The following is a 127,004-nucleotide window of genomic DNA, read 5'->3' on the forward strand; positions in this document are numbered from 1 at the left end:
TGTGTGTGTGTGTGTGTGTGTGTGTGTGTGTGTGCAGGCAATTGTGTTAAAGGCCATTTGAAATCTAGAAGAGAATTGTGTAAGTTACCTGCAAATATCATACCTTTTTATATAAGAGGCTTTTTATATATGAGATTTTGGCACGCGCAGGATTCTCTCAGCCAGTTCCCCATGGATACTGATGACGGCTGTTTATGGCTTCTCATTGTGCCTTTTGCCCCTTTTTATTTTGAGAATTCCCTTTGAATAATTTCCACCAAGTATCATCTGATCTGAGACAAAAGCAAGAGTTCACACTTTGCAGAGTTTAGTGATCAGATTAGCATCCCTAAGGGGAGGGTCTGACAACGGTTCTTCCACTCTGATGAGGGAGCCAGGGCACCATGCAGCTGACTGTGAAGGCAACCAGCTGGGACTAACATTTGGAGATCCCTTCTTGCCTGGGGTGTTCTCCTCCAGAAAAAATATCACAAAGGTGTGACTTGAGGTGAAACTCGAAAAGAAGAATCTTTGTTTCCAATTCTTCTTTCCTTCCTTTTCCCAGTACCCTGCTCTGGCTCCCATCTCCTCAGGTGTCTGATCTATTAGCGTGATGAAACACTGCTGTGGCAATCCTGAGACTTCACCCCTCCCCAGCTGCATATTAATAAAAGCATTTACATTTTAAACAAAAAGCTTCTGGAGATGGTGTCAGAATTAAAGGCAGGGGCTGGCGATGTGACTCGGTGGTAAAGAACGTGTTTAGCATATGTAAAACCTTAGGTTCAATTCCTGTGCTGAAAGATGATATAAAATGGAAAAAGCAAAAAAAGCAAAAAAAGCAGAAAATAAAATCAAGGAGTAGATACCACAGGTTGATACAAAAGGACTCATGTGTGGAACTGTGTGACCTGTCACTGACATTTCTGAGTGTATTTTCATATTTCCTTATTATAATACTTGTGGTCTCACTGTTCTTTAGACAGCTATAGAACTCAGTTTGTAGATGTGCTGTCATGTAAAAGACTTGGTGATGAACTCCAGAGACTTGACTGACCATGGAAGTGTGTTGGTTAGTTTTTGTCAACTTGAGACTAGTAGAGATACCTAAAAAGAGGAATTGCCTGTGGGTGTGTCTGTGGGATGCTATCTTGTCTGATGATGGGTGTGGGAGGGTCTAGCTCACTGGTGGCAGTGCTACCTCTGGCCTTGTGGTCCTGAGCTGTAAAAGAAAGTAAATGGAGCCATCAAAATCAAGTTAGTAGACACTATTCCTCCAGGTTCCTGCCTCGGATTTTTCTCTATGATTAGCTCTAACCTGGAAGCACCTTTCTTTCCCAAGTTGCTTTTGGTTAGTGTTTTATTCACAGCAACAGAGAAGCAAACTAGGGGAGCTAGTAAGGAGACAATGTCTGGGATCAAGCTGAAGGTCAGTCCACTTTGGAAACACTTTTCTTGTGCCAAACCTTGGGGCAAGGCTGGTCAGTCCATCCGAAGCTAAGAGGATCTGAGCACAAGGCAGGCTGGGTCTGTAGACCTGATATGTGGGGGTCTAGAGAGAGTGAGGGTGCTGGTGAACATGGTCCTGTTCAGTGCGACTGAGAGGGAGAGCAGATCCAAGTTGCCCTGGAATGACAAAATGACAGTCACAAGAGACTTGGGCTGGTGGGACCTGACCTGCTGTGATCACCAGCACAATAACCGCCAGGGTTCTGGAGACAACCAGAGTCCAAAGGAAACAGGATCAAGCCCCAGGGGAAAGAGCTGATGACACAAGAACAGATAGAGAACTGCCTCTGATGTGAAGGCTGGAGGTGCAGAGAGGCCCCCAACTCTGCTGAGAACAGAGGTAGGGGCCTGCCATAGACAGCGCTTTGAAGGTTGTGAGAAAGAGCCCAGTGCTCTTTCTCAGAAATGCCAGGGCTGAGAAGTCTACCTCTCCCCTAACATGGGGATTGGTTAGCTTATCCTGCTTTGCATCTTTTGATGCCCAGAACAACAGCAGGCACAGTCTAGCTTCTAGATGTAGATTTAGTGTACAATTGCAGAGTTTCCTCTGGGGATCCAGAAGCGATGACGTGATGCCCATCCTCATGGGGCTTACCTTCTAGCATAGTGGAGGGATAATAATGAGGTAGGAAGCAAAGAAGACTCATTTTCTGAAGAATTAAATGCTCTGTGGAAGGGAAAAGAGATGGATGAATTGATTCTGTGATGGAGGACTACTTTGAAATGAGTAGATCAGGTGGTGATGTTGGAACTGAGTTCTGATTGATAAGAAAGAATCAACTGCCAAGCCTAACTCTTGAGGGTAGAGAGTTGGGAAAGACTGGCTCAAGCAGTAAATGCAAAACCTTGGGCAGCGACTCCTCAGGAGTGTTTGAGAAAAAGAAAAGCACTCAGGATTGCCATGTGGCTCCAGTAGAGTATACCATGGCAAGAGTGAAGGGCCTGAGCTTGGAGAAGAAGGCAGAGGCTCCAGCCACAGTTTTAGTGGAGTCCTGTTGGCATTTTGGGTGAGACAGGCACTGATATTAGGTGATATTTAAACATCTTTAGCCCTCGCCTACTAAATGTTAGTAGCACCTCCTCTCCCAATTCATTCTGACAACCAAGAAAAATCCCCATAACCGTTTCCATTCCCACACACTGCCTCACGAGGACCCCTTGAAGATTACTGTATTAGTCATGGCTCTCTAGAGAAACAGAACCAAGAGTGTGTGTATGTACTTACAGACCAAACACAAACACACACACACACACACACACACACACACACACACACACACACACCACATATGGTCACAGCTTCCATGGTTTGACTTTATAATGGTGTAAAAGTCATATGCATTTAGTAGAAGTGATTTTTAAAATTTTTCAGGGCTAGTGTGTGCAATAGAATACTCTTGAGATAGCTCCCAGTCAGCTACATACTTGGAAAGGCACCGTTGCTGAGCTACGATGTGGAGCAGGTTACATGTTTTAAATGTATTTTCAACATACTACTTTTTACCTTACAATGGATTTATGAGACAAAAGCCCATTTTAAGTTGAGAACCACTCACATACCGTGTGTGTGTGTGTGTGTGTGTGTGTGTGTGTGTGTGTGTGTGTGTACAGAGTACAGATTAGTTAGTGCAGTTCTTCAGGCTGAGGCATCCAAAGATTGCAGTCAGTGAGGTGGAAAGCTAATGGGTTAGTTCTCATCTGAAGGTCAATGGTGAGCTGGCCAGAGGCTCAGAAATGGCTGCTGTTTCATTTCAAGTGTGAACATAGGGAAGAGCCAGTGTCTTGATTTGAAGATAGTCAGGCAGAGGGAATTCTCTCCTATTTAGTGACAATCAGCCTAGTTGCTTTGTCCGGTCTGGAGGAAGTCAACCACACTGGGAAATACAGCCTCCTTTACCTAGTCTGCCAGTTCAGAGTCACGTCAAGACTCAAGAACAGCAATGCTTGACCAAATTCAAGGTTCTTTAAAAATCATTGCACTAATTCATTGATCGATTGATTGTGTGTGTATGTGTGTGTGTGTGTTTGTGTGTGTCTGTGTGTGTGTGTGTGTGCTCATGCTACAGTGTGAGTGTAGAAGTAGGAGAACAACTTACAGAAGTAGGTTTTCTTCTTCTATCATGTTGGTTCCAGGACTGAGCTCAGGTCTTCATGCTTGGCTACAAGAGCTTTTACTATGTAAGCCCGATTAATCAAATTTATACATAAGTTTTACCATCATGATCATGGGAAACCTTAATGTTCCTCCTGTGAGGTTGAGCACTGTGGCAAGCTGGGAGTGACTCAGTTGAATCTCATGACAGAAGACAGAAGACCTCCTGGGTTATCAAAATTTTTCTGTCTCAGTTTTATCATGGCCGGTTTGGGGATAAGTTATAGTCTGAGTAATAACCATGTGTCTTAGTCAGGGTTTCTACTCCTGGGCAAAACATCATGACCAAGAAGCAAGTTGGGGAGGAAAGGGTTTATTTGGCTTACATTTCCATACTGCTGTTCATCACCAAGGAAGTCAGGACTGGAACTCAAGCAGGTCAGGAAGCAGGAGCTGATGCAGAGGCCATGAAGGGATGTTCTTTATTGGCTTGCTTCCCCTGGCTTATTCTGCCTGCTCTCTTATAGAACCAAGACTACCAGCCCAGAGATGGCACCACCTACCCTTGATGGACCTCCCCCCTTGATCACTAATTGAGAAAATGCCTTGCAGATGGATCTCATGGAGGCATTTCCCCAACTGAAGCTCCTTTCTTTGTGATAACTCCAGCCTGTGTCAAGTTGACACAAAACTAGCCAGTACACCATGGTAACATTATCTTAGACTCTTAAAGTACCGTTCAATTTTCAAAGCTGACAACTGTCATTCCCACGGACTGATTTCACCTCTATGACAGTTTTACAGGTAGCACAATTACTACCATACAATTTAGCAGTAGGCACAATTACTGTTCTCAAGAAGAGAAGATCTGCTTAGAAAGGTCAAGAGACCTGCCATGGCTATCCTCGTGGCTGTGGTGAAAAGAGGGCTAAAGAGGACTGGGTTTCCCAGGCAGTGGAGACCTTGAAGCAGAGAATGTGGGGCCACCGAGGGGGAACAGAGCTGCAGCAGATGGGCCAACACAGCATACACTGTAGACAGGAGAAACTCAAGGACATTGGGTGCTGCCTGGCTACGGTAATATATAGCAAAACTGTCACTTAGCGAGGAGATGGTGTGGCTGACAGAGCCTGCTGCGAGTGGCAGCTAGGGTCAGGGTGACTCAGTGGGAGCCAGGACCCAGTGCTGGCACGGAGACAGCCAGACGGTGGCTTGGGAGGAGGCCAATCTGTCACCAAGTAAGGGGCAGGCTTTGACTCAGTGGGGAGGCTGAAGTGGCACACAGGCAGACATCTCTGTCTCTTCAGCCTTTTCCTAGAGACTCCGCAGGCTTCTGCCTAAGCCTGCTTCCCTGCTAGGTTGTCTGGGCCTTCTGTTATTGATAGAGAAGGGGCAGAAAAGTCAAACAGGCTATCGTCTGTGCATCTCTTGCTGAAGCAATCCATTAGCTAGGATCTGAATAGTTTACACTGGAATTCCTGAGACCAGTTGCTGTGCCATGGAGACCCTTAGCATGTCTCACTGTGGAGGGGACTGGACCACCTTGAGGACAGGCAAGTGTCTCCACAGGACTCATGAGATTCACTGTATGGGGAGACATGATATTGGAAAATAAGGACACAACGAGAGTGAGAGAATCATGTGGAATGGGTAAGGCTGTTCTCAAGGCCGAAGAGATGGTCATTCAGGTCCTGCCTTTGGATGTGGTAAGGGTAGATGCAAAGACAGCAGAGCTAAGGACAGCAGCCTTGCAATATGGCCCATCTTCTCACAAGAAAACATAGTCAAATTGGGTATGGTAGTACACGCTAGTAATTCCAGCATGTAGGAGGCTGAGGCAGGACTGTGAGTTTGAAGCCAGCCTGGGCAACATAACAATACCATATCCAAAAAAGCAGGGGACCTGGCTGGAAGTAGTGGAAATAACAGCCCATTTTTCTTTGCAGATATTTTTGAAGTGGCCTGATGTTCTGGAGATTTTGGAGTCAAACTTAGACTAGAGTCAGGATGTTTTGATCTGTGCCCCTCATATGAGTGAGTCATGGGCTTCCTGGGAACAGTGTGCTGGTAGGGTAGTTCTTCTCTGTCCTGTCTCTCTCATTCCTACCCTGGTGGTTCTCTCACTCTCTCATCTGTGGCTCTGTATCACCCCCTCACCTATTCCTGGTTTCTGTTCACAGATGGCCATCCTGGTCTTTTAGTTCATGTCCTGGGTGATTAATGCCACTCTGGCTACTCTATTAGCCTTGGCTTGCCTTCCCTTTAGCTCAAAGGCACTCAGAATTGGGTTATGATCAACTCTAGACTCATGGGGTTTTCGGGAGAGTGCTTACTGTTAGATAAATGCTTTGTTTTTAATACTTAGATGAATATGATTGCCGGAAATCTCAGGTATATTATATCTGAGCTAGGATGACAGACCATTTTGTCAAAGCTCATGGTTAAAAATTGGAAAGCTTACCATGCCTTTGAAAGAAATGTAGAGTAGAAAGAAATGGAGATACTGCATATTTATACATGCACATGTGTATGCATATATGTACACACACATGCAGTTTATAGAGGGCGCTACATGGACTTCAACATCAAATTTTGAGTAACTGTCAGCAATTAACTAAATACACCCTTTTGAAGCAAGAATATTAATTAATTAACTAATTAATTAATTAATTAATTGTTGTTTTTTCAGAACAAAGTTTCTCTGTGTACCCCTGGCTGTCTGGGAACTCACTCTGTAGACCAAGCTGTCTTGGAACTCACAGAGATCTGTCTGCCTCTGCCTCCCAAGTGCTGGTATTAAAGGCGTGCATCTTCACTGCCTGGTATAAAAATAGAAATGTAAAATAATAGAACAAACTCAGATTTTTAAAAAGCAAAACCTTCTTTTGTTCTCATATTCATTTTAGGATAATTGGCAAATAGAAATGTATATATTTAAATTTTGTCACATGATAGAATTAATTAATTAATTGTGAAATGATAACCACACCCAAACTGACAGGCATGTTCTCCCTGGGTTTCTGACAGTGAAACTGGGTAAATGTGTCCAGATGGTTTTCCTCCATGGGCTCCAGGCTCTGCTCACTGTTTGTCCTATAGATGGAAACTATGGCTCAGATCTACTGAAGACCCATAGGTCAGGCTTCTTGTCAGTTTATCCTTGGGTTCCTGAGTCTTGGAGGTGAGTCAGTTTAGTAGAGGCCTCAGGAAACATGAGCAATTTCTTAGGAGGGTTTGGCTCACCCCAAGAGCCAATGGAGCAGTTCCCCTCTAAACACGACTGTCTGAGAAACCAGGGAAACCAAGGGCCAGAGGCCCATCTTAGGCAGACAGGAGAGGCCAAGTTCCTTTCTTCTATTTTGTACTTTGCTCACATTCAGTGACCCAGAGAAGGCTTGCTTATATTGGAAAGGCATTTACATTACCAAATCCACTTAGTGCAAAACCCACCCAGAAACACCCTTCTTCCCAGGCCCGGGAGTAGGGTCTCCGTTGTACCTGTCATCTGAGGAAGACCCATCCTTGTAAGGGGTCTTGGAAAGACCACTGTCAGAAGAGGCCAGTACTAGGCGTAGCAAGCAGGAGGCAGCAGGGACTTCAGCACTGCCTCCACTCTACTTCTCTGTAGGGATCCTTAAGCCTTGCAGACTGGCTTCCCTGAGGAAGCAGCTGCCAGTTGCAGGTGACACAGCCTGTTCTGGAAAGTAGGTGGGTTAACTGTATGCACCACTCAACAGTGGGGACTTAAGGCTATTTCCCCTGGATCTCATGTCCAGGTTCTTTGGTTTTCTTGTTTGTTTGGTTTGTTGTTTGAGTTTTTGTTGTCCTTGGTGGTGATGGTGGTGGAATTGATTTTGTTTTTGTTGTTGGTAGTGGTGTTTTTGTTGTTGTTGTTTTGTTTTTTGAGACAGGATGTCACTATGTAGTCTTGGATGGCTTGGAACTTGCCGTGTAGACCAGGATGATCTTAAATTAACAGAGATTCTCTTGTCTCAGCTTCCTAAATGCTAGGATTAAAGGCATCACCAAACCCAGCGATCATGTTCAGTTTTTGTTTTCTAAATAAACCTTCTCTGTCATTGCTATTATAGATGTTGACTTGGTACACATCTGAAATCTGATATCCTCAGAAGCAACAGAGACAGTTGCTAGAAAGGGGCTTCCAGGCTTAGGTGTAGTTTGGTGCTAGAACATTGGTCTGACATGAACAAGGATCAACAAGGTCTCTCTCTGTACTGTGAGAAAAATCAAATCAGTAGACTGGGGTTTCCCCATCTTCTGAATTGTCCAGCGCTTTAGGCTGACATGGACCTTGGGATACTCAAAGAATTAGAGAAGAGCCAGTTGGTTCTTAGCTCCATGGGAGAACACTCCTCACGGCCAAAACCCTGTTTTCATTGTGTTCTATCCCTGTCAGCACCACGGTGTTTGAGCTCTGTGAGTCCAAGGCATTATGCTCTACCTCTCTGCTCCTTTGGGACTGGAAAACAGTCGTCTAGAGAACTGCCCAGCTTCAGAGTTGGTGCAGAGGCTCAGCTGGTAAAGGTGTTTGTTGTCAAGATTGATGACCTGAGATCCCCAGGATCCACATGAAGGAAGCAAGACTTCCACATTTGTGCTGTGGTACACACACACACACACACACACACACACACACACACACACACACCAGAAAGAATGGAAGGAAGGAAGGAAGAAAGGAAGGAAGGAAGGAAGGAAGGAAGGGAGGGAGGGAGGGAGGGAGGGAGGGAGGGAGGGAGGGAGAGAGAGAGAGAGAGAGAGAGAGAGAGAGAGAGAGAGAGAGAGAGAGAGAGAGAGAGAAGAAAAGGAGATGATGAGAAGGAAGAGAACAAGAAGAATGAGGAGGAGGAGGAGGAGGAGGGGGAGGAGGAGGAAGTGGAGGAAGAGGAGGAGGAAGAAGAGAGCTCCTTAGTGTCAGAAATTATCAAGAACAAAGAGGCTAACAGGACTCACTAGTCCTCTCAGGAAAGTGGACAGACTATACTTCTAGGCTGCAATCCTGGCTTACAGCGCTAGCTCCCCTTGGTCTCTTTACTCACTAGCTTCCCTTTTCCTGCACATTAGCAGCTACAGAGAGAGGAAAGACACTCTGGAAAGAGCCCAAAGTGTTCATTAGGTGATTGTTATTATGTTGGTGCCTGTTGCAATGATATAAGTCTGAGGTCTTAATAAAATCCAACATTTTCCAATTAGCTGTTGCTTAATTAGCATCATGAATATTCAAAGCCCTTATGCCCTTTTGCATCCTTCCTCTCCAGTCTTTCCTCCCACCGCTGCTCCATCAGACTGCAGTAGTGACATTCTTCAGGAGTGGGGGTATGGAGACCTCTTGTGCAGAGGACCCAAGGTGTCTCTTCCCGCTTCTCCTCTACTTCCTGGACAAGAGGCTCAGGCTGTCAGATTTTCTTAGTATCATAAATTCAAGACACACTGGCTTCCTTACTTGCCATGAAGTCTATGAGAACAGCCACTTCTGGAAAGGGCTTGTCCTGAACAGTAAAAGATGGCGTTCACTCAGCAAAGATGACAGGAGCAGTTAGAAGTCTGGTGCTTCCTCCCTCCTTCCCAACTTCTGTGCTCTGCTCTCTCTTTCCTCCCTTTTTTCCCTCTCTTTTCTCTTCTTCCTCCTCCAACCCCCTTCTCCCTCTCCTTGAAGTGAAAAATTGTGTGTGTGTGTATGTGTGTGTGTGTGTGTGTGTGAGAGAGAGAGAGAGAGACAGAGAGAGACAGAGAGAGACAGAGAGAGAATGCAAACATGTACATTTTACTGGTGTGTGTGTGTGTAAATGCAAACATGCATATGACATACCTAACACATGTCATAACAAGCATGTGGAGTCAAGAACAGGCACGGGTGTAGGCTTTCTCCTTCTGTAGAGTCCCCAAAGGGAATTCTGGGACTACAGGTACATGTTCCCACAGCCTCAGACCTTGCACCAGTTTTGGAGATCTGAACTCGGGTCGTCACGTTAGTGTGCCAAACCCTTTACTCCATAGCCTTTCTTTTTCTATGAGCAAAAGCACCCCCTCCTTTGCAGACCATCCCTAAGGCTTTTTGTATGTATCATGAAACAACACTGCTCCAGTTCCTCTGGGGTTGAAACTTGCTGCCTCCCACTCCCATCTCCTGTCATGTCACCTCTGGGATGGCATCTGCAAACCTAGGCACACAGTTTGTACAACATTGATTCTAGCCCCTTGTACCCTAGGGAAGCAAGGAGAGAGCCAAGAAGGGGGAATAAGTTGCCCACTATAGAAGACCTCATCAGAGAGAGAAGGAGTGATTTCATTTCAGACTTATTGTCCCTGGCCAAGACATCTCCCAAGCCACTAGACCTTCAGCCCATGAGAAATGATAATGGAAGGTTAGATCTGGGAGGCTCTCTGTTGAGACCAACATTCCCATCAGGCATTAGGACCTCGATCCACTTCTGAGTGAAGGAAGAGAGGAGAGAAAGACATCCATTATTTGCCCTCCAAGCTTCCCCTGGCTGCCTCTCACTCCACTGAGGCTGGAATATGTGGTACTGGCTGTAATTTAGGCTTCAGTTTGGAGGATTTCCCAGTAGTGCCTGCAGCTTCGTAATGTGGGCTGTCAAAATGATGCAGAATTGTGCTCTGCCAGCTGCCCGGCTGACTTCATTCAGATACATCTAATGTGACAATTTTGTCAAAGCTTGTTTTAAGGAGTTGTTTTGACTGGGTGTTAATGTGGCCTTCTTAATCAGCCAATTCCTGCATCTGATCCCTCCACACCAGCAACCAGATGATGAAGATTTCTCTGTGGTTCAAGTCTGGTCTGGTCTTCTCTGGGGCAGGGGTAACCCAGCTCATTTGTGGGACAGTGAGTTCCTTGTCCTTTGCTTGGCGGTGACAGTGACAATGCTTGGTAGAAGGGGTGTAAGCCCTGAAGTTCAGGAACTGAGATGAGAAAGGCAAGCTTAAAATGGAGAGGACACAAGGAAGGAACTTGAGTGTGCATAGTATGTGTGTGCGTGTGTGCTAACAAGGAGGAGTATTGTGATCTCAGAAGGGCTTAGAGAGATTGAGCTCAAACAGAGGAGACTTTGGGAAGTCTAGAGCACAGTGAGCTGGCAGGAGTGAAAGTTCTCAGCTGATTAATGGCTTCCTTACAGATGCAGAGACACCCAGCCAAACATGAACCTGAATGTGGGAGAGTTGGGCCAACAACAGAAGGACCCACAGGGATAGGGATTTCATAAGAAGACCAACAGAGTCAACTAACCTGCACCGGTGGGGGCTCCCAGAGACTGAACTGTCAACCAAAGAGCATACACAGCTGGACCTAGGACCCCTGCACATATGTGCAGAAGTATAACTTGGCCTTAACTTGAGTTCCCCAACAACTGGTACAAGGGCTGTTCCTGAATCTGTTGCCTGCCCGTGGATTCTGTTCTCCTAACTGGTCTTGTCTAGCTTCAGTGGAAGAGGATGTGTATAGTCCTGCAGTGACTTGAGATGTCCCAGGGTGGGTTGGTATGGGGGGGGGGGAGTCCCCTTCTCACAGTGGGAGGGAAGGGTGGGAGAGGGGCTATTGGACAGGGGAGGCTGTGATCAGGATCTAAAGTGAATAAATAAATGGAAAAAAGTCCCCCCCTCAACAAAACAGAACAAAAACACTCTTGAGAATTCCCAATTCTGATTGGTCTAACATTGAGAGCAATGACCCTTGAGGTAGCAGTGAGGATTAAACCAGCATCATACCTGGTCTGTGGCAGTTGGTTCTTCCTCTCCCATTTGTGGTTACTTTCTGGTAGGACAAGATACAGGCAAGAGAGCAATGTCTACTGGGAACTTGTCCACACAGTCTCCAAGGACCACTTCCCTCATGCTCAGTGGATTGTTTACAAACACCCCTACTAGATTTTTACCTTCTGTATAGATAGGAGTTGGAGTTTATTATTTCATGACACAGCCATGTATCATTTACTGATGGGGACAGCTCGTTGTTAAGTAATTCTGCTACTTCACAAACTTGAGGGTACTGACACAACTAAATGTCACGTGTTACTCAGTGTGGCCTCTTGATGCAATCACAAGACACACTGGGCACTAGATTCATGAAGATGCTGCTATACCACAGCTTACTGTGAACTTTTATAAACTAACAATAGAAAGGATAGTATAGAGGAGCTGGGGAGACGACCCAGTTGATAAAGTGCTTGTTACCTCACACCCATGGGAAAAGTCAGGGATGGCGGTGTACACCTGTGACCTCAGTGCTTTGGAAGCAGTGACAGGAGATTACTGGACAGCTGGTCTTGCCAGACTGGTGAGCTTCAGGTTTATGAGAGAATCTGATGCACACACACACACACACACACACACACACACACACACACCATGGTGAGTGATAAAACACGATACCTGGTATCAACCTTTGACCTCTGCACTTGCACATACACATGTAGAACACACACAACAGCATGCATGCACACACGTACACAAAGTATAGTGAATGACTACATAAGCTAGCAATGTAGTTCTTTATTATCATTAGCAAACCCAGGCTGGCCTTGAACTCTTGATCCTCCTGTGTGCTAGGATTATAGGTATATGCCACCATCCTCGACCTCATCTTTGATTTCATACAGCTGGACACGAAGTTCACAAACATCATAAATGTGTGAGGAATACCCTGCATGTGGCCTTACAACAGCTACATTACTAGGTAAGGGGAAAGTTTTACCTTGTTATAATTTTATGAGTCCAATGTTGCATTACACATGCAGGCTGAGATCAGCTAAAATGCAGCTGTATATGTCAAGGCTCACATATGTACCCGTAGAATTCTTTGTGCCCATTGTGTGCCTTTTCCTGGGGCTACAGCAGATACAGCATTGATGACAGACCAAAGAAATTTTCCCACCCAAGTATAGTTGGTGAACTAATGGATTTATTGGGAGTTACATTTAGGAACACGAATGACTCCTAGGTGGCTGCATCCTGGAAAGGAGTGACCTCAACATGAAGATGACTCATGAAATACTCCATCCTTGCTTCCTGTTCAACTTGCAGACAGCTCCACTGCAAAGCCTCCTCCCCAGCAATAATTTACTGCTTTCATAATTTGGGTGGGTGGGTGGGTGGATGGGTGGGGAGATATGAATCTCAACTTTCCAAACTTCCTGAGTCGTGTAAGCTTCATGATCTTCCTAAATCCTATGTGCTTCCAAGGGAATGTTTTGATTTCGAAGAAATAACTGGACAATATGCCCATTGAATACTACGCTAAACCTATCCTACTTGATGTTTAACCAAGAATGGTACCTTCTGTGACCTAAATTAACTTATGGGAATATTGGAATTTGTGTTCTGAGGAAAATAGAAGATGAAGACTGGAACACCACTTGCTGAGCAATACTGTGTCCTGGGTATCACTCCGGATTGATGTACCTTCATCATATCACCTCGATGAGGAGGTTCAGGAGGTGAGAAGTGATGGACCTTAGATTTGAGCTCTGTCTTCAACTCTCAATGCCCAAAATTGTCCTTGGAAACCATTCTAATTGTGGAGGCTGCGTGTGTAACAAGTTTCTGGCCCGGGAAAGGAGCAGCTGCCACTACCTACCTGGTCCTGAGAGGTGTGAGGTGTGGGAATGATTGCCCAAAGCTCTGCAGGCCATGTGTGCTGTGGGGCACTGGGATTAGTGAGTCTCCTGTCTGGCTTTGGGACTTCCTAGCTCATTTGCATTTCAAAATGTCACTCCTTCCCCCCTGCCGATGGTCATTCATGTTTATTTTTAACTTGCATGTGATTAGGATGAATCAGAGTTCTTTCCACCAGCTGCAGATGGGTCTAATTGTGATGTTGGGGTTCAGGTTTTTTGGTCTTCTTTAGGGGTCTTCCCTGCTCATGATTGGATGAATATCTTGGATATGGCTCAGTTCCTATTTTGTTTCTGGAACCAGATAGTGGAGACAGGGACTTCTTGATCTCACCTGAATGCCTTGCCCCCTCTCCACCCCTCTCCACCCCTCTCCACCCCTCTCCACTCCTCTCCACCCCTCTCCACCCCTCTCCACCCCTCTCCACCCCTCTCCACCCCTGGGGACAGCTATGCTCCTGAAGATACTTAACTTGTCTTCATGAAATAAGAGTTAAAAATAAATATCAATAACCACCCGATTACCAAGAGAAGATTAATTTCACGTTTGTAAATGCTAATGAGATTTGGAACCCTGGCCTGTGGGGCAGGAGAGGCTTAGAGCCCTTCTGACTGGCCGTAGGAGGCTTTAGGAGAGTGCTGGAGGACTTGGCGGACATAGCTGGCTGGACTCTTCAGCCTCTTGTCTGTGTGTCTCAATCTACATCCTCTTCTGGTCCTCCATGGAGAGGCAAGTAAGAGACAATGAGCCTGTAGCACCAGAGAGAATGGGCGTCACAGTCACCCGACCAACCAAGTCTGACAAGCCCTCCCTGAACAGTTCGATTTGTTTATTTCTCCCTAGCAGAGGCTGTAGCCTTGCCCCTCCTGGTACTTCTGCCTGGTGGGCTGCTCTTTTGAGTACCAACCATGTTTGCTTGTTCTTCTGTAAGGGTTCTCTTTAATGCGTCCTTTTCTGTGAGACCTTCACTTGATGTTCCATTTCCAAGTCATAGAACTCTCCCTACCTTTGACTCCCCATACCCTCTCTGTCTCCTCTGTAGCATCTTAACAGGACATGCTATTTGCATATCACATAATTCCTGTCTTTTCCCACTAGAACTGAAGCTTCCCAAATGATTGTTGTCTGTTTTGTTCAAATGTGCATCTTCAGTCATGGAATCAGTGCCCAATGCAAGGAAGGCGCTCCATGAACACTAACTTAATGAAGGAAGAGGAAAAGCCAAGGAACAGAGAAGAGGGGCCAAACGGAGCATACTTAGGATATGTGACATGGTCCAAAGGGCAAGAGAGAAAACTGAGGCCCATCTGTGACACAGGATACTGCTTAGAGGTGGGGCTGGGATGGGGCACAGATGGTAAAGGCCTTGGGGAATGAAGCCAGTTTCAAAAGATCACAAATGCAGAACTCTACTTATTTGCTATTCTAAAAAAGATAGAATTATTCAGATGTAAACAGATCAGTGGTTAGTGAGAATTATGGATTGCATGAGGACTTGTGAATACATTAGTAGCAGTTTTTGTTTTTAAACATTAATTAGAAGGAGGATTTTTGGAGGGACTATTGCATCTTAGGTGTACTTTCATGACTCCTACGTACAACAGTGCAGCTATAGAAATCCATAGAACTAGAGAGAAAAGGATAGGTTTTTTTTCTCTGTATAATTTAAAGATTCAAGGTAAAATGCACCTTCAGAAATTAATAAAAAAATCTTTTAATTGGAATTCCTCTCACTCCAGACAAAATGGCTATTATCAAGAAATCTAATGCTGAAGGAGGGCAGGGGAAAGAAACCCATCTGTTGGTGAGAATATAAATTAGTACAACCACTCTGGAAATCACGTGGGGATTTCTCAATAACTAAAAATAAAACCACCATATGATCCAAATATCCCATCCATGGCTATATGCCCAAAGGGATATAGTTCAGGATACCACAGAGACACCATGCATCCATATTTACTGTTCGCTGGACAGGCTTGAGCACGGAGAGCCTGGCGTTCCCGCTCCCATCCCAACACGGAGAGAAACAAAGGCAGGAAGGTTGCTGGGGTTTGCTGGCTGTCAACCTAAGCAAAAGCTAGAAACCTTGACTCAAAGGAAGAGTGAGAGCAAGAATGGATGCCCCTTCTGGCTTCTGCAGGAGTTCATGGGTGTGACTGAACACACATGCACACGTAGAACACACAGACATATACACAATGTAATATATATCTGTATGTGTTTGTGTACGTTTATATGTATGTATATGTATATATGTGTGTGTGTATGTGCACACACACACATCAGTGAAATTTTACTCAGTCACAAAGAAGGATGAAATGATGTCACCTTCAGGAATATGGATGGACCGGAGATCGTCATGAAAACTGAAAAAAGAAATTAAAAAGTCAGATCCAGACACATTTCATATATTTTCTGTCAAATGCAGAACCTATATTTAAATAAAGAGATGAAAATAAATAGAAGGAGTTGAGGATCAGGTTGGGGGAGAAAGAAAGAATATTGGGGAGGGGTGAATATGATCATAGCCTTAATGATGCTGTCTTGATAAAATCCATTATTTTTGTAGAAGTAATATACACTGATAAGAAAATTAAAAAGAAAAATAAAAACAAAACTTTAAAAAAGGAGGAGACTGAGTTTGTACAGAATCAGACATCTCAGGAGAGTTTAAGAGGGAAGTTGGCCCAGCATAAGAGGGAGGCTATCCTGAGGAATGATCACACATCCTTACCTCGGAGTGTGGGGCCCTGAGTCCTGAAGAGGAACGGTGGCTGTGTCTCTCTATGTACCCAGGTCAGATAGGCCTTGGCGTCTGCACAATCATGAAGGGACAGCAGGTTTCTACCACGGCAACACTATTCTGCGGACCATTTATTCTGATAAGAAGGAAATAGGCTCCAAATAAAATTTTCTTTGCAAATCCCTTTTCTTGGCCTCATACCCAGTTATGGATGTCCTGCTGTTAACAGACTTCAGTCCATTCACTGTTCCCTCTTGGTGCTCAGCTGCCACTTCCTGATGGCCCTCATTCCACAGGAGGGCCTGCCCTTCTCACTCGCCCACTGAGCACTGGGGCCTCATACTTCAATTTAGCTGGAAAGCAAGACAGAGCAGATAGAAATGGCAAGACCCCTACAAAAAACCATTTTCTTTTTTGGTGCCAAGTGCCCTGTCTGAAGCCAGCCCTTCCTGCATGTTGGGTGCCCTTTAGGAAATGCTGCAGGGCAGACCACAGGCAAGCTGCTGTTACCTCCAGCAGGCTAGCACATTGAGCTCTATTACTTTTCTGGTCTGCTGTTAGTGTTAGTCAGCTTTGGCTCACTGTGACAGAATACCAGACACTAATACCATTAAGAAAGAGAGATTTCTTTTACTCATAGTCTTAGATCATGGCTATTTGACTCAATCGTTTATGGGCCTGTGGTGAGGCAGAAGGTTATGGTGAGCTGGTATGGTAACCCAGCTGCTGACGTCATGGCAATCAGGAAACAGGAAGAGTGAGATGAGAAAGAACCAGGAACAAGACACCCTCCAAAGGCACACATCCAGTGACCTACTTCCTTAGCCAGGTGTCAATCCCTTGCTACCTCCTCATAATGCCGTCAGACTGTGAACCCATCAATAGATGGATGGACCCATTGGGGAAAGCAGAGCCGTCATGACTCAGTCACTTCTCAGTCATTGCTCAGGTAGCTGGGAGCCAAACCTTCCACACAAGAAAGTGCATGTGGGAAGCATGCTTCACCTCTGATCCATAACAGGCACTTCACACTTCTTATCCTGATCACGTGACCCACAGACATTATCAAAGGACTCTTGTGTGGTACACTATGAAAGGTGACCATGAGTCTGCCAAGCCACCACCTTCCCAGGAGTTATGTTCTGCGCTCTCTCCTTCAAATGTGCTCCTTCCACCCTCCAAGTCAGACAGATGCCTGAGATCTCTGCCTCAGCACCCACCCTCTCCGGCTGCTCAAGGTCACTGGTATTCCATCAGAAACTTTGTTTATATCTTTGTTCTCATTTCCAAGCCTTGCTGCACTGCCTCTGTGGGTCCTGGCAATGCCTGGCATCCTGAACCATTGATCTGGACTCCAAATGTCTTAAGTTCCCTCTTCATAGTCTTTTCCATAATCTACGCTCACCCCCACACTCTGATGTATTAGTCGCTCTTGTTCTGACAAAATACCCAACAAAACAGTTTAAGGAAGGAAGGGTTTAGTTAGGATCACAGTTAGAAGGTACAGTCCACCTTGGTGGAGAAGTCATAGCAGCAAGAGTGGGGGGCAGCTGCTCACATTGTAGCCAGTCAGGAAAGCAAAAGAGGGGAACGATGGTTAGACAGTTTTCCCCTTTTTGTTGTATTCTTTTTATTTAGTCCCAGAACCCGCCCCATGAGATAATGCCTATTCATGGTGGTTCTTCCCCTTCTCAGTCAAATTCAAAGGTGTGTTTCCATGGTGATTCTAAAACGAGTCAGGTTGATAATGAAGACTGACCGTTACACCTGCTGATGCCAGGGTTGTTTTCCTCAGAATCTGAAGGCATATATATATGACCCTGCTTATGAATTTTTAAAGTAGGGAGTGTGTGAGGTCTAAGCTCTGGTGCCAGGCAAGAAGGAGGAAAGTGAGAAGCTAGGGGGTTGAAGAGATTTCAAGGAATTATAGGTAGATGAGAAATACTTTTTTCTCTCTGGGCAGAGGCCATTAGGCAGGGAGCCACACACAGGCACAAAGGCACACATTGGCACACACGGACACGAGACACAGGCACACATGCAGATCAGTACACAGGCCAGACAGAATTAGGCACATAGGCTTACAGATAAACCCGTAGGACAGGCTGATGAAAACAAAGGACTCCAACCTCAAAGCCTTATAGGAAATACTTATATCAAATCCACACAGATATACCATTCTTCTAGGGACAGTTACGTAACAGACTATTTTTCTATTTATCTTTGATACTCCTGGACATCTGGTGTCAGCCTTTTCATGCTGAATCATAGCACCTCTGGACATCCAGTTTAGTCATGTTTAGCTGACTCATGCTGCATGTCAACACTCTGGCCTCTAATCATAAACCTTCATGACTTTATGTTCCCAACAGTATGATGCTATAAATCCATAATCCTAAAACTTGAGAAGTGAAGGCAGGAGGATCAAAGTTCTAAAGTCAGTCTGGGCTACATGAGAGACTGTCTCAAAGGGGAAAAAACATCAAGGTTAAAAATGACTTAGAATGAGATGCAAGCTTTCCTATAGAGTCTTTAGAATGGAGCCCAAATTCCTATCCTCATTTGAACCCAGTTTTTCTCACCATGGCCTGCACTCTGAACAGCACTGTGGACTGTCCTCAGAACATACATTGTGTATCCTACCATGCCTGCTTGCTCTGTGCACTGTCCCCAACTCTGTCATCCTTACTTTCCTATTGCTGTGAAGAGGCATCGTGACTAAGACTGCTTATAAAACAAAGAGTTCAACTAGGGGCTTGCTTACAGTTTCAGAGCATGAGTCCATGACCATTTTGGTGGGGAACATGGAAGCAAACAGGCAAAATAGTGCTGGAGCTGGAGCTAAGAGCTTACATCCTTAGCTCAAAATTGTGAGGCAGAGAAACACTGAGCCTAGTATGAACTTTTGAAACCTTAAAGCCCACCCTCAGTGACACACCTTCAACAAGGACACAACTCCTAATCCTTCCCAAAATGGTCCCAGCAACTGGGGACCAAACATTCATCTGTATAAGCCTATGGGGGGGGGGTCATTCTTATTCAAACAACCATAACATAACATCTCAAGATCAATTGTTGCTTTCTAAGGGATGTATGCTCCTCCCTTCTAGGTTCATCAGGTAGGGATGTTCTTTTACAACTCTGAGTACCAGTAGAGTTGAAATGGTCCCATTATACGCTTGGCTATGCTTCTAGAGAACATTAATATTATTTTATTTTATTGACCTTTCTAGCATCTTCCAGTCATAGTACCTGGCTTTCAGGATAGTGCTTGATGCATACAGACCTGCCGAGTTGAATTGATTTTAATTTCCCAGATACTATCTGTCTTAGTTACATTTCTGTTATTGGGAAGGGATATCATGACTAAAGCAACTTATAAAAGGAAGAATTTAATTTGGGGCTCATAGTTTTAGAGTGTAGTAGAGTACATGACTGAAGCCACCTGCAGGAGTAGGGAGAGAGAGGGGAGGGGAGAGGAAAAGAGCTAACTGGGATTGTCATGGACTTTTGAAATCTTAAAGTACTCCCCCAGTGACACACCTCCTCCAACAAGGCCATAATCCTTCCCAAACAGTTCCACCAACTGAGGAACTAGTATTCAAATATATGAACCTGCGAGGCCATCCTCATTCAAACAACCACATGTCTTCTCTGGAGATGTGCTCATGTGTTGTTCTCTTGTGTTGGATTTGGAGTACCAGACAGTAAGAGAGGTAAAAGACAAGAGACAGAAACGAGGTTTCTTTCTTACTATTTCCCTTCCAGGAGCTGGTCTGTGCTCCAGGGTTATTGTTTTTAGGAATTATGTTGAGTGCCAGCACAAGCTTCCTTTCCAGTTGTCCAACTTCAAGTTTAGAACAGCACAGTCATACGAAAGTTAGTGCCTGACATTGAACTCTCTTAGAGACAAATCACCATGGCCTCATATTTCTCTGAAATTAGCGTCCAGAAGCCTTCCTGTTAGCCTCCATAGGTTCAAACATAGGCTAGGGGCAGGGAGCAGTAGTGGGAGCACCAGGATGAGAGCTCTGGTGAGTAGATAGGGATTCTCCTGCCTTCTGAACAATGATTGGCCTACCCATTTTGGACTTCCAGTGGAAGGGAAAATCTTATGGCCAAGAGGAGGAGTTTCATAATATTTGTCTGGAAATGAATGCAAAGCCCTAAGTCAAGAAGTTCTGAAAATGACAAGATGGTTCCGGTTTCCCCTCTTGTTCTTTGTTCTCACCCCCTCACATTTCCGAAGACTCTTGGGAATGGGGATTGCCCTTTCTGAGGCCTTTTGCATTTCTTAAAAAATTAGCATTTCTGCAGAAGCCACCAGATCCTCTTTCTGTGTTCATCTACTTACAGTGTTGAGCTTTGTGAAAGCCCCAAGAGAAGTAGCTTACAGACAGTCTTCCATCCTGGCTTTTGTTTTTAAAGTCTGGGCTCTTTGGAGAGCTGGGTGAGGGGGCTTAGAAAAGGAAACTTTCCAGAAGCCGGTGATGCCCTAATGAAGAGTGGGGCGGCTTGGGAGTCATGCCAGAGCCCCAGCTGTCTGGAGAACATTCTTTGCACTTGCTATCTGCTCAGCCTCATATGTTTCTCCCTAGGATATTCAGACATCTTGCTTCTTTGATACATTCAGCTCTCTGCTCCATAGATGTTACCTTTTCAATCTCACCAGCTAACATATAAAATAGCAGCCTTCATTACTTCCTTCTTTTCATCAGTGAGTGTGTGTGTGTGTGTGTTGTGCATATTCATACACACACTGCCTCACGCAGTTGAAACAGTAAGTTCAAAGTTGTCTGCAGCATAGACTCAATCAAGCACACTGGTTCAGGTAGTCAAAACATCAAGTTCAAAGCCATAAGCAGCACAGCCTAGGGACCCAGGTAAGGTATGATGCTACAGATCAAGTCTCTCAGCAGAATCCCCTCTTCTTTGGAAGAGATAAGTCTTTTTCTTTTTTCTCTACAACTTTTGATTAGATGAGAGCAGCTTTCATTATGGAAGGTGTAGCAGTGTGGATCTTGAAAGTCCTAAAAAGTCACATGCATGCCATGGCTTGCATGTGGAGCTTAGAGGGCAATCTTGGGTGTGAGTTTTCACCTTCTACCTTATTGGAAGCAGGGTCTCTCCTTGCTCCCTGTTGAATCACTGGGATAGCTGACCTGTGAATTTTCAGACATTCTCTTGTCTCTACCTCCCACTTCTCCATTGGAGACCTGGTATTACAGATGTGCGTTACTGTTCCTGGATTTGCATGGCCTATGGGGATTTGAACTCAGGCTATTACCCTTGTGTGACAAGTGCTTTACCCACAAAAGCATCTCTCCAGACTTCATTACTTTATTTTTTCTGATTAATATTTCTTCTCTCCCTTGGTACTACTAACATACTATATCTGTATATGATTGTGTGTGATTATTTCCCTGCACCTAGAATACAGATGTTCCAGTAGACCAAAGGTTTTCATGCATCTATGTCCCACCTTGAGCCTCCATGACTAGGACTGATCGATGATATATAAAATAGCTGATTTTGTGCAACAACTTGGATAGGCAATAGTGCATAGATACTGATCAAAAGATAAAATGGATGTTACCATTAAGCTATTTTTAAGGCAAGATAAATATTTAAATGAGTAAGCTTTGAGTAAAGCTGATACCCTCTGTGCTAATCAGATTTTTATCGCAGTGACAAAATACTTGAGATAATCAGTTTGAGAATAGAGGATGCTGGGCTGGAGAGATGATGGCTCAGCGGTTAAGAGCACTGGCTACTCTTCCAGAGGTCCTGAGTTCAATCCCCAGCAACTACATGCATGCATGGCAGTGCATATGTATTAAATAAATAAATAAATGAATAATAAAAAATAATTTAAAAGAAATAGGAAATATTTCCATTGTCTCTGAAACCTCCTTTGGTTTTAGACTGATTTGGTCCCGCTGCTTTGGGACTGTGACAATTGCAGTATATCATATAAGGGGCGGCTCATCTCATGGCAACTAGGAAGAAAGGAGAGGTAGGGAGGACAGGATGCAAATCTCCTCCTCAAGGATGGCCTCTCAGTGACACAGCTTCCTCCCATTAGACCCCAACTCTTAAAGATTACACATTCTTAGAGTACTACAAGCTGATGATCAAGCCTTCAATACTTGGGCCGTTTGGGGGACATTCAAGATCCAAACTGTAGCACCCTCCACAATGTGGGTCTTAGCTAATCAAGAGAAAAAAAAAAAAGACAGCAGGGCATGATGGCCCATTCCTTTCATCATCACTCCATTCTGTAGACAGGAATAGGTGGATCTTTGTGAATTCAAGGCCAGCCTGTCTTACATAGTGAGTAACAGGACAGCCAGAGCTATGTAAAGAGATCCTATCAAGTTTGTTTTTTATTTAGAGAGAAAGAGAGTGAGAGAGAGTGAGAGAGAGCAATAGGGTGAGAGAGCAAGAGAGCGAGAGAGTGAGAGAGACTGAGAGACTGAGAGAGAGTGAGAGAGCACCAGAGACCTGAAATGCAGCATGATGTCTTCCCTGGGTCTCTAGTCAGTTAGCCTGTGCTTTGGACTTTGGACTTGCTATTTCCATTGCATGAACCAGTTCCTTAAAAATCAGTCAACCAACCAATCATTTAATTAGTCAATCCATCAATTTCTCCTTCCTGTTCCAGGACAGTCAGGGCTACACAGATAAACCCTGTCTCACAAAACAAAAAACTTCTCCTTCCTTTCCTCCCTCTCTTTTTCCATCCCCTCCCCATTCATGCATGCACATCCTCCCATTTATTCTATTTGTCTAGCATGCCCTCACTAATACTTCATAAATGGTACTGAATGAAGAATGAAATTTCTTGACTACTGAAAATTTTATATTAGGTCTGGCTTCCTTCCCAGTTTTGAGTGTTGGTTTTACCTATAGTCATGCTTTTTCTCATCAGTCATCAGAACGTTGGATTTGTCCTGCTAGAAACCCTATTCATTCACCATTCATCCAGTATTTTACCAGAAACTATTACTGCTGTTATCTCTGCTGTATAACATGTTATCTCAAACCTAATAGTTTAGTACGTTTGTTCGTTCATTCCTTCTTTATTTTTTCTTCTTCATTTTGTAGACAGGGTTTCTTTGTGTAGCCTTGGCTGTCCTAGAACTTGCTCTGTAGACCAGGCTGACTTCAAACTCAGAGATCTACCTGCTTCTGCCTCTCGAGTGCTGGACTTAAAGCCATACATCACCATTGCCCAGCTCAAACCTAGTAGTTTAAAACTCATACCATTGCCTTTCTTTAAAACAACCATGCTACTTACTACTTCTTAGTATCCATGAATTAGAACCCTGATAAGTTAGGTTTGACTCTTAGTGATAGGTCTTAGTTCCCATGCGCATGGACCCTTCTAGAGTTCTACTGTAGTGTATTCATGATATGGTAATTTTTTCCTCAAGTGATCAATCCAGGAGACTAAGGGGACTGATACTCTTTAAAAGCCATTTACACCAATAGCCACATTGTAGAGTGCCTGGCTGAGGAAACACGGATGAGCAGGGCAAACAAAATCCTGCTATGCTCGTATCTTGCAAATAAACTGGCATGAGTTGGGATCAGTATCTGAGCAGTGACCCATTCTCCTGCCTTGAAACATCTTATCTCCAGCATCTTCATCACCCATTGTCTGCTTCTTCTCATCACGGAAGCACAGGACTTTATATGTACCATATATAAAGGCATAGAAGGGCTCTTGAAGAAGTGTCCAGGGCTGCAAGGGCACAACCAGAAACCACAGATGAGAGCTTGACCTTCTGACAGATGCAGACACACTCAGAGACATCACCTATGACTGTGAGCACCCCTGCAATGCACACCCTTTACTGGTCAGCTGGGCTGAGTTCAATTGTATGCTTCTCCTAGAAAACCCTACCTTCCTTATGACCTGAAAGGGGTTTTCTCTCTCAAGGTTATTGTTCTTTCTTTTTAAGTAATTTCCTACTGGGATCTCTGATCTTCCCTTCAATGTTGTATCTCTGAAGCCTGGCACTGAGCCTCAGGAATAAAGTTTGATGAAGTTAGAGGCTTGGTCCGCTGTGTTCTTGTTGTCTGACATAGGATTTACTAAGTAAAGGTACAACAGGTATTTATTAAGTGGATACATACCTGACCCCAAGTCATGCTCAGACTTTATATGATGTAACAAGCTCAAAATGACCACTGTGCAAGCTTCATTTTCTTCTCTGTGTGTGCATGTGTGTATGAATTTGCATATATACGTACAATACTCATACACATACATCTCATTATAGAGCGCAGGTTAGTTTAGAACTTACTATGTAGGACTCAAAATTATGACCGTCCTACCCCCTCTTCCTAGATGCTAGGATTAAAGGGCCGAACCCCACACACTCAGATATTCTGGGCTTCACTTCACCTTCTAGACCTTGCCATTTAACAATGAGGAAGAGGACTAGGCACAAGAAATTGAGCCTCTTATGTGGCTGGGGCTGCTTAAGACTGGGCTGGTCCGTGAGCGTGGGATCGGGCATAGGTGTGAGGAGAACAAGCAGCTGCAGCAGAAGCTAGGTGGAAACGTGCAGACTAAGGAGGAAAGAGGGTGAGTGTGTATCATTAGCCTATGATTAATATATAATAATATAGTAATCACCAGGCAGAGCTATGTTCATACAACATTAGTCTGAGAATAATACCCACAGGAAGCAACCATTTGCAGCCTCCCACGGCATCAGCAATTTGGCCTTCTTTTATTGTTAGCTCAGGTGAGAGTAAGAGGCCCCTGAAGATGGAGAATCTAGGCAGTCTTACACGTTTATGTGCAGGGAGTGCCACACAGCCTACTGACCCAGCTTGACTCAGCTCTTCTCTGTAAGGAAGCTTCAAGATTTCCCTGCTCCTTCTCGTCTGCCTTCTCGTTTCACCAGCATGCAGAACATAGATGGCTTTCTGTGGACCAGTGGCAAGGAGGATTTAAACTAAAGCATGGTCTCTGTCCTTGAGAATTTGGTGGCCTACAATTTTTTTTTTTTTTCCTGCTGGGGATTTGTCCTGATCTTGGGATTCATCCCAGGTGCCTCTAGGCTCTGGGCTTGAGGAAGAAATGGTTCTGCTTCCTCAAGGCACTTTGGTGTGGATTTCCTCTCCTCTTGGCTCAAATGAGTATAGACCTGGAGAGAGGGATGGAGGGACAACTGTGTCTAGTCAGTCCTAGTTGAAAACTACCTGTTCATCAGGGACTATTGTGGGTTGTGATAGCAACACAGACGTTAAGCCTGTGCCATGGCCTGACTTTGTAAGCCAAGTCTGAATATACGTGTGCAGTACACTACAGAGGTGGGATGCAGCCTTGGAGTGGTGGGAGGACGGAGGCATTCTGGGCTTTGGGTCTTTGATTAGCATTATCTCTATGCTAACATGACTAACACATAGGATAAGGTTTGCCATTCTGCATGTGTAAGTCTCTAGAGGTGAGGGGACGGGCATCTTGATTTCTATGAGACCCCAGAGTTAGGCAAGGTTTTAAAACAGCACCTTCTGAAGTCTTTGGAGTGGGGAGAGGTAAGAATGTGTTTGCTGTGAGAGGGGTGATATCTCAAAGGAACTTCCTGGAGCACATGAGGAACACGAGGAGAAATCAAGGCAGTCCTTTTACCCTAAGATACTGATCAGGGACAGCCATTTGAGCCAGGCAGACTGCCTGCTTGCATCTGCTTCATACACCTCCCTCCTTCTTGGCAGCCTTCCTGCCGTCCGTGTCTCTGGTCCCTGGTACCTGAGACCTGTTTTCCCAGCAAGAAGAAACAGCACCACAGTGACCTGATGCCCTGGATTCTCTCCTCCCTTTTTCTCCTGGCTCTGGGTCTTCACTTTTAGTGGCTACCCTAAGAGAATACTCCTACTTGTTTTATAACCCTTTCTTACTGATCCAGCTCAGTGGTCACCATGTAAATAGCAGCCAATTTAGCTGTTGCTTATGCAGCAAATTAAGACAATGTAAAATGCCAATGGGGTGAACAGGGAGCCACCAGTGTCTTCTCTTTTCAGGACAGAAGTGGGACACCTGCCAGGACCTGGGACCAGGACCAGACATTTATTTTGCTGATCTGGTACAAGGTGTCCAAAAAGAGACAGATTTTCTGGACCTCGTTGCTGTCCCTTACTCTTCTTGGCCGGAGGTAATGCTCTCATGGGGCCAATTCTACTCTAAGAGTTCTCATCTGCTTATTTCTGTCTAGGTGTTAAACGGCAGGGATGGCAAGCAGAGGGGAGAGAAACTAAGACTTTTGCAGAATGCTCTAGATGTCTGTTTTCCTGGATTGTCAGTTCCGGTGTCTCAGGTATACTGCAAGTAGAGACCTGGGATTCAGGATATCTGCCATGGAGTTGTTTCTAAGAGCCAAGATTGGTACTCCATGACCAGACACACAGCTCATGGGTATGATACCATTTCCCTGGAAAGATAATTCAGGGCAGCAGGTCACTGTGGTATTGTTTTCTGTGGCTAGTCTGCCTGGTATCCAGGTCTCTCTGTAGGTTGTCAGCCTGCTCTTTTCCTTCTGGTTCTAGGTCTTCACTAGGCTGCCCTGCTGGGATCTCCAGCACAACGCTTTTCTTACCTATCTCTGCCTTCTGGGAGAAGACAGTGCTACCTTCCGAATGGGCTACAGAAGGTCTCCTCATAGGCTGGTCAAAAAGAGGGAGTAGGGGCTGCAAGTGTATAGCTCCTGAGTAGCATGTGCAAGGACCTATGTTCAATTCCCAGCACCAATAAACAAACAAACCAATGAACCCATGAACAAACAGAAAGAGAAAGAAAGAAAAGAAGAGGTACCAGACACTTCTGGCTCCTGGGAGATGCTAAGTAGAAACAGTTCTGGCCCTTATGGGTGCTGTGCTCTTGTATTGTTAATATAGCTCCAGATGAGTTCTCTCTACTGTGCCACCTTGTGTGTCAATAACGGGCCTGTCAGTGGCTCATAGATCCCATGCCTGGTTCAGAATTCATGGCTGCCTAAACAACATCTCTGTTTGTGGCACACAATAAAAAACACACACCCTGCAGCTATGTGTTGCTTAATTAATAAGCTGATTATTAATCCCCAGACACCTGCATGCATAGCAAATTCTCTGTTTTGACCATGTGGCACATTGATGGGCGTCTGCTCACCCTCAGCTCTGGTTCAGCTAATGGAGGAGAAAGGCAGCCGGATTAGGAACCTGCTCTTTCCCTTGACCCCATTCTGTCCAGTTCTCATTCCCCAGCAATCCTGTAGCACATTTGCTATTCTATACTTCTTGCAGTCAGGCTCCCCTCCCCCCCCCACCAAGGCTTCTTTACTGGGTCTCCCTTCCCCTCCCCCAGTGGCTCTGAGAGTACAGTGCTACTGCTCACAGCTGTGGCCTTCCCATAGGGAAATGCCTAAGAACTTACACCCACCCAAGTGACCCAGAGGCATGACTGACTGCTGTGATTACTAAAGGCTCTTTCTCCAGTTTCAGACATGTCTGTGGGGCCATTCATGCTTCAGAATTCCAGAGAAAAGCACAATGAAGATATCATATGAAACTCCATCCTCCCTTGATTCCTCCCCTCCCATCCCCCTTTCCTTACATCTGTAAGTGCTTCCTGAGGGACGCCCATATCCCACAATGAGTTCCTGACACAGGAGCCCTTACTTTGGGTTCTGCCTTTGGGAAAACTGAACTGAGACAAATACAAACAGTCCTCAACAGCAGGGGTGCAACATATGATTTTTTAATATTTTTTATTAGGTATTTTCCTCATTTACATTTCCAATGCTATCCCAAAAGTCCCCCATACCCTCCCACCCACTCCCCTACCCACCCACTTCCACTTTTTGGCCCTGGCGTTCCCCTGTGCTGGGGCATATAAAGTTTGCAAGTCCAATGGGCCTCTCTTTCCAGTGATGGCCGACTAGGCCATCTTCTGATCCATATGCAGCTAGAGTCAAGAGCTCCGGGGTACTGGTTAGTTCATAATGTTGTTCTACCTATAGGGTTGCAGATCCCTTTAGCTCCTTGGGTACTTTCTCTAGCTCCTCCATTGGGGGCCCTGTGGTCCATTCAATAGATGACTGTGAGCATCCACTTCTGTGTTTGCTAGGCCCTGGCATAGTCTCACAAGAGACAGCTATATCTGGGTCCTTTCAGCAAAATCTTGCTAGTATATGCAATGGTGTCAGCGTTTGGAAGCTGATTATGGGATGGAACCCTGGATATGGCAATCACTAGATGGTCCATCCTTTTGACACAGCTCCAAACTTTGTCTCTGTAACTCCTGCAACATATGATTTTTATTTTATTTTACGATGATGCCAAAGCCATATACTGTGGGTAGCAATGGTATTTTGTATTTTGAACTTTGATCTTTTCCCACGATAGCAGAACGCAGTGTGATACTGTTTTGAGATTCTTGGAGTAGCAGTGACTTTAAGGATATAAATCTACAGATTGCAACATGTTGCTTAGCTATGCAACTTGGTAGGCTATGTGTATTAAACACATTTTATTTTGGAGACAGTGTTGGTATATGGCCCTGGTTGGCCTTGAACTCAGAGTCTTCCTTCTCTGCTTCCTGAGTCAAAGGACTGTAGCAATGCACAACCATGCTGTTTTAGATGCAGTTTTGATTCATGATATCCTTCTTCTTCTTCCTCTTCTTCTTCCTCTTCTTCTTCCTCTTCTTCTTCCTCTTCTTCTTCCTCTTCTTCTTCCTCTTCTTCTTCTTCTTCTTCTTCTTCTTCTTCTTCTTCTTCTTCTTCTTCTTCTTCTTCTTCTTCTTCTTCTTCTTCTTCTTCTTCTTCTTCTTCTTCTTCTTTCTTCTGCTTCTGCTTCTGCTTCTTCTGCTTCTTCTGCTTCTTCTATTATTATTATTTTATAACTCATTTATTAAATGTAACTATTGTAAGTGGGGGACTGCTTGTAGTTTATTCTGATACTGTGCTTCTCCCTGATTCTCTGTCTGTCTCCCTCTTTTTCATCTCTCTGTGTATCTTCCTCTCCAAACTGTGTGAGGACACCAATTGCCTGCTACAGGGATTATTTCTCCATACTGTCACTATAGCTACAGCACCTGGTTAAATGTTTAGCACTCACTAAATATCTGTTGAGTGGGGTTGACACCATAAACTGTTCTTAGCTCAGTTTGCACCTTGTATGTCAAGGTTCACAGGGAAGGAGAAGACTCTAGGTAGCTCTAGCGAAAAAGGGCCTAACACAGAATTGTCAGACATTAGCAATCATCACTGAAACAAAAAGTAGGTCAAGGGTTGAGACTGTGAGGCTGACTTCCAAAACGACAGAGGACTGGGGAGGCTGTAGCTCCGCATGCCACTGGGGCGATGCCCATTTGGATCAGAGCTGCCAGTGGCTATTGAGGATCCTTTCCTGGAGGTGTGGAGATGGGAGAAAGGCAACAGAATTTAAGGGTTAGGCAGTTAGATCAAGAGGCTTCTATGAGCTTATTTTGATACTTAGAAAACAGTGTCCTAAAAAACTGTTCAAAGCCTGGAAACCAGCTTGCCCAAGCTGCAGGAGGCATTTCTCCACTTCCCATTTCTGTTTGACTTTCAGATATTGTGTATACAATTAATTGAGTCAACTTCACAGAAGAAATATGGCTGCGGGGTGGTTTGGGAATGCTTTCAAGGTTTTCTATACAAATGATAGGGTAGCGGCGATGACACATGGATGTTAGAACCCCATGTCTCTTCTCCATGAGAGCTCTTGATTGCTTTGGTTTGTAAAGGGCTGATGAATGGCAAGAAACCTCATTCTCATTCTAAGCACTTATAACTGGTAGGGTGTGAGAGCTTCCATTAGGCTATCTGATGCTCCTCAGCTTTCAAGGATGGGTTGCAAAGTTCTGTGTGAATGAGGCGTGAGAATGGATTCCCCAGAGACAAATTGAATGACACCCAAGGATATCCCAAGGTCAGAGATCTTCATTTTTTATGTGGGAGTCAAGGCTTAGGGGTGTTCCTAGGAGAGTGGTTCTCAACTTTCCTAATGCTGTTACTTTTTGATATAGTTCCTCATATTTTGGTGAATCTCAACCATAAAATGTTGCTGCTTCATAACTGATTTTACTAGTGCTATGAATCATAATGCAAATGTCTGATATGCAGGATACCGGATATGTGACCCCCAAAGGGTCTTGCCCCACAGGCTAAGAGCCATTGTCCTAGGGCCTATACAACATTGAGAATGTTCTTCAAAGACACGAGGACTAGTGGGACCCAAGAATTTCCTTACTGCTATCCAGACAAATTAAGAGGGAAAATTGGAAACAAGACATAAATGGAGAATTCTTTCACAGACTGGAAGTTATCTCAGACTTTTTCAAGATCTTCCTTGTAGGTACAGAAGGCTGCATTCACCTGCACACCATTCCCTCAGCCCAAGCACTCACAAACAGGGTAATGTTAAAAAATAAAGTCTTTTCTTTAATCAGCTTCAGCAACTTCAATAAGATGACCCACCATTTAGAACTCTACAATGGACTCCCTTTACTTTGTGACAATTGGTACCCCACAGGCAAAGGAAGCTAACTTTGTTTTGAGAGTTTTCTGAAGCTGCTTAGCCAGAGGACTAACTGCTTGACAAATGTCTCCAATGTCTCCACTGTTGGGAGAGATGGCCCAGTGTTTAAGAGGGCTTACTGAATTGCAGAAGAAGGAGTTCAGTTCTCAGCATCTACGTGGTAGCTCACAATCTCCTATATATATATAGAGTGCCAATGGGTTTGATGCCCTCTTCTGGACTCTATAAACTCATGTAGGCACACACACACACACACACACACACACACACACACACACACACAAACACACACAAACACACACACATTTTAAAAATTGAAAAAAATGCCATTCTCTGTGGTGTCTGTGAATATGTTGATTGGCTTGGAAATTAATTTTGGAGAAGGTCATTAAGGACATTTAGATACTGAGAGCGTGTATGACAAGGAAGGCCTTAATAATCTCCGAGAGATTTTCAATGTATGATATTCCTTATTTCTGTGGTTATGGACTCAAAGGAGGGCACTGCATGTGCATGTGGTAAGAGTAACAAACTGACCACAGGGCACGAGCAATTTACAGGCAACATCCCCGGCAGTACTGAGCACATTCGGCTGTCCCTCAATGCTTGAGTTCCATGTCTGTGCTGGGTGGGAGTGGGCTGCTGGTTGTTGACCCACGTTGGCATCTGTAAGCTTGGCTACTGATCTCCAACTATTTGAGGTCTTTTTCAAGGATCTCTTAATCTTGGAACTGACAATGTTTCTGCCTGGTGCAGAAGTGGCTGGGCATAAGTCCAACATGCACAAAGAGATGAGCAGGCAAGATACATTCCAAGAAGAGGAAGACCAGAGTCTACCACATCTTGCAGGAAAGCTTCTGCTTGGAGGTCAGCACAGTACGCTGGGTTCATTCTACCCATGACCCAACAAATAGCTCCTGAGTGTGAGACTAGGAGGGTAGCCAGACAGCAGACTAGGATGTATGTGTCCATCACTTGGGTAGTGGATGCTTCCTGGCCCCAAAGTGCTTCTTCTTCTAGTTAACCACCCGTGTATGTGTGCTCTCTGGATATCTAATGTAGGTAGACATGAGGGTGCTCATGGTAAATATTGAACTATATATTTGTCTACATGTGGATAGCCTGTAATCGAGGTCCAGAGCTGTTGCTACACATATTCATCCATCTGTTGGTGCACATCTTGGGTAAGTGTGAGTGCCCATGTATATGTGCAAACGTGCACAGTGTTGGGGCAGGCCTCTTTGCTGGGCTTCGCCTTGGGCTGTTTGCTTCTCAGAGACAGAATTTGGATTTGTCCTCTCTGTTCCAGGTCGATGGCATTGATGTGGGAGGAGTGAAGAATCAATTGTAATTTGGTTGGAGGGCCTGGCGCCAGAGTGTGTAAAGAGTAATTAGTGGGAGAGGAGCTGATGCAAAGGACTGGGGCCACTACTTTTGATGGGGGCTGCTGGCCCCTGGACAGGCGGGGCATGGATGTAGGGGAAGAAGCTTGTTGCATGAAGTCCAAGGGCTCCTTCTCTTAGTATATGACATCCACCCTGCCCCTTTCCTTTACTAGGCTCAGAACAAAGCTCAGAGAGAATTCCCCCTTGGAGTGAGTGCTGGGGACTGAAGGCCAAGATTTTTGCCTCTTTTACCATTCTGCTTTACAGTGTGCTAATGAGAGCTTTCTGACACACATTCTATGTCTCGCTCTCATGAACCCCTTACCTAAGACTCAATGTGTGTCATTCATTCACGGCTTCTGCCTTTTGATATGTTTTCACTTTTGCTGTCTTCTTTGGACCTTACACCATAAATAGGAGATGAAAAGACAAGAACCACACTTCATCTATACCTAGGACACAAGGGACAAGCATGCAAGATTCTTAGCAGCCATGGGTTCAAGTCCAGCTCTAAACTCTAAACTGTAACAGGCACCCTCATGCCAGTGATTCTCAAATAAGTTGCAGAGCTTGTGTTTCCTAGGGTCTTCATTTATCTGGAAGAATGATGATGAAACAGGAAGTAATCTGGGTGGCTTTAAAAGGATGAGTCCTGCTAGCTAGTATTATGGCAGTTCTGCATCAAGCTGCTATAAATCTGAGTCACAGGGAGGTGTGCAGAGAGCAGAGTTTGAGTTCCAAATATCCCTGACCAAGTTCTAACTCAAATGTCCTGGGGTTTCTCTTCAGAGACTGGGGTACTTTCCTATGTTCTGGCTATCTTCATGTAGGTGGTTCATAAACCATGTTTGGAGACACAGCATCAAGGAGTGGAAGGGGAGATGATCATGAAGCAGGAGTGCAAGCTGCAGGCAAAGGTTGCTAAGAAGGAAGGGTACATGGTGATGTATTCTGTATGTATCCTATATGTGGGGGGAAGAAAAGGATTCTCAGAAGAAAAAGCCTGTCTAAGCTATGAATGAAGAGGGAAGGACAGCATGACAATTCTGAAGCCTAGGCTGGTCTGAAGGTTAATGGAAAGTTCTCCTGCCCATTATTTCTGGCCTCCTTTGGTTTTCTGGAGGCTCCTTAAGACTCCATTCCTTTGAGTCTTGTGTCTTCCTTAAGATGTAGGGGGTCCTGACTATTGGAGAGCAGTGTGAGAGGAGCTGTAACAGGAGCAAGCGCCACGTCGTATGGTTGGTGCCTTCACTGCTCTGCTAATGCTGACAGATTCACAGGCATCACCACTAAATGCCTGAGATGGCTTTGCCAGCTTGAGAAGTGCAAGAAAAGAACTCTGTGCTAATGGATTCATCATCAGGGAGGGGAGGGAAGAGGAGGGGCAGCCTGGGGAAGGGGAAGGTTGCCAGGGATTTTGAAGAGTAAAGCCTGTGAGGGGATATAAGAAGTGGGGGGGGGGCAGTGTAGCATCCACCCTCCTTGTCCTGTGTCCCAGCCACCTTATGATGAGAGGTGTGTCATCTAAGGAGATGGAGTTTGCCCTTGTGTACAGCATATGTGGTTGTCTTCTGAGAATTAGGCAACCTCCTTCAGGAACCTGTAGGTCACACTGGAATGAATGAGCTTTGGAACCAAGAACAGAGTCCAGAGCTTCCATTTCTTTCATGAAATTAGCAAAATTATTCCTGGGCTCCATGCCCTGATCTTCGGAGCATTAGAGACACCTCCTCCAGTTCTTTGAAGCCTCTTGACTATCCTTCTGAGAGCTGTCCTGGGACATTGTGTTCTAAGTAATAGTGTTGGAAAGTATGGTGACTGGGCATGCATAGGTAAAAGGAGACCATTGAGGTAATGATTATAATTAGGAGGGGGATTTTAAGGTGACTTGAAAATTCTCTTTTTAATAAAAAAAAAGTTTGCCCTCTTGGCAGGTAATGGGTTAACTAAAGAGGCAGGAGCTGCACAGGATTCATGAGCCCCCTTTGTCCTATCCTCTACCTACTTCTCTCTTCTTGGTGTGATGTGCCTGTCACAGATGGTCCTCATCTTCATCTGGTTTCCTGCATTCTGTGTGGTTCTCACTATTTATGCAGTTACTCATCCATGAGCCAGGCTGGGATGCATAACAACCTATCTTCACATTTGTAGAATGCTTTGCAGTCTTCAAAGAACTTCTATACCCATGATGTCATTCAGTGCACATGGCATGCCATCAAGGAGTTAAAGCAGTGTCATCTTTAAGAACACGGATTCTGTCAGTGGCTGTGTGGGCTCATCTCTGACCACGTGTCTGATTACGGACAGGTGCTTTCATGCAAAGTAGGGAGAATAATAGGTCATTTCTCTTAGTACCATAGGGATTCAAAGACTCATTTTTTTTGTGTGTGAAGTATTTATGAATAGCCTACCATGTGGAAACCTCAACTCCAGCAAGTGCTATTACTGTGACTAATTGGGTCTTTAAAGGGGAAACTGAGGCTCAGATGAGGAAGGTGATTTTCCTGGATCACAGAGGTTAGCAACGTTCGTGTGAGAAGCCAGGTCTCATGGCTTACATCCCTGAAATGTAAAATGCTGTGTCACCAAATTATCCAGTGTGCTTTGCACAGACTGTTTCCCTTGTGGTCCGGGAGTGGATGGTGATAGAAATCTGAGGTGTTGCCACCCCTATGGAGAGCTCAGGCATGACTCTGGTACTTGTGACTCACAACAGCCGTGGGAGGTATATGCTTTTGTGGCTTGTTTAGAAGCCTCCCTAATCAAAGGGGCTGGATTGGTTCTGACTGTACACACCCTGGATCTGCAGTAAGGGATTCAGACTCTACTTATGAGGAAATGCCAGGGGCTCTCCTGTCTCTGATGTAGAGGTCCTGGCCACTGTGCTGAGGAACCTGGAAGTACTAGGAGACAGGACACATAGAAGACTGTCCCTTTCTGCCCTTTCCCTCTTTCCTCAGACCAGGAGTCTTTCTGTTTGTACATCTTTCTCATGTCTCATTACGATGCTGCACAAAACAGGAGGGTCTCTTCTCTCTCAATTTCTCCAGGGTGTGAGGGCATGGGAATTTACAGATACAGCACCAAATGTGTGAGAGTACACACCTGTGTGTGCACATGGAGAGCAGTGCATGCCTCTACAGCAATTCTATGTATTCCTATGGTTCTCTCTGAGGCCGTATATATGTGTGAAAGTGTGTGGGCGAGCAGGTCTGTATGTGGCAGTGCGGCACCTGTCTGTGTGGGTGTTGTGATCGTGTGTGTGTGTGTGTGTGTGTGTGTGTGTGTGTGTTCCTGGAGTGTGTGGGCTGGGGTTTATGTTGGTAGAGGCTAACAATTGTGGTCTGTGCTGTGCTGATGGTGTGACCATGAGAGTGTTAGCTTGCTTGGTTTCATCTTATGTAGCATCACCTGCTGAAGTGTGTCCATGCCCCACCCCCATCCTTAAGCTTTCACACACCTACGTTGCCCACACCCACTGACACATACATGACTGTCTAGCATCATAGCACAGCACTCAAAAGTGTTCATGAAGAGTTAACATGTGTGCACATGTGTCCAGTTCCAACTGCTCACACAGAAGTGGCTCTCCTGATCCCTTTTTCTGGGCTGGTTTGGTTTTGGGTTTGTTTGTTAGTTTGCGTCCTCTCTCTTCCTCCTGGGAGTGGTCATCCTTGTCTTGAATGCCTGGCAAATTCATTTTCGGAGCTTGGCCCTGGCACAGTAAAGAGGGTTTTTCCCCTCTGGGCATGACCAAGTTTCCTTCTAGAAATGTAATTTGTCCTCATTAATCCCACTCCTGGTTCTAAGAGGCTCCTAATGGCGCCACCTACTGGTGGCTGTTCCCTAGACTCTGTAGCTAGGGAACATGGGTACCCTCTACACTATAATTAAGATGAAGTACAGGTAGGCCATCCTAGATGTTGTGTACTATGCGACCATGAAAAAGCTGTATCCTTGGGAAAAGGCACGAATGGCAAGAGTGTTCTAGGGACACCCATGCTGGGAATTCTGCTGCGGCTGACCACAGACAACCCACATGCTGTGGTTCAGTGTGTGTTAAGCTTATGCTTCCAGAAGGAGTGTCACACCTGCCCACAGAGCAGAGTGGGTGGGCTTTGTAGTTATGCACATGCGGTGATTGGAGGGATTCTGGGTACCAATCTATGTGCAGAATGTCCTGCACCAATACATGGTGCACCAATGCATTTGCTCTGTCACACTTACCTATGTATGTCCTCTGCACTAGTGTTTGTGTGGCTGTTGCTTTGTATGTTGATGTGGAGACATGGGTTTGGGTTGTATTAATATCATATAATAAGAGCTTGGCATTTCTGTTTATGCCAAACCTTTCATGCTAGAACACAAGCCCCTAGAGTGCCACCATTTTCTCCTGCAGTCTAGACTTCTTGTTTCCCTGCCTTTATCATTGATTCCTCTTCTCTCCCTCTTCCCTTCGTGCTCTTTTAAAAATGTCCATCTCTTATGTAGTGGGGGTTTCAACTATGTACAGAGGTTTCCTAACTGCTGTCATCTCTGGGTCCAAGGACAGTTGAACTAGGCCCTGATGTCTTGCCTGTCTGTCAGTAACGGATTGTCTGCTTGGACGATGGATGAGATGCCCCACCACAAAACCCACCATGGGTTTTGTAGAACTCGTTCTACAAAAAGCCTCCAGAAGTGACAGCAGCCTCGGGCAGAGAGAGGCCCCTTCTCCCCACGGTAACGGTGCAACCCGCTTCCCTAGTGTTGGAATGTCTCAGAGTCTGCTTGATGCCCCTCGATTAACCTTGGGAAGTTGCCAGGCAAGCAGTGCTCGTGGCAGCCTGCCCCTCTGTCCTTTTAACTTCACATTCCTCCTTCTATGAGCTCATTGTGCTAGGTTTCCCATGAAACTCTCTTTTCAGAGCCTCAAATGGCCTCCCCTCAATCTCCTACTAGGCAGCTGTGCCCACACAAGTCTACAGGCTTTCCCTTTTATAACTTGATTTCCTAGAAAGGGATAGAGTTTCTCTGTCTGTCTCTGTCTTCATCTCTCTCTCTCTCTCTCTCTCTCTCTCTCTCTCTCTCTCTCTCAATCTCTCTCTCTCTCCTCCCTCCCTCCCTCCCTCCCTCCCTTCCACCCACCCTCCCTCCCTCCCTCCCTCCCTCCCTCTGTATATACAGGCATCTACCTTCTGATCCCTCAGGAATCAGGGCTCTGGATAAAATTCTTTCCTTTTTCCAAATATACTGCACCACTATTTATTTTTCCCTTCACCCCAGTCCCAGGAATATGCCTCATACACACCAGTGTGTCTATAGCTAGGCTTTCATGGGTCCAGCAAACTGTCTCCTATGCGATGAGTCTGCACTCTCCTGTTGTCCCTTATTCCTAATTACCCAGAATAGATATTGCCTGTAGGCAAGCTTTGGGATTTAGCACTATCCTCTGACTTTCAACAGGAGCTGCAACAGTTACATTCCATGGAGCACTGGAGCCCACGCTATGTCCCCTTTCCAAAGAATCTGATAGACCTTGGGAACATAGCAGTCCTTGAACTCTGAAATTGGACTGGCTTTCTGTTAATGGCTGAATTTGCACTGTGTTTCTGAGAAGCCCTATTGCTATTAACTGCAAGTTGTGTGAGGAGAGGGACCACGTGGAGGCATGGTACACCACAGGTGCTCCGTGTTTTCTTGGTGTGCAAGCTGCTGACTGGGCATTGCAAGTTCCAATTTGATGGTGACTGAATGATTGGTCACTGACAGAATTCTCAGCGTGACTTTGGGAGGCTAAAAGTCTTATTTAAGGATATATACTTGATGGGTGAGGCAGGGATGAGACTCAGGGTAGACAAATCTGAGGCCAGCAATCTCTCCCTAGACCTCATTTGCCTTGTGTCCAAGCACCATGGAAACTTGTTGCTGTGGTATGTTTTGTCCTGGATGTTTGCCAAGATTAAATCGGGCTCTGTCTCTAGGTTTCACTGACTCTGCAGCCCAGTAAGGGAAGGACAGAGCGGGAGAGAAGGAAGGGACTGAAAAGAGGGGAAGCACAACAGGAGAGAGAGAGAGAGAGAGAGAGAGAGAGAGAGAGAGAGAGAGAGAGAGAGAGAGAGAGAAGGAGCAGGCAGGAGGACACTGAGGGAAGGGTTGGCAAAAAGGCACGGGGTGGGGGGAGCAGGGGGAAGAGGGGCTGCTGCTTCCCTCTGCCCTCTGACTCCTGTCTGGTGCCCAGCCCCTCCCTTCCTGTCTCCAGCACCTGGTAGAGCTCTGCTCATGCCAAGGCTCTGGGGAGGGGAGGCAATGATATAAAGATGCATTGCATCTACTGGCACTCCCACACAAGGCCCTTTTGTGTGGAGTTGAGAGCTAAGCGTGGAGGGGTCCGGGAATGAGAGGTCTGGGGTCGAATGGGTGCCAAAAATAGACCCCTGCAAACTCTCCAGCTGTGGCTTCAGGGCCTTTTCTCCCCCTCCCCCCAACCCCCAGCTCATCCATCTGTGGGTCCACAGCAGAATCACAGACTCCTCCTCACACCATTGCAGGGGCCTCTTTGACTCCCAGCCTCTGTGCCTTTGGTTTCATTGGAACCAAAAGTGACGCTGTCTTCTGTGTCCCTGCAGAGGACCAGATCTTATTTGTCATCTCTATTAACCTCTACTTGTCCATATTCTTCTCATTTGCCTATTCTTTGATCTCACCCTCCCCAGCTGGCCAGGTTCATCATTGCCTCAACACATGCTCTATTCTTTACATGGAGGCTTCTTTGTGTTATAACTGGCTAGACAGGTCAATGTGTTATTATCTCTACAGATTCACTTGCCATGAACACTTACTGACTGTCCACTCTGAGGTGGACAGTAAGGATGCTCACCATATAAGCTCTTGCCCTCTGCAGGCCATAGACCCCACAGCTCACTCCCTGGTAGACTTTTCTTCCTCTTTCTCTCTTTACTGAAGACTGAGCTCAGACCTCAGCCACCTGTACTGCCATGTTCTTGGAGCTCTATGGCTGTTTGAACTTGAGCACTGTTGTGTGGATGTGGCTTGTTTTTGAAAGGATCATGTGTTGAAGCCTGGCTACTACTGGGCAGTGTTGAGAGCTGGCGGAACCTTTAAGGTAACACACACGTGAGAGGAGCCAGATTACTGCATGAGCTGACCTTGGAAAGGACAAAGGTAATTCTTGTAGGACCCTGGGCTCTCATGGTAGGGAATTGTGACAGGGATCCCAAACTTTGACTTGCTCCCTGGCCTCATGTCTTGCAATGTGACCTTTCACTTCTACTATGACACTATCTAGATCTTCACCAAAAAAAGGCACTGGGATTTTAGATTTATATCTCTAAATCGGAGCTAAACAAACCTCATTTTTAAACAAATGTATTATTATTATGTTTATTTATGTGGATGTGTGTGTGCAAGCCATGTGTATGCCTGTGCCAGAAGACAATTTGAAGAGTGTCAGATTCTCTGGAGCTGGAGTTACAGGTGTCTGTGAGCCATCTGACATAGGTGCTCCAGTTTGGTCTCTAGAAGAGCAATAAGAGCTGTTAACTACAGAACCATGTCTCTGGCCCCCAAACCTCTCATAGCAGGTGAGCTTGAACCGGGGGGGGGGGGGGGTAAAAGTGCTTGCCAACAAGCTGATGACCCGAGTTCAAGTGCCAGACTCCATGGTGGTGGGAGAGAATTGATTCTTGAAGATTGTCCACTATTCTTTACACATATGTGGTGGCCTGTGTGCTCATACTCACACACACCGCACTATGCGCTCTACCCAATAATGATAATGAATAATATAAAGCAAAACCATTACCCACATTTGAATATTCTGTTATAGGAACCAAAATGGACCAGTCCACTATCTTTCTTGTGGTGTTGCGTTGAGAGATACACGTAAGAATTGTTCACATGGTCAGACTCTAGTGTCTGAATGCCAAATGGTTTGCCATTGCTGTGTCCTCCTTATTGTCTAGCACAGTGCTGATTGGAGATTAGTGTTCAGGGTCTACTTGGCCACTGGGAAGATATTTCTGCTCATGCGTCCTTAGCCCAAGTCCTTGTTCTCTCTATTGCTGGCACTAACCATGACCTGATGACTTTGTTTGCTTTTCTAATCCTGGGCATCTAGAAACTTTTTGTTGGTTTCATGGTACCAAATGCATGCAAGTCCATGACCCAATGCACTACTGGGGAAACTTGTTTGTTATGTTTGAATCCCTCTTCTTGTAATCCTTTAGGGGGAAAACTCCAGATCCTGTTTGCTTCCTGTATAGTATCACAGGAGAATGGGATTGGGTTACTGGGGATGCTATGGAGGAGGAACTGCCTGTAACGATGCTCATGTCCTCTCCTTCTACTGTCCCTCCTATGGTTGGAAGAATGATGACTTAAATGAAAGGGGGTAATCCAAACCCACAACATGTTATAGCCACAGCGTGAGCATTCCAGTAGACGCCATATTTTTAGCTGTCTTTTAGACTTCTACATATTATGGTGTAGAAATAGCCCACCTGTGCCAGCAACTTACCACAGAATCCTTTAGCCTTGAGCAGGCACAGAACACCTAGGTGTACAGACTCATCCCTGGGGGCCAAGAATTCTTGAACATACTTCCCATACTGTAGCCTTTGGCAAAATAAGAAATTATTGAGGTGTGATGGTGACATATTTCGGGGGACAGTTCACAGAGAAGGCTATCACCCAGATCCTGAGTTCTGTGGAACAAACATCATGCAGAGCAGCAAGCCTCCTTTTTGTGTTCCTGAATGAAGCCAGAAAAATATGGCATGTGTCTTCCTTGAGGGTGTTTGAAGCTGGCTTGTAACACTGAGAAAGAAGAAGAGAAGCATTATAATGGTTGAGGATGCTAGAAACCCAAGTTATAGATGCCTGATTTCTGATTTCTTCCTCCCCTTCCCTTCCCTCCCCTCTCCTCCCCTCCTCCTCCTCCTCCTCCTCCTCCTCCTTCACCTCCTCCTCCTCCTTCACCTCCTCCTCCTCCTTCTCCTCCTCCTCCTCCTCCTCCTCCTCTTCCTCCTCCTCCTTCTTCTTCTTCTTCTTTCTCTCTCTCTCTCTCTCTCTCTCTCTCTCTCTCTCTCTCTCTCTCTCTCTCTCCCTTTTCTCTTTTGGACAGGCAAGAAATGGACCTGGCTAATCTAAAGTTCCAGGAATTGCTTTTTACTACACTGCTACAAACACATGTTTAAGAACTGTGACTTTAGGTTCACCATACAAGAACTATTTGTACACCTGGTTATACCTGTTGTGCACATGTGAGGTGTGTGACAGTGTTCTATGCAACTGTGATGTGTGCAACACTCACCAACTCTGTCCAAGGTAGAACAGTGAAGCAGCAATGAAATGGATGGGCTTCTGGCAGACCCTCCTCTTGGGCTTTGGGCTCATCTGCTTGGCACAACTCAGAGTAGTCGCTTGATGGTCAGGACAGGCAAGTTTTACGTAGACCACCTAACTACTCTGTGACCTTGAGGGCTGAGTGCAGTTGAGGAGCACAACTCTGGGTATCCAGGGAGACTTGAGTCATAATCAAGCTTGAGAATATAGAGAAATATAGAGAAAAGTTGTCAAGAAGACAAAACCTTGTATTTGAAGAGGCAAAGATGGACCGGTAGAATGACAACTCTGGTCCGTAGAAGGAACTGACCAGAAGCTACAGTGCAAGAGACAAGTGGATAGTGGAAGAGAAGGAAGCCAAAAAAGGCACATGTAGTGTTGTTCTGTTTGCATTTTAGTGAAATGGGCATGCCTTATAAGCTGAGGGTTTGAGAAGCTTGCAGAACTTTTCTTCAACCACCTGCACCAAATACCTTAAGATTAGATATTAGAAGACCAATTTATTTTATGTTGAGTTCCTCCTCCTCCCTCCCTCCCCTCCTCTCCCTCTCCCTTCTCTTCTCTCACTTCCTTTCCCTCCTCTCTTCTTCTTCCCTCCCACTCCTTGACTCCCCCCACCCCTTTTCTTTTCTTCCCGAGACAGACAAGGTGTCACTATATAGCCCTGGTCGGCTTCCTACCGACAGAAATCTACCTGTCTTTGCCTCCCAAATGCTAGAATTACAGGCATGCTCCACCAGGCTTTGGTACCAAGTCTTCTAAAACATTCTCTCTGTTGTATTTCGAAAAAACAAGGAAGCACCATTGTCTTCTCAAACTGGCTAGGATTTTGCAAGTGTCAAGGGTAAGTCCCTGGGACTAAGAAACATTGTAGCAGTTTGAATTAAAATGAGAACATTCTTAGACCCAGATATTGTATGCCAAACTCCTTTGTGATGGTTAATTTTAGGCATCAGCTCTAGTGGACAAAAGCAGTGGTTCTCAACCTTCTGAACACTGCACCCCTTCACAATAGTTCCTCATGCTGTGGTGGCCCCCAACCATAAAATTATTTCATTGCAACTTCACAATTAATGTAGCTACTGTTATGAATCGAAATGTAGATGTCTGATATGTAGGCTATCTGATATGCAACCCCCAAAGTGGTCATGGCCCACAGGTTGAGAACTGTTGGTCTAAAGGGGACTTAGAGAGCAGGTAAAGTGTCTGGGAGGGTATTTCCCAAAGGAATTAGGACTGGGGCTGTAGGCTGAGTGTTTGCCTGCACCACTGCGAATGGGCATTGCATAACCTGCTAAGAGCAAGACCGAAGAACAAGGGTGAGTTGCCTTTTTCTCGAGCTGGATTCCCTCCTGCCCTTCAGCAGAGGAATCTGAGGCTCCCTGGGCTTCAGAGTCCATAACTCACACCTGCTTTTAGAGTCATGCTGAATCACGCCACCAGCCTCTCTGGTTCTTCAGCTTTTAGACAGCATATTGTTAGACTTCTCAGCTTCCATAATTGCATGAGACAATTTCCATAATATAATTTTTCCAAGAGTTCTTTTTTTTTCTAGAGTTCATTTTTTTTTTTCTGCTTTTATTTTGAAAACTGTTTTCACAGCAAATTGTACCATTCCCAAAATGGCTGCAATGCTACCTCCATTCCACAAGCTCATCTCAGAGTGTGGAGCAGAGATTATTTCACGGAGAGGCAAGGATCTACATGGTTTCCTTTTCAGCTGGATAGGTAGGTCACACCTGTGGACATGAAGCTGTGTTATCCAGGACAGGGGGATATAAAGGGTATTTTTACTTGGTTCTGTTGGGACATGGGCCCTTGAAACCCAGCCACCAAGCTGTGAGGAAGCCCAGGCTAGTCAATAGAGAAGTCAGTATGATGAGACAGGAAACTTTACCGACAAGCCTGGCTAACAACCAGCTTAGAGCAAGGTGTGTGAGCCATCTTGAAAGCAGACTGTCCATGCATCTTGGAACTGATGTTTGGTATTCCCACCAAGCACTGCTCACATAAATGACTCTTGTTATTTTAAGACACTGTATCATTTTGGACTTTTTTTAAAAAATATGGCAAGATAATTAGAACAATTTTCAAACTGTATAAACACCAAACACTTTCAAACTTATTTTGAATAAATTCCTTTGGTTTACAGCCTCTCTTCTTCCTTGTAAGGAGATGCTCCAGCCATCATCCTACCCCAAATCCTACCAAGAGCCCTGAAGAGGGTAAACACAAGCTGCTGTTTGCAGTTTGATTGCTCAGTGGGTGTAAGAGAAACCTTGGTTGCCAGTGGCTACCTTTTCTATGTGTCCTCTGAGGGCTTCTGGGCATGTAAGAGTAAGTAGCGAGTGGTTTGGTTTTCTTTTCTTGGAATAACTGATAAGAGCAGAATTACGTGTTTCCAAAAGTGAAGCTTCTGATGAAACTAAAAGATGACAGATATTCTGACACCCAATGTGTATAGTGTCAGATACCTATATTCATTAGGGGTATCCACAATGAACCAGGAACACCAATTCAAGGGGGTTGGTTTGTGTTCCTCTTTCTTACGCCTCTTGGAAGGGGCCCATGTGGCCTCTGAGTATTCAGCTCTATGTCTCTGCTAGGGATGGAGGGGTTGCCATTTGTTCTGAGTCAAATGCTCAGCCATATGTTAAGAGGAAAAGATCTGACTGGCCTCATTCCTCTCTGCCAGTTGCTACAACACGTGTCTCTTGAGCTGATCTGAAATGAACCGGCACATGTTGTATGATAATGGTCATGATGCTAATTTTTTCCCTCTTCAATTCAATTTCCTTCCCTTTTCTCTCTGTCTTCACTCTTGTGTCCCTGTATTTCCAGTTGAATCTCCAGATGAAATACATTCTTTTTAGTTTCCTTTGAACATCTCTCTAGTTCAGTTTATTCTTTTAAGTTCTGATCTGATATACGGTTTTAACTTCCTAGCAGAAACTACCATCCTCCTGAAGACAAGATGGGTGGCCAAGCAAGGATAGCAGGGATGGACTGTGGGAACTGCTTTATCTTTTCCTCAACTTCTGGGAAGAAACTGTCTCAAAGTAGATGCTCCATAGATGTTAAATAGATGCGTCTCTTCTACCTCAAGGATTGAAGGACCTGGGGCTAGACTATGGACTCAATATTGCCTATATCCCAGCCTCAGAAGACAAAGAACACCATTCCACAGGTGTCAAATGCTGCTATGAGCATATAAAAGGGGATGAATCCTGGAGTCATGCAGTTGTATTAACCATTTTTTTTGTTTGTTTGTTTTTGTTGATTTGTTTTGTTTGTTTGTTTTGTTATCATGAAATATTCAAGGAGGTAGACTCATGAAGAAAAGAAAGATTTACTTAGCACACAATTCTGCATGCTCACGGCTGTGGTACCTGCTCTGGTTTATTTCTGTTCAAAGCCCCAAGACAGATGGAAGATGGCAATAGCTTTAGCATGTGCTGGCAAGCGGCTGGATTTCAAGCCAGGTAGCAGGTAGAGAGGAGGAGGGGCCAGCCTTTCTCCCTTCTTAACAGCACCCCACCCTCCGCTTTGTTTTCTCTTCTCTTTTATGAGAGTAGGGTCTCTTGTAGCTCAGGGTGACCTTCAGTTTTGTGTGTAGCTGAGGATGATCTTGTACTTCTGACCTTCCAAATGCTGGGACAATTACCTAGGCCACCAAGTCCAGCTCTGCTCATGACAGCCTTCTTATGAGAACTACCAGGGAGATCCCAGGAGAATTACCTAGCAGTGGCATGGCTTCCAGTGACTTAAGGACTTCTCAGTAGAACTCATGTTTTTTTTTTTTTGTTTGTTTGTTTGTTTGTTTGTGTGTGTGTGTGTGTGTTTAAAATGTATATGAACACAGTGTTGCTGACACACCAGAAGAAGGCATTTGATCCAATTATGGATGGTTGTGAGCCACTATGTGGTTGTTGGGAATTGAACTCATGACCTCTGGAAGAGCAGCCAGTGCTCTTAACCCTGCCCCCCCCCCCATCTCTCCAGCCCCAAACTCACGTCTTTATATTAAACTATATCTATATGTGTTTGTGTGTGTGTATGTGTGTGTGCACATGAGTGCAGTGCCTGTAAAGGGGTGTTAGATCCTTTAAAGCTGTAGTTACAGATCATGGACAATTACCTTAGGATGTTGAAAACCAAACTCTGCAAGAGTTGTGCACGTTCTTAATTGCCAAGTGTCTCTCCAGCTCCTAGGACTTACCTCTTGAAGGTTCCATTCTTCCAATACTGCCACCTTGGGGATCAAGTTTCCAACAACATGAACGTTTCTGAGGTCAAAATTAAATCATAGCCTAGCCTCATCACCCATTCTGCAAGTGGATCCCAATAAGTCTTGATAGACTTAGGACCCAGAGGAAGTATGTATGGACGTATATAGATGTGTGCAAACCTGTTTATGGGGAGACTTGCATATGTGTGTGTTGGAGGTAGAATTGGTGCATGTTGCCTGAGAATTGATGCGTCAAGGAGATCTAGAGCGTGCAGCTTCACCAAAGCCCCAGGAAAGAAATGTCAGCCCAGAAAGGACCTAAAGCAGTGGCCCATGGGAATATATCAACAGAGTGATAACTCATGAGTGTGTTCGCATGAGCAGGGCGAGTTTGCAAGCAGGAGGTATTCAGAAGTCCAGTTCTCCAGATGCTATTCAGATGATAAAAGTTCATTAGTGTGTGTGCTTCTCTGCTTAGGAGCCTCAGCTTTTCATCTCCTGGATGGCAACGAGAGTGGAGTTCTCCAAAAAGAATGACCCTCCATCACTCAAGGCCACTCTATGTGAGATACACGAGTCCATGCGCACACATTGGCTTTTCCAGCAGTAAGCTGTTGGTCTATGGGAAACTTCATGCTCTGTGCTTATTGAGAGATTGCCTTCATTGCCCCTCCATTTCTTCCCTGGCCAACAGCCCCTCCTAGGGAGCTGTGCCTCTCAGCACTGTGTCAGAAGCTTGAAAGAATAAACATCTCCACGGCAGCCTCAGAACACTGTGAGATGGTTGTAGAGGCTTTCATGATGCTCATTTATTCCTTGTGTAAACACAATTGTATTGGGGGAGGAGATGAAGAGATGCTGGAGTAGGGAGCCTGGGATATAGGAAGCTCTTCCAGCGTCTTTATTTATTATCTTCTGCAGAAATGAGGAGGACCTTTCCCTTTTCCTTGGTTCTCTACCTCACCCCCTGATCGCTCACAAACGCCACCTTGACTTTATGCTGCTGATATGGGGCTGGGCTCTCAGTAAGGTAGGAGAGGAAGCAGCATTTGTGTGCAGGAGAGGCAGCATTTATTGGGGGGGGGGGGTTAATGGCTTTAGTAATCATGAGCAACGATGACCAGCAATGGGGGTGGCAGTACGTGTGCACATGTGTTCCAGAGGGGTCTGTGACTCGCCGCAGCTGAGCCAATGACTCATTCCAAATTTAGCGACTTTTAGAGGTCATTTTAGTCATCCTCCTGGCTTTGGGCTGGATGGAGCCTAACTTAATATAACGTTTGGTGGAGGTAGTGTTCTGAGAGAGTGAGCAAAGAGTGGGGGTGGGGGGGGGAGGTATCACGTGGTCTCTTTGAACCGTTCTCCAGAAAAGGACGTTCCCTAGTTTCCCCAGGATGCTTGGGTTTCCCTATCCCCGTATCAGCGTGGTCCTCCCGGGAACTGCTTTTTTTTTTTTTTTTTTCTTGATAGAAACCGGATGTTGGATTCTCAAGGTGGGCGGGGGCTCCATCCCCTCGGATAACCTGTCAAGGGTTATTGAGATTCTTAGGGTCCCACTAGCCAGTACGAGAAGCTACCATCTATTTAATCAGAAACTTGCCATGCAGTCTGAGCTGAGAACAGAATAGAGCAAAGACGTTACAACGCCTTTTCCCAGGCAATGCGCATGATTCTGCGGCTCTGTGCTCGCTACACTTCAACGCACCTTGAAATGGGCTCGCCTTCTTCGCGCAGCGACGGACTAAGAGTTTAGCCAATCAGTGCCTAGACTCGTGAGCACTGTCCAATAAACAGCCGCCAGGGGCGGACCACCAGGACAGGCCCGGCTAGGCTTCACCGTGGACCTGGCTGCGCTCTGCCTCGGTTGGCAGTGCAGGTGCCGCTGCGCCGGGGCCCGGGAGGCTGCGCGCGCCGAGACGAGCGGAGCCAGGAAGGGATGGAGAGCGGGCCGCCCGGGCTACAGGAGCACCGGCAAGGGGCGTAGGCGGGCGAGAAGCGGGCACTGAGGCACGAGAAGTGTGCAGACGCAGGAGCACTTTGCGATAGGATGAGGCTCTTGGCTGGCGCGCGGTAGTACTATGATTTGGTATGTGGCCACTTTGATAGCAAGTGTGATCAGCACCCGAGGTCTTGTGGCTCAAGGTGAGTTGAAGTGCAGCATCCCTCCTCCAACCCTCTTGGCGTTCTTAGACCTTTGCTCCAGGCTCTGGCTCCCGAACCCCGGGGGCGAGGCTCCGGCTCCGGCCAGGCGCACCTCCGAGCACTGGCCCGGGCAAAGGCTGGGGAACTGCGGGTGGGAGGAACTCGGCGGGAAGGTGCGGGAGCCCTTGGGCTGCGAACGCCTTGGAATCAAAGTGGACTTAGTCTACCTTAGGCCCCTTGGTTCACAACCACACGTCGAATCTGAGCTTTGGGGAACCCCTAGTGCTCTAACTCTGGCTGCTGGGGACTTTGATGGTCTTTAGGCAGGATTCCGCGCGTCCCAGCCCTGCACAGCACCGCTGGATGGAGGAGCCCTTGAAGGGAGGCGCGATTAAGAGGTTGGGAGTCCCCGCAGCCGCCTCGAAGGGATCGGGTTCTCCGCCCCGCGCCCTTCCTTTCCACACATCTTGGCCGCGGAGGTCGGATCCCCTTGGCAGGTGACAAGCAGAATTGACCTAGAGGCTCCGAGCAGCATCTGCTCTTCTTGGTTCTGTCGGCCGCCCGCGCCCACCTTGACTGCATCTGGGCCCCGGCCAGGCAAAAGTTCCCGGGGAGGCGCCGTCGCCGCGCTTCAGGCTGCCCGGCCCAGCGGCCTCGGGGCGAGGGCCGCGAGGGAGGGGTCTGCCCAGCTGCGTCTCAGAGTCGAGTGGGATTTTTTATTTCTGCCTTCTCGGGTTTGAGCCCAAGAAAAAGCTAGGGAGAAGCCAAGGCGCGGGGTGCATACTTGAGCGCGAGGGCTTTCGCTTTGGAGATGGCAGAGCTCTGGGTGGCACCCGGCTCTCGGCCCTTGTATGGAAGTCAGAGCCGAGCCTGGAAGCTGCCAGGACTCTGAGCTCACGGTTTCTGCGCGCGGAACCGACCCGACTGCGGGCAAGTTCGCAAAGCAGGGAGATGGCGGCGGGAGAGGAACGGTCTGTGGGTGGAAGGCGACAGGGTGACGAGATTCTGCGGACTAGGGAGCCTTTTTGAAGGGCTCTGCTGGAGGCGCGGGCTTCCCCGGCTTCTTTTGCACCTTGCCTCGGGGCGTGTGGGGGGGAGTGGTTTGAGAAAGTTTCCGGATTGGAATGTATCTCCTCTGCTACTTGAGAGGGGGTTCTGAAACGAGAGAGTGGGGCGAAGGGAAGGACAGCTTTCCAACAAGCACTATGATGGTCGGGATGGTTATAAAGGTTTCCATTTGTCAGGTGGGAAAACCGAGACAGAGTGACCTCAGAAGAAGCTTATGGAAAAAAGGTGGATCTTGCTGTGCTTCTCCCTTCCCCCTTCCCATGCAGTCTTTCAGTGACTTCCTCCTCCTCCTCCCCTCTGGGTTTTGGTATATTCTGCTGTGGGGCTGTCCCTGAAAGCACAAAAGGCTGTGCTAGCATCCGAATTGAAGAGACACCTAAGGAGGGCTCTTCAACTAGCCTCCCAACTTTAGCAAGGGACAGATTTTTTTTTTGTTTTGTTTTAATTTAAACACAGACTACAGGAAATTGGGTTTATATTGCCGAGATTCACAGAATGGCTAGATTGAAGAAGGAACTTCCCAGTGTTGAAGGTTGTTGGTTGTGAAGGTTATTGGTCCTTCTGTCTGGAACTCCTACTCTTCTGTCTGGGAGCAAGGGTGACCTGATTGGTCTTGGATTCTTTTTAGTCTGAAATGGCTCAATGAGGCACTTACAGACATAGGCTTACTGATAAATGGACAAGATTCAAATCCTGGCCGTCCCACTTGCTGACCCCGTGACCTTGGACACATTTCTCAGCTTTTCTAAATGTCACTTACCTCAGTGGAAAGTGGGTTAGCTGTAGGAGTTTGTAGAGGCTTGGAGTGTGTGAACAGTTCTGTGACGAAGTGGCTGGGTGCCTGTTGTGAAATATGTGCTCACCAGACATCAGTGTTAGCATTTCAGGATCTATGGGATGGGATTCCTATTGGGTTATGCAGGGAGCGGAGAGTTAAGAGTGTGTTGGGGGACATTCAGAAGATTGCCTCCGAGGAAGCTAGACCCCTTCCTGGGCTGACCTTGCCTGGTGGAACCTCTCTTTCCTGCATCCCAGGGAAGTGTGGGTGGGGCATGCAGAATTGCTTGGAAGTCCTTTACAAGGTCTGCAAAGCTGAAGTATTGCTGGCTGCCAGATGCTACAGCCTAGAGCGGGGGAAGGGCACCTGCTCGCCTGTGAGGCCAGGGTTGCCAGTGCTGATGAGAGAGGCCTTATGGGATCCAGATGTTCTGAGAGGGGCAGAGGTGACTTTGGAGAAATCCTTCAACCTCAGGGACTGTGTGCAAAGCAGGAGTCGCTCTAGGTGAAAAGAATCAGGCCCATCAAACTGTCAGCTTGCAAGTCTGGGACAGAGGTGGGCATGGGCTCTTCCTTTTGACTCTGGTCAGGCATCTTGGAAGTAACTGAGCTCTGTGATCCAGTTGGGAGGGTAAAGAAAAGAGAAAGGTGGAGGCAGGTGGATCTCTGTTGTACAGAGAGAGTTTCAGGACATGGAGAAACCCTGTCTCAGGGAGGGAGGGAGGGAGGGAGGGGGACAGGAGAGGAGAGGAGAGGAGAGGAGAGGAGAGGAGAGGAGGAAGGCTATTGATGTAGTAGTCTCTGCATCACAGACATCTGCCCAGCAATCTGGGGGAGTTTCCACACTATGTGGAAATCCTGCGCGAGGTATAATTGACATTCAACCTCCTGTAAGGGAGGGAAGTCTGTTCTTCATTCCCAGTGTTACCTCCACCGAGTCTGCTGGTGGACTCCCTGGCTCCTGTGTGCCCAGGCCAATGAAAATCTGATTCAGATTCTGCTTGTGCTTGGAGCAGTGCCCTCTGTCCTCTCTGGCTTTGTCCACCCAGCCTTCCTTTGTGGATGGAGATGAGAAGGAGTATGTTTAAAGCCCAGGACAGCCTCTCAGCTGGGAAGAACTTGGTGCCGGGTGGTGAGTGCTGGTATGAGTGTGTCTCAGGACATTTACACGGAGGCGGGGGTGTGTCTGGTAGGAGGCCCCCCTGCAAGAAGCTGGAATAGGTATGTGTGGGAGGAGGCATGATGCTGCTGAGTACTGGAAAGAGTCAGCTGGAAGCAGTAGGCCGATAGCCCAGCATGCAGCAGTCCCTGGAGTTGTCAGGTCCCTGGTTCAGGTGGTTTCAAGTTTATATCTGAGACGGAGAGTTGGGGTCTGGTTTCTCAAGGAGTAAAGGTTGCTCAGTTAGAGAGCTTGTATCCGTCCCTTCTTTGCTGTGCCTGGCACTTTCCAGGGTCTAGGCTCCCTCTCTGTCCTCAGAGTTGGCCAGCCTGTTCGGTTTGCTTTTTTTTTCTCCATTCTGTTGGGTGCTCATTAGGTTTCCCTGCAGCCCTCCTGTTTGCACTGAAAATGCGGGGGTGGGAGGTGAGGCCGGAGTTAGGATAGCATCAGGAACAGTGAGATTTAACTGATTCCTGTCTCCACGAGAGCTGCTCCCTTCTGGAGGCTTCTCAGCTGCTCTCCCCACCCCCACCCTGGAGTGACATGACCCCCCCCCCCCTTCCCTCTGCTTCCAGGGATGGGTTGAACAATTTGTGTGAAGAGTGGATCTTGATGAGCTGTGATTGGTAAGAACTTTTGGCTTCTTAGAAGAAGTGTGCATGTGTACATATACATACGCGCCCTAGGATGTGTTATGTATATTCCTATATGCATGAGTAAGTGTGCATATTTTTAAATGTGTGCACACACACATATATCCCCGTATGTATGTGTATGTGCCTCTGTAACCGGTGTTTCCACTTAGTTAGATGTGTAGCGTGCCCTTGCAAGCACTTGTGTGTTTATGTGCACTTGCGTGGAGCACATCAGGACAGGAGCATTTATGGACAAGTCTGAGGTAGGAGCCCCTCTTGAGTACTTGGGGATGCAGCGAGACTGCTCGGCAAGCTGCTTGCTTCCCTGTTCGTTGCTCTGCACCTGCGTCCCTGTTCTCGTAGCCCAGATGTTCTTAGAGTTGGAGGCTCCAGCCCAGAGCTGGGGCGAAGAACTGCCTGAGGTTCAATACCGAAAGCCTAAGTAACAGGGCAGAGGCTTGGCCCACGGGGAAGCCGACTGCCTCTCTTGCTAGGAGGCATTAGTTGCCATCAGTCTGGCACAGTCCAGGGTAGATAAAGAAAGCTCTGGGCATCTGGGGAGATGGGAGAGGATTGGGGTTGGAGGAGCAGCTTGCAGTCAGGCTTCTGCCCCAGGGGCACTGCCCATGGGTGTGGTCTGGTCTGCCGGAGGCAACTGACCTATTTTTCTTAGAAATCTTCCTGCTTTCCTATTCGCTCTTGCATGAGTAACCAGGAGAGTGGTGAGTGGAGATGGGGCCTCTTCGAGGGTTTTGTAAGTTCCGTGAGGTCAGGGCTGTGACCTGCCTGCCTGACCTTTGGACAAAGAGGGGACTGATAACCTACGTGGCCTTGTGCCTTCTATGCTGCCCCCTTATCTTCTTCCTGGTGAAGTATACCCTAGATGTGGGGCTGTGGCAAAAAGCTCGTTCATGGGCACAGATTGTAGCAGTGATGCATTGCTTGCGTCCTGGTTCGGAGCAGGGATGCTGTTGCTCTACCGGGAGGGAGTAATCTCTCACTCATATCCTATGCCTATCTGACCTATGATGCCCTTACTGGCTAGCCTTGCGGTGTACAGAGCAGGATGCCCTGTGGGGTACACAGGCTACGGGAGGACAGGCTTCTTTCTAGGTGTCAGGGCTAGGTTGTGGGTGTAGGGGGTGGGTATGACTTCACTTTTCTGCTGAGGAGCTATGAACTGAGATTGAGTTACAGACTTCCTTCCTGCCCGTGGCTCCTGGGGAAAGGGTTCTTGGAAATATAATCTAGCCCAGCAAATTAAGGTCACTAATAGCACTGGCACTACCAATGCTATTGGAGGTGGCGGTGGTGGTGGTGCGGCAGTCCAGCCAGAGGGGTTGGAGGTGGAGCCCAGTCCTCCCAGTACCTTGCTGTTCCTAAAGTTGGAGCTTACCTACCTTGGTCTCTTGGCCTCCTGGGAGGGGTGCAGAAAGGCTGTGAGGATATTGGCCAGGAGCCACAGCAAGGTAGGGCTTTTCTAGAGTGTGAGAGTCCTTTCTAGGTAGAAGGATGATAGATGTTATAGATGGTCTCAAACCCACCCAACCTGTGTAGGCAGAGAATGGGAGTCCCTCGTGTCCTGGGTACTGGTTGTATCTCTAGGCTAGACTCTCTTGTGTGCTCCTTACGCAGTGCTGGGTGGCAGGAGCCAGCTTTCTGCTGTCCTCAGGTCCTCCTCTGGGTGTGTGCCTCCCACGTGGTGGGAGCCCAAGTCTGCTAGCTTCCTGGAATCTCCTGGAGCCTCCTGGCCTGCTGAGGAGGAGGGATTGGGGGACTATTGGGGGCTGTGTCTTTTTTGGACTCAGCAGGGATTATTTTTAGGCTGGCAGATGGAGGTGGCGGTGGCTGTCGCTGGTATTATTAGACAACAGGCCTGTGGTTTGAGAGTCTGGTGCCCAGAGGAGGAGGAAGAGGAGGCTGCCATGAGGAGCCATGGAGGCTGGTAGTCAGCCTTTGTCTTCCCTCCTCTTAGCCATGGTCCAGCCTGGCAGGACTTTCAGGATCAGGCAGAGTGACCTTCACTAGATGGTCACCATCTGATCTAAGTGCTTCTAGGAGGAAGGCCTATTCAGAATCCATCTGTGGTCTTGGGATGTGGAGTCTGGACTCTCAAAACCTCTGCTGACTGTGGGTGGAAGCTCTGACTCTGTATAGGGGAGAGAGGCTTTGGTCATGTGGGTTCTGGAAGGACTCTTGATCCACTATTTGTTACTTAGGTAACTTTTGGGAAACCCATTTGCAAGACAGAAATAGCAGACCTGTGTCAGGGGCCACACTATGGGCATGTAGCATCATACTCCTGGTACAGACCCTGTGTGTGGTGTGGGGCTGGGTAGTGTTCTACTTGTCTCCCGGGTGCAGTGAGGGTTTCTGCACCTGTCTCTTGCCTCTTTTCCTGGTACTGAGAAGTAGTTTTCTATCCTAGGACCCTTCCTTCCCAGACCTTTCTTGGCTCCAGGTTGTGGGGTTGTGCCAAGCCTTGGATGCTTTGTAGTTCTGTGCACACAGGGTGTCTGCTGACAGCTTTGGACTCAGCTACCCACCGGGTACCACCTGGCCCAGAGAATGGGAGATTTGTATCCTATGGGCTTTCCAAAAGGTCAGCCAACCTGTAGGGGCCTGCCTGTTCCTTCTACCTGCCCTCTTGCTTTCTCTTTCCTGCCAGGGTGGCATAGCCCAAAAAGTGGGCTGGGGAGCCACTCAGGAGTCAGATCCTCTTGAAAAGTGCGTGTGGGGCTCAGGGTGTTTCCTAGCCTTTTTGATGTGCCTACCCCTTGCCAAAGCCAGTCTGGGGGGGGGGGGGATCTGAGGTCATTATTTCTAAGCATTACCTTTCCCCTCCTCCTTCCCCTGCCTTCCAGCTGTTCTCTGTGGCCCTGCTGGGGACCAAAATGCCTGTCTGCCTTCTGTAGGTGATTTTTTGAGTTTCATTGTCTTTTGTTATGGGAATTGCCATAAGAGTGACTCCCTAGTTGGGTTGGACCAGCCACCAGCTTGCATGAGATACATTTGTGCCCCTCCCCCCTAATTCCCTAACCTGAGTCTCTTTCACCCCTGGATGGGGATTTGCTTGCCCTTGTGTTTGATTTCCCAATTTCTCCTTTTTCAAGCCCCTCATTAATGACTCCCCCTTGTCCCCTCCCCACTCATTGAGCTTTTCTGGAGAGATGTTTATTAGACATATTTTGGCTCAGAGAATATGAGACCTAGAGAGAAGTGTCTGTGGGTAATAGAGTGAGGGAACATACCCATTCTGTGTGTGTGTGTGTGTGTGTGTGTGTGTGTGTGTGTGTAAGGTGTGTAAGAAGGGAAAGAGAAGATGACTATTTTCAGATCCAGAAACCAAGGAGAGCTTGTGCTGAGTGTGGAGGCTGAGACATGGCTTCCCCCTCATCTTCCTTGTGGAGAAACCTGTCTCATTTTGTCTCGTGTATCATCTTTGGGATGCATCCACTGTGCAGTCGCTTGCCTCTGTTTGGAATGCCCCTGAGAAGAGATGCTGGTGGGAGAGCACTTACCCTGCTATTTGGGGGTGTGCTTCATGCTTGGGGCTCAGGGCACTCAGTCCAGGGGCTGGCTGAGGCTAGGAGTGTGAACCTGCAGCCTTCTTTCCAGGGCTGGGAAGGAAGGTGTGAAGAGGCTGTCTTATTGAGATGCAGCGAGAACCAGGCAGTGCAGGTGCAAATGAGCAGCTGGCACTGTGGGGACCCGTGCCAAAGGTGACCTACCTCTGGGCATTGCCCTCCAGAGCCTTGGACTTGGCAGCCTGTTGTCCAGAGCAGACGTTGACTATTAGAACTTCCTGATGTTCTCCAGCTCTCTGCCTTCTGCCTAGACTCTAGGGGCAAAGGAGCTACCTTTCCTGAGCCTCTTTGACCCCGGGAAAAATCCCTTCTACTTCCCCAGGCTTTTATAGTTTGTCTCCTAATCTCCACACAGGCTGTGCTACAGATAGTTTTGCATGTGTGCACATACATGCACATACACACTTGTCCACCCTTCCCCCGATCCCCATTATTTTGGCTCATGGATGCTGCTGGGAATTCTTTCCTTTTGGTCCAGTTCTGCTCTTTGTATGCCTGGATTCAGTCGGCTTTTTTTTTTTTTTTTCTCCCATGTGTCCTATGGGATGTGGGGGATGCTGGGGATGCTGGGAGGCACTCCCTGCAGCTGGGCTCTCTTCCTTTCTGGAGGGCCTGGGCTGCAAACAGCCTGCAGCCAGGTTGGGGGCAGGGAGGCTAGGAAACCTGCCTGGGCCTCTGGCAGGTGAGTGCAACTGCTTTGCTCCAAAAATACTCAGTGATCTTAGCTCTTTCTCTAGAAAACAGTGATGTCACCGAGAGCCAATAGGCTTCTGCAAGGGCTTGCTTCCCTCTCTGCCTCCTCCTTCCGCAAGTTGCAGAGAAGAGGGAGGAGAGGGGAGGGGGGGAAGGAGACACAGGCGACACACACCCACTCCTTGGAGAGGTACAGACAAGAAACACACATGCACATAGAACAGCTCTCCATTTCTGACAATTATGCAAAGCCCCATTGTCTATCATAGGGCAGCAGAAATCCACAGGCCTCACTCACAACACACACACACACACACACACACACACACACACACACACACACACACACGGCGGGCAGGTAGACAGAATCACCCACATAGGTGGGAGTAAGAGATGGAGGCTTGACAGAGAGAAATGAGGAAGGAGCAGGAGAGAGAGAGAGAGAGAGAGAGAGAGAGAGAGAGAGAGAGAGAGAGAGAGAGAAAGAGAGAATACACACACACACACACACACTCACACACTCACACAGAAAGAGACAAAGACAGACACCCAGGGCAGGAGTCAGAAAGAGAAGACAAGACCTAGAGAAAGGAGAGAAGGTGGTATGGAGGACACAGAGGTAGATAGTGATCAGGAAAACCCGCGCACATGGCTAGGCACACAGATGTGAAGGGCAGACAGAGGCATGAGCTCACAAGGTCAGAGGTGAAGGAAGAATAGAGATGGACCCACAAAGCTCTCTTGCTCTCCGGCAGGGTCTTTGGGTGGGACCTCCCAACAAGCTTCCTGCTGTGGCCTCCCAGTGGAGGCTGCTGTCCTTGGTACTGCCCTGGAGAGCTGGGCTTGGAGGGTGGTAAAGGAGAAAGTGTGTAGATAGCTCGGGCTGGGGGCGTCATGGGCAGTTGAAGGAAGGCAGGGGTGAGGCCATCCTTCTCCGAGGGAGAAATGATCAAGGTCACCTTGTCATCTCCCTCTCCCTTTCTGATGTGAGGAGGGTGTTCGGCTGGAGATGATCTTCGGGTTCTTTTTGCTCTGATATGTGGACAGTGTCCCCAGAGGTAGCCCCTTTCCTGGCTCCTCAAGCTTGCAGTTTGGATAGGGTGGAGGCCTCTCCTGCTGTCCTCCCTCCCTTACCCTCTTACCCATAGGGGTGTGCCCTCACTAGCTCCCTGATTCTGATGTCCTCTGTGAAAGGTGCCCCTCCTTTGTCACCACCATCTTCCTCCCTTAACAGTGATGTCTGGGGCTACTGTGAGAGTCTAATAGATTCAAAGCCTGGAGATTGGAGGGCTGCAGTGCCTCCTGCTCCCCTCTGCAGCAAGGCTGGCGCAGTGGGTTGGAGGAGGGGCTGGAGAGACCGCTCCGGCCCACGGGGCTTTCCCTCTGGTGTTGCCAAGCAGCCTCCTTACTTGTTAGGGATTCCCCGCTCCTGTATGGAGGAGCCTTCTTGTTTAGAGCTGTAACACTAGGCTGAGCTGGAGGTGGGGCAGAGGAGGAGGCAGGATCTCTGCCTTCGCCCCCCTAGGCTCCAGTGGGAAGTGCCCTGCTTCAGAAAGATTGCAGAATGTTCATAGGGACTACAGCTGAGCAGGATCCCAAGGGCTGAAAGCCCTTCATCCGCTGTGTCTGAGCTCCTGATGCTTTGTGGGAGCGCAGGGGATACCTGAGGAAGGCAGGCCAGGCATATCATGCCTGCTGCTGTTTGGACCTTTGGATGGGAAGTCTTGCTTGCAAGACTAGAGAAAATGGGACACCCCTTCCTTTCTTCTTCTCTTCTTATGCCATACATGAAGCAGGGAAGAGGGAGATATGCATAAGAGATGGGTGTCCTGGGTGTACTAGGGACTGTTGGGGAGAGAAGGGATAGGTCCAGAAGTGGGGAGGCGAGGGTTGGATATCAGCATAAACTGTAGGAGCAGGATCTTTTTGGCCAATTCCTCATGTGTCACCTTGGCTGTCCTTGGTAGGTGCCCACGGCCTGCGAGAGGAACCCGAGTTTGTGACTGCTCGAGCCGGCGAAGGTGTGGTTCTGCGATGCGACGTAATCCACCCAGTGACAGGACAGCCCCCACCCTATGTTGTAGAGTGGTTCAAGTTTGGGGTCCCCATCCCTATCTTCATCAAGTTTGGCTACTATCCCCCACATGTGGACCCTGAGTATGCAGGTAAGCTGTGGGCGACAAGAGCTGTCCCCCTGTCTCTCCACCCCCTCCCCCCCCCAGGTTTTGACTGTGTTATACTTCCCTTTCAGGGCTCAGCGGCATCCTCCGAGTCCCAGCCACTCTTCATCTTTCTCTGTCACTTCTGATATTTCTCTTGACTGGGCCTATTATCTCTGTGCTTCATGGTCTTTGCCTTTTCCCTTCTCTCTTTGTCCTCTACTGGGTTTTCACCATAAATAGGAAAGGAAGTCGAAGAGGCAGACATGAAGCCTGCGTCTTCATCATGCGGATGTGCTGAGAGCCAGGACTCCAGGGCAAGCTAGAAAGAGGGACCCCTTGGAGGAAGCAAGGGGCAGAGGGGGGAAAGGAGTCAGACACCTCCACCTTTCCCTGGGTATGGTACAGCTTTGGTTGCAGGATCAGCTGTCTGTATGCCCCCACTCTCCTGACTCTGAAGTTGGGGTGTCCTGTGCAGAGTCTGGTATATATCTTCACTTCTTGCTGTCTGTGGTCCTGGCAGACATCTGATTTCACCTCCTATACCACTCCCCCCTCCCCACACACTTTCTCTGGCCCCGTTTATGTCTTGCTCTGTAATTATTCTGCCAGCGTGGTCTCCCTGTGACTCACTGCTGCTGCCCTGCCAGCCTGCCAATGAAGAGGGCGCGGGGTGTGTGCATGTGTGTGTGTCTGAGTGTGAATGTGTGCTGGAGCTGAAAGAAGTCAGGAGACAGGCAGGACCTTGCTTTTACCTTTCTTTTTCCTATGGCTTCTGAAGTCTGAATTACCTTCTCTGAGAATGCATTCTTTTTCCTTTCCCTCCCTCCCTCCTCCCACTTCTTCCTCCCCCTCCCTCTTTCTCTCCCTTGCTCTCTTCCTTCGGTACTGAAGATGGAACTCAAAGCTTTGCACTTTCCCCACCATTGCTGTACCTTTGAGTTCCACCCCAGTTTCTAGGACTTGGGAAGCCCATAAATTGCCCCCTCCACCTTCTTACTCACAGTCCTGCTGCCTTAGCCTCATGAGTAGCAGGGGTTACAAGACCTGGATTACTGTGCCAGGCTCTTTCCTGTTTGTCTTTCTTCTGAGTCTAAGTCCCTCACCCTCCCTTTGGCCAAGATTAACTCTGATAGTTCTTTTAGGCTGGCTGGCATCAGAGTTCCTACAAGGAAGGCTTGAGTCTGAGGCAGGGAGGCAAACCGAGGAAGAAGTGGTTTGGGTTTGGATGAACGTGGGCTAGACTGGAAGATGAGGCGAGAGGGATCTCTGGATTACTTTGTCCACTGCAGTGTGGGCGGGACTCTGCTATGCCCTATGTATCACAGAGGTAGCTAAAGGGCAAAGAAGAACCACCAGCCTTGCCTTGCCTGACCCTTCTAGGCTAGTCTTTGGAGGGATATGTTATTTTGGTACTAGTAGTGGGAGTGGGAGGGACCAGGCATATGGCCCTGGACTGTCTTAACTCTGCCTGTTTAGGGAAGCCAGACAAGGAAGTTGGGTCAGATAAGTCCTTGGCACCCAGCTGAGACAAGGATATTCTGGGTCCTGCTAGGCTCCCCACCTCTATACTTTTCTATTTCTTTCTCTCTCTTCTCTCTGTACCCATCATGCCTTTCTTTTGCTCTAGATCTCCAAAAGAGTGGGTATTTTTGAAGGAGCAGAGGCTATTGTCAATGCCACAAACAGCAAGCTGCCCTTGTAGGCTGATGTAAGGGCCATGTGGGGGTGGGGATAGGGGTGGGGGTGAGGTTGGGGGTGGGGTTGTGACTCCATGACGAAGGAAGGTTGCCTTTGCTCTCTGACTATGCTGGGTGCTGACTGCGTTTGGTGACACGGCCACCACGGAAAGTGTTCTGAAGGTTATGATGGGCCCCTTTTTCTTTGGCTATGGGAGAAAGAGAGCGGATAGATTTGCTCTGATGGATTGGTCTGATGGCTCACTGAGCTTTGTCCACCGTGTTCTCCCAGGCCGGGCCAGTCTTCATGATAAAGCATCTCTGCGGCTGGAGCAGGTGCGCTCTGAGGACCAGGGTTGGTACGAGTGCAAGGTACTCATGCTGGACCAGCAGTATGACACATTCCACAACGGCAGCTGGGTCCATCTCACCATTAACGGTACGTAAATCTTTTGGTAATGGCCAAATAAGATGACCTCTGTGGCTTACTCCAGAGGAAGCCCCTCTACTGAGAGAAGCCCCAGTAAGCCCTGGTCCCATACAATCTTGGTTAATATCTCCTTTACATCTCTTCAATACATTCCTGGAATTTATGGGTCAGTAGAGTGTGTGAAAGCAGCAGGTCCCTTGTGTGCAGTGTCGCATCAGAGTTCCTCTGGGGAAGGTACAAATCTGCTTCTAGGAACCAGGAGGTTTGGATTGGTCAGTGTTGGTGTCATTGTCTAGCCTCGGATGACTCTGCTAGCTCAGGATGTATCTCTTGTCAGGTGGAGTTCCTTGAGTCTCAGCATGAATCTTCCTAGACCGCTCACTTAGTTTCTCGTTGAGTGCATTTATTTGGGTAATAAGTACCAAGGGTCTGTTAACTTCCTAGCCCTACACCAGCTGCTAGGTAAATACTGTGGAGTAAACTCAGGCCCATTTCCTGCTTGAACAGGGTTTACCAGCTAATAAAATGTGAGAATCCTGGGAAGAGGAACGGTTTTAATGGCTGTCAGTTATTTATAGCTCACGTTAAATGGATTGTGCTATGCACAGATACTTTTCAAGTGTCTGACTAGGGCAGAGAGGCCTGAGTGAGCTTGTGAACTCCAGGCTTGGTCTAGGCTGGGGTGTCCTGGGTCCTCAGTGGCAGTGGTCTGAGGGTCTTCACGGAGGGCGAGGTTCTAATCGCATCGCATACATGCCGAGATGTGCAGCATCCAGTGTAAGTCTGGGGTTACAGATGCTGTAGCCACAAAAGAAGAATCGATGCTCCTACACTGGAAATTTCTCTCGAGATGGTTTCACCCTGAGGAATGGTTCTGTCTCCCTTTTCCAGTAGGGTTGGGGGAGACTCATACTCTCTCTGGGTCCGGGAGCCTGTCCAGGGAGAACAGCGTATTTTAGATTTTTCTTTTATAGATGTATTTATTTATTATGTATAGTGTTATTATGCCTGCATGTGTGCATGCCTGCAGATCAGAAGAGGGCACCAGATCTCATTATAGGTGGTCATGAGCTACCATGTGGTTGCTGGGAACTGAACTCAGGACCTCTGGAAGTTCTTAACCTCCGACCTATCTCTTCAGCCCATAGTTTTTTCTTAAATATATATATATATATATATATATAATTTTTTTTCCAGAGCTGGGAAATCAAATCCAGGGTCCTGTGCAGATCAGGCACATCCCAGAGTTAACATTCTTAACCCCAGGAAAGATTATTTTATCAAGAGGGTTGGCCTATAGTGCAGGACACTTTCAAGTTGGTGATCCAAGGTCCGAGGTGGGGCAGTCACTACGTGCTTGTTGGTTCTGCTATTGAAGGCAGATCTTAAATCTTGTGTGGATTTTCTCCAGCAGCAGCCAGCTTTCGAGAGACCATGAGCCAGTTGTTGTGTGCTCAGGGAAAACTCCTGTCACTGGGAACACAAGCAAATCATAACTCAGAAGGGAGATTTGCTGTTTAGGGCGTTCATGATCGAGCACCAAGCCAGGAGATCCTGCATTCATTCTCTCTCTCTCTCTCTCTCTCTCTCTCTCTCTCTCTCTCTCTCTCTCTCTCTCTCTCTCTGCCTTTTCTTATTGCCTGAAACTGCCTTGAGGTGTGGCCTATCTCTTACATCATCCTGATTGATAGTATCTATTCCGGGAAACCCAGACACCAGCTATGCAGCCAAGAATCCTGTTCAGGGAGGTTGGGAGCTGATGTTCTGCTGGCCATTGTCTTCTTTTGCATGAGTTGATTCTTTGGGCATTTTTAATTTCTCGCAGTGGAATAGATGTGGACCAAGACCTGCCAAAGGTGTGACTTATTTCTTGAACCCGTTGCATATTAAGTCACGGGGGACAGTTAAGCGGAAACTCTCTGAGTTTCACTTTCCTCAGAAAGAGCCTGTTTGTAGGGTGTGGCAAGGTTCCATGCACTGCTGTGTGAGATTGTCTAGAGCACTGACTATCGGAGGGTAGTTATGGGCAAGACAGCAGCCACATTTCTCACAGCAGGGGGAAAAGGGGCAAGCAGATCAAAATGTGGGTGGCAGGGATAGCTAGTGAGAAGGCATAGAGTACTTTGGTCCTTTAAAAGTCTTCATGAATCTAACCAAAATTATCCACGTAAGGCCTATTTCACAATGTCCTCTCCGTGGAAGGCTCTGGGTGTCAGGCAGGGGCCATGACCCAGTCTTGGTATTTATCTCTTCCAATCATGTCAAGAAATGATTGCCATGTGTCTTTGTGAGCACAAAGGTAGAAAAGAGTCTCTGAGAACATGGCCTCCGTCCAGAATCCTGGTGGTGGTGGCAGGGGGTGGGACTTAGGCAAGAGCAGGGAGTGAGATGGCAAGGGTCCTTCTTGAGAGGAACCTGCAAATCTGGGAGCCTAAAGGAGGAGAACAGCTTAGTTAGGGGGTGCAGGTAGTCTGTGGACATGCAAGGGCTGGGCAGAGCATGGAGGCTGAGCAAGCACGCTTGAGAATGAGACCGTAGCTGAGAGCAGGCTGCCATTACCCGGGAGCAGACCTGGAAGATACAGACCAGAGTTCTGCATGAGAGAGAGCTCCCTCTCACCCGGCCCTCCGTTTCCACTCTTCCCTAACTTCTTCCTGTGTAAATATTTCCATTCTGGATAGAAAGGGGCAGACGGGAGCCCTTTGTCAGTCAGAGCAGAATGTATAGCGTTGGGCATTTTGTGACAAGGGGAGTACATTGGAAACAGAAAGGCCACTACAGAAATAAGAGTTACAACAAATTATCTCACTCTCCTCCTGTGTTTTCTGTGAAGACTGGTTGGGTGGAAACACTCTCAGTGATTCCTCTATCGCACATAAAATACCTCCAAAGTCCAAGCCAAGTCTCGCTTTAGGCCTGGTGTATGGCTTGGAGGCGAGGCCAGCTTATTTCTAACCTGCGCTATTAATTATAGGGCGCTTTCGAGAGGACTAAGCCTGGAAATGCAGCTGGCAAGCTAACACCTAATTCAGTAAATAATTGAGAGTCAAACCATTATTTCCCTGAAAACTTGAAATTGTTCAAAGTACATTCCTGATTAGCACCTAAATAAGAAAGTAATTATGTAATTAGTAATTAATTTGTCACTTCAGGACATAATTTAATTTATTATCTTTTCTTTTAAGCTTGACACCGAGGCAATAGAGGCTGTGGTTGAGTTAACTGACTTTCCGGGGGCAGGGTGGGTGAATGTGGGCTCTGGCGTGAGTGTACATTCGCAGTGCCTGCATGCTGGAGTCCCAGGACGCCTTTACAAAGACGTGGGAGGGCTTGTCACCATTGTGCCTAGTGTCTTTCTGATCCCTGGCTTTCCCGAGGACGTGTGTTTTATGTGAAGACGTCTACTTCTTTATCCTGTAGTTCCAAATGTCCTTGTCTATCCGCGCCAGCTATGGGCGTTGGAGATTCGAGACCAAGGTGGCCCTACATGATCATGCCTCTAAGAGGATGCGATGTATGTACTTGCATTTGTATTGGACTATAGATGTGTATGTTGTAGGCCTTCATTCATTTTCATTTATGCTTATTCCACTCATTCTTCCATTCAAGAAATGTTTGTTGAGCACTCCTGGTCCGTCCGGGAGCTCCGGGACACTTGAGTATTCAGCGGTACTAGGAAAAGCCACCCGCTCACACGAAGTACAGAAATAGGATCGGGATGGAGAGTTCCAGGCTGAGCGAGAGCTCTGCAAATGGATGGTGTTGAGGTTGGGAGCTCTCGCTGCAGGGAGACACAGAAGGGCAGTGTTGTTAGAGGCAGCAGGAGTAAGCATAGAGAGATGGAGTCCGTGTGGCACAGGCAGGACCCAATCCTAGCTCCCTCTGACTTGACTCTGGCAGCACAGTTACATGGAGGGCGAAGGAGCCTTTCTCAAGTTTTTCCTTGGTCTTCAGACCAAAGCTTCCAGGGATGACAATGACAGTATTGATGGCAGAAAATCAGAGTTTGCTGTGAGCATTAGCCTGCATTTTTCACAAGATCTCTCGTAAACCTCATCTCATTTACTACCTACATCAGTTCTAGAGGACAGAGGATTTAGATAAAGCCCAGGGAGTCTGAGGAACCTGCCTGAGATTATATGTCAGGCTAGTACTTGAACATGGGCCCTTGGGCAGAACCCTGGTGTTGTTGGCGTTGGTGTTGATATTCAGAGAAGCCATTTTGGAAGACCGTGGAACCAGTACTCCAAGAGGTTAAAGTTGGCCGGTCTCTACAAGCAGCTCAGCAAAGGCAAGGAGTTCTTTCTTTCCTTTTTTTTTTTTTTATATTTTTTATTACGTATTTTCCTCAATTACATTTCCAATGCTATCCCAAAAGTCCCCCACACCCTCCCCCCCACTTCCCTACCCACCCATTCCCATTTTTTTGGCCCTGGCGTTCCCCTGTACTGGGGCATATAAAGTTTGCAAGTCCAATGGGCCTCTCTTTGCAGTGATGGCCGACTAGGCCATCTTTTGATACATATGCAGCTAGAGTCAAGAGCTCCGGGGTACTGGTTAGTTCATAATGTTGTACCTACTGGGTTGCAGATCTCTTTAGCTCCTTGGATACTTTCTCTAGCTCCTCCATTGGGAGCCCTGTGATCCATGCAATAGCTGACTGTGAGCATCCACTTCTGTGTTTGCTGGGCCCCGGCATAGTCTCACAAGAGACAGCTATATCAGAGTCCTTGCAGCAAACACTTGCTAGTGTATGCAATGGTGTCATCGTTTGGAGGCTAATTATGGGATGGATCCCTGGATATGGCAGTCTCTAGATGGTCCATCCTTTTGTCTCAGCTCTAAACTTTGTCTCTGTAACTCCTTCTATGGGTGATTGAATGAAAGCATTTCTAAAAGTTCTTTCAAGCTGATTATCCAAACAGGATAGAATGTTAATCACACCTTCAGTGCTTGGGGGAGGATAACCGCTCATGTAATCAGGGGAGAATTAAGAAGGTAGAAGCCTGTAGAATTCACTACTCACCCCTTTATCCATAGGAGCCAAAGAGGAGGCAGGCAGGTGGGAAATTGTTTTCCGTTGTCTGGAGAATGTGGTAAAAGTAAGACTGTGCATCATCCTTAGCCTGGGACCTGTATTAGGCCTTTATGAGACTGTCAGGAAATCTGCAAATGAATGGGTTTGGTGGAACTGGGATACAGGATGTGGGAGGCTCTGTGCAGTGTGATAATCCTGAAGGGAGGTGGGAAATTCTTCAGCCTTGTTTAGGTCTTGTTCCTAGCGCTGAGCGTGGCAGCTTCCCAATAGCGGGATGGTTCACTGGGAAGGAGCTAAGTTCAGCCAGATGAGTATAGAATTCGGAGCTAGCCAGACTGAGGAAAGGTCCAAAGTTGACCAGATTGTCCCTTCCAGCAGCTCAGGCACAGGGTGCTGATTCTTTTAAAAGTTGGTAATCCAAACAGGATGGGCTATAATTCGAACTGCAGTGCCTGGGAGAGGCTAATCAGTAGGTTCTAGGTCTCTCCATCTCTGTGATATACTGGGTAGGAGTTTCTGCACTCTTTGTTCTTGACCTCTTGTCCTTGCACGCAGCAGAGTTCTGCACGAGTAGATGGAGTCCGCCTCTCATTTTCCTGTTGTCCTTTGCAGCCCCTCCCACCTTTACAGAAACACCCCCCCAGTACATCGAGGCCAAGGAAGGTGGAAGTATTACCATGACGTGTACTGCTTTCGGGAACCCTAAGCCCATCGTCACCTGGCTCAAGGAAGGGACCCTCCTCGGTGCTAGTGCAAAGTATCAGGTGAGTCAGCTCTCACCTGAGTGCCACAGCCACGCTTCCTGACCCTCTCTCCCTGCCCATCTCCCATGGAATGCAGCTGGCCACCGAAGGTATGCGTACACGGCCCAGGGTGGAGGCAGGCAACCTCATGGCCTGACTTGACTACAGACATTCTGCTGCCTCTTGTAGTGAGGCCCTTGTCCTCCCTGCCCCTGTACGTGAGTCTTTGAGGCTATTTCCAGCTTCTCAGAGCTCATCTTCTCACTTAAGAGGCATCCTGGTGAGGCTCACAGGTTGATCTTGAGTTCTTTCTGTGTCCCTAGGTGAGTGACGGTAGCCTAACGGTGACGTCAGTCAGTCGGGAGGACAGAGGCGCCTATACGTGTCGAGCATATAGCATCCAGGGTGAGGCTGTGCACACAACCCATCTGCTTGTTCAAGGTAGGGGGACTTTTTTAGCCTCTTTATCCCTGGAACTCTGCAGGAGGCTTCCAGGCCTTTTGAGTCATGGAGAATGTTTTTCTCATGGCACAGTCTGCCCACTTGGGGGTGGTAGAGGAGCTGAGTGGGACTGTCTTCACGTGTGTCACTTACCATGTCTCTCTCACCTTGGTCAGCTGGGAAAAGAGCATCTCATGGTGTGGCAGGGAGACAGGCATGCTGAGCCATTTTTGATATTCCGTTGAGAGAGCATTTCTACCATGTCTCCACCTTCCTCAGAGAGGAAACACCCTTGGGTCATCTGTCATTCAGTGATGACATCTATTTGTCATCTATTTGATAGGACTATATCTATTTGATAAGACTATAATTCAAGCATCTGAGTTTGTTTTTCATATATATTTTTTAAAATTTATTTTTATGTTCATTGGTGTTTTGCCTGCATGTTTATCTATCTGTGTGAGGGTGTCAGAAGTTTTAAAACTAAAGTTACAGACATGTGTGAGATGCCATATGGGTGCTGAGAATTGAACTCAGATCCTCTGGAGGGGCAGTCAGTGCTCTTAACCATGGAACCATCTCTCTAGTCCCCAAGCACCTGACATTTAAACAGTATCAGGGATATTGAGTAGAACTGGCTTCTGTCGTCAGCTGTGAGATGTTGGCCTGCTCTGTCTGGTGCCAGAGTGCCCTTTTAAAAAGGGCTGAGCATTCACTGCCCAGGATGGGCAGGAAGGGGTCTCTGCCTCCTCACCCTCTGCCTTCTAGAGTGATAGGGGAGTTAAGGGAACTTGTGTCTAGTTGGCAGAGCATCTGTGGTGACACTCTGTCCAGTGTCCTCTGAGTGCTGAGCAGGAGCTGAGGCAGACGATGGGAGGCAGCATACCTCTGAGGGAGGGCCACAGCCCAGCTCTGCTGAGGTTTGACCCACTCACCCCCAAGGCTTGCTGGATTTTGCCTCTTTGTTTCCCAGCCTTTGCTTCTGAGTGGCCAGAGACAAGATCTGCCCTTGTACCTCTGGGCCTGAGCTCTGTTGGAGAGCGTTGGGCAGTAAAGGTATATGGAGGTTATAGAGGGCTGGCCTGGAGATCGTGTAGCAGTTAGAGATGTGGTACAGAAAGGGTGCCTGAGCCTCACAGCAGCTGGAAGCATCTCTGTAATGGCTACCTGGGCTCTGCTGCCTGGACACCCCATCTTCAGCATCCCAGAGCTTCCTGAGAGGCCTGGCATGATAGCCCTCTCAATCAGGAGAGGTGATGTTTATTCCTGTTCTCCCCAGGGCCTCCCTTCATTGTTTCCCCTCCTGAGAACATCACCGTCAACATCTCCCAGGATGCTCTGCTTACCTGCAGGGCAGAGGCGTATCCCGGCAACCTCACCTACACCTGGTACTGGCAGGATGAGAACGTCTACTTCCAGAAGTGAGCAGCACCCTGCTCCAACCCTCTCACAAGGGTCCCCACAGGCCCCTGCCTTGAGAGAGGGGCCCTGGCAGTGCCTGGGAACCCTCTAGGGGAGGTGAAGGGACTCATTGTTACCTTGCTTGTATTTCTGTCAACATCCCTCTTCTCCTTGTCTACTTGTCACTGTTTTGCAGTGACCTGAAGCTAAGGGTGCGGATCCTGATTGATGGGACACTGATCATCTTCCGAGTGAAGCCAGAGGATGCTGGGAAGTATACCTGTGTCCCTAGCAACAGCCTGGGGCGCTCCCCCTCTGCCTCAGCATACCTGACTGTGCAGTGTGAGTAGGGGTGAGGCAAGAGGGTTCTGGGCAATCTAGTAGGTGCAAGCTGTACGAGTTAGATTTGAGGTTGAAGACCCAATATGTTTCTGAGGTCTAGAGGAATGCGTGAGGGAGGAGTAGGATGGCTCCAGAGGAGGCCATGAGCAGCCTGGCCATAGAGTTAACTGTCAGCGGCAGAGATCTGTGGGCTGGTCATCACTGGGTGTTAGCCAGGTCATTGATTCAAGCTTAGATCAGGTTCAAGGATAAACAGACCTTAGCTCTGAACATTTACCATTCAGAATGGTGGCTCTTGTGTTACCAAGTACTGGTTTATTATACCTGGACCTTGAACTAGTTGCTGCTGGGCCCTTTTTCCTGGGTGTCTGCGGGATCAGGGTTGGTTTTTCTCCCCGTTCTACTCTGCCTTTGCATATGGGAACACTGTGCACTGAATGGAACAGGACTTTTCTGGGTGATTTGTTCTGTTTCCATACTCGGCTCCTTCTGGCTACCTAGTGCCTCTGCTCTGGGGCTGAGAGACTCAAACGAATGAGCTGTGGTTCAGCCAGACCCATAAAGGGCTTCTGTGTGAGCTCGAGACTTCACGTAGTATTAACACTTGGGTGCCGAGTGTTGCTTTCCCACCCACCCTGTGACAAGCTGGACATTGTGACAGCATTAGATGGGATGATGGGTAATGAAGATTAATGTCTTCCTTTTGACTTATGGGTGGCCCTGTCACTCAGGCAATGAAGATGCATGTTGTTGCTATAGGTGACAGACCTCCACTATTAGAATGCTGGTGTGGGAGAGTGACATATACGGGAGGACATGGAGTGGCAGGGGTGAACGATGTAGCATGGGATTCTAAGCCAGGCTCTGAGCTGAGGACAAGTAGAACAGTTAGTTGGTGGCCGTGGGAGTGTTCCCTGATGGCTGCATGCATCTCAGTGTCTGCAAGGGTCTGCTGTGTGCAGGCAAGGTCCTGGTGGTGAAGCTGAGTTGAGCTTGCTGTGTCCCATCTCACTCCTCATGCTTCGAGCTTTTTCGTTTCTCTGGGGGTGACTTTGCTAGTAGAAGCTGAGGCCTCAGTTCTCTGGCACTCCTGACAACTCACAAGGACTTGTAGCCCACTGTGGTGCAAGCTCCTGCCTTTTATGAGCTGGAAAGCCCAGCACACTGGGTGTATCCTCCTGGACCTGTAGTAGGAAAAGCAGGAGACTGGATGTGCTCATGTGGCACTGGAGTGGAAGGGCTACAAGGAGGGGCAGCTTCACCTTGTGGGTGTGCCTCTGCCTCTGGGCTGGGTGCAGGCAGTGCCACAGGAGCCAGAAGGTAGCAAGGATGCAGGCGTAATCAAACCAACAGGGATCAGCTTTCAGAAGGATGGCAGACCAGCCAAGATGAAGGCTTCATCCTTGGAGCTGTGGGAACTGTTCTCTTGCAGAGGCAATTTGGTTGCTCTGGCTCTCCTCAGCACCAGCACCCACTCCTACTTGTCCCTTTTCACATCCCCCCCCAAAAGAGAATCCAGGGAGTTGAGATTTATAGGTAGGTGAGACAAGGATCTTTATTTCTGCTAAGGAGCAGTGTTCAGAGTATTTCCCATTCATAAACCCTTTGAAAACCTTGGAGGAATTGAGAGAGAGAGAGAGAGAGAGAGAGAGAGAGAGAGAGAGAGAGAGAGCGAGAGCGAGAGCGAGAGCGAGAGCGAGAGAGAGAATATCATACAAAAGTAGGAAGCTACATCTAAATATATAACTCGGCCTGGTATTTATGTAAGGCTGCTCTCTGAAGAGCTCAGAATGCTTGAAAGGTACCAACCCGCTCATTCATCACAGCCTTCCGAGCTCTGGATCTTTCTCCTTTGTAGCCCCAGGAGCCCTGGGGAGGAGAAATGAGAAGAGATGACTTAACTTGCTGCACAGGACTACAGGGCCTCTTCCATCTGTTCTGGGGCCATGGTAGATTTTAACTTTGAACTGCAGAGATGGGTGGAATACTGAGGCCAAGCGAGGCCAGACACCCAGCACAAGCAATACTTACCCTTATGCTTGGAACATCATTGTGCATAGCACTGACATTGCTTTTTTGGGGTTAGGATACAAAGGAGTTGGAGAAATGCATGGTCATTGTTGGCTTGGCAGGGCTAGGGTGAAGTCTGCAGTGAGGGCTGCTTCCGTATTCTGAAGACCAGGGCAGTTTTTTAAAATATGCCTCTGAATGTCTCCAAGCATTCTGCAACATCCTAAGGTTTTAAAAGCGTAGTAAATTGGACGGATGAAAAAAAAAATGCACAGCCTACCCGAGCCTGTTGTGCGAGGTGCCTGCGAGCTGGGATTGTTGGTCTTACTCACCCTGGTGGCCCTGGCTCCCCAGCACTATGTTGAACACTGAGAATCTTAGCTAGGAGGTGGAAAGGTTCCTATGCAAAGGAATGGGGTTCGTGCACCAGCTTACCTTCTGCCTTCATTGCTCACCGGGCTTCTCATGTTTCCCCACACTGTCCCTTTCACAGACCCAGCCCGTGTCCTCAACATGCCCCCTGTAATTTATGTGCCCGTGGGAATCCATGGCTATATCCGCTGTCCTGTGGATGCAGAGCCACCTGCTACTGTGGTGAAGTGGAATAAGGATGGCCGGCCCCTGCAGGTAGAGAAGGTATGAGTGAGGTGCAAGATGGGATTCCGAAGGAAGAGCATCCTTCTGACAATAAAGATGCTGCCTCTGGGCTCTGGTTCTCTGCCAGCCCCACTCCTCCTAAAAAGCCTAGGCAAACAAAGAGCAACGATCTGGCAGGAGTTTGGCTGTGCTCCATGCCCACTGGGGATGCCAGCACCCGCCGAGCTGCTGTCCTGTCCTGTGCTTCGTCTAGCCCAGCTCAAACCCTGCCTGGAAGTGGCTGGGATGCAGTGCCTGTGTCCTGACCACAGCTTGCTGCTCTTTTATCTATGTCTGGCAGAACTTGGGTTGGACCTTGATGGAGGATGGCTCTATTCGCATTGAGGAGGCCACAGAGGAGGCTCTTGGCACTTACACCTGTGTGCCTTACAACACCTTGGGGACTATGGGCCAGTCTGCCCCTGCACGGCTTGTCCTGAAGGTGAGTCCCCAGGACTGTGCGTGGCCCCTGTGGTGGGCAGTGTTCCTGTGGCCAACCTTTTATACCTGTCTCTGTGCTTCCATTAGGACCCCCCGTACTTCACGGTGCTACCAGGCTGGGAATACAGGCAGGAGGCTGGCCGGGAGCTGCTCATTCCCTGTGCAGCTGCAGGGGACCCCTTCCCTGTCATCACCTGGAGGAAGGTACCTGGGCTTTGAAGCTCTTACACTGTGGGGGAGGCAGGAAGAGCCATTGGTGGTTCTACTTGGACCAGTGTGGACAGGCCAGATGTTAGGAGGGGAGGTAACATTAGTGGATAGCAGCGGGCGTTGGCAATGGGCTCAGATGTTGCCCCAACATCTTCATCCTCCTTAGGCTCCTGAGTGTGAGTGCTTGTTCCTTAAACTGAATCCCTGTTCCCATCCTCTTCCCTGCTCCTTGTTTGGCTAAGGTAGGGAAGCCCAGCAGAAGCAAGCACAACGCACTGCCCAGCGGGAGTCTCCAGTTTCGTGCCCTGAGTAAGGAGGACCACGGGGAGTGGGAATGTGTTGCCACCAATGTGGTCACAAGCATCACTGCCAGCACCCACCTCACTGTCATCGGTATGTGCTTGAGTGGGCTGACTGCGGTGATTTTTCTCAGTCTGCACGTGTCTTTCCTCAGTCGTGCCAGGGATGACAACTTGAACCCCTTGACCTCAGGAGGCTCTGGCAGGGAGGGTCAGGGTCCATGCGTGTCCTGTCCTGGGGAAGTCAGACATGTGCGAACTGGAAGGAGGAGAATGAGTGACAATCAGACTGTGTGGCACTTTAGCCAGGCATGGAGCTACCTGGGCTTCAGGCCAGTGTCCACAGCCTGGGGTGTGAGGAAGTGACTAGTACTCCTTGTTCATATTACTGAGGAATTGTCAGCCTACCTTCTTGTAGTCTGTCCCTTTGGGGCTTGTCAGCCACAGATGTATACAAGGCCAACACTGCCAGTTTAGGCTGTGAATAAAATGGTCTGCACCTTGTCACTCACAGTCTATGAGGGGAGCTCCTAGCTATTTTGCCCAGTCATATCCTTGATACCTAGTAGGGGCTGGCCTCATACCTAAGCCATGGCTGTCTCAGGACCTCAAGGGAATGTTTGTTTAGCTCAGCGATGCGTGGGAGTCAGGATGTGGAGGGTTCTGGTTTTTCCTCTGGCCCGTGTTCCGTTCCTGCTGGCGACACTAGCCTAAGCAGTGGATGGAATTTTTTCTCTGACCGCATCAGGACCAGGTTGGGCCTGGGACTCTGCCCTCTCTGCTGCCACCTCCTGTGATACATCTCGGTACCCCATGCCTTGTCCTCTCCTGGATCTTCTGCAAGGAGATGACGGGGACCTAGCCAACAGGCTCGGCTCCGTTTGGCCTGAGCTGTCTTCCTTGTTCTCCAGGCACCAGTCCCCATGCCCCAGGCAGTGTCCGGGTCCATGTCTCCATGACAACTGCCAACGTGTCCTGGGAGCCGGGCTATGATGGAGGCTACGAGCAGACATTCTCAGTTTGGTACGGACCTCTGTGAGTCAGCCCCGCATGCTTTGCTCTCTGCTTCTCCCTCTCTTGCCCCACGCAGGTCATCCCATCTGCCCCATCCTTTGCTATCCTAGGGTGGGTGGTGGGCCCAAGGAGCCTAGGATCTGTACTTGTCAGTTTTCCAGATGGCAAAGTGGGCCAGAGAGTGATTGAGTTCTTAAGGATGTCAGGAATGCCTGTAAGGGAGTCAGGGCATACTGTGTTAACGCCCTGGAGGTTAGCATGCTGATTTGTACTGAAATTGTCCCCCTTCCTCTCGTCCTTTGGCTTCTCTCAGTGTCTCACCACATTCTTTTTCTAGGTTCCTAACCTTCAGAGTGTAGTGACTAGCACCTCAAGTGCAGGGTCCAGCATTTAATTCTGTTCCTTGCTCAGAGGTCCTAGGGACCAGGTGCTCCCGCTCCGGCCTTTGCCTCCCCCACCTGGATTTCCTCTCTAGGATCTTGTGCATGCAGTTTTCATGTCTGCTTTTGACCAGATCAGTAACTTCAGATACTCAGGGTAGGTAGATCTCACAAATGTAAGGGACAGGATGAGGACCCAAGGCGTAGAGTGGTAGGAAGAGAAGCTGAGGGCACACTCCCTGCCTTCTCACCACCGGAGGCTTTTCATTCCTGATGTGTCTTCCTGTCTGGAGCTGGAAACTGCAGCCTCCAGATCCACAGACAGCATCCCCAAGTGAGGAAGATGCACATTTATTTCCTTCTTCTTCAGCCTGCTTCTCTCTGAGTCTGAGGAGGAGGAGCAAGCAGACTGTAGACCTCAGAGAGCCTTCAGCAGCATGGGTTCGAGGGGCCTTCCATTGCCCTGGCTGTTCTCAGACTGAATGCAACTCCTGGGTGTTGAGTTCTCTATGGGCAAAGTGTACCTAGATAGTGGGAGATACAGTCAGAACAACCTCCCAAGCCTTGTCTGTGTTCCTCTGGATGGGGGAAGGGTCCCATGCCCACTGCCTGGGGGACGTTGTAAGATGCATGCATGGGTCAGGAAGTGACCTCTGCTATTGCCCTACACTGCCTGACACTCATCTGCATCGCTTATCTCACACTCTGCTCACTTGCATTGGGAGGGAAGGGCAGTTGTCATGCTAGAAGAGGCCTTCCCTTCTTTCTGAATAGCTCTAGTTCATTGTGCTTATACAGACATTTGTTTCTTGCTGCTTCTGCTTCTGCTTCTGCTTCTGCTTCTGCTTCTGCTTCTGCTTCTGCTTCTGCTTCTGCTTCTGCTTCTGCTTCTGCTTCTGCTTCTGCTTCTGCTGCTTCTTCTTCTTCTTCTTCTTCTTCTTCTTCTTCTTCTTCTTCTTCTTCTTCTTCCTCTTCCTCTTCCTCTTCCTCTTCTCCTCTTCCTCCTCCTCTTCCTTCTCTTCCTCCTCCTCTTCTTCTACTTCTCCTCTTGCTCCTCCTCCTCTTCCTCTTCTTCCTTCTCTTCTTCCTCCTCTTCCTCCTCCTCCTCTTCTCCTTCTTGTATTTCTCCTCCTTCTTCTACTTCTCCTCTTCCTTTTCCTCCTCCTCTTCCTTCTCTTCTTCCTCCTCTTCTTCTTCTACTTCTCTTTCTACTTCTTCCTTCTCTTCCTCCTCTTCTTCCTCATCTTCTCCTTTTCCTTCTTCTACTTCTCCTCTTCCTCCTCTTTCTCTTCTTCTCCTACTTCTCTTCCTCTTCCTCCTCTTCTTCACTTTCTTTTGCCTCAGCTCACATATTGGTCATATTGGGTAGTGGCAGTGCATCTTAAAACCTAGAGAGGAGCCTGTGGGTATCAGTTGAGTACAGCTCAGGGACAAATAGTGCGGTCCAGTTGCCCAGGACAATGTCTCCTCCCTGTGGTATCATCTGGAACTGCACCTGTAGCAGGTGGTTTACTCCTATTGAAGTTGAAGAAGTGGGTGGCTTTAGACTGGAAAACCTCACCGCTAGATTCTTTACCTTCCATCATTATAACTTTCCCTTTGGTTGCAACTTCTAGCCTTCAAGGCATTAGGAGCCCTGTTCCTGCCATGGGGAAAAATCTGGTCAATTTTTAAAAATGCTTTGGATATCCTCAGATGACCTAAACTGGACTGATTGAGTGGAACATCCTGTGATACTCTCGGCCCTACTTCTGCCTCTCCCTGGTAGGGCAGACAGCCCATGTCATCTGGGTTCCTTCTCTAGTCACGACACTGCCCAGCTTCCATCCTCATGTTCAGTGTCCCTATTCTAGCAAGACAGAGTCCATTTATACAGTAGTACTTGGAGTGGGATTCTCTCACAATGCAAATGGTAACTGACCAGTGTCTACAGCATGATTTACACCTGAGGACCCTTTTCACTGGGGAGGTACCACAATGGGGTGTGCCCTAGTGCCATGAAGGTTGGCATAGCCAGAGCCGGGCAAGTAACCCCACCTTGGCTCTCCCTCTTCCTGCCCCTGAACCTGGGGATGCTTGTACTTTCCCTGCCTTTCCCTTGAAGACCTTGCATGCATACTGTCCTCTCCAGTGTGACCCACCCCACCCCTTCTCCCCCATCCTCTCTCTCTCTCTCTTTTGGCCAGGATGAAGCGGGCTCAGTTTGGGCCCCACGACTGGCTGTCCTTGTCAGTGCCACCGGGCCCCAGCTGGTTGCTGGTAGACAGCCTGGAGCCTGAGACCGCATACCAGTTCAGTGTCCTGGCCCAGAACAGGCTGGGAACCAGCGCCTTCAGTGAGGTGGTCACTGTGAACACTTTAGGTGAGGCTCTGGGCTGCTGTGTATTGGGGGCTATTTCTTAGCAGATCTTACCTAGAGAGAGCTGAATGTAGTGATGGAGCTAACATTAGGGCTTAGTGGGTGCCAGCACCTTACCAAGTGGTCTTTGTTGTAGTCCCTATTATTTCCCAGTAAGGATTTGCCATGTACTCCTGTAGTGTTTGCCTGCTCCCACGTGATGGCATTTTAGCTGTATTCCTTTTGCATCCTTGGATGGAACAGACAGGCTCAGAGATATGTATGAATGTTTGGCAGTTTTACAAGGGGACATGGAATTTTCTGCACTATCTACCTGTAGTTGCATGTCTTCTGGGGTCCAAGAACAGCCTTGGCAAGCAGACACTTCTCAGGTGAACTGGAAGTTGTGACTTCAGCCCCCTTTCTGCCCTGTGGACAGCAGATGTAAAATGCCCACCCCAAACTTTAACATTCCTCTGATTAGGATCTCACCTATTCAAATAGTTGCACCTGGGTTAGGATTTACTTTGTAGACCAAAGCTGGTCTTGAACTTGGCAAAGATCTGCCTGTCTCTGCCTCCCAAGTGTTGGGTTTAAAGGTGTATACCACCAAGTCTGGGCTCAGCCTCATTTTGAGCTCAAGGGCCCCAAATGGAATCAAAAGTATGACTCATGTGTTGTGAGAAGATCTCACCAGTTCTTGGGATGAGAGCAAAAGATACAGTCATGTGCCTCTCAACAGTGGGGAAACCATCAGAGGAAACCACACCTGAGAAGTGTGTCATTAGGCAATGAGGTCATTGTGTAGATGGTGTGGCGTTATGAGAAAATGATGCAACCAAGAAGTACCGTGAGCTTTAGATCAATGGAGCCGATGCTGCTGGAGCAGGGTGGGGGCTGTTTTCATGAGAAACCTTTTCTTTTGCTGGAGTATGCTCTAGCCATAAAGAAATATAGTGGAGCAGATACACAACCTGTACCGTGGTTGGGTGTTACCATCGCCATATAGTCTGCACTGTACACAGCTGCATTTTATGTGACTGGCAGAGCTGCAGATATGGTCATACCAGTGTTACCTTAGATGTTCGAGGGACATGCTGTTCTATGTTACAGTGCATCCTCTTTTAAGGCCGATAGGATGTTTTCAGCTCCATAACTTCATGGGGCATCAGGGATGTTGCTGACAGGGATGCTATTGGGGCACATGGCCTGTATCCTTCACTAGATTCTTCTCACTCCTCATGGTAGCTGCCTCTTCCTCCCCTTTGAGGAGGTGCTTAGCCATTGTGCAATCGTCTCATTCTGAAAAGAGTCACAGAGCTCTGGGTCACTGGCCCTGACTTCTCTTTCCTAGGACAATGAGGGCTGCTGGAGGGACGCCCTCTCACCACTCTGAAAAACAATTCTTTCCTTGTTAGGTTCTGCTTTCCACATTGGGTCGGAGTCTGTGACCATCATCTTCTGTCTCCCTTTTCCTCCTAGCATTCCCTGTTACAACTCCAGAACCCCTGGTGCTGGTGACCCCACCAAGGTGCCTCACAGCCAACCGGACCCAGCAGGGTGTGCTCCTGTCCTGGCTCCCACCTGCCAACCACAGCTTCCCCATCGACCGCTATATCATGGAGTTCCGAGTTGGGGAGCGCTGGGAGATGCTGGATGACGCCATTCCAGGCACTGACGGAGATTTTTTTGCCAAGGATCTGTCACAGGTGGGAACTTTAATTAATTATTTATTTTTGCCTCTTATTCCCTGTTTCTGGAATTTGTCATGACAATTTGAAAAGGCACTGATATTGAGAGACTGACTTCATGGGCATAGAGTCAAGCCTCTATGCCTAGCTTATCTGCAAAGTTTAGATTCTCCCTAGTCAGCTACTAAAGGCTGGAATTGGTTTCTAGACCAGAGCTAGCTTAATGGCATGGGGTGGGGGGGTGGGGCAGTAGTTTTCCTCAAATACAAATACTAGCTAGGGTAAGGCAAGGAGAAGCCACATGGATCATCAGACTCAAGACCCCAGTTTCTTGGGTTCCAGTCAGGGTAGACTAAAGAGGCTCTAGAAAGGTTGTCTTCTAGGATGGCCAGAAGGACTCTTGTTTTAATAATTCAGAGTCCTGGGAGAAAACACATCCCCTCCTTATTTTCTGGTGGACATCTTTCTGGTGGACATCTTTTAAGCAGGAGCACCTCTTTTTCTTGAGAGAGAAAATAGCTTGCTTCATAGCTAGAAGAGATCTGATGTATCCTTCCATCTCCCCTTTCCCAGATGCTTTTTATGGCCAGCTGGAATTGCTTCATGATGCAATTTGGGGGCTCACTGTGCATCTTTCTCTGCAGCCTTTCTCAGTGGCTTCATGTGCATACCTTGTAGCCCATAGCTTGAATACCGGTGGGAATACGTCCACTCTAACATCACCCAATGTGAGCAGTCACCAGTAAACACTTCCTAGGACCAGTACTCCGGGTACCCTGTGGGCATCGTATATAGGGTCAGTGGTGGTCCTCAGCCCCTCAGCTGACTGGGTATTGTCCCTGGCTTGTAGGATACCTGGTATGAATTCCGGGTTTTGGCTGTCATGCAGGATCTGATCAGCGAGCCCAGCAACATCGCCGGTGTCTCCAGCACAGGTACTTTGGGTTCCAAGATCGTCAAACAGCAACCAGAAAGCAAGCATTAGAGCCACACGAGAGTCCCTTTGTGAACCAGCTAATCTGGGAGGACAAGCTGGGCTGAAAGCTTAAGCAGGAGTCTGGTTGAAACCTTGTGTGTCTGCCCTACCATTTCTGAAGACCATCTCAGGTCTATGTTTCTGTGAGGCGTCATGTTTGATCCCACCGTGGAGCGTCTGATGTGCCTGTGAGATAGCCGACGTGGGAAATCTGTTGGATCTTGTGAGAGTGTGCTGGGTGCGGTACATGTTGTGTTTGCGCTCTAGCTGTGCTGTGGAATGGGGTGGGTGCCGTGAATTAGAGGGGAGATGTAGCAGGGTCAACAAGTGTTTGCTGGGTGCCTCTTATAGGCTTCCTTGTAATTATGTGGGTTTTATTTGGAAAATTGTTGTTTGGTGTTGTTTTCCTTCCTTCCTTCCTCTCCCTAGATTTTTTTCCCCCCCCAGACTAAATAAAGCCAACTCCCTAGCATTTTCTCCATTTATCTTTCTTTTTCTTGGCACTGGTCCCATTTCCACAAGTCTTCTCTCCATTCCAGAGTTCCTGAAACCCAGCAGAGACCCCCTCCAGGGGAGTGGTGTCCTCCGTATGCACTTGCTTGCTAAGCCAGCCGAGGCACCATTTCCTTGGGTGCAGCATGTTCTGAGACCCCTGGGATCAGTTCATGAGGGTCTTGGCCAGAAAGCTCTTGTAGGGACCCTCTTGGAGTTACAGAATCATTGGTGTGGGCAGAGGGGAGGAGAGAAGAGGAGCCAAGGGCACACGGGGAAGAAGAGAGTGTGATTTTTGTCTTATATGTTAGGCACCCTGGGGCGTTTGTGTAAAATCAAGTTGTCTCCCATAGGCAGCAAAACTCAGCTACTTCTGTCTTGGCTTCTCTCCAGGGAAGAGACACAGAGAGATGGAAGAACATAGAAAAAAAAAATTCCAGCCAGAGCCAAAGTAGACAACTTGGGTGTTTTGTGCGCTCAGTTCCATGAACTGCTCTCAGTCAGTAGCCTTGTGCTTACTTCCAAGAGTAAAGGAAGCTCGCCTACTCAGGCAGTCCTGTATGGCTGAATGAGCTACAGCAGCAGCAGTCCCTGGAGTTAACTCCCCTGAGACTGTGGTCCCATCAGTGTAACAGGGATTTTTTTAATCCATTATCATTATCGATGTGGCATTGAACTCTGGCCAACCATATCACAATGTATTGGCTTATTCTTTGATGTCCTTTAAGAGTGGTGCTTATGGATCTACTGCCCCGTGTGTACAGTACACTGGGCTGGGCTCTGCTCCTGGCACTAACTCGCTTGCGGATCTGTCACAAGGTGAAGCTTTTTCTCTAACTGTGGAAGGGGAGAATTGAGCCCACCTTATCCTTCCTACCGCTCCAGCGTGCTTCTAGAGCCTGTTTGACCAAGATGTACTAGTTCTTGCTGTGGGAAGCTGCCAGCCCGTCTGTCCTATAAGGAGTTAGAAGATAAATGCGCCTAGATTCTGTGCTAATAGTTCCTCTCCCTGAGTTAGAATTTTATCCCCCCAGGTGTCTTCACTGTATAGATGGCATAGGAGAAGGCAGAGAATCCTGACTGTGCTTCTAGTAGGGTACCAATAGAAGAGGGAGCCAGTCTCTGGTGTCTTCATTTAGAGAAAGGTGGTCTGTGTATAGCTAGCTCACAGGGTTACTATGGGAGTGCCTGATAACATGCATGGAAGTGCTTCTCCACACTTGCAGTGATAGGCAAGACCGCTTTAGAGGATGGCTGGTGATTATCCTCATTGGACGATCTACTTGACTCTCATAGACTGTCCCTTTCTTAACTCTCACACCGCTGCACCAAATGCACTATACTTCTTTAAAGGCTCATGTTGGAACTCAGTGTGGAAGCCAGGCCCTAGCCTTGTCTGATGGTGGGAAAAGTCCCTAGGGACCAAGTGTCAGAGGAGGTGGGGAAAACTGTGGCAAGCATGAGACCCATGGGTGCTCCTGGCCTTCCTTGCAGACATCTTCCCGCAGCCAGACCTGACCGATGATGGGCTGGCCCGGCCAGTGTTGGCTGGGATAGTGGCCACCATCTGCTTCCTGGCAGCTGCCATCCTCTTCAGCACTCTGGCTGCCTGCTTTGTCAACAAGCAGCGCAAGCGCAAACTCAAGCGGAAGAAAGGTAGGTGTATGTCTCCTCTCCCTGCCTGGCCACAGATGTTCTCTAGCGGGAGGTGGGCAGACAGGCCACTGACTGTATTTCTCCTCTGGAAACAGACAGAGCTGCCAGTAGGATTGGATTTTATCTTTAAAATACTTTTGTTCATTTCTGGAAAATTCTATACATACATACAAAGTATTTTGATCTTCTCCCTCCCCACCTTTCTCCAACTCTCTTCAGAACCCACCAACCCCCAGCCTCCTCTCCACTTCATGTCCTCTTTTTAATTATTACTACTACTACTACAACAACTACTACTATTACTACGACAGAGAGGATCTTGCTGTATTTATAGACCAGGTGTGCTTTAAACCCGAGATTCTCTTGCCTCAGCCTCTCAAGTGCTTGTATTAGAGGCATGTATCTCCATGGCCCAATGGGACTTGATTTGGAAGGGAGAGAGAGAGAGCAAGGGTGTTGGAGGGAAGAGGGTGGGCCAGGGATACAGGGAAAGAAGGCCTGGTGATAGTGTGGCCTCTTAGCTGGGCATAGAGCTGCCAGGCAAGTGAAGCCTTTTATCAGGCCTCTGTGTTGATCCTGGCCTATGGAGTCCCATTTGCGAGTGTGTGTGTGTGTGTGTGTGTGTGTGTGTGTGTGTGTGTGTGTGTGTAGGGGCTCAGGGTTCTTTCTTTTTTCTTTTTCCCTTCCAGATCCTCCGCTCTCCATCACTCACTGTAGGAAGAGTCTTGAGTCTCCGTAAGTGTCTCTGGCTGTTGGGGGTCTGTAGGTAGAAGCGGGAGGCTGGACATAGGTAAACTATTAGCTTTAGTTGACCACATCTCCCTAGGATATTTTATACCTGCTGATTTGGCCTGTCTGTTTTAAGTTGCCCACAGGGATCGAGGGTGTGTAGTATATAGATAATTCAAGCTTGCAGCTCGTTTGTTTAGCCTTGCACTGTTACATCTGTAATGTTTTTTGGTCCTTTGCTAGAGTCAGCATTAATACTAGCTCGAATCTCTAAACAACTAGAGAATAAAATTGGAGTTGTGCATAGGCAGGGTCTACCAAATTTAGGGGCAAGCCAGTAGAAAAGCAGCAGTGTGGATGTTCATTCCAAAAATGGACAATCATGTCTAGACAATTGAGAGAGTTGGTCAGAATTTCTGACCAAAAACGTTCAGCCCATCCATGCCTGGTTCCCTTAGAGTTACGGTAAAGACAGTGAGAAGAAGCTGAAGGCAGTGGATAGCACCCTTATCACCTTCTATTTGTTACACTTACAGCTTGTCCTCTGGCAAGGTGAGTCCCGAGAGCATCCGCACACTCCGAGCCCCGTCTGAATCCTCTGACGACCAGGGCCAGCCTGCGGCCAAGAGGATGCTGAGCCCTACAAGGGAAAAAGAGCTGTCCCTATACAAAAAAACCAAGAGGGCTATCAGCAGCAGGAAGTATAGTGTGGCCAAGGCTGAGGCCGAAGCTGAGGCTACCACACCCATTGAACTGATCAGTAGAGGCCCGGATGGCCGCTTTGTCATGGGCCCATCGGAGATGGAGCCCTCTGTGAAGGGTCGGCGAATCGAGGGCTTCCCCTTCGCTGAGGAGACGGACATGTACCCTGAGTTCCGGCAGTCAGATGAGGAGAATGAAGACCCACTGGTGCCCACGTCTGTGGCTGCTCTGAAGCCTCAGCTGACCCCAATGTCTTCCAGCCAGGACTCTTACCTGCCACCACCAGCATACAGTCCTCGGTTCCAGCCTCGTGGGCTCGAGGGCCCGAGCGGACTGGGAGGACGACTCCAGGCTACTGGCCAAGCGAGGCCTCCTGCCCCTCGGCCCTTCCAGCACGGCCAGTATTATGGGTACCTCAGCAGCAGCAGCCCTGGGGAAGTGGAGCCTCCACCCTTCTATATGCCAGAAGTGGGCAGCCCCTTGAGCTCTGTCATGTCGTCCCCACCCCTGCACACCGAGGGGCCTTTTGGCCACCCCACCATCCCTGAGGAAAACGGAGAGAATGCTTCTAACAGCACTTTACCCTTGACTCAGACACCTACAGGAGGGCGCTCCCCTGAGCCCTGGGGCCGGCCAGAATTTCCCTTTGGGGGACTGGAGACCCCAGCTATGATGTTCCCCCACCAGCTGCACCCCTGTGATGTGGCCGAGAGTTTGCAGCCCAAGGCCTGCCTGCCCCGAGGACTGCCCCCAGCCCCTCTCCAGGTGCCTGCTGCCTATCCGGGCATGCTATCTCTGGAGGCACCAAAGGGCTGGGTAGGCAAGTCACCTGGCAGGGGTCCCATCCCGGCGCCCCCTGCCACCAAGTGGCAGGAAAGACCTATGCAACCTCTGGTCAGCCAAGGGCAGCTAAGACATACCAGCCAAGGTATGGGGATACCGGTGTTGCCTTACCCGGAGCCAGCCGAGCCCGGGGGGCATGGTGGCCCCAGCACATTTGGCCTGGATACCCGGTGGTATGAGCCCCAGCCTCGGCCCCGGCCCAGCCCCCGGCAGGCCCGGCGTGCCGAGCCCAGTTTACATCAAGTGGTGCTACAGCCCTCTCGGCTCTCACCTCTGACCCAAAGCCCCCTTAGTTCCCGCACTGGCTCCCCTGAGCTCGCTGCTCGTGCCCGACCTCGACCAGGCCTCCTGCAGCAGGCAGAGATGTCAGAGATCACCCTGCAGCCGCCAGCTGCGGTCAGCTTCTCTCGAAAGTCAACACCATCATCCACGGGATCTCCTTCGCAGAGCAGCCGCAGTGGGAGCCCCAGCTACAGGCCCACAATGGGCTTCACTACTCTGGCCACGGGCTACCCTTCTCCTCCACCTGGCCCTGCCCCTCCGGCACCAGGGGACACCTTGGATGTGTTTGGACAGACGCCTTCCCCTCGGAGGATGGGGGAGGAGCCACTCCGGCCAGAGCCCCCAACAACCTTACCTACTTCAGGGTGAGTGTAAGCCACTGTCTCTAGCCCACTTCTGGTCAGTCTCCCCATGCCTTACCCTGCCCTTTACCGCCACATCATTCCAGTAATGGGGCTTGTTTGGGACACACTGCGGCACCTTTGGGAGAGGAGTTCTGGCCACACGTTGGCAGAGCGTCTTTGCTGGGATGGATGGGCTTACCTGCTAGCCTCCTGCCAGGCGCTTCAGGAGTCTCCTCATTCAGCCCAGAGTTTTCTGTCATGGCTGTCCACATACTGGGAATGTGGGGGAGGGGAAGGAACAGTGCAGCAGGCAGTGGAAAGCGGCTCACGATGAGGGGGCTGGCCACAGCCCTGTGTTCCCGGTGTTGGATAGCACTGCTTCCCTGCAGCTGCCTGCAGATCTTGTGTCTCCGCGTGTGTAACCACGCCACACCAAGCAGGACCGCTGATCTGAGGCCCCATGTACTCAGACACCTGCTCCTTAGCGTGCCTAATCAGGGCTGGACCCCAGGCCCTGTCCTTAGTCTCTCCAGGAAGGTGCCCTGGAGGCTGAGAACAAGCTCAGACCTGTGTGGGGGGAGCCATCTCCCTGCCCACCTCTGTGCCTCACAGGAAGCTACAGAGAGACAGACAGACAGACAAGCTCCTGAGATCTGCCCATCTGAGAGAGCATACACTGTACTGTAGCAGCTGGTATTCCAGGTACCAGTCGGCCTGGACGTGTCTGTGGCTCTTCTGTCACCCTCACTCCCCTTTCCTCCTAGCCTTTGTTCCTTTCCAAATCAGTCCGTCTTCCTTTTTTCCTTCTCCATCGCCTTGAGGTTGACCCAGTTTGCTCTGAAGAGCCTGCCATGCCTCTGTCGTCCGCACCCTACCCTCTTTCCTTGCTTTGCCCTCTTCCTTTCTCCCTTCTCTTTCTCAGTCTTTCTCTTGGGTTCAGTACTTTGGCCTCTCATCTTGATGTGGCCTGTGGAGGGGAGCAGAGTTCCAGAGGAGGCTGTCCTGGTGGAGGGGGGCATGAGGGATGGGAGGTAGTTGGAGAGGAGGGAACCCAGCCCTCCCCCTCCCACCACAGTGATCGTTGGAAACTGCAAGCTTACTTCAGTGCCAAGGTGGGTGCGGGTGCTCTTGGGGGGCAGGCTGTGTGGGGATCCAAGAGGTTTGCTAAGCGTCCCCGCCTCTGTCTGCAGATGTTGTCATTGCATCCCGTCTATGCCTTAGATAGCCTACTCACCTTCTCTGTTCCGTCTATGCCTTTGGCTCTCTGGTTCTCTCTTTTCCCTCACCCGTTCTCTGACCTCGCCTGTGGGTCTCTGCTCACTCTTCCCCCCTCCTCCCCTCTGGGTGTGTGTGGGTGGTTCATCTGGCCAGTGTTGGTAACTGCTTTGTTTCTGATTATCTCAGCTATCTGGGCAGTGTTGTCGAGACAAGCCTCTCCTCAGCTCAATAGGTAAGGGAGCTCTTCGGTGGGGCGGGGTGGGGCGGGCAGGCGGATGGGGCTTCGGCAGGGCCATTGCTTCCAAAATAGGGGATCCAAAACATATCCCTCATTGCCTCACCCGGGCAGCCGCTGCTCCTGGGTTCCCATTGCTTCTGGATTCCTCACATTGCATTGCTCGGCCGCTCCAGCTGCCCAGCTGCCCATGCTGGGGCACTGCCTAGCTGTAGCTTTTAACCTCCAAGCCCATACCAACCCCTCTAGAGTGGGCTGCGGTTGTTCTCACTCAGACCCTTGCCATTCTGCTACCCACGCCCTCATAGACCTCCGTAGCATCTACAGGACCCTGCATGAATCCCAGGGGAGCCATAACCGCCATGATCAGCTTTGCATCTCTACCCTTGGGGACCTGTTTGGGTCCGTGGGGAGATCCAGGGATCTCTCATCCCCCACTCCAGTGCTCCGTTTCTCCAGCAGACTCGGGGTAGTGCCTCCCCCCCTGCTAACCCCTCCCCCTAAACTCAGATCTCTTCCTGGGCTTTTTTTTTTTTTTTTTTAATTTTCCTTCTTAGGGATCTTAATGACAGAGGTCCCTCTTCCACATCCCTCTGGGGTCTCAGGCTCAGGTGGCTTTCAGCTCTTCAAAGGTGAGAGTGCAGCCACTCTCGGATGGTCCTTGCATTCTGCAGCCCTTCTGTGGTTGTTGTGGGACTGAAATGTGACCTCGTCCTTAGAGCCACATTGCTTTCACGGTTCCTGTAGTAGCTGGCCCCCTTAGGTCATGTTCTTGGGAAAAGGCCTTGGGAGAGTTCATGGTAGGAAGAAGGGTGTTTAGTTGGCAGAAAGCTTAAAACCCTAGACATTAGCGCTGCACTTGCCCAGCCATTGGTGGCTCCTCTAGCATCCTTCCAGGTGGAATCCAAAGGAGGGGGCTCCCTGGGAAGGGGCCAGGCATCTTTGAAAGATGCTTGGGACATTCAGAGCTCCCTCTCTGTCAAGGCAAAATAAAGAGATGCTTGTTTTTGCCATCTGTTCCTTTGCCCATGCTTCAGGGCTGGCAAACTGCCCCAGCCCCCCTGGATGGGAGAGTGGGAGATTTTCTGTTGATGCTTTGGCTTCCCAAGTGAGAAGCTGTGTGCTTTCCCCCCTCTCACATGCCATGAGAGGTGGTTCTTCCTAACTCAGGACTATAAATCTCATTGTGTCATAAGAGAGGCCTCTCATAAGGAGATGGCAGGGACATTTCTTTATGACCTGCAGCTATAAAACTGTCACTATCCAGGAGGCCCTAGCATTGTGTGTGAGGCTGACTGTCAGCCTGCAGCCACCCGTGTTGGCAAGATCATATAGTTCTTGGGAGCTCACCTGCTTCCGGGGCCTCAGGTGGCTCCTTGGATGGATGGTGCAGAGCGGGAAGAATGATTCACCTCCCTGCTCTATGCCTGTCTACCCCACTGTTCACCAGCATAGGTGCATTGTTGCCCTCAGGGCTTTGGTAGGTGTGGGACAGCTCTTACCCAGTTCCTTGAAAGTGGCCAACTCTAATGTCCTTTGTGATTTCTGTTTTCCCCCACTCCACTGACTCTGTGTTTCCCCGTGTCTTCTCCATATCAGATCTGAGAGAACCAAGCCACATTATCACTGTGGCAGACCCAGAAACTAGGGGCAGCAGTGAGGGACAGTTGTTCCTCTCCTAGGTTTTGGGTAGCATCCCTAGCCCAGAAGAACGAAGTCCTCTACGTCGTTCAAGTTAGGTCTTTGTGGTGCTAGGCAACAGGGACCCCTGCTCATTCTCCTGCTTGCTGAAAGATTCCCTGGGGCACAGGAGCTGCCGGGTCATGGGGAAGCTGTGGCCCCTCTGTGGATGCTGTCTTCGTGCTGTGCCTTTGCATGTGTCCCCTGGTCTTGCTTGGAGAAGCTGTGATGTGTATTGTCTGCGTTTGTCCTTGCTTTGTTTCTTCCCCCTTCAGTTTCTCTCCCTTCCTCCTGCTCATTCCTTTTGTCATTCCCCAATCCTGTCGTCGTCTTCTCTCTTCTCTCTTTATCCTCTTACCAGCTTCCATGTCAGAGTGGGGAGTTGCAGTATGTGGATCTATTCTGTGGGTGCCTGGGAGCCCAGCCACTCACTCAGCGTTCCTCCGATGCTGATAGTACTCTGTTGACTCCATCTCCACTTACTACCTTCTGTGCCCTCTGTGATGCAGAGGGCTGGAAAGGCTAACACAATCCCCTCTGATTAGGATTACTGTAGGAAGGGGTCCTCATCTGGACACAAGCCTTTCCTGAGGCCTGAGGTAAAACACTGAGAGAAGGATCCCTTTGGGATTGGGCTGGCTTAATGCTAGCTTGTGAATTCCTGGCTGTCTGTGGGGCATGTAGAGTGCGCTCACCTTTTTCCTGGCTGTGATATGAATTTGAATGGATTTCCCCATTCTTTCTTCCATGGGGAGGGAGGCAGCCTCCAAGTTACTTTTTTCTACTACCTGGGCTAGTAAAGGAGAACCAAGTTGTTCTAGTTGACTTTTCTGTTGCTATAATAAACACTGTAGCCAAAAGCAGCTTTGGGGGAAAGGGTGTATTTGGCTGACATCCTTTTGGGAAGGACACTGCTTACTGGCTTGCTCCCAGGGTCTTGTTCAGTGACTTTCCTTATAAAGGCCAGGAGACCTACCTGCATAGGGATGGTACCATCCACAGTGGACTGGACCCACCTTCGTAATCAAGAAAATGCCCTACAGACAAGCCTACAGGCTAGTCTAATAGAGGCAGTTCTTCAGTCCAGGTTTCTTCTTCCCAGATGTGTCAGGAATTGCTGTCATATGTGTCTTTATGGCTAGTTCTTAGGGCACGAAAGCAAGGTGAGCAGCAGCTGGATTTTGACTTTCCTGGCCCAAGTTGTAAGTCTGCCACCTCTTTCCTCAGCTATGCCAGGGAGCAGGGTACTAGGCAGATAAGACCTCTGAGGTTGAGTGAGTGGGGTGGAAATTTTGTGTGGACGGGCATGAGAAGGGTTTTTAAAATAAATGTTGGCAGTTTTTGGTAATTGTGAGCTGCAAGGAACACCATTGGATCACAGACCTGGGATTTGCATAAGTGAGAGACCAGAATAGCTTACAGGCTTGAAGGTCTTTGTCTGTGGTAGGTCATCTCCTGAGAGAAGGGAACTGAAGTGTACAGCAATGCTTTGCTGCATGTAGAGACAAGTTGAAACTGGCCAGCACAAGAACCGAGCCTCACCTTGGGAGACCAGGGTTGGAGTCTCTTGTGACCACCTCACCTACAGGTCAAGTTCAGGTTTACTGGAGAGTTTTATTGCACAGTTACAAGTTCTTCACCTGCTTCCTATCCCAAACATCAATACCAAAATTTCAAAGCTGGGTTGGTGTCAGGTAGACTTAGTATTAACATGGGACACAGTTATCCTTCCTAAAAATGGGAGGTGGGCTACCAGAGGCTCTTGTTACTATTCATAAAGACTATGGAACAATATTTCGTGTCTTTCCTGTATAGCTCATCAAAACAGTCCCATTGTGTCTTCCCTCTCTTCTTCCCACCTGTCCTGCTAGAGACTTGCTTTTATTTTAGCCTATGGCCTTAGGCAAGTATATCCTGCTGCCTCCAGGAGACACTGTCTGCTGTGCTGTGGTGTTTTGAGTCCTGAGCCGGGAGCCCAGGCACATGGGGAGCAGGGATCCTGGAAGGGTTGGAGCTTGGCTACCTCTCAAGTGAAAGGTTTTCTCTTCTTCTCTGTATCACTGTTTGGGAGTTTGTGCCTGAAGATTAAACTTTAGCAGTTTGCCTCATGCTTGGTCTGTCTTATTATGCCTGTGACACTGGAGCAGGGAGCGTTGTGGGTCAGGGAAGGTCTGTTTTGTCTATAATAGCCTCTGTACCTATTTTACTTAAAGAGTAGTTTAGTCTAATACTGAAGAGTCTATCTGATTATACCTGGCTAAATTGCTCCCCTCACTAAAGTTGAGTGTCTCCATCTGGAATACGGCTAGTGTAGTCTCTACCTCTTAGACCTGTTACAGACATGTGCCCGGTGTGGTAAGTGGTGAGCACATGTTATATAATATAAATGATAGTAGTAATGATATGTTAATTGTGTTGTTGGTATCTCACTCCCTGAAAATTCCATCTGCCTTGAAGAATCCTTAGGAGTTTTCAGGGGTGCTCTGTACCTGCTTCTTCTACAGTCTATGCCCTGTCCCCACTGCAGAGGAATCCCTTTGTGGTTGGCTAGATTGGCACTGGCTTTTGAACTCACAGCTATTCTATGGGGGCATATAGGAAGTGGTTTCACCTTTCCCCTGGCTCTAGTGTTAGTGAATTGTTTTTCCCATCCTACCATCCACAATAAAAGAGAGGCGGCCCCACCACTGCTTCCACTTCTGCCCTTTGGTGAGGGAATAAGGAAGAACTGTGCTGTAACTGTGGGGTGTCAAGGGTTATGTTGGCTGTCACATGTCTCCTCTGACTACATATATCACCTCACATGGCCTACCTGAATGCTGGCCAGGGTCTGGAGTAGAGATGACAAGTGGTGGTGAATTCAGGTCCTTGGTTTTCTTTTCAGGCAACACAAAGAACATTGTCCAAGTTAAGAAGGGGTGATGTGGGCTCCCTCTAAAATCCCTTCTAGCTGCTGCTTTGGGGGAAGATCTCTGGGTAGAGTTGGGTTAGGGGAAGAGAAGGGGATTGGACACTGGCATATTGGGTTATTGGGGGGACTTGTTTACACTGTGAACTAGACTGTTCTTCCACAGGCCATGGGTACTTGTATGGTGTATAGAGATACCATGGGGTCTGGGAAATGTTAAGGAGTTGCCTCTGACTTGAACTTGAGAGGGTTTCTGCATATTCAATGCACTCAAAGACTTTTGGGGCAAATGGCATCTGTCAAGGAGGATGAAGGTCCCTTTCACTGCCAGTTACTTCCAGAGACCAGAGGCTTACTAACCGCGAGTCTGTAAGTTCCTTCCCCCCAGTGCTTGCAGAGGTCTTCCATGTTGGAGAAATGCTAAGTGTTTTCATTCTTTTCTCTTTGCTCCCTCTGCCCCCCCTCAGATGGTCTGTGGACCTCTAGGGACTTCTTTGGCGCTCACAGGACTATCAGAGTGTCTTTTTTTTTAAACAAACAAACAAACAAACAAACAAACAAACAAACACAACTAGGATTTGCTAAAACCTCACTGAGATGGATGTGGGGAGGGGAGATGAACAGCTTGGGAACAGAAGAGAGCCACCTTTGTCTACCATGGTCCTAGAATGTCCTACCTGACCTGGTCTCATCCCAATGCCAGTGTTTGTGGGAAGAAAGCATGCCCTTCCTGTCTCTTGCCCTCTTTGTTCTTCAGGCTCCACGCTGTCTCACTTTGAGAAACACTGAGATGGATAACATGTCTTCTCCTTTTGCTTCTTTTATGACTCTTGAAAGCTCTCTCTAGGCACAGTGTCACACACTGCACTCTTCTCAGTTCATTTTTGTTCCCATTGTGACCTAGGCAACACAGGCTCTGGTTAAATGGCAGACTCGATCCACCCCGTCACTAGGGTGGGAGAAGAAGGGTTAACACATAGTAGTCTCTTCTCCCAACACTCTCAACATTTAGGTTGAATCATAAGACACGGAACTTGCTGGAGACCATTGACCCACAGCAAGGACTTTGTGGGGCCATAAGATTTGAACACGCGGTCCTGACATAATCTACTTCTACTCTCTTCTGTTTTCTTATGAGACTGAGGAGCTCCAAGCCTCGTCTGCAGAGTGTTTGGCAGACATGCCTACTGGTGTTGATGTGTCACAGCAGTTAGCTGTGAGGTTCTAGATGACTCTTGTAGATGGAGGGAGTGGCTCTGTGAAGTTGGGTTCTGCAGAGCCAACACCTCACTGGGCATTGGCTGCTCACTTGCCCCTCCCTTCCTGTCTCTGGACACGGGAGGCAGCTTGTTGGGACTGGAATTGCTCGCCTCCCGCTTTAATCTGCTCTTCGATTTTTACTTTAAGGTCTTGATGACGGTGAGTTCTAGGAACTGACTCTCCTTTGGCACTTGCTTGTCCCAGCCAAAGTGATGTGTGGTGGGCTTACATTAAAGTCTCTCTCTCCTTTCCTAGGGTCTTCTGATTGCTCCCCAGGTTGGTTCCCACCTGAGATAGGCCTCCTGCTGCTGGAGCTTTCTATTGGGTTTCTCCTTTCAGGAGCAATAGGAAAGCAAGTGTTCAGGAATGATCATGGACACGCCGGACTCCATCCCTGGCCTCCATCCTTCTATGGGCAGTCCTTTGGCTTTCTTCCAGCCCTCTTCAAAGGCTCCTTTCTGGGAGCTGACCTGTGCCTCTCTAATTGTTCCTTGCAGAATACTTCCACCTGCACCCGGGAACGCTGCTGTGCCTGAGAGGCTGGAGGCTCTGAGATACCAACGGATAAAGAAGCCCAAAAAGTCATCCAAGGGCTCTTCGAAGTCAAAGAAACGATCCGGTAAATGGTGGGACGTGCCACTCGTCTTTCCACCGTGCTTTCCCATTTGACGAGGACTGTGGGCCCAGGATCCCAACCCTGGGAGTTCTCTAGAAGTGCTACCAGCTTCTCTTGTTCTTGATTTCCCTTTAAACATTCATTTTCAATAGCGCACAGATGGTTTCCATGTAAAAACACAAGAAAGATATCTGATTGCTTTCCGTTCCCGTTTCATCTCCTCCCACCTGGGGAGCCATTGCTCTGAGGGTACGTGTGCCTGCCTGTAGATCCTTTTCTGTTACTCTCAACTTTAGAAAGTACACCATAATGTCTCAGCATGTTTTTTGAGCAACTTAAGTAGTATCCTATTCTTTCCCATTCTGCAGCACGCCTTGCTGTTATTCCTGTCTCCTTGTGTGATTCTCCTTCACCATTTCAAGCCCTCTAGTTGATCACAGGGCAGGCATGGGCTCATGTGGCATGGGCCAGGCCAGCCTCTGCACTGACTAACCTTTTCTAAAGAGAGAGACTGAGATCTCCTTGTCTCTTAAAGGGTACTTCCATGGCAAGGGGTGATGGGTAGCTTATGAAATAGTGCAAGAGGAATTGAGCATTCCTTCAGCAAAGCAGTTGCTGTTTATCAGACATTCTCTTTCTGCCAATGTTTGTAGGAATATTACGAGAGCCTGTCCAGGAGGAGTGTTCAGCAGTTTCTTTGCAGATCTTTGGCGACTATTGCCAAGCAACTGTCTTAATAAGCCAGGTGGTGGAAAAGCCTTCACAGAGGCTAATAAGCTCATGAACTCATTGATGGCTTAGCCCTTGGCTGTGGCTGGTTTCCTGACAGTTTGTGGATGACAATACAAAGGCAGAGAAAAGGAAAATTATCTCGTTGTTGTTTTCAGACAGGGCCTGACTAGATAGCTTAGGCTGGCCTGAAACTGTGTAGCTTAGGCTGGTCCTGTCCTTTGGTCTTCTTACTGCTATCTTTTGAAGGCTGGGATTACAGGTGGATGCTGCCATGTTCAGCAAAAATTAATTTCCTGAAGCTTGGGTCAGGATGGAATTCAAAGTTCAATTTAAACTCATTCAATTTAAACATATACATATATACATACATACATACATATTTCTTTTGTGTATGCATGTGTGTCATTTAATGATAGGAACACATTCTGAGAATTGCACCATTAGATGATTTTGGTACTGTGTGAACATAGCAGACAATGCTTGTATTAGCCGGGAAAGTTACTATGGGACTGCCATTGAATATATGCACCTTTAAAACACTGTTATGTAGTGCATAACTGTGAATTTTAATAAATATATTTCATCTAACTACTATAGAATAGGCCACATGAGCTCCACATGTTCTCTCCTGGGCCTGTTCTGTGTTTCTAGCTCTCAGGTGTCTGCCTTTAGTCCTTGTGTTCTCCTTGAGGTCAAATCTTGTCTTTCCAGTTGACCATTGGCCTCGGACTTGCTTGCTTTACAGCTTGTAAACTGTTTTGTATTATCTTCTTCAAACCACCTCTCCCCACCTGTCTTCCATTCTGTAAGTGGTGTTGCTTCCCTCATGGTCAATGTCTGCCCAGTCCTTCGCGCTTGTGACTCACATCTGATCCTCTTAGGGAGGTGTGCTGGCTCAACCTTTGCACTATATCTTTCCTTCTCTGGTTGTCCTTGCTGTAAACACTGAAGCTCTCGTCCCTTTCTCTCCTTCTGGATGCTGCAGTGCCTTGCAGCTGCCCTCCTGCCCCATCTGCAATCTTACAGATCCCAAAGAGGTGACAGCCTGGTCCTTACCTAGAGAGACAGCATTCACTCATTGATCGCTTGGCCTTCAAGGATGGCTGGGTTGCAATGAGTCTGTGAGTGGGGATATCGAGGCAGGAAAGCCGAAGATGATTTTGTTATTGTTTGGAGACAAGGTCTTGCTGTGTAGCTCAAACTGACCTGAAACTAGCCATGTCTGGGCTTAAACACTCCTTCCTCTTGCTTCTACCCCTTAACCTCTAGGAGAACAGCCAGAGTGAGCTGTAGAAATTTTACAGCTCTTTTCCCCCACATACATGTTTATATACACATATGTTCAAACACATACATACATTTTCACGCAAAAATCTTGTAGAAGCTTTTCCTTGCAACAAGAAGTTTTTAAACTCTGTTGGCATAACTGTTACCCTCTCTAGGGCATACTGTGTTTGGCTCTTTTCTTCTCTTGTTTTCTCTTTTCTTGTCTTGTCTTCTCTTCTTATATCTCCCCTTCTTTTCTTTCATTTTTTAAAAGGCAGAGTCCATTATATACCCCAGGCTATCCTTAAACTCATAATCCTATTGTCTCAATCGTCCATGTATGAGTGTTACAGGCTATACCATCATAGTGGCTCACACCCCCTCTTAGCTCGGGGTTTCTACACTGGCTGTTCTTGTTGATGGTAGCCATTTTCATTCGGCCTGGGGGAGTAATCCTGATTGAAGACTCCTTCCTGCCAGATAGTAACACTTGAGGACGCAGAAGCAGGGCCGGGCCATTGGTACATTTGTATTTCGTCTTTCTTTGTGATTGCACTTGCAATACCTAAGAGTCCAGTTTCTGTTTCTTTCAGGACTTGACAGTTTGTCTCTTTCTGTCTCCCTCCATGTGAAGTATATATAATCTAGAAAACAAACCCTCCCACTGTATCCCTAGAAGGGCCATGAGGCAGAGGACTGGCCCTGGCAGTGGAAGATGTATGCAGGCCTGACTGTCGCTTAAGACTGAAGTCTCGTGTGATGTCTGTCATTGCTTGGGGTAGATGAGAGACATAGTGAAGCTCTGCTTCCTGCCACCTAGAGTGCCACCTGGTATCCACGAGGCACAGTACAGCAAGCATTTGTAGACTGGTCACTAAAACAGTGTAATCGTTGAGATCTGTGAATTCATAGAAGAGAAAATACCTACCTTACTCCGTTGACTCCAGACTGGGTTTTTGGTTGTTCCAGTGGGGAAAGAGCAGGTTCTCTGCAGAAGTTTGGCCCTGGAGCCCATACGTACAGATGCTCCCTTGGTTTCAGTGGCAACTTGGACTTCAGCCCTGGGAGATGCATGGAGCGTGCAAGGCTCTGAGTCCCCTTCTCACTCCGTTTTCCTTATGTGTCTGTCTCCTTCTCTCTAGACGGTTCTGCCTCCCAGGCTCAGCAGCTTCCCAGCTCTCAGGTTCTGTGGCCCGACGAAGCTGTCTGCCTCCGCAAGAAGAAGAGACACTCTCGTCCTGATCCCTTTGCCCGGCTCTCAGACTTGTGCCACCGTCAGCTTCCGGAAGACCAGACAGCAATCCTCAACAGCGTGGATCATGATGACCCAGGCCACGCTACTCTGCTATGACGTGACATCACTCTAAATGTCCCCAGGGTGGGGTGCTAGGCTAAAGGGGTGGAGAGGGACCATTGTACAGGGCCCTGTCCTCCTCTGCCTATCATGGGATGGCTCAGGCCCTTGTCCTGTGTGTGTCATTGTCCCTCGTGCCAGTGGGGACCTCTGCCCCACTATCTAGCCAGCTAGCTTTGCTCATGGGACAGAGGACTGGGGGAAGAGCTTATAACTGTGGGTCAGAGTTGGGAATATATGGGAATGGAAAACATCTCTCTCTATGCCACCTCTCTCTCCCACTTGGCTAGATTGATTCTTCTCACCTCTTTAAATGTCTTATGAAGTGAGGAAGTGGAAAGCAATGGCTTTTAGTTCTCTGCATTTGTTTCAGTTTTCCAAGTCCTGGGAGGGGGTTAGAGTTATATCCTGCCCTCCTAACTCCACATATATATAGATATAGATACAAATGCACTTGTGTGTAGTTGGTGGGTTTCTCTATGTGTATATATATGTACATTGAAGCTAAGTGCTTTTCTCCCTGTGGTCAGTGAGGGACTGAGGAAGATACTCAACAGCGGGCATGGTGAGTAGGGCCTGCTACGAACTGGGGGTTGTCTTCATGTCTGTCTTGGGAGATCACTCCGGCTAAAACAGGATTCATGCTTCCCAGCTGAGTTCTCCATTGTTCTATCTATCCTCTCCCATCTGGAGCAGAAATGGGGTCCCACCATGATTCTTAGCTCCCTGCTTGATGGGCTAGCAACAAGTTAACATCTGAACTAAACAGAGCCTTTTGTTGCCTGGTTGCTAGGTGAAGAAAGCATGGCCAGGCTTAAGGCCCGACTGACATCTTTCTTTCTTCTGCAGTTCAGCTCTTCCCACAGATGTAGTGCTTGTTTAGCGGCGGGGCTGACCGGCAGGCCTCGTGTACAACCCCCTGCTCATGTGGTCATGCCTCAGTGTCTTCTGGTGCAGCCAGGGCTATCAGCCCTGCAACCAAAGGCCCTCCTGTTCTGTAGCCACCTGTGCTGAGCACTAGGCTGCCGCAAGCTCTGTTTATACCCATCTCTGCTCGGCAGTCTGCTCCCCCGCTGCCGATTGGTTCCTCCTTTTCTTTTGTGTCTGCTAATTCCCCAGATTGATTAATTGCCATTTGTGGGAGCTGCCTGTGGCTCCTTGGCATACTCTCTATGTGCTGCCTGCCAACTCTGCTCTGCCCTGGGGGTCCTTCTCCACCCCCTGGACCCAATCTCTAGTGCATGAGATGAAGAAATGGGGGTGCCTCATATTGTTGAGTTCTGGGGTGCTCCTTCCTCATTGCTCCTATGTGAAACTGCCTGAGTGAGGCACAGGGATGAAGGTGGAAGGGGTGGTGGGCAGGCACCAGGGTCCTAATCCTTTCTCTGTCCAAATATTGTTCTGGTTCAAACTGTTAGCACTCAAAAGTTTTCCTAATGCCACTTATAAATTCAGATGCTTGTCTGGCTTCTTAAAAGGTTATGGTGTTACTCAGTAGTAGAAAAGAGGGAGAGTAGGCCCACCTTCTCCTTCCCTCTGGCTTAGCCTAAAGTAGTGGGAACTGCCAGCTTCCTGGAAGTATCTCTTCTTGGTGCTGCTGTATCCATCTCTCTCCAGTGACTGCCTTGGACAGTAGCCATGCCTACTGGAAGGTTTCTGCTGGTCCCACAGAAACTGCCGGTCCTTTGACCTAGTGACTTTGTTGATGTCCCAGGGGCTGGGAAACTGTTCCTTTTCAGAGCTTCCATCTCGGGGGATTGACTGCATACGCAGCCAGGCCTTGGTGCTCCCTTCTCTCTCCTTGAGAGCTGGGGATGGACTCCACACTTGAGGCTTCACCTTGCAAGTCCTATCACCACAGCTTTCTTCTGGACATGGCAAAAAGAGGTGCTGAGGGCAGAGCTTCTTTTGCTCTGAGATTAGGGCCACATACCTTAGACCCTCCAACTGATGTGATTTTCAGAGATGTTGGAGACCACTGGCCCCTAGACCTCAACTCTGACGAAGCAGAAGGGTTGAGTTGGAAGACTCACGTTCTTTCTCAAAAGCGGCACACTGCTTCTTCCACTGTGACACCATGGGCTGCTAACTCAGTGTCTCTGGGTCTGCTGGGAACAAGGCTACCTGAAATACTGGGGCAGTATTTGGAGATTAGTACTGGCCTAGCCTATAGTGTTTGCTTGCTGTCTCACATCACGTGACTCCTGAACCATGGAGTGTAAAGGCAGGATGTCAGGGCCCCTAGATTTTGTATTGAACTTGGACAACTATTCTGAGGACCCTCCTGGGAATTTTGGCCACTGTCTGGGCTTTGAAGTTACAACTGAGAAGAGGTTGCTGTCAAAGACTGCTTCTTTGGGATGTTGTAGGGCCAAGAGCCTCAGTCCATGGCTAGGCTTGCAGGCTGGGCTTGCAGGCTGTGCTAACAAAGGTGCTGACTCCTTTTTTCTCTTCTTGCCTCTGGCAGGGCTCCTTACCTCTGCCTTGCTGACCAAATCGTGTAAACTGCTTTTGACTGGCCACTGGGTGACAGCTGTGCTCTTGTGTCCCCTGGGCTCAGAAGGGGCACAAGGTCTACCCATTCCGAAGTGGCCTCTCATACAGTCTTCTCCTAAGAGGTCTTCCTTCTTGTGACTTTCCTTAGAGGCCAGCAGCATTCCTGAAATTCAGGAAACTGTTTCAGCCCTTCCTTTGATGACTGCATAGCAAACTGGCAGATACAGTCCCCATGGTCAGTGGCTGACCAGGGTGTCATAGGCGCGATCTCAATTGCTAGATGTGAGCACACGCTTGACAGTCTGTTTAGAAATGTGTGATGTTGGGGTGTATTCACTTCTAGGGACCAATTACCTTTACACTCTTCCTCTGAACTTAGCAGTGACAACTATTAAGCTTCCTAGGGCTTTCACCTTTCTTGCTGTGGGGGAATCATGTCTTCCAAATTCTCCCCTTTGGGTCTGGTAGCCTTGCAGAAGTATCTCAGTTCAAAACCTATTCCTGTCCTCAGTTTTTTGTTTTTTTTTTTTTTTTTTTTTTTTTTTTTTGGTGTGTGTGTGTGTGTGTATGCCTTTCCTTCTGCACTGTACCTGGAGATGCTATCCCAGTGTTTAAGCCACCAGTCAGGAAGAGCATAAACTGGCTCTCTAAGGGCCCAGAAAGATTGCAATTATTTGACAGGAAGAGGATGAAACATAAGAAGTGAATCTTGTTTCTTGAATTGATGGCTGACCACACAGATCTAGCTTTCAGAGAGTTCTATGTGCTCATGGTTATGGGTGGCTATTGATCCAATGTCTAGTGCTGGCCCTGTCTAATGACCAGCCCATCTCCTTCCCAGTTTTCTTTTCTTCTCTCTTTTTAAACATTGGATATTTTCTTTATTTACCTTTTAAATGTTGTCCCCTTTCCCATTACCCCCTACCCAGAACCCCCCTATCCCATCCCTCTTTCCCCTGCTTCTATGAGAATATTCCCCTATCCCCCACTCCTGCCTCCCTGCCCTTGAACTTCCCTACACTGGAATATCGAGCCTTCACAGGACCAAGGGCCTCTCCTTCCATTGATGAACTCCTTGGTTGGTGGTTTAGTCCCTGGGAGCTCTGGGGGATCTGGTTGGTTGATATTGTTCTTTCTTTGGGGTTGCAAACCCCTTCGACTCCTTCTGTCCTTTTTCTAACTCCTCCATTGGGGACCCCATTGGGGACCCTGTGCCCAGTCTTCTTAGAGGAACTAGGGCAGGAAAGAAGGCTTCTGAGATTCTTTCTCGGCAGGGAAAGGTGCCTCACACTCAACGCACAGTGTGAGCAAGATCTATGCGCTGTCTCCAGGGGCCTGGGTTATGTATTTAGGGGAGATTTCAGCAGGGTAGGTTGGAACAGTTACTTATTGGCATTTCTTTCAGTGTGTTCTCTCTTTATTTTTTTCACAGTGATCTAACCTAGTTGAGCTTGACCGGATTTTATTTGCTCATTCTTCTGCCCCTTTTATGCAGAGGAACCTGGGTGAGGTTGGGATGAGGGACTCTTTTGCTTCCTCCTCCTGGTGATGTTGGTACCCATTGGCTTCAGGGGAGGCATCCCAGAACATTAGGGCATCATAGCTGCTTCTTAGGATCTAAGTCTGATACTGAGGCCATTTCTTCTGACTTTGTTGGAAAAACCCTTTTAAGAAGGCTTGGGGTGGACTGGGAAAAGTATAGATAAGTACATTTTGTTAGTATATAGAGAACTCTAGGAAGTGAACAGCTAATGGTTTGGATTTGCTTTGTTTGCATGTAAGAAGTGCTTTGGGGAACTCTGCAGGGACTTAGGGGTGGGGGGATAGAGTCAAGAGCAGAGATGTGGGGCATGGGAGGTGCTGCTGCTCCTGTTTTTCTCTCGGATCCCGAGCGTTCTCACTCGTGCTCCTTGGCTGGGCCCTTCCCTTTGTGCAAGCTCCAGGCCGTGCTGATTATCTCCGTCTCTTTGGGAGCAGGCTCAGGATGTGGCTTAGCAGTCATCCTACACTGAATATAGTAGTTGATAGGGCAGGTGGGATTGAGGAAGAGGAGTTAGACTCAAGGAGTGTGAGACTTAGAAGGATGGGAGACTGGTCTTCAAATGCCCATGGTAGCTCCTTGTCGGTGGAAAGGGAAGGGTTGTTCTCGGGAGCTTGGTCCTTATTCTTATGGCTGCTGTAGCAGGCTGTGTCTGAAAGTGCCTAGTGGACACTGGTGCTGATGGTGGAGAGGAGTTGTGCCTCCAGTCTTGTCAGTTTTCTTCTTGAGCTATCGAGAATGCCTTCATCCTGCAGGCTAACAGTGGCCTTGTGACTAGAGGCTTTGCTTTCAATTTCTCTTCCTTTGATAGGTTAAAGATACCACACTGTAGCTATGACAGTTAACTAATTTCATCTGAAACCAGACACCATCTATTGTGTCCTTACTCTGTAGAACTTCCTCTTGGATCAAGAGGAAAAACTGAAGATCTCTTTAAGAGAAGTCAATAAACTGAGAATCAAAGCCTGGTTGGACTCTAAGAACTCTTCCCACGTCCTGCAACTTGGTGTTTTCGTGGCTGGCTTATAACCCCTTCACTTTTAATGCTGAATCAGCATGGGTCCAGAGCCTTGTGTTAGGGCCCCTGTCTCTGCTTCCAAATAAGCTTTCAGAAAAAATACACTGTCTGCACCAGATGTTTGGTGTCATGGATTGCCAAGAGGATTGAAGTTGTTTCATGACCCCATTTAAAAAAAAAAAAAAACAAAACCAACCCTAATCAATTGAGTCTGGTCTAAAGACACTCCTAGATCATTGGGAATTCTTTGTAGATTTAAAAAAAAAATGCATCAATGCAAATCTTTTTCATGACTGGTCATGTCTTAGGAGGGGGAAGAGTTGGGATATCCTAACTGCAAAATAGTTGGGTACATCAGCAGCGGGCCATTGAACCTCTTAGAGGTTCTCCTCTGCAGTGGGTCAACTGAAGCAGTTAGAGATTCTTAGGCATGCTGGTGAAGAGTGGTCAGCTTTGCACCACTGGCTAAGGAATTCAACCAAAGCAGCACAAGCGACTCAGCTTGAAGCCAGGGCCTCCACCATCTACCTTTCCCATCCAACTTAACTCCATGGCAACATGAATGAGTAGGCTTGCTGTTCTTTTGGGTCTTAAAGAAATTTGCCCCACCAATCCCATCTCCCACCAACATTGACTTCCTGGATCTGTTTTAAGGAAATGCAGAGCAAACTCTCCCTTCACCCACATTCAGACCATCCAGGCTCTCTTTCCTTCTTGCCCCGACTTGTGTGTGGCTCCAGGACCCCTAGCTTGTGCATGGTTTCCGCTAGGGAGGTGGTTGGGTTAGGGGGAGAATTGGGGAGGGGAGGGATTGGACTGGGGAAGGGGATTTGCATTTTCAACCTTAAACTACTGAAAGCATGCTTTGGGGTGACCTCTGGGATTTTCACATAAACTATGGTTAGGGAAAAATGCCTGTTGCTCCTTATATGGGAGGTAGGGACTTGGGGGACTTTTGCCTTCCTTTTGGCTTAGGAATCTATTCTATTTGAGGAGAATAAGCCTCATAGTTACCTTGCAAACCCTGGAAGGGAAACTTATTTATTCTATCACCAAGTATTTATATTGCCTACTGAGGACAACTGAGCAGTCTGTCGGGGGCTGACATTGCCCTGTGTCAGAGAAATGGAATAATCTCACCTGTTTCTCTGCAGGTGTCAGGTTATCTGCCTGGTCATGAACCCCCAAGCCAACTGATTATTCCAGTGTTCAGAATTAAGTGTATTAGATGGGTGTGAGTATCTGTGATGGGTGTGATGTATGCATGTGTGTGCTGTGTGTGCAGTGTGTATGTATTGTATGGGTATGCTTTGTATGTGTGTTTGATGCGAGTGTGGGTGTGAGGGAATTGTAGAGACACCACTTTGCCTGGGTAGCATCAGGCCTAGTTATGGCTGACTCTTTCTTTGCTAGACAAACTTCTGCTTTGGCAGGAGGCTCATACTCATAATATACCACCTTGAGTGTATTTTTATGGAGATTGTATATAAAATTATATAAATATATATAACTTGTTCTATTTTAAGGCAAAAGGAGACTTACTGGGGAGGGGGCAAGACTCAGATGCAATAGTGCTGGCTAACCGTGGGAGCTTCAGGTAAGTTGTCCACATGGGGAGTGGGGGGGGGGTGATGTAAGCAGGGAGTGGGGCTCGTGCCCGCTGCACATATATATAAATATAAAGAAAACTTATATAGAGCTATCTATCTAGCATATCTATATATCTATATATCTATATGATGTCATAGTTTGCTTTATTTTTGTACCTGTGCTTAGAGACACTTTGAGCAGTATCGCCTCCCCCAGGTGGTCCGGGGTGCTAGCTCATGCCTTGATCCCACTGATATTTCTCCATCCTCCTCAAGACAGACTGTGTTGGAAGCTGCTTGAGTCTTTCTGGTAGATATGTGTATATATGAACAAAAACAAAAACAAAAAAACCACAAAAAAACAACAAAAAACAAAAAAACAAAACTAAAGTCATTTATAGAAAGGACAGGCAAGCCGAAGGCGCCAAGCTGCTGGATCTGCATGTCTCCTGTCAGGGGGGTTCCCTAACTCCTGCTGTCTGGTAGATGTGCTCAGTGTAGAAAGGACGATGGAGAGCTTAGCATGAATCCATACCCCTCTGGCTAAGGGTTGGTACTCAGTTCTTTGGAAACGATTTAGCTCGGCATCTTGGACAGAGGGAGCTCAGATTCTCTAGGTCGTCTGGTAACACCTGTCCTGCTTTGTAGCACCTGGGCTCAAGCAGCCCCCGTGTGAGGTGGTAGGAAGGTTTTTGAAGCTGACTGCGTGGGTTCAGTCTTGGAGAAGATACACCCTGGTAATTACTGCTGCAGAGTCTTGGAACCAGCATGAATGTGATATCTAGTATAAATATAGCATCTGTGCTTTTTCATTTATTTTTAATTGGAAAATAAACTGTTGTCGGAAATGGGGCAGTCTAGTCCCAGAACACTGAGCGGAAGATCAGGAAAGGGGCACTGACACCGGTTAGGATGTGAGGGATAGGTCCTACTGCTGGCTGCTTGGCCCGGGACTCTGAAGTTAACAAATGTATTGGAAGAAGGTGGTTTGGATGGAGATTCCGGGAGTTCACTTGCGTTTGGGAAGGAAACTGTGTGCTCTGAAGAATACCTCTTTAAGAATTCAAGACCTCACATATGCTGCGAGGGCCCCATGCCCTGCAGCCTTAGCTGGCGTCTCCTGGTGCTAGCTCTTTCTTCTCATGTGCCAAGTGATCAGAGTGGTGTCCTTGAAGCTGATGCAAAGCCAGGGGAGACTCAAGGCTGAAGTCTCTCCAGTCTTCCTGCTTCTCACTTAAGAAAAGGCAAAAGTGCCCCCCCCCACACCAATCTGTCCAAACAAAACATGATGCTAGCCAAGAGCTCTTATTTCAGATGCCTCAACTGTGGGAAGGGCTTTTATGTTTTTGTTTTTGTTTTTGTTTTTTTCTGGTGGGGGAGGGGAGTGAAAGGCAGAGTAGGCTGGAGAGGAGCTTGAGTCTAACTCCTGACCCTTAAGGAGACCTTATGATTCCTTTGATGATCTTTTCAAAATATTAAAAAAATGTCCAAGGGTATTGTGAGAAAATGGGTTCTCCTGTGGTCCATGTCGGACTGGATGGGCTCCAGCACCTGCTCTAACTTAGGAGGCCGAGGGAGGATAGCAGGTGTTTCTTGTAGATTTCCTGAGAGATTGGGCAAGAGGAAGAACAGCAAATTCTTTGTCCCTTTCTAGCTTGAGTCCCCTCCTCACTTACCAAAGAGGGGATTGGGATTCCATTGTTTGTTTTTTGTTGTTGTTGTTTTTGTTTTTTGCCTCACTTTTGGTCATAAGCTATCAGCAGAGCAGATCATGTTAGCATCTCAGGGCTCATAGCTCATACTCCATGAAGCCCAGGTTTGCTCTGACTCTACTCTTTCCCCGTTGAGCTAAAGGCTTGGTCCTTAGAAACCTCAGCAGCATCAAGGAACATGAGATTGCCCTCCTATTTCATGATGTCCAATTGGATTCCTCTCTGGAAACGGGAAGATGGACATGTCCTTCACCTTGAAGTTTTAGGGCTTGAGGAATGTGCCACTATTACTCTGTCTATGACCTCAGTCAGACGGTGCAAAGTGTGCACTGGAGGAGAAGGGAGTCGGGGCTCAGTATCCATCACCTAGTCTATAGAAGAGCCAGCTTTCCATGATGGAACGCAGAGCTAAGGAGGCCAGGATCTGACTATGTATGGAAAGAGCAAGCTAGCTGAACGTTGAGTCTCTTAGTTAATGGGACTGGTGTTAATGGGAAGGCTGCTCTGAGAAAGCTACTGCCAGGATCCTGAACTGTTTCCAATACTTGTGATTCACCTTGGTCCCTAGGTCATGGGAGATTTGTTGACTTGTGATGCTCTTTCTTCTTGGTAGGAGATAGGGGAAATCTAAGGAGACTTAGTTTGGCTACCTCTGTCTGTTATATGGAATGAACGTGGAAACAGATGTGGAAATTGTTCTCCTAAGGGTTGATGCAGCTCTGTCCTTTCCCCATTGTCCTTAACCAGGAGACTTGGGGAAAGGGACACCTCTACCACTCATCAGTTGCTTGGGCCTCACCTTATGCTGTAGGTACTAACTATGTGGAGCCATTTGGACAATACAAAAGCATGGGGGGAGGGGCAGGACACAGCTGTGGATCATGATGTTAGAGTAGGGGGGTTTGTTCTGTAGTCAAGAAAGTGACTGAAAGGAGTTGCTGTATGGAATGACCTTGATGCCAGAACTCAAGACTGAGCTCTCACAAAAGGAGCAGCTGACCATTGAGCGCTGTATGCACTGTCAGACAGTCTTACAGCTCCATTCAGATTTAATTTTCTAACTGCCATTTGTGGGGTCGGAGACTGAGGGCAGGAATGGGACATGCTTTCCCAAGTTACCTGTCCTTATACAATCCTTGACTGAGCAGAGGGTGCCCTGCTTTGGTCAGCAACTCTGGGGCCCCCTTCATCGCCGCCTCTTCTCTCTTTCATGAGGAGGAACTGTATCATCTTGGACACAGTTCTTCCCTCGTGCAGTTAAAGGCAGTTTTTGTTGTATGAATTCTTTCCCTCCTGTGTCCCATTAGTGTGTAGACACACGGCAGTGGGGAGGTGAAGGATCCTGGTGCTCCCTGTCAGGCTCCCTCACAGACTGCACACCTCTTGCCCCTGACAGCCTCCTGGCTGTTAGTCTTAACATATCTGGACGTGACTATCAATATCGTCATGAGATTTCTTGCTCTCATTTCAGACCTTTATTCTTCCTTTGGCTTTCGTTGGGGGCTCTTCCTCCCCCATGCCTAGTCTTCTCATGAAGATGGTTCAAACCTCATTTCTATTTCTTGAATGTTGAGTATTACATCACAGCGCTAGGGTGCTTCATGGTGCTGCTCCTGAAGAGGCCAGCTGGACGGGATCAGTCCGCTTCGTCCCACTGGTTCCTTAGAGCTTGCTGTATCTTGTCCCTATTAGATGTTTTTCCTTGTGGGTTGGGGTGGGAGAGTTAGGGGTAGTTTTTGTGTTCTCTCTCTCTCTCTCTCTCTCTCTCTCCCCTTTCTCTCTCCCTTCCTCTTTCTCTCTATATGTATGTATGTATGGATTGGTTAAAGTCAGTTATCATGGGCAGCTGACTTTGACTCCAAATTAAAGTTAAACTACACATTGTACAGCTGCACACAGAACACCTTTGAGTGTGAATTTGGATGGCAACTAGAGGCATACTTTTTGAACTTCAGGTATGTAACTGAAAAGTAAATAAAAACACTATTTTTTCAGTAACCTTTTTTTTTCCTTCTAAAAGATAACTTAAAAATCAAACTATACGAACATTAAATTGGTGCTGTACCAAAGCCTTATGACATATTCCACACTCCGTATATCCTGTCTCCCGGGAGCTCTCTGCTTATTACTCTTTTCAAAAGCCTGGGAATGCCAGTGAGCGTCAAGCCTGGGTCTGGGTGCTGGGGACCCGTGGGCCAAGGGGACTCGTGGGAGCAGAAGATGATGGTGGAGGTGGGGGTACCCATCTTCTGCCTGAGCAGATACTGAAGGGAAAGCAGGTGTTGGTGTGTGTGGCATGCATGTGTGTGTGCGCGCGCGCATGCGTGCGCACGTGTGCATGAGCTCACCTGTGCATAGTGCCGAGGAGCATGCTATGCTACCTGGGCACTGAAAGGGAGACCCAGGTTGGCCTGGGTGTGGGTTGGCTGTGGGAGTGAGGGGCACGCCCCTTCCCTTTTCCATTTCCCCTTTCTTGTAGGTTAGTAATGGAGGTGTATCAGAAACAGCTACACTCTCAAACAGGTGCTTTTCCCCCTTCAGAAATCTCCAAACTAAGTATCTCTCTGTGAAGGGCCTGTCCATGGGGCAGGCACCTCAGCTACCAAATCCTAACCGCCTACGGCTGAGAGGAACCCTTTTCCTCTCTAGCCCTTGCCTAGTTTTTTGGGGACAAAGGTTCCTCCAGGGATCTCTGCGTCCCCTGTTCCTTGGCCTGGGTGGGCTTCTTAGCCCATTGAGAAGGCCTCACTGTGGCTGACCCATAGCTGTACCTGCTCCGTGGTCCTAATCAATAATGCCTGCCCTGGCGGCTGAGGACCATGATTCCTTTGGCCTCAGACTTGTCAGTGTGAAGTTGAGCACCAGCCCAGATTTATTCGGGAGGAAATCTACAGTCGGCCTCCACCTAGACTGTGACTCTAGGCTCCACCTGCTGGTGCTCTTGGGCTTGCTGAAACTAACCAACTCATCCCCAGTAACACTGCATGTCCATATCCGCAAACAACAACAACAGTACATAAGCAAGCGCAGGGAAAGAGAGAGAAAGAAGACACATCCAACATCTAGATGTGTAGTCAGTGAGGGAACCCCTGGGAACATTGCAAGCTAAGCTGATTTCAAAACGTTTAGTATTTAAATTACTTCTCATGTAACATTACTCTGCTTCAGAAATGTTTTGTATTTTGATATAAATAAAAATTTGCTTAAAAAGTTTGTTTCCTATGTTTTTTTTTTTCCCATACCTAGAAGTATTTGCTAATGGTATCTGATTTCAAAACTGCCTCTAGCTCTCCCTCACCAGCTCATTCTGACATCTCAACATGACTCTGAACTAGCTGCTCCCCATTTGCCAGTCAGGTGTGTTCTGAGGAGATGTTCTGCGTGAGTCACGGCTGCTCGAACTTGGGAACCGCCAGGGGTAAGGATAGAGAAGCCTCCCTGTGCTTTAGGTTGAGGGACTCAACTTGTAGTGGTGTGCAGGCAGCAGCGATGGCGGGAAGAACTGCACAGGCTGTCGTAAAGTAGTTAGTGACTGGGAAAATATAGGGAATGTGTGAGTAGAGAAAGGCACAACTCAAGCATAGAAGGAAAGAGTCTCTTGCAGCCCGGAAAGGTGTTCAGAGGTCTGATAAGGAAGATGACATTTGAACAAGTCTTACAAGGGAGCTTTATCTCTACCCAAGGCCCATGAACCTCTTTCACTTCTGTCTTCAGTCCTATGTGCCAATGGTCACTTCCTGGTTTGACTCAACCTTCGAGTCAGAATGAGCTGGGTCTCAGTCTATTATGAGAGTCTCATTTATGAAAATCAAGGACTCGGGGATCAGCAGGTTTGGACGTTCACACTCATCTCCGGGGTTATTTTGGTGTGTGTGCCTGACATCCTTCTCTTTGGCTAGGTAATGTCCCTCCTTATTGTGTCAACTGCATACATACGAAGTTTCATTTTTGTCTCTTGAGACAGAAACTTACTTTGTAGCCTAGGTTAGTCTTGGACTCAAAATTGTCCTGCCTTTTAAACTTTATTTGGGATTTAGTGGGCAGAAAATGCTTAAAAAAAAAAATCTGTGCCTGCTGTTCTGGGTGCAGTCAGCAGACAACTAAATGCATCAGTCAGCATCCCAACACTGCAACAAAATGACCAAGAAGATGAAAATTAAAGAAGGTTTACTCTTACTCACGATTTCAGCAATTTCAGCCTATGACTGGGAAAACATTCCAATATTCTCTCAAGTTCTACTGCCAAAAGGATCTCTTGTCTCCCAATAATATGCAGGCTGGGGACAAAGCCGTTAGAGTGTACAACATTTAAGAGCTTCTAAGCCTCAGCACAGGCCACCCAGTCCCCACGTATAGGTTCATCCATACGTTCAAAACCTTTGGTATAGTTGTAAAAGGGGACATGTAAGTAGCGAGGCCAGAATGTGACATCCAGACAGCTGTCCTTTGTCTCCACGGTCTGCTGCCCTTCTCATGCCTGCTTGGTTTCCAAGTCCTCAGTCATCTCTCTTTTGGTTGGTAGGGTTTGGTAGAAAATGTTTGATAATTTTATATGCATTGATTTTAATTTTTAAAACAGATACATAGTTATTTCCTGCCTATTTATATAAGTGAACAGAGCCAAGAGGACCTTTTCTATGTCAAAGAGTGTTTATGGGATTTTTTTTTTAACCTTTAAAACACTTGTCTATAAGTGTTTGCCTGAATATTTCTTATGTGTACCATGTGAATGCAGGAATCCATGGTGGTCAGAAGAGGGTGTCAGATGCCCTAGAACTGGAGTTAACAGGCAGCTGTGAGCTTCCATGTGGATGCTGGAGACCCAACTTGAGTCCTCTGTAAGAGCAGAAAGTGCTCATGGTTGAACCATCTCTCCAGCTCCTTAGTCTAGACTTCTTTTTTTAAGTTCCACTAACTTTGTACTTTACAAAATCATTCCGCTTTATTTTATTTTTTGAGCTCACAGTAACCTCACGTGCTAAGCAAAATGTATCTTTATCACCTCTCTAGCAACCCATGAAGGAGCTTCTCAGATTCCTCTCGTTCCATTTTCTCCTCTTCCTTCATCCTTTACCCTTGCTTCACATCAGCTTTGATGTCTGCAAAAGGGAAATGAGATCTAGCACTTTTTTTTTTTTTGCTTAATTCTCCTTCATACAGGCATGACACTGTCTAAGGACACCTATGTTTCCCAAATTAGGTCATGGAGCTCCAGGGAAACCAACAGTATTGAGCATTGTAATACTTCTAGTCATGGAAATTCAGATTACTGTGATAAAGAGAGGGCTAGGTGGAGATTACATGACAGTGAACTTCATGGGTTTTACAAACCTAGATAGTTTTGCTTTGGGGCTAGACTATTTGCTAGTCTAAAGGAGGCCAGTGAGAAGATCACCAATAAAATTCCAAGTTAAGAACATAGCTTTTAAATGAAGAAGCGATAGTGGAGATAAAAACAGCTCAGACCAACACAGACATGTTTTTAAGAGAGTGTTGCCACACTTGCTGAGAGACTTGCCATGAGAGATGAAGGAAGGGAAACCAGGGGAACAAAAAACCCAGGTATTTATCTGCCAACCTAGAATGAGAGGACAAGGGAGAAGGGAGGTGGAGAGGGAAGGAAATCCAGTCACAAGGTTTGAAGTAATAGATATCCAGGGGAGATTCCACTGGACAGAAGCCTGGAGTTCTAGTGGGAACCTGAAGATGGTGTTAAAAATCCAGGTAGAGAGGCAGGATACAAAAGGGTGGGTGAGGTTAAACTCCAAGTAAAGGACAGAGAAGTGTCCGCCTATGTGGGCTTTCCAGAGGAGAGGATAGTAGCTGTGACAAGGGAGTCTCAGTGAAATAGTGACAACAGCAATTCCAGCTGGAGTGGGTTGAGAACATTGAGACAATAGCTAAATTCAGGGCTAAGAGCATCTGCCTTGAAGAGGGACTTTGCATACCAGAGTAGACATGTCTAAGGACACTGCTTTAGAGTTTAGGGGCATAGTAGGTGCAGCAGCAGCTCGCTGGGTCCCTTTTCTTGAGTATGCCAAGTTTCTAAGTCCTTTGGATCCTAGTGGCTAATGTCTCACAGGTTCCACTGTTGACAGGTGTGCTCTGTTGACAAAAGCCTCCTTGCCTAAGAGGGCTTGCCTAGTGGGTTGCTCCATTGTGACATTTTGGTTCAGAAACAAAGGCCACACATTGGTGTTAGTGGAAGGCACCTTGGTCATGATCTTCTGGATCAGGCCAAGGCTACAGTTTACTCGAGACAACATTGTTATTCACTTCTATATCCTGTCTACCTTTCCTTAATCTCTTTATATACTTTTTCCTGGAGGAATGGGCTCACAATGTGGCACATCCCCAACTGCACATCCCCAGCCTTTGCATATAAGGTACTCATTCTATGATGTGCTGATAGGAGGACCCTGAGGATGGAATTCTGAAGATGGGTTTCACAGAAGCCGGCTGGCAAGAGGACAATGTCACAGTGCTATGTCCAATAGCAGTTGCCCCTGACATGCCTTAACAATGCAATTGCTGAGATTGTCACCTCTGTAGGACTGAAGCAGGGTATAGGCAAAGGCATATATGTGTGTGTGTGTGTGTGTGTGTGTGTGTGTGTGTGTGTGTGTGTGTGTGTATGTATATACCTTAGAGATACTAGAGAAAGAGTACTCCTAGGAAGAAAAGAGTGGGGCAGTTGTGTTTGATGAGAGAAGCGGGTAAGTCCTGCTGGATCAAAGAACTGGACTGCAAAGCTCCATAGAGAGATTTTACTCAGTTGGGGGCATCTTCCCATGACACAGGGATTATCCATCTTGTCTCTGGAAGGCAAATCCAATAGCTGCTAGAAGACTCTGAATCTTGATGAGACTGATGGCCCAAAGAAAACAGATGTTAGAACTCCAAATACATTCTCTGAATAGGGGTAGCAAAAGGCGCAGAGAAGTAGGCACAATAAAATGGATCTGTCCTAAAACCAATCCAGAAAACCCAGCAGCTTCCCAGAGTTTCTAGTTGGGATAGTGGCTCATCCATTCACCAAGGAAGGGGTGAATCAGGAAGATGCACGAAGCCTAGGTGAGAAGCTTAGCCGTGATTATCTTCCAGAAGTTGAAGCTAATGGGTTAACATGCTATTTCAAATCTGGGCATCTATTAAATCTTCCAAGGCATCATTGTCAGTGGTGAAATGAGCAGTATTCCCTTTAAAGTCCAAGGAAAGAAAAAAAAGGACATCAAGTCCATCGTGAAATCTGTGCTAAGAGTCTAATGGGTATTGTTGATGTTCAGAATAATCTTTGACCAAAGGAAAGATTTGAAATTTGGAAAGTAAAACAAAACTTTCATTATCTTCAAATGACATGAATATCAACGTAAAAATAATCTCTAAGATCTTCTCTAATTTTTTTTGTTGCTATGTGAAACACCTTCACCAAAATCAATTTAAGGGAGCAAAAGATAATTTGGGTTACACTTCTAGGTCATTCGTTCATCATTGAGGAATGTCAAGATAGGAAGTCAAGGCAGGCATGGTTACCAATCCATAGAGAATTACATCTGTATTAGTTACTTTCTGTTGCTGTGATAAAACACTATGATCCAAAGCAAACTGTACAAGGAAGAGTTTATTTGAGGTTATGGATCTAGAGCGGTAGAAGTCTACCATGTAGGTAGGAGAGGAGTTACAATAAGCAGCAGGCACGATGCTGGAACAGGAGCCTGAGAGCTCCACCTCTTGAGCCACAGTCTGAAGTGCAGAGAACGAACTGGACGGGCATTAGGCTTTAGCTCTCAAATCCCACCCTGAGTGACATACTTCCTCTGGCAAAGCCATACTTTCTTTGTGTGATGGTTTGTATAAGCTTGGGCCAGGAAAAGGCACCATTAGGAGGTGTGGCCTTGTTGGAGTAGGTGTGTCACTGTGAGTGTGGGCTTTAATACTCTAGTCCTGGCTGCTAGAAGCCATTCTTCTCTTAGAGGCCTGCAGATGAAGATGTAGACCTCTCAGCTCCTCCTGTACCATGCCTGCCCAGATGCTGCCACGCACCACCTTGGTGATACTGGATTGAATCTCTGAACCTGTAAGCCAGCCCAATTGAATGTTGTCCCTATAAGAGTTTCCTTGGTCATGGTGTCTATTCACAGCAGTAAAACCCTAACCAAAACACTTCCTAAACCTTCCCAGGTAGTGTCATTAATTGGAGACCACATGATTAAATTCATAAGACTATGGGTAAGCGAGCATTATTCTTTCAAATCACAGCCACCTTCAGTCAAGGAACTCACTAGGTAGTGAGGAAATACAGCCAGAGCCACGGAGGAACAAGGCTTGCTGGCTCACTCACAGGCTCATGTTTATCTAACTTCCTTGCACAGCCCAGGAGCATTTGACCAAGAATGGATTTGCCTACAGTGGGCTGCGATCTCCTACATCAATTAGCAATCAAGATAATCTCCCCCCAAACATACCTACTGGCCAATTTGATCTGAGCAATTCCTCAGTAGAGGTTCTGCTCTCAGAGGATGACTCTAGGCTGTGTCAGATTGATAGTTAAAGCCAGAAAGCACAGAAGCTATAAAGAATTATTAGAAATGGTAAGAGACCAAGGGAAGTTTGCTGAACCTGAGACAGTAATGTTTCTATTAGCAATGGTCCAGGTGTTCTGTTTATTTTTCTGCGTATGTGTGTTTGTATTCATGTGTATATAGGTGTATTTCTGTGAGTGAGCATGTGGAGGTCAGAGAACAATGTTGATGCCATTCCTCAGAGTCTCTCAGTAGCCTGAGATGCTCAAAGCAGGGTAGGCTAGATGACTAGGAGAGCACAGGAACCAGCCTGACTTTACCTCCCCACTGGGATTGCAAACATGTGTCACCCTGCTCCACGTAACCATGGGTATTTTAAAAGGTAAATTTAGCTGAACAAAGTAGCATATGCCTTTTATCCCAACACTTGGGAGGCTAGGGAGGTTGATCATTAGTTCTAGGTTAGCCTGGGCTACCAAATGAGATACTGTCTCAAAAACTAACATCAACAATGAGAACAACAGCACACGTGCACACACACACACACACACACACACACACACACACACACACACACACACACCAGTGAGGTAACTTTGTAATAGTGAAGACAGCAAACTATTAAAATAAGGATACATGGTAGAATTTTAGGGAGAAATGTAAGAAAAGACGTAAGCATTGAGGTGAGATCAGAGTTAAGCAGAAGGAACATCCCTTCCTCCCGTATTCTTCTGTTAGAATGTGATCTTCATATGGGTCTCCATCAGGACCAACAATCTGCCTTGTACAAGCCTATGCGTTTAATATCCCAATCCAGACACCAAAGCCAAAGATCGTCCTTACAGGCTTAAACCTTCCTCTTTCTTCTGCTTTTTCCCTCCACAACTGAAGCATCAGCTCCCTCTTATTTTTGGTAAAGGCAATTAAACCCAGCTCTGCATTCAGAAGTCTGTCATAGGGGCTGGAGAGATGGCGCAGCGGTTAAGAGCACTGACTGCTCTTCCAAAGGTCCTGAGTTCAAAGCCCAGCAACCACACGGTGGCTCACAACCATCTGTAATGAGATCTGATGTCCTCTTCTGAGGTGTCTGAAGACAGCTACAATGTTCTTATATATAATAAATAAATCTTAAAAAAAAAAGAAGTCTGTCATAGTTCACCCAGCCTTCCGAATCAGGAGACTTTAATGATTTAATGGTTCCTGGATTGTTACCATCACTAGAAGCCTCTAACCTTTCTTTGTCTTCAAAGCATGCTTTTGTTTGGTTGTTTTGTATGCTTTAAAAATATCTGTCTGTCTGTTTATTGGTCTATCTATATGTCTAATCTACAATCTATCTAATTATCTATCTATCTATCTATCTATCTATCTATCTATCTATCTATCTATCTATCTATCATCCACCTACCATCTATTTCCATCTATCATCTATCTAATATATGACTATCTATCATCTACCTATCATCTATTTCTTTCTATCTATCTATCTATCTATCTATCTATCTATCTATCTATCTATCATCTATCTATCTATCTATCTATCTATCTATCTATCTATCTATCTATCTATCTATCATCTGTCTATCTATGTGTGTGCCTGGGTATATATATGGGTACCCTGTGTATGTATGAGCCCATGGAAATCAGAAGGCAGCAGATCCCCTGAATCTGCAGTTACAGATGGTTGTAAGCTGCCATGTGGGTGCTAGAAACTGAACCTGGGTCTTCTGCAAGAGCCACAAGGGCTCTTAAGTTCAGAGCCATCTCTCCAGCCCCATTTTATGTTTTGAAAAGATAGTATCTTGCTATGTAGTAGAGTCTGTCCTGGAAGTCTTAATCCTCCTGCTTCATTGTTCCCAGTGCAGATATGAGTAAGACCCAACATGGTCTCCTTAACACGAAGACGCTCAATGTGGTGTCAGTTTTGCAAAGGGGACCTCAGTTGGCTCACTCTGAGTAAACTGTCACTCCTTGCACAATGCTTTATTTTAAAGTTTGTTGGGTTTTTGCTTTTAATGTTTTTTTCTGTCTTGTGCTATTTATTTTCAACTATTATTTATTGCTTGTTTACTTCCTTATTAAATTTGGGAGCTTAACTATCATTTTCATTCCAATAATAATTATGTTTCATTTCCAAGCAGCCAGTGAGTACCATATGTCCTTTGCCACTATTAAGTGACAACACACGCCAACTCTTCTACTGGGACACTAGTAGCTGACTGTTCCCTCTCCCCAGAATATGACAGTGTCTCCTTTTTCTTTCTTAACTTGAATTATACCTCTGAACATGTTTACTTTACCTCTCCATTTTAACCCCAGCTTGGGTGAGAGTTTAGGGTATTTCCTTTAAGCTATGATTACGATGAAAACTTATTTTCTTTTAAATATTTATTTTTATTCTATGTTTATGAGTGTTTTGACTGCATGTGTATAGGTGCATCATCTGTGTGCCTCATGCCTGTGGAGGTCAGAATAAGGTTTCAGATCCCGTAGAACTGGAGTTACAGGAGGTTGCGATCTGCCACGGAGTCCTGGGAACGGAACCCGAGTCCTCTGAAAGAGCAGCAAGTACTCGTAACTGCTGAGCCTTCTCTCCATCCACAGGAATTATGTCTTAGATTACACATCCTTAGATGCACATTTTCAATATGTAGCTCAATGTGTATAAAATGGTCTCCATGACTACAAACACACACAAGCATGAATCTCCACATTCTCATTATTCACTGTCTGGTTTTCCATCCTCATCGACCTTAAATTCTAAGGTTTTGATTTTAGTTTTTGAGGGTAGTCTCATATTCAGTTGTTTTTCTGAGTCATGGTCTTTAGTAGCAAAGGGCCTGAACCATGTACTTCTGCAGTAACAGCTTAGACCCCTAATGTTAGCAATTGTAGCAGCAGAAGGTTTTTGGCCATCTTCCTTGTCACCAGGGGAAAGGAGACCAATCTCCTTTCCTCAGCTCTCCTCTACTTCTTGGAGTACTGAGAAAGCAGCTCTAGCACCATGGAGTGTAATTGTCTTTCCTGGGGTTCAATATCTCCACACACTAAGACTTCTGGATTTGCTGTGTTCCTTGTTTGGCCCTTGGGTTTTCCAAACTGTTTTTGCTCCTTCAGTATGCTACAGAGAAAGAACAGATGGAGCCTTTGGCTAAGGCATGAACCAAGTCATGTTTGCTTATGAGAATGTAGAGAAAGAGATGGATGATGGCCAAGAACAGAATCTTGGGGAGATGCTGGTGTCTAAGGGGCAGGTAGAGGAAAGGGTTCTGAAGAAAGATGACTCAGAGAGATGACAGTCAGGGAGAACTGGAAGTGGTCAGCAGGGTCAAATTTGATGACAAACCTGTAAATGTCATTGTGTCTTTAACTAGGATGACATTGATTAAATCTTCACGGAACCTTCATGTTTCAATATCCTGGTATCTTGTTTGCTAAATATAAGGGACAATATTTCTAAGGCTCCTCATTCTCCTACTTCTTAGACCCATTGCCATGCTTCCCCGAGTTATAGGAGCAATCCTGCAGTGACTTGTTGGTGACAGTGCAAGCTCAACATTCCCATCCAGCTCAAAGGCTCTGTGATGTATCTCAGGATCCCTCCTGCTCATGCTATTGCCAGTACAATAGAGATCAGCACATCCAAATGTAGATGGATGTGAAAGTTAGCACCGTGATTCATAAGCTTCAGAGAACTACAAGCTGCTTACACAGAGTCCTAGAGCTTGCTGTGTGATGTGCTTGTTGACTGTCAGGGCATTCAGTTTCTAGACTCTCAAAGGAAATCTTTCCATTTTTCTCCCTTCTGCTTTGGTGTTCCTTGTTGGATTTAATTAGATGTCTAAGAGGAAAAAGATTCAAATTCAAGTACAAATGGATACACTAGGGTAAATGACATCACACTGGGTAAGTTGGGATTTTAATAGGAAACAAATAACCATAGGAAGATTTGTTTGTAAAGAGACTGTTTTCATAGATGTGGCAGGGTGTAGGAAGACTGTATTGTTAGAGCAAGAATCCAGGGTAATTAGTGCCTAGATGCCGTCATTGTTCTCAATTTCTTTTCCTGTTGCTGTCAGAGAATACCCTGACAAAAGCAACCTAATTGAGAAAAAAAATTATTATAGGTTATTGTTCAGGATTACAGCCTATCATTGTAGAGAAGCCAACAGTGGCAGAGCTGCCGACAGGCAGTCACATTGTGTTCAAAATCAGGAACCAGAAAGCAACAAATGCAAGTTTGAGGCTCAGCTTACTGTCTCTACTTTATACACCCCAGGATGCCCTGCCAGGGAACAGTCCCACCCATAACTTCTTAACCAGTTAACTTAATGAGATAAACCCTCAAAGGCCTTCCCAGAGCCTCAATTCACAGGTGATTCTAGTTCTGTCAAGTTGTTCATCAATACTAACACTACACCGCCATAGGCTTGAAGATTAAAAGGGGAGAAAACCCTACCACAATTGGGAAAGAAAAGTCCTGTATTGCAGGGCACATTGAGAGGAGTAGCATGCAGGCTAGTTCCAGTTGACCTCACAGACACTGAACAAGCACTCTGATCACATTGTCCTTTCCCTGTCCAAGGTCCTGCCTAGGATTCCAGAGATGTGTCCCATGTAATTGGAGATAGCATGGAAGAAAACAATGAGAAGTGGTCCTTGGGATGCAACAAGAAAGGTAACTGCATAAACATAGCCTTTCTAGGGGACGTCTGACTTAGCTTTATGCCCAATTAACATATTAGTCACAAATATATGAGCAACATTCTGGATGTTAGATGTTGGTTTAGAAGCATAGGTAACCTTGTTGAAATTGATCTGGGTGGAAAGGGAGCCAAATTATAGTGACTTAGGCAAGAGGGTAGATGAAGCAATAGAGATAGCAATGAAAAGAAGTATAAGATATCAAAGAAAAACATAATGGGAGGCTGAAGGCATGATGGATTACAAAGATGCCCACCATTCCTTATGCTTTTATGTATTCAAACTCGTACACAGCTTCTGAGAGCCTTCCTGCTTTGCTAGCATGGATGGGGCTCATCAGCAGACTTGGCACAGGTTTGAAATGAGTTCTGCTTTAGGGGTTGCTCTATTGGGCTTCTGCTACTGCTGTGACATGTGACAATGTGCCCACGGTAGCCTGCAGGAAGATTCCTAAAACTGGGAATAGAGCCACACTGCTGTAACCACTCAAGTTAGAGCTGGGTGAGAAGCCAGGGCAGGTTAGACAATCTCCAGCTGTAAAAGTGACACTAATCAAAAACAATGAGTTTTAATCATCAGAGTTTATAACAATAAATTCTATTCTATTTCATTGATGAGTTAATGTTTTTGAGACAGAGTCTCATGGATCCCAGGCTGAGGATGGCCTTGAAATTCTGATCTTCCTGTCTTTACCTTTTGAATACTTGGATTGCAGGAGTTCACCACTACAGCTGATTTATGGAGTTCTGGGGTTAAATCCAGGGCAAGCTCATTTACAGAAGTGAAAACACACAGTTTGTCCAAGGTCACTCCCAGCCTTCAGCAAAGTTACGTCTTGGGGCAAGTGGGACTTATAGGTTAGACCCACTATTGTTTTATAGTTTTCTTAAGCACCGTAATTTTAAACCTTAAACATAATGTTCACCATCATAAAATTAGTTTGAGAAAAGAAATCTTACTATAACTCAAAATCCTGATACAATTCTGAAAGAATCCTTTTACTTACAAAATGTTAGAAAACCTTTTCTGTAACAAAACACCATAAGCAAAGCAAAACATGGTAGATCTCTGAGGCACAGAAAGAGATGTGACTCTGGTCTTCCACAGCTGGGACTGTGTTTATTAGCTCATATAGAGAGGGGCAGCCTCTGCTCCATGAGACATGGAGGGGTCTGACAGAAGATAAAGCTGGCTTTGGTCTTTTATAGGGGGAGATGGGCAGGGGCTTGAGAATGGGGGAAATTGCTGCAACCATGAGTGCTATGTGCAGGTCTGCAGTTTCTCTTTCCTAGAATTGTCTGCTTCAATCAGGACAGATTATCTTGGGACATAGGTTATCTCTACAAACATTCCTTTCTGGACTGACTGAGCAAGGTCATTTGTAACCTTGTGAGAATACTATTTTACAATCTATGTACTCTGTCAAAAAAATAAAAATTAGAAAATGGTGGAAAACATTTGTACCATTTTATAGAACAGACATCTACAGTTCCATCCCTACTCCATCCTACCCCACACCCAACTTTCCTCTTCCGGTTCCTCCCTATTTTCCCTAACTTTCCTTTAGACCCTCCCTATCCTCCCAACATTCCTGCCCAACTGAACACTCTCTTTAAAAACCAACACCTTGTACCCTTGCTGCTGTGTCCTGAATACTGATTTCCTCTCAGAACTAACATGTTGTAACTTGAGCCCCAGTGTAATAACACTAAGCCCTTGTAGTGCCTAGCAGGTGTACGCAGGCCATTGAAGGAGAACTGCAGGTCTCGCTCAGTTAAAACTTGGCATGCTGCCACAGGCCAGGCTGGTGTCCATGAGGATGTGTTGGTGTTGTTGCTACTGCTGGGGCCATGTTGGGGTCCATGATCCCAGCTGCCACTAGAAACCATGGTGAAGTCCACAATGCATGCTGCTGAGGGATGAATGCAATGGCAAGGAAACTTCTTCTGCAGTGGTATCGGTGACTGCAGACTCATAACTGAGGATGAGAGTTACTGGTGGTTTCTGTAACATCTCAGCCTCCCCACCCCACCCCCCCCCCCCAAAAAAAAAAAACAGTCCAAGAAAGCTACTGAAGAGTCCTTAAAAAACTGTGATAAAGATGCTGAAGTCTACCTCATCACACTTGTTGACTTCTGGCAGGGACAGAGGCAGGGTGTGGGGTCGGGGGGGGGGAGGGGGAGGTGGGCAGGTGAGGAAGGATTTAATTTTTTTAAAGTGGATGACCACTGAGAGTTTGATTATGCTCTAATGACTATATGGGCAACACATTTTGAACTTGGTATTTATTTATTTATTTATTTATTTATATATTTATATATTTATTTATTTATTTATTTATTTATTTATTTATTTATTTATGTGGGGAGGGAGGATACAGGGGGTAGGAGGGCTAACCTGGGAGTAAATGAGTGTGATCAGGGTGTATCATATAGAACTTGGTATTTATTTATGTATTTATGTATGTATTTATTTATGTGGGGAGGGAGGATACAGGGGGTAGGAGGGCCAACCTGGGAGTAAGTGAGTGTGATCAGGGTGTATCATATAGAATTTGCAAATAATTAATAAAAAATATTATGTTAGAGGAAAAAAGAACTTGGCATGCAACAATACCAACTGACCAGGAGAAGCTCAGTCCACTGGTGCCACAGTTACAAGTTTAGAATGGCAATAACCATTGCTTTTCTGACTGGATTTGATTTCTGTTCGACAGTAGGGATTCATGCCTGTACTGTAAACCCAGTCAAAAGCCATGACTGGGGAGGTCATAGGCCTCAGTTGGGGAATGGTTGTTTTGCTAAACAGACATGGTGTGTCTGTCAAATCACCTTCTAAATAGCTATGTTCATGCCTATAGGTTAGTGTTGTCGTCAGCTCTGGTGAGAGAAGCTTCTTTCTACAGTGGCCAGGACTGGCTGCAAGGGTGGTAAATGTGCTGAGAATAAAGGACTGTGGAATGCCCATCACCCCATCCAAGTCCCAGGATACACCAGGGAAGAAGGGGCGTAGAGAATGGGAGAGACAGAGGAAAAGTAGGGAATGGTGTGGAACAGTGACTGCTGGGTATGGCACAGTTACTTCACTCTTCAATTAAAAAGATTTGTTATTATCAGTATAAGGTCTGTACAAGATGAGAACTATTAATATCCTGCCATAGATGGTTGAGAGGCTAATGGGTCCCCACCCTTTCTGAGAACAGTTAATGAATGATGGAAGAGGGGGGACGACCTATTTTCAGTGGTATAGCAATAAGACAGACATACTCAACCACACTCTTATAAACAACCCTAATGAAACTCACTGAGTCACATAAAAGAAAAAAAAGTAACTATCTTCATTAATTTTAGTTAGCTTAGTTAGGATTTTATTGATGTGAAGAGACATCATGACCAAGGCAACTGTTATAAAGGAAAACATTTAATTGGGGCTGGCTTACAGTTTCAGAGGTTCGGTCCATTATCGTCATGGCAGGAAGTGTGGCAGTGTGCAGGAAGACATGGAACTGGAAGAGCAGAGAGTTCTACATCTTGATCTGAAGGCCGATAGAACAAGACTATCTCTTTTAGCAGGCAGCCAGGAGGGGGGTGTCTCTTTCACAATTGGTGGAGTTTGAGCATAGGAGCCTCAAAGCCCATTCCTACAGTGATATCCTTCCTCCAACAAGGCCACACCTATTCCAAAAAGACCATACCGCCTAATAGTGCCACTCCCTGGGCCAAGCATATTCAAAGCACCACAGTATACATGAAGTTAGAAAGGAGACTCGGTGGGAAGAGGAAAGGGGTGGGCATAGACATTAGAGCAGGGGTGGGCGGTGGGGGCTGGGGGTGGAGGGAAGGGGTGTGGACAGGAGAGGTTGACTGGAGTGAATACACCTAAAATATATTGTGTCCATGTATGAAAACCATGTGTGTTTTAGCCAGAGTTTCATTGGTGGAAGAGACCACAGCAACTCTTGTAAAGGAAAGCATGTAATCGGGGCTGGCTTACAGTTTCAGAAGTTTAGTTCATTATTATTGTCATGGCTGGAAGCATGGTGGCATGCCAGGCAGACATGGTGCTGGAAAAGTAGCTGAGAGTTCAGCAGGCAACAGAAAGAGAAAGTGACACTGGGCCTAGCTTGCTTGTCTGAAAACCTAAGGTCCACCCCTAGTGACATACTTCCTCCAACAAGGTCACATCTACTTCAACCAGGACACACCTCCCAATAGTGCCCTTCCCTATGGGCCAATGGAGGCCATTTTCATTCAAACCACCACAATATATATAATTAGTATATGCTTGTAAAACTTTCAAACACAAAATAATGCTGTATTTGCACTGATCATAAAGCTTGTATTCTTGTCATTATCTACTAAGGATATTGTATAACAACCATTCACATAAGTTACAGGTCTTATCAATAATCTAGAGATAATTTAAAGTATATGAGCTATATGAAAATACTGTATCATGTTAGATAAGGAATGAGCATCTGTGGACAGCAGAATTCATAAGGGATTTTTGGATACTGAGGGAAGAGTGTATTATTGACGAAAATGTAAAGTGATGAAAGAAAAGATGTCAAGCATGAATCCTGTGTTCTGCAAAAACAAAAACAGTTCTTTAGGAAAGGTAGCATACAGGTACTTTCCAGTAAATAATGGTTTAAATAACTTTCTTGTTGCTGTGTTAGATTACCCTGACAAAGGCAACTGGTGAAGCAAGAGTTTATTTTGGCTCACATACAGGGTGCAGGATGAAGAGAGGGAAGTTGAGGCAGTAGGAGCTTGATGCATCAAGCATTGACATCTGTGGTAAAAATGTATCCTGTTGCTTAGTTCCCCCTTTCTCTTATATGATCCTGGATCACAGCCAGGTGCTTATCACAGTGGGTGTGTCTTCCCAGCACAGCATAATCAAGATAACCCCACACAGTCATGCCCAGAGACATCTCCCAAGTGAATCTACATTGTTTCAAATTGACAAAACTAGCACAGCTCTGCCCCTTGTCAACGTTATACAGAAACACATTACTTTTAATTCACATCCTTCCACTGCTTTTCTACATAGGCTCAAGACCATCTTATAATATCAAATACACTCAGTGTAACATTGAAACTGCCTATAGTCATTAACAGTTCTGACACCTTGAAAGTCCATAGTCCCTTAACTGCCAACTCCTATTAGAGAAAAAAAAATCTATATTCTTCTAACACATAATGTCAGTGAATATTCCTATTCAAAAGTATGAATATGAATGCCACTCTCTCTGTCTCTCTCTCTCAGTGGGTTTCATTAGGGATCGTTATAAGAAAATGTTCAAGACTGTGTCCTTCCTATTGTTGTTAAACCACTGAAGAAAGTATGAGAAGAAAAAGGGCTTAGCAAGAAACGATTGGATCAAAGCAAGACTAAAATCCAACAGGACAAATACCAAATCCTGCAGCGCCATATCCAGTATCTGGGGCTCGTGATGAAATTAGCTGAGCACTAAAAATCTCCGAAATACACATGGAGGAGTCTTTCTTAGGTTGCTTTCCCTCCAAGCTTGCAGTACTCATTGGAGGCTGTGCCATGGTTCCGGCTTCTCGGGTATTCTAGGATCTCTGCTGCAGCACCAGCTTCATCTTCCCAACTTTTCATATGCAAGGACCTCTCCAGACTTCCTTAAGGGACTCAGACTTGCTTCTGGCTCAAGATGATGCTTGGACTCCTATGATTTGTATCAGTCCCTGTGGGGTGATCCTTTGAAAACATTCTCCTAGGCAGTTAGATTAGACTTTCTTCCTTGAAATGAATTTAGATTTTCACAAGATGGAGTCGTTGCTCATAGAACACTTTTTTGTTTGTTGTACCATGGCAGCATAAGCATTTGCTCTTCAGTCACGCCAGTCTCCTTAACAGTTATAGCTGCTTTCTCAGCACCAGCTCAGACGTTCTCCCATCTCTTTAGTATTAGAGTTGTAAGTGCTTACATAAAAAAGAACTGATATAAAATCGCATTTTAAAGCACTAAAAAAAGGAGAATAAACTGAACATAAAACTGGAGAAAGGAAGAAAAAGATGGATTATATCAGAGATGTTGTTTTCTAACAAAATAATAGAGAAAACAAAGTCAAGGATAACTTTTTAGAAAAAATGATCAGCAAAACTGACATGCTTTTAACTACACAATGTTTAAAAATAAGATGATTCAACTGATTAAAATTACACAGAACTGAGACCATCACAACCAATTTTATAAAAATAAAGAGGATTATAAGACAATACTATGAACAATTGGATCCCAACAGATTTCATAATTTGAAAGAAAAAAATCTTAAAATATAATCTACCAAGCCTGACTCTGAACCTTTAATAGGAATCTAAACAGACTTATAATTATTAAGGAAATTGAGTGAATGATCAAAAACCCCTCCCAATATAGAAAAGTCCAGAGTCAGATGGATCAACTTATGGACTGTATCACATATGTAACTCCTAAACTCTTGAAAAAATAAAATAAAATAAAAAGGTCCTAACAGAAAAGAACGAATTGAAACTCATTCTCTTAGATCAGTACTGTCATGATATCAAAGCCAAGGGTACCAGAAGCAAGGATATCTAGAAATAAATATGCTTTATGAATACTTATGTCAAATCCTTAATAAGATGTGGCAAGCAGAATGTATCAATATACTGAAGAGATTATGTACCACAAACCTGAAATATGTGCTTCTGGAATTAAAAGATGCTTCAACCTCTGGGAGTCAATGTAATTAACACTGTATATTAACAGAGGAAAGAACAGGATCTATTGCAGTTTTGATTGGCATTGTTCTGAAGCTGGAGATCTACTTAGCTGGGCTGTCTGATTTGGTGCCACAGTATTTCATAACATTTCCACAGAAACTTCTCTTAGGAAGTTGCTGGTGCCAATATCCTTTCAGTACTAATTTTGACTTTTAAGATGAGTCTTTCTTTTTGTCTGTTCATTATGTTAACTATTTATTTTAATTAATTTCAAAGATCATTCTTGTTTGGAGTGATATTCTCTATTATCCCCTCCATTGTTTTCCCAATCTCTAATTAACCTAATTCTAATTTTTTTTTTCATTCATTTTCTTTTGCTTTCTTTGAGTTTAGTTGTTCTTTTGCAATTTCATTAAGGTGGAGACTTGACATGTAGCTCATGCACAAAGCCTTGGATTCAGCTCTCAAGTACAGTATAGAAGATTGTCACAGTGACACGTGCCTATTATCTCAGCACTCTGGAGATAGAGGCAGGAGAATCAGAAATTCAAGATTATCTGCGGCTGTATTGTAAGGGTCCATGATTCACCAAAGAATGATACTCCAGACTCAAATAGTATGTAAAAGCAAAGAGTGCTTCAGTCTGCAGAAGTCTAGCATGTTGTGGTCTATAGTTTACCAAGATGGAGACCCCCAACTGAGCTCCCAGGCTCAATTTAAAGCACATTAAGGAAATCTCCGGGAGAAATAGGTGACCTTTTTCTTAATTGATTGGTTCTATATCTAAGGGCCTTCCAGAACCATTGTTGGGGGATCAGGAGTCTGGAAACTGTTGCTGGGGAAGCCTGGAAACTGTGGCTGACCCACTGTCCTTGCCTCAGGCCTGGTGGCAGGGCAGCTGCTGATGGCCAGGCAGTTTCTGATTGGTTGCCTGAGGCTTGGGTCCCCCCCCCCCCCCCGTAACTGACTTGTCTGTATTTGCCCAGTTCTTGGAGAAAGAGATCTAGGCCTAGTCTCCTGAACTGCCACTTTGAAGTCTGTCATGGAGACAGCCTGTTTCAGTCCTCCCAGTGTAGCAAGTTCAAAGCCAGACTGGGCTATATGAGAACCTGTCAAAACCAAAACAAAGCACCAGAAAAATGAATTCATTCAAGTGGAAAATTACATTATTGATTTGAGATCACTTTTTTCTAATGTAGGTATACACATAAACTTACCTTTGTAATTCTCCTCCTCCTCTTCCTCTTTCTCCTCCTCCTCCTCCTCCTTTCCTCCTCCTCCTTCTCTTTTGTGGTACTGGGAGAATGAATGAATATACTGCACATTCCATATACTTTTGTATTTACCCTACAAATTGTTCATGAAAATTTACTTCAGAAAATGTTCAAGTTTTCATAATTTCATAATTTTATCCAGGTATTATGGATAAACATGTTTAGCTTTTAAAATATTTTGGATTTCCCAAATCTCCTCATTATTTCTAATTTAATTTCTTTGTGTTTAGAAAATATACTTTTGATGGGAATTTCATTGACTCCATAGTTTATTTTGTGTTGATGTGACAGGCTGACTCCATGACAGGGTTCAAATTGACAGTTCAGGAGATTAGGCCTAAAAACCTAGGCTTCAGGCAGCTAGTCAGCAACTGCTCTGCCACCTGGCCTGAAACAATGACAAATGGTCAGCAACAGTTTCCAGCCCTTATGCTCCAGTAATAGTTCTGGAATGTCTTCAAGAGACAGAGAAAAATAAGGCTACCTACCCTGGAATTCCTTAACACAGATTCCAGAACCCATTCCCTGATAATGGTTTTGGAATGTCCCTAAGATAGATCCTGGAATTCCCCTAATGTGCTTTAAATCGAGCCTGCCAGTTCACTTGCTTGTCTCTCTCCATTTTAGTAATGGGAAGTCCCAGTATGCTGGACCTTTTGCCTTTATATACTATTTGACTCCCGAGTATAATTCTTCAACAAACCATGGACCCTTACATTTGGGGGCTTGTCTAGGATTTGCTGGAAACCACCTGACCAAAATAGTGGAGTGTTTTTTCAATTGGTGACAAAGTCTGTATTAAGAGACATAACCACAAGACTCCGGATCCTTGCTGGAAAGGCCCTCACACTGTGATCCTGACAATGCCTATGGCTGTTAAAATGGATGGGATCAGGGCATGGATACACCTCTCTCATGTTAAGCCTGCCAGGAGAGATGATCCAGCAGTTGAGGTCCCAGTGGAGGAGACTTCCAGGTGAACTGCCACAAGAATGATGGAATGTCACCCCACACCCTGTCGATCTGCTGAAACTGCGATTCCAGTGCTCCTTATCCTGCTTGCTGGCTGCTTAAGCTTTTATTTATTTATTTTATTTATTTTTATTTACTTTATATTCCAATCATAGCCCCCTTCCTCCCCTCTTCCCAGTCTCATCCTTACAAATTCCTCCTCCTGTTGCCCCTTCCCTCCTCCTCAGAGAAGGGGAGCTCCCCTTGGATCCCACCCCACTAGGGGAGGTATAGTTCTAGCAAGTCTAGACCTATCCTTACCCACTGAGGCCCAACCAAGCAGTCCAAGAAGTGAGGAAGGGAATCTGATGGCAGGGAACAGAGACCAAGATAGCATCTGCTCCACTTGTTAGGGGAACCACATGGCGACCAAGCTGCACATTTGTTACAAATGTGTAGAAGGTATAGTTCTAGTTCCTGCATGCTTCCTAGTTGGTGGCCTAGGATCTGTGACCCCTATGGTCTTAGGTTAGTTGACTCTGTGGGTCTTCTGGTGTTCTCGGCCTCTCCAACTTCTCACTTCTATCTCTCACTCTTCCACAAGACTCCAGGGCTCTGCCTGATGTTTGGTTGTGTGTCTCTGCATCTGTTTCCATCAGCTACTGGATGAAACCTCTCAGGAGACAGTTTTGTTAGGCTCCTGTCTGTAAACAGCAGAGTATCATTCATAGTGTCAGGGGTTGACTCTCTCACATGGAGTGGGTCTCAACTTGGGATAGTCCCCTCAGTCTCTGCTCCATCTTTAGGCACATCTTGTAGGCAACACAAAGTTTGGGTTGAAGGTTTTGTGAGTGGGTTGTTGTCCCTATCCCTCTTCTGGAAGTCCTGCCTGGCTATAGAAGGTGGTCACTTCTTAGGTTTCTTTTTTTTTTTTTTTTTCAGTTGTATATAACTTACCTTCTTAATTAGATTTTGAGTTTTTTTTTTCCATTTTTTATTAGGTATTTAGCTCATTTACATTTCCAATGCTATACCAAAAGTCCCCCTTATCCACCCACCCCCACTCCCCTACCCACCCACTCCCCCCCTTTGGCCCTGGCGTTCCCCTGTACCGGGGCACACAAAGTCTGCGTGTCCAATGGGCCTCTCTTTCCAGTGATGGCCGACTAGGCCATCTTTTGATACATATGCAGCTAGAGTCAAGAGCTCAGGGGTACTGGTTAGTTCATTGGACCATGTAGAGACTGCCATATCCAGGGATCCACCCCATAATCAGCTTCCAAATGCTGACACCATTGCATACACTAGCAAGATTTTACTGAAAGGACCCAGATGTAGCTGTCTCTTGTGAGACTATGCCGGGGCCTAGCAAACACAGAAGTGGATGCTCACAGTCAGCTAATGGATGGATCACAGGGCTCCCAATGGAGGAGCTAGAGAAAGTACCCAAGGAGCTAAAGGGATCTTCAACCCTATAGGTGGAACAACATTATGAACTAACCAGTACTTCTTAGGTTTCTATAACCCCTCTGGTAGGAATCTCAGCTATACTCACTGCTTTAGACATCCTGTATCCCCACCCCCAAGGTCTCTAGCTGGTCCCAGAGATGCCTCCTCCCCAATTTCCATTCTCACTTCCAGCCTGCTCCCACTCCACTTCTCGCCATACTTGATCGCTATCCTCATTTCCCTCTTTTCTCCCTCTCCTACCCAGTTTCCTCTTTTGCAGGCAAATGAATGGAACATGAGAATGCCATCCTGAGTGAGGGACCCCCAAACCTGGAAGATGCATATGGTACATACTCATTTATAAGTGGACATTAGTCATAAAATGCAGGAAAACCATACTACAATCCACAGACGCAAAGAAACTGGGTAATAAGGAGGTCCCAAGGGAGGATGCATAAATCTCACTCAGAAGGGAAAACTAAATAGTAATTGGAGGTGGATGGAGAGAGATCTTTCTTAAAGGAATTTGAGAAAGCATTCTGCCAACAGCCTAAGGAAGCCTGCAAGTGGATTGTAGTGACACATTGACCTTGTGAGACCCATAGCCAGACATTGTATGTAACATTTCTGTTCTACAGAAGCTCACACAATAAATGTGCATTGTTTGAGGCAAGACAACTGAGTTTGTGGTCATTTGTAAAATAGGTATTAGTAAGTAGCTAATACAATGATATTTCTAATTTATTTAAAATTTCTCTTTATCTTATTCCATGTCATTGACCCTATCTTTTCTTCTGGTGATATATATATATATTATATATAATTGTATATATCCATATCCAGTTAGCTTTTTCTTTGACAAATATAATTTATTTATACAGGGGATGTTTGGGTTCTTAATTCATTTTCTTTGTCTGGCAGTTCTGGTCTCA

The 127,004-nt window shown here is 47.0% G+C and overlaps 1 protein-coding gene across 15 annotated transcripts; it reads left to right on the forward strand.

The window, feature by feature from the left end:
* Positions 1–47,222: 47,222 nt before the first annotated feature.
* Igsf9b (immunoglobulin superfamily, member 9B) lies at positions 47,223–105,668 on the forward strand. 15 transcript variants are annotated; one of them, XR_003947865.1, is made up of 21 exons: positions 50,229–50,613; positions 57,523–57,720; positions 59,686–59,832; positions 65,474–65,625; positions 65,928–66,045; positions 67,325–67,466; positions 67,643–67,788; positions 70,292–70,434; positions 70,736–70,876; positions 70,963–71,079; positions 71,328–71,478; positions 72,296–72,419; positions 74,965–75,140; positions 76,599–76,825; positions 77,658–77,742; positions 79,770–79,931; positions 80,621–80,666; positions 81,197–82,852; positions 84,236–84,281; positions 90,630–90,751; positions 93,889–105,668. XR_003947865.1 is itself a non-coding variant. In XM_030244284.1 (21 exons), the coding sequence occupies exons 4-21, from the start codon at positions 59,772–59,774 to the stop codon at positions 94,095–94,097; spliced, it is 3,978 nt and encodes a 1,325-aa protein (XP_030100144.1). In that variant the 5' UTR covers positions 50,229–50,613; positions 51,216–51,266; positions 57,523–57,720; positions 59,686–59,771; the 3' UTR covers positions 94,098–105,668. The 15 variants fall into 15 exon arrangements, 13 of the variants coding, with proteins under 13 accessions (NP_001313631.1, XP_006510258.1, NP_001371192.1 ...); XM_030244284.1 differs by lacking the exon at positions 84,236–84,281 and adding an exon at positions 51,216–51,266; XM_030244285.1 differs by lacking the exons at positions 50,229–50,613; positions 84,236–84,281 and adding exons at positions 50,623–50,815; positions 51,216–51,266.
* Positions 105,669–127,004: the final 21,336 nt, after the last annotated feature.

The sequence above is a fragment of the Mus musculus genome, chromosome 9, assembly GCF_000001635.26.
Source record: "Mus musculus strain C57BL/6J chromosome 9, GRCm38.p6 C57BL/6J".
NCBI classification, from domain to species: domain Eukaryota; kingdom Metazoa; phylum Chordata; class Mammalia; order Rodentia; family Muridae; genus Mus; species Mus musculus.

Excerpts from the sequence above, each read along its gene's own strand:
- Igsf9b (XM_011242475.1), top strand. The coding sequence starts at position 50,544 with ATGGAGATGAGAAGGAGTATGTTTAAAGCCCAGGACAGCCTCTCAGCT. Across the intron at positions 79,932-80,620 it reads CAAACTCAAGCGGAAGAAAG|ATCCTCCGCTCTCCATCACT; the intron begins GTAGGTGTATGT and ends TTTCCCTTCCAG. Across the intron at positions 90,752-93,888 it reads GAAGTCAAAGAAACGATCCG|ACGGTTCTGCCTCCCAGGCT; the intron begins GTAAATGGTGGG and ends CCTTCTCTCTAG.